This window comes from Misgurnus anguillicaudatus, chromosome 19, assembly GCF_027580225.2.
Source record: "Misgurnus anguillicaudatus chromosome 19, ASM2758022v2, whole genome shotgun sequence".
In the NCBI taxonomy this organism is placed as follows: Eukaryota; Metazoa; Chordata; class Actinopteri; order Cypriniformes; family Cobitidae; genus Misgurnus; species Misgurnus anguillicaudatus.
Window position 1 is genome coordinate 41,203,375 of NC_073355.2, and position 106,259 is coordinate 41,309,633.

Here is a 106,259-nt window from a genome sequence, read left to right on the forward strand (position 1 = left end):
TGCTAAGCGATGCCATAAAGAACCAGTTTTGGCTGTGCGGTTCCATAAAGAACCTTAAACCTCTGTTTTACAAAATAATATTTGTAGTGGAAAAAATGCTATAAAACTTAGCCCCATTCATTCAATGGTACCATTTAGAGATAAAGTTAGAAGTGACCAAACACATCAACGTTTTTCCTATTTAAGACTAGTAGTTATACGAGCAAGTTTGGTGGTACAAAATAAAACGTAGCGCTTTTCTAAGCGGATTTAAAAGAGTAACTATATTTTATGGCGTAATAGCACTTTTGGGAGTACTTCGACTCGGCGCAGTAACACCCTCCCTCTCCCATTATGAGAGTGAGAAGGGGAGCGGACTTTTCAGGCGAGTCCAAGTACTCCCAAAAGTGCTATTACGCCATAAAATATAGTTCCTCTTTTAAATCCGCTTAGAAAAGCGCTACGTTTTATTTTGTACCACCAAACTTGCTCGTATAACTACTCGTCTTAAATAGGAAAAACGTTGATGTGTTTGGTCACTTCTAACTTTATCTCTAAATGGTACCATTGAATGAATGGGGCTAAGCTAAATGCTATCAAAGTGTCGCAGCGCACTCCAGCGCTTACGTGCACGCACACAGATGATAGAGGGATGTATCAACAATTCTTAGTTAAGGTAATAACATATTTTAATATTGAAGATGAGTGGACTATTCCTTTAAAGGGGACATATCATAAAAAGCGTACTTTTGGGAGCTTTTCCACTGGGTTCAGTTTGTAGTACCCGATACTTTTTTAAGTACCACTTTGGTCAGGATTCCAAGTGATCCGAGCTGATACCAAAACGTGACGCGAAAACACTGTAGATCACTGATTGGTCTGAGAGAATCGTCACTACCAGCATCATCGCTATAATGTAAAAAATGTGCTTTACCTTCATGCTAGCTTGCGCTGCAAACATGTTGTCATCTGTGCTCTACTATAAGTTCCCAAACTCCTTTTTCCAGACTTGCAGTTTGTGGTGGCACATTCGTGGCTTAAATATGCTTAAATGCAACTTAAATGAGGCTCAGCGGAGCGCGTCGCCCGACGCCCACTGGTGTTTGTACAGAAACTGTCAGGTGAGACAGAGGTAGTGATAAATGCAATGTGCAAACATCTATTTATGGTGGTAATTTTAAATTTTGTGGCTGAGAAATAAGTAAATGTATGGGAATGTGCAATGACGCTCTCACTTGATGTCACAGCAGTAGGCAGCACAAATATAAAGACACGCCTATAATCCCTCACACTTCGAAGTGTTACTAAACTCGATGGAAAAGCTAACCAAGCCAAAGTGAGCTGAGCTGACCCAACGCAAACCGTGGGGTACTTTGCAATGGAAAAGCGCCATTATAAGAAGTTGTTTGTATATACATACGCCACGGGTCCCCTTATATGGAAGTCGCCATTTTGTGCCGCCATGTTCCTACAGTAAGCCTAAATGGACAAACTGCTCTATAGAGCAGTGTTTCATCACTGCATTGTCTCAGATGACAACATGTTTGTCCTTTGGTTGCTACTCTATGTTTCGAAAGGAAGGGGTGAGCTGTGGACTGAGCCGCTGGTTGCAATTTGCAATTTTACCACTAGATGACGCTAAAATCTACACAGTGGACCTTAAAGTAAATGGTTCTTTGAAGAATCAAAAACGGTTCTTTACTATATTGTTGTGAAAAAAAAGTTATTTTTGGAAGTGTGCAATGAAATCAAAGGGTTACTGGACATGTTTAGATATAAAAAATGAAAACCTTACTACACAAAAGAGCAACTTTATAAGTTAGGCACTAATGTGGAGAACATTGGAGTTTGCCACAATTTATTTAGTTGAATCTGCACTGTTAGCTTATAATGTAACATCCGTTTTTTTTTTGTTTTTTTTTTATAATATTAGTACTCATTTCTGTGGATGTACATTTTGCAATCTTTATAGGTCACATGAGGAAATTCTCTGAACCTGGACGTCACACAGCCCTCATCATGCAGAGAAACTGGAGGAAAGGTCATCTGTGATACCTTTACAGCAGTAAAAGAGTTAGTATCGACAAAACCGTTGCATCTACATTTAACTTATTGCACAAATGTGCACATATGTACACTTTGTGACAAGTTTAAAATTTTAAAGACAACATCATAATATATGTGATTATGTCATAAATAACGTGTTTATCAAGTGGAACCTGACATAGTTTCTTCTCTCTCTCTCTCTCTCTCTTTCTTTCTCTTTCTCTCTCTCTGTACGTGTTTGCGTGTGCTTGAGCTGTAGCAGGTGCCTCGAGTTAATCCAGAGCACCTTAGGCTTTAACACATTGACACACTTAACCTTAACCTTAAGTTTACCCTATTTGTTTAAGTTTATCACTGAACGCTCTGGTTTTGTGTGTATGAAGTTTTACATTCATCTTGCCCGAATGTTTTACACTTGACATTCCGGCCTAGTTATGTATTAACTTATCAGGACACTTCAAAACATGCACAAAGAAACAGGAAGGTTTCCAAGAAGACTTTAAGGAAGATGGTGAATTGTAAAAGAACACAAGGTCGATGTTCAGGGGTGAAGCTTTTGCATGCAGCTTTAAAAATAAAGCCATTGTAGAGATGAATAATTTCATGGGTTTTCTCTTTATTGGCATGTTTATTTATTTTATACTTTAAAAAATATCACTAAACTTTTCATGCAACGCTTGCTCTCGCTCATTTGGCCGTTGACGGTTGATGTGCGTGAACGTCATTGAACTCAGCAGTTAACTGCTTTGAACCCACACTATTAAATCTTCAGTAGCATTCAGCGATTTTAGGTTATTTCAGGACACAGAACTACTGAATGTGTGAGTATAACAGCAAGGCATCCTTATCTGACCTCAGACATGCGTTGTTTACCAGTTCATGTGAGGGAACAGCTTAGCTCTCTTGTTTCCCCCTCGCTCTCTCTGTCAAGTTCAATTGTGCTTTATTGGCATCATAAAAATATATTTGTATAGTATGCGGGTTTTTTTAAATCAACAATATTAGTTCCCCCAAAATGTCCGAAACTTTATCATTTTTTTTGCACTTTTGACTTTATTACTTAGAACCCAAATAAAAAAATGTTAAAAGTGTGGTTTGGGGTTCTCTGGTTACTATGGCACTGGATGGTGACCACCTTGGTCATAATCCACTTCCATAACCAAAAAAACCTTTGTGCTTCAAATAACGTAAGCGTTTAATAAATTACTCCCCTTAACTTCTGTCATATTTTAAGTGTTCTTTTGACTCCTTTACTTTCTTGTTGTGCATTTTTCACTTAAGTTTGCACTTACATTTTTATTTTTAAGTTTAATCTGTTTAAAATTACAATTAAGTTCAACTTTCTTGGTTAGTGAGAAGGTTCTATATAAAAATAAAGTTGAAATTTAAGCTAATTTAACTTAATTGTTTATCATTTTACTCTATAAATTGCTGGGTTATTTCCAACCCACAATGGGTTAAAAATAACCCAATGTTGGGTGGTTGTTTTTATGAAACCATGCACTGTAAAAAAAAAAACTTTGCTGCCTTAAATTTTTTTGTTAAATCAACTCAGATTTACAATTCATGTCAACAGAAATTAGTTGTCACAACTTATAAAATATAGTTGAGAAAAGTCAACTTAAATTTGTAAGTTATAACAACTCACCTGTAGTTATAACAACTCATCTCTAGTCAAGATAAATAGTAGTAAGTTGAAATCACTTGTAAATCCGAGTTGATTCAACAAAAAATTTTAAGGCAGCAAAGTATTTTTTACAGTGTGGGTTTGGGTTATAATAATGCAGCAATTGGGTCAGCAATGGGTCAATTTTAACCCAGCAGTGTGTTCTATCCAATATTTACCCAACATGGATTAAAAATTACCGAGCCATTTTTAGAGTGTTATTGCAACTCCTCACTAGTCAAGAAAGTTGAAATGAATTGTAATTTCAAGTTGATTAAACTTAAACATTTAAGTGTAACAAATATTATTTATTACAGTATACACATTATATAAAAGTAAAAAACTGCCTAAACCAAAGTTTAGACACTAAGTATATACACTGAAATGGAGGAAAGGGTTCAAACGATATAAGGGTGAAAAAATAATAACAAATTCATTGTTGAGTTAATTACTTAGGTTAACCCCTTAAAGTAAAGTTCATTCAACTTACTTAATTGTTTTAAGGTAAGCGGTCGCAATCAATTTATTTAAGCTACATAAAAAAATAGAAAAACTTTTGTTTAAATGTAGCTTGAATAAATTGATTGCAACCACTTGCCTTTAAAAAAAAAATGAGTAAATTGAATTAATAATTTTTTCCAGTGTAGTTTGAAATTAAAGTAGATAAAATAAAATCATTTCAAAATATCAGATATTCAGTGTGCAAAAGTCTTAGGCCACCATGTCAGAATTTTGATTTGTTGTTTTTGTAATGTTATAGTGATCATATATAATTATTTCTCAGTCTCTTTAATAGAATACATCCAGAAAATACAGAAAATATATAGTATTAAAAACTGTATAAAAAAATGTAAACTTATGGGTTAAGTTTTTATGGTAAACTCTTCTTCCACTTGAGCAATAGCAGGAAACTGCAGGATCTCTTAAACCTAAATAAAATAAATCCTAATTTATTTTAAATGTCGTCTTTTTACTTCATTCTGCTCAAGATGTATTTAGTGCCAAAAGAGGTCACACTAAACCCCAACAATGCCTAAAGACGACATTTAGTCCTGAATTTTTTTTTACATATTTCCTGTATTTTTTGTTTGTATCTATATAAAAGAGATTGAAAAATAAATATTGATGAACATTAAAACTTCTAAAACAACAAGTCAGGTGGTGGTGGCCTAAGACTTTTTCACAGTACTACAGTATAGATATTAGATGCTCCAAGGCTGTATACTTGTTTATTATTAAAGTTAAATTATCTACAAACGTCAATATGCAGTTCAGGATGCATGATTTGAGTCTCTTTTTGTACGCCCGGCTGTATAAACACAAGCACACAAAGCCACCAGCATTAAGCTCTACATTATCTCCGTTTATGTAACAGCTTGAAAACAATTCCTTTAATTCATCATGACACTGAGAGGCAGTGTAAACCTCCATTGTGCTCAGATCAGAGTGTGTATCACTCAGCTGTTTTCTTTTCTAACTCACTCTAGACACATTTACAACCATTAAATCAGTATGTGTGCAACCCAGAGATATGACCTTTGAAAGATTGTTCTCCTTTTAAAAATATCAAATGACCCCTAAACACATTTTACAGAATGAAAACGCAAACAAAACATTTCATAAAAATATGTTTGATAGCAGGGCTGGATTATCCGTAGACACAATGGGATACCAGCCAATAGGGGGCACCAGACTGCGACCAAGTTTTTAAGACGGCACAAGCATTTATAAAATTACTCGCTACTTGCATATTTGGAATTTCTTCTAGTTCCTTTTTATGTTAGTAGGATGCCAACAAGTGTGCAGTAGTGGATTTAAGCATGGGTGACTTGGGCAGCTGCCGGGGGGCATGGGGCACCCCTGACCAAAACGGAATGTCCGACTGGGGTTTTACTGCTAATTTGCATGACACGTCAATCATTTTATGTCATTATGCACTCAGTTAATCTACCGATCGGTCTACGCAGCCCTGTGTGAAGTTGCGACAAGGTGCGGGGTCATTAGACATTGCAGAGGCGAGAGATAGAGAACGCGGGAGAACCTAATTAATACCAAAAACATCATAGATGAGATCTTAGACATCAGGTGCCCTGGCCAGGAATGCTGGATAGAAGACAAGAAACATGTAAAGCCATGACACTCATCTTATTACAAACACTAACTGGATAAGACTGGATATTACTATACTTCAAATATGGTCACCCACTACATTGTGTTAAATACATACAAGTTTGCTGTTCAACAATAACAATACCTCAAGGATTTCATAAAGCACCTTTTATTTTTCGAGTGTGTTTATGGCTGCTTCGATCAATAGGAATGACTTAAAAGAAGTTACGTATTAGAAGTGAATCCTTTATCTGGACTAAATATTTCTTAAATGCCTTTCACAAAATGCTTTTTATACGAACTGTCCTCCCGTATTATATTAATACCACTATGGTTTACATATTTCATCAATGCTCCACGCTTGTAGTTCATAGCAACTGGTTCCTGGTTGCCATAGTGATGCGTTGTCGTATTTTGGGATCCAAAAATAGGAGGAAAAAGATGTCTCCCAGGCCCTGTGCACTTCTTCCAAACTATTTTAGAGAGCGGGTTAAATCTTTGCGTGTGAGGGAGAGCTCCCTCACTACCTCCCACACTTTTGTGCGCCTCACGCGCTACCTCCCACACCTCACACGCTACCTCCCACACCTCACGCGCTACCTCACACACCTCACACGCTACCTCCCACATCTCCCTCGCTACCTCCCACACCTCACACGCTACCTCCCACACCTCACGCGCCATCTCCCACATCTCCCTCGCTACCTCTCACAGCTCCCTCGTGTCGGGGGAAGCTACAAAGTAACTACAAAATAACTATTTTATTTTATTTTGGGAGCAATATTTACTCTACCCCCATTGCTAGCGCCGTACTTTACCACTTCATTTACTAGATCACCAGAAAAAAACTGATAAGATAAAAAAGTCAAACGTTTTACAGATTCAGGTGCATTATGAAATAGTTGCGTATATTACAAACGTAAGTTGTGTTCCCATAATCCTCTCTGAACTTTTACATCACCATAGACTGCTCCCAATAGTGCATTATAAATCGTATGAGGAATGTCTGCTTAACATCTTAGACACTTGTTTGTCCTCAAATGGCTTTCTGAAATCCTAATCTTTTTGAATGGGGTCATGAAAGGCATTATTGTTTTGTGCGTGGGGGTTGATGGAGAGAGAGAGAGAGAGAGGCAGAGGAGGACTATGAGTACATGACTGTGGTTATGTAACAGGCACTGTGTAACTTGCATAATACATTCATAATCAGTAGGGTAGGACAGATATAGATGGCCTAATTTTCCTGCATGCGCATGTTTGAGTATCCATCGTCCGGAAGGCTCAGAACATTCGGTTAGTTTCTGATGCAATTAAATGCTTTCAATTCATTACAATGGATCCTTTCATTTATAGATTTGCACTACCAAGACACATACACTGTCAGACAAAAATGGCCCCTAGCTGGTCCCTGTATCTTTTTGTCTGTCCGTTTTTCTGTCTGTCTGTCTGTCTGTCTGTCTAAATATCTAATTATGTAAATGTTTGTCTATGTCTAAATATCCAAGTATCTATCTGTCTGTCTATCTACGTGTCTGTCTGTCTATCTATCTGTGTCTAAATATCTAAGTATCTGTCTGTTTGTCTGTCTTTCTGTCTATCTAAATATAAATCTGTCTGTCTATCTAAATATTTGTCTATCTACCTTTTTTCTGTTCTGTCTATCTAAGTATTTGTCTATCTGCCTGTCTAAGTATCTGTCTGTCTCTCTGTCTAAATATATGTCTGTCTGTCTGTCTGTCTGTCTAAGTTTCTGTCTATCTACCTTTCTGTCTGTCTGTCTGTCTATCTAAATATATATCTTTCTGTCTGTCTAAGTATCTGTCTATCTACCTGTCTGTCTGTCTGTCTGTCTGTCTGTCTATCTATCTAAATATGTGTCTATCTGCCTGTCTAAGTGTCTGTCTGTCTGTCTGTCTGTCTAAGTGTCTGTCTGTCTTTCTTTCTATCTAAATATATATATATCTTTCTGTCTGTCTAAGTATCTGTCTATCTACCTGTCTGTCTGTCTTTCTGTCTATCTAAATATGTGTCTATCTGCCTGTCTAAGTGTCTGTCTGCCTGTCTAAGTGTCTGTCTGCCTGTCTAAGTGTCTGTCTGTCTTTCTTTCTTTCTTTCTATCTAAATATATATCTTTCTGTCTGTCTAAGTATCTGTCTGTCTGTCTGTCTGTCTGTCTGTCTGTCTGTCTGTCTATCTAAATATGTGTCTATCTGCCTGTCTAAGTGTCTGTCTGTCTGTCTGTCTAAGTGTCTGTCTGTCTGTCTGTCTGTCTGTCTGTCTGTCTTTCTTTCTATCTAAATATATATCTTTCTGTCTAAGTATCTGTCTGTCTGTCTGTCTGTCTATCTAAATATGTGTCTATCTGCCTGTCTAAGTGTCTGTCTTTCTTTTTATCTAAATATATATCTTTCTGTCTGTGTAAGTATCTGTCTATCTACCTGTCTGTCTGTCTATCTGTCTGTCTGTCTAAGTGTCTGTCTGTCTTTCTTTCTTTCTATCTAAATATATATCTTTCTGTCTGTCTAAGTATCTGTCTATCTACCTGTCTTTCTTTCTGTCTATCTAAGTATCTGTCTATCTGCCTGTCTGTCTAAGTGCCTGTCTATCTTTCTATCTTTCTATCTAAATACATATCTTTCTGTCTGTCTGTCTAAGTATCTGTCTGTCTACCTGTCTGTCTGTCTGTCTTTCTGTCTATCTAAATATGTGTCTATCTGCCTGTCTAAGTGTCTGTCTGTCTGTCTGTCTAAGTGTCTGTCTGTCTGTCTGTCTGTCTGTCTGTCTAAGTGTCTGTCTGTCTTTCTTTCTTTCTTTCTTTCTTTCTTTCTTTCTTTCTTTCTTTCTTTCTTTCTATCTAAATATATATATTTCTGTCTGTCTAAGTATCTGTCTATCTGTCTGTCTGTCTGTCTATCTAAATATATGTCTATCTGCCTGTCTAAGTGTCTGTCTGTCTGTCTGTCTAAGTGTCTGTCTGTCTGTCTTTCTTTCTATCTAAATATATATCTTTCTGTCTGTCTAAGTATCTGTCTATCTGTCTGTCTGTCTGTCTGTCTGTCTGTCTAAATATGTGTCTATCTGCCTGTCTAAGTGTCTGTCTGTCTGTCTAAGTGTCTGTCTGTCTGTCTGTCTGTCTTTCTATCTAAATATATATCTTTCTGTCTGTCTAAGTATCTGTCTATCTGTCTGTCTGCCTGTCTGTCTGTCTATCTAAATATGTGTCTATCTGCCTGTCTAAGTGTCTGTCTTTCTTTTTATCTAAATATATATATTTCTGTCTGCCTGTCTAAGTATCTGTCTATCTACCTGTCTGTCTGTCTGTTTGTCTGTCTGTCTGTCTTTCTGTCTATCTAAATATGTGTGTATCTGCCTGTCTAAGTGTCTTTCTGTCTTTCTTTCTTTCTATCTAAATATATATCTTTCTGTCTGCCTGTCTAAGTATCTGTCTATCTACCTGTCTTTCTTTCTGTCTATTCAAGTATCTGTCTATCTGCCTTTCTAAGTATCTGTCTGTCTGTCTAAATGCCTGTCTATCTTTCTATCTAAATATGTATATTTCTGTCTATTTATCTATCTGTCTGTACATCTATCTATCTGTCTGTCTGTCTATCTTATTGTCTTTCTGTCTGTCTACCATTTCTTTCGGTATATCTAAGTATCTGTCTGTCGTACCTGTTTTCTGTTGAAGTATCTGTCTATCTACCTGTTTTTCTGTCTATGTAAGTATCTGTCTGTCTATCTTTTTTCTGTCTAAATGTATATCTATATATATTTTTGCCTGCCTGTCCAAGTATCTGTCTGTCTATCTATCTTTCTTTCTTTCTTTCTATCTAAATATATATCTTTTCTGTCTGTCTGTCTGTCTGTCTGACTGACTGTCTGTCTAAGTATCTGTCTGTCTATCTAAATATCTGTCTTTTTTTCTGTCTGTCTATCTATCTGTATTTCTGTCTGTCTAAGTGTCTGTCTAAGTTTCTTTCTATATAAGTATCTGTCTATCTTTCTTTTTGGAAGTATCTGTCTAACTCGTTCAAAATTCGAAGTTTATTTCTCAATATATATATATATATATTTTACAAAAAAGTTTTACTGTACACTGAGAAATAAAAAAAAAACACTATGAAAAACATGCTTATTATGGCACAAAGGTTAACAATTTTGCATGACATGTCTTGTACAATGAACTAATTCCTAAATGTTTTGAGGTGTACGACTATTCAACAGAAATCAGTATAATGTAGAAACACTGTAAAACAGAGATTTCTTGACATTCTTTTATTCTGTGTTCCTAGAGTAAATCTTGTCTTTAGCTTTTTCTCTGTATTCTTGCATACTGAAGGTCTCTGAACAAGAGATTCATGGGGGAGTTTGGGTTTGGCCCTGATCCAGTCAGCCAATCAAATACCAAAGCCTTCAGCTAATTTACATTTCATACGGTGATTGGTCAACCGTGGTTGGTATCCTAAAATGCTCCCTGCTTAAAGCAGATGACCTAACCTCACATTACCCAATATACGCTGCTATGATTTGAGTCTGTTGAGCTGTGCCAGTGTAAACCAAAGACTCTTACTGCAAAAGCATATTGTAATAAACCCCACTCCATTCTTGGCCTTATAGCTAGCTAGTGAAAATTATAACTTTATACATGGTTATTATGGTTAGGACTGCAAGAAAGGGTAGGCTGCCTTAACAAGTCAGTCAACACTGAAACAAACTCACAAACTTTTTTGAGTTATTATGTTTTCTATTGTGCAAAAAAAAATTTTTTTTATTTACTTTACTCTTATTCTGCTGTTGAAAGATACTAATGGAACTATTTTCGGCTGTTGCGTAATATCATTGCGCCTCCTGCAGCCATGTTACGGCAGCAAAGTCTTTGATTATTACGCCAGAATAAGGGTATAGTCCTAGCCATATCTGCCTAGAAAATCGCAGCTTTTAATTTTCTGTCAGTCAAAGTACACAATGTAACTACAGAAGAGTTTAAAAAGGAAAAATATCAAAACTCTTTTTTTATTTTTTAGCGTGATGCTAATGGTCTAATTAGATTCAATGGATTATGCTAAGCTATGCTAAAAGTGCTAGCGCCAGACCCGGAGATCGGCTGAATGGATTCCAAAACGGTAAGAATCAAATATTTAATCTTTAGGGGAGCTGGAAAATGAGTATTTTCCAAAAAAGTGGAGTGTACCTTTAAACATGGAAAAGTCAGATTTTCATGATATGCCGTCTTTAAAATTAAGGACTTTTTGTTTATCCTCGCAAAACAACACAAGCTGGATAACATGACGTCAATGCACATGTGATCTAGTGGTGCTCAGTGAATAGTTATGTATTATTAAAATATTATATTATAAATGTTCTTTAGCAATTAATTTTGATGAAAGTAATATTTATTGTGGTTTTGTCAACATCTGGTGTAGTTTGTATCAAATGTATGTCTGTTTAACATATTAAATGAATATTTCAGCAATTAAATGTATTTTGAATTACTGAGGTGTAAGCATTACACAGACAGAGCATTTTAGATAAGTTTAAAATACTGAGTAATCTAAATGACCTTCTTATCCATCCATCAATTAATCTATCCATTCTTTTTATATTCTTGGAAGCCTTGGTGGGAATTAATAAAAAAAATTGTTTCTCACATCTTCATGCAGAAGTAAGACAAATAAACAGCACTTTTTATAAAAAAGTATTACTTTTTTTACTAAATAGAGACTTTGCTCCTGCAATTAAAAGTCATTATCTCTCTTCCTTCAGGTCACTATACAATATAGCTGTGATATATAGGAGAAGATGACAAGAAACAAGATGATTCAGTTGCTGGAGGCTGCATGGTGCTAAATTTAAACTCTTTAATGTGCATAAAAGAGATCTGATCAAACACAAAATGTTCTCTCTCCAGATGTATCATACATGACTCATACGTCTCTCAATAGAGTTACATAACATAGTCTGTTTTCATTATTTGCTGGCAACACCCTGCATTCCTGCTGTCCTTGCATTGACTTTGAAGAACTATCAAGTGTCCATCATCATATCTTGAACAGCTGGCGCCCCTCATTGGTGAGATGTAAGACTAGAAAGTTTTGAATTTTGATGGGGTATAGGGATCAGTGCATTTTCATATACAGTGATGTGAAAAAGTGTTGGCCCCCTTCCTGATTTTTTTTGCATGTTTGTTACAAACATGAAACAAATATATATTTATATAAAAAATGCACGTTGTGTTTACTTGTGTTATCTTTGATCACTAGAAGGGGGGCCTATCTATCTATCTATCTATCTATCTATCTATCTATCTATCTATCTATCTATCTATCTATCTATCTATCTATCTATCTATCTATCTATCTATCTATCTATCTATCCTAATAACATACTCTGGGTGCATCTAATTGTTTATACAGAAAGTGATTTTTCTTTAGTGTCATTCTTAGCAAATGAGGAGGATGTTTGTTTCCTCTTGTCCTGGTCTCCAAAAATGTTTATTTTACAAGATGCGTATGCTGCACCACATATAATCTATGAAGCAACAGCTCCACCTGCTGTATGTCAAGTCCAACAACATTTGAATGTGATGAAGTCCGACGAAACCGTTTTTCACAGATGAGCTGAGCGAGGGAGGTTAGCGGAAAGTTTTTACCCATCATTTTTCCACTTGAAGCTATGCTGCGGATTATTTATAATACTAAATAAAACAAACATTCAAATAGTTAAAAACATAGTAACGGCAGTTTTATGTAAGAATCGCACTTGGTTGATATCAAAAGATTGCCCTGATCGTGAAAGCGAAATGTGACGAATGATCGTTTGCTCTTCAGTGCTGAGGTAAAGTTACTTTCATATTTGGACCTCGTGTCAATAGTTTTCCAACGCAGATTGCAATTCACTGATTCTTGAAACTTCTGTTGAAAATTAATAACATTTTCGTGAAGAAAAAGAATCAATGTTATAATCAGGGGGTCCTTTGCACATTTGTAAGGTTCTTTTATAGGTTTATTTTTTATTACTTTAATGATTATATGCTGGCCCATTGCCTACAAAATCAGCTGTCCTCGGTTAAAAGATAATCATTTCAACTTGATTAAGAAAATCCAATAGTAATAATTTAATTGAATAATATTTTTACCACATGAAAGAGTACATTTTAATATGTATTAAAAACTACAAACAGTGAGTTTTGAACAATATTTACTATTATTTTGTGATTGCTCAAAATGTGTCCCACATATTCGTCACCATCGTCAGATATTTATAAAAAGCAATAAAATAAGACAACTACAGGGTCAACTGCATTCCTGAGGACCCATTTTCAAACCTTCAGCTCTTCTACAGGCTTCAAGATCACTCAAGCTCCTGTATGTTTGCTATTTTCTCTTAAACGCGTTCATATTTTTGGACACTGCTACTGTGACAACCATACACAGTCATCTTTGTATAAAAAAATATTAGATTAGATTATGAAATAAATGTATAATTTTTAAGAAGCGGTCTGAAGCAGCTAGCAACAGAGGGGAAACAAGATGGCTAATGTGAACAACTCATCTATTTCATGTGGAGAGTAGGTTTTTGTCATCACCGTCAGGTGTCACCACCGTCAGGTTTTCTGTCTTTTCTGTCAGGTTTTATGTATTTTATTTACATATTTATATTATATATACCCAGCTTAAATAACCTAACAGAATTTAGAGTGTTGGTTGGTGTGGTATTTGTCCTGCCCTTTGATTGACAGGACTAAATAAAAAAAACGTATTTTTAACATTACCAGATTTGGCAAGGTGTATGTACACAACCATGATATTATGCTAAAGACTAAAACTATACTAAAACTAAATAAAAACTAAAAGTAATGATTTTTGAAAAATAAAAACGAAATCAAAACTATTTATGCACCACTTAAAAGAACTAAAACTAAACTGAAATAAAATAACATGTTACAAAACTAAATTAAAATAAAAACTAATATTTTTTGAAAACTATCGCTGCGTCTGAAAACTCAAGGCAGTGACTCGTTGCCTCGCTGCCTCATGAGGAAATGACTTCGGAGGCATGAAGGTAGCTCAGAGAAAGACTTTCGGACACACTTCAAAGGCAGCGTGTTTGAAATTTAAACAGAGCGCGCCTCTCTAATAACTAATCACATATCTGAAAACTACAATACTAATTTCTCGCTAGAAATGCAATTAAAATGTGTAAAAAGTCAAAATCTACCCTTATTTACACTAAATTGGTGGTTCTGTCGCGTCCTTGGCCGCCATTTTATTTTTTCGAACCCGACCGGGCTCGACCAATCACATTCTTAATGTACGTCGACGCATGGGTATCTCAGGAGACAGGAAGTAAACCAAACATTGAATTCGGACATGCCTTGATGCCTTCCTGCCTTGGAAAATTGCCTCAGAAGGCAGCAATTTAGAGTTTTCGGACGCAGCCCATATAACCATGAATTCCACACCCCAGACATTTTGCTTCGGACAAGCACATGCAGGTCGCAGTTTCTATTTGCGTCATCACAAAATTTCGTCTGTATTGTTTCGGTGATAAAAGTCTTTTTGGCCATTTTCGGCCAAAAATTTTCGTTGGCCGAATATTCGGTGCATCCCTTATATTAGGAGTAAAAAGTCTGATGACGATATATCAGCTGATATTCTTTGTGTATAGTACAGTACATATATATACTACAGTATATTATAGTACTGTACTGTATTCTATATACAGTACCAGTCAAAAGGCACATAAATAGGAAGTATTATATTATAGTATTGTATTATAGTATTATACACTTATATTTGTCATGTACTGTAATTATATGTATAGGCTGGGTGTTTAGCAATTTAACAATACACTTTATTTTCCAAAATGAGTATGAGATCAGTGCACTAAACAGTAAACTTCACTTATAAAAAGCTTTAAAACACCAATTTTGTTAATATATATAACTTGAACTATTGGCAGTTTTAAGGGTCGAGAATAACGTTATGGACTTGAAAAAGAAAACGTATGGAGTCATTGTTTATTAGCTTTACAGTATGTTATGTACTTTACAAATTAGCTAGCAAATTAACGTTAAGGAGACAATGCTTAACTTACAACATACTGAGTGTAATGTCCTGCACAATGTTTTCATATCAGTCCTGACTTCTAATGCAAACCCACAGTGTCTGCGCAGACTTTAGATTTTTATAAAACTAAAGCGGATGCTCTCTGCCTCTATAATTTTTGTTTAATTTTGCGAGGATGTGAAAGTTGTGTGTGTGAATAACATATTTAATAATGTTATATGTTTATTATTGATGTCTTTTGTACTTCAGGCTGGAAAGACCTGCAGCATGGCCTGTGCACAACAATCTGCTGCTGAGTACCTGCGAACATGCAGGTGTAAACTGGTGACTCGTATGCAAAATTTTCCTCTCATCATTGAGAATCTTTATCAGCAGAAGGTTTTCAATGACCATGATGTTGATGCTCTTAAAGCAGAGAAGACAGAGTTTGATAAAGCCAGATGTATACTGGACAGGGTTATTAAGAAAGGGGAAAAGGCCAGTTATGAATTACTCAGGATTTTGGATTTCACCCGGAGGAGGACTCTACATCCTGATTTACATCACTGGATAAGTTGTTTTTCCTTCAGGGAAGATGCAGACACTGTCTATTTACTTGGTAAGTAGATTAAAGGAACACTTCACCCTCAAATAAAAATTTTCCCAAATTGGACACTATTTAATGCCATTATAAAGCTATAGGCAGAGTCAAGATATTATATAATGTAACTCTTCCTGTAATTTAAATATTTTATAAAAACAGTGATAAAAACACGTTTTAAAAATATTTTACATTTCTTTGTCATATTAGGTACAAAGCCCTGTCAAAACTACCAGATACAGCTGAAGAAGAAAGCAGAAGATATCCTGAAGAAACAGTGGCAACAGAACAGCAAATATCTACAAAACAAGAAAGAAGCAAACTTCAGTTACGTACCTCTTGTTCTAGAGACAGACGCTGTGGTGAAAACTGCACACTGCAAAATAAAAACAAAGTGCAAAAAATTTAGAAAACTGCGTCCCAAAAAACTAAGATCTTACATCCCTGATAAACAAGAAGCACTTACACCTGAAGATCTGCTGAAATGGAAAAACAAAAACATCCTGCTGATTGGAAAACCTGGAATAGGAAAGACGACAGTTGTCCAGCAGATACTGAAAACTTGGACAGATAAAGATGATAAAAAGCCAGAATACATGTTTTACTTTGATGAAAGTGTTTTGTCTCACAGTTCAAACCTTGTGAACTTAGAATCCTTTTTGTTTGACATGTATTTAAAACCAAATGAGAAAGACAGAAGAGAAATATTTCAAGATATTGAAGAAAACTCTGACAATGTTATCATTGTGTTTGATGGCATCAGTTGTGTGCAAGAACATCTTATCCTGAAGAAGATCATGAACCGTGAACTTGTACCCGAGGCAAAGATCATAATAACATGCAGATCAGAGCTGGAAGATGATCCTGATGATTTTGACTGGCCCTTACAGAAAGTGTATGTTCAGGGATTCAGTGAAGAGTCTATCAGAAACTACTATCAGATGATGTTGGGTCATAATCCTGATCTTCTGAATGTTGTGTTGAACAATCAAGAGCTGTTCAGTCTTAGCTATGTGCCAATGTATGCATTCATGACTGCAGTCTTCTTTCTCTTTAAAAATGACACAGAGCTCAAACATTCACACACAGTGACAGAAATGTACATCCACATCTTCCGTGATGCTTTGAAGAAACACGGGAGAAAAAAACTTGGACAAATAGATCAATATATAAGTGAGATCAAAGATCAGCTTTATCTCATGATGAAAAATGCATTCACTGCAACTGAGCAGAAAAGTCTGAACCTTCCAGAGATCAGCGGTGATCAAACAGACATTTGTTCTGTGTTTCTGAAAACGATCACAATAAGAGACAGTCCAACATCTGCAGTGACACACTGTGCATTTCTTCACAACACAATGCAGGAATTCTTCTCCGCTTTGTGGCTTCTTGGGAATCCGAATGAAATTGAGAAAGTCCTGAAACTCTGTCAGACTGAGGAGAATAAACACATGAGATATGTTCTTCATTTCCTCTGTGGACTTCTGGGAGAACATAACATCAAACTCCTCAAGAGTCTTTTCTCAGAGGATCAGATGAAGAAAACATCAGATTGGTTGATTGAGAAACTTTTGGACGCTTTCCTTCAGCCTCAGAATGATGATACAGACATTGATCTTCTCTATGTGTGTCAGTGTTTGTATGAGCTTCAGTCATCTAAAGCTTGTTTAATGTTCCTGGAGAAGATGAACCATCAGCTGGACCCTGATGTTAATCTGGACCCCCATCAGTGTTGTGCTTTGTCTTATGTGATCAGTCAATCCAGAGATAAAGAGGTTTATCTGAATTTGGAGGACTGCATTGCGTCTGACACAGAAATGAAGATGATTCTCTCCTGCTCACCACAGATCAGGTACCGAGGAAAAATAATGTTGATTCACATGGTTTTTCTTGTCAAAATTAGGTGGTACTTTGTGTACTCATCTTTAAAAGTAAAAGCATGTCATGTTCTTATATTTGATTTCTGTGTTACAGAATAAAACTTTGGGATGAACCACTAAAGCAAATTACATTTTTACTACAGTTCTTCCATAAAGTATCACAGTGCAAACAGCAGAATGATGGCACTACAACATCATGCTGTTACACATACTTTGATCCAAAACCCTTTAACGGACCAGATCTGAACACAGCACTGCTGGATCTTTGCTCACATGTGAAGGACTATGAGAGTCAAACAGGCAGGAGTTTACTTCCAGCATTACAGTCAGTTTATATACAGTCAGCACCTGATGTCTGGATCATAAATCTCTCAGAGAGAAAGACCTCCATCCTCCTGGAAGTGCTGAAGCTTCAAACAGAGAAGAAACCAGTAGAGCTGATAGTCTGCACAGATGAAGAGAGTCAAGTGATGAGTTTACTTCACTGTCTGCCATACATCTCACAACTGAGGTACTGTTTGTATTTGATACATTTTAAAAGTGTAACACACATTGTGATATGTTTTAATATTTCTCATTTTCCTTCAAACAGATTTCATGTTGATAATACAAGTGCTGTGAGCAAATTTGTGTTGAAACTCTTCATTAAAGCAGCAGAAACTGAGGCACACACAGGACATCAGATGCTGAAACTGTTGACATCAGTCTGCACATACAGATCTTTTCCTTATGAATGGATTAATGATGATGCTCAGAGTGATTTTCTGCTGGATCTTTGCTCACATGTGAAGGACTATGAGAGTCAAACAGGCAGGAGTTTACTTCCAGCATTACAGTCAGTTTATCAGTCACCTGATGTCTGGATCATAAATCTCTCAGAGAGAAAGACCTCCATCCTCCTGGAAGTGCTGAAGCTTCAAACAGAGAAGAAACCAGTAGAGCTGAGAGACTGCACAGATGAAGAGAGTCAAGTGATGAGTTTACTTCACTGTCTGCCATACATCTCACAACTGAGGTATGAGACGCAACACTGCAAACACTTGATGCTCAAAACCATTATAAGAAATAACTTGTTAATTTTATATATACAGTAGTAATCAACTGTATACAGTTTTGTATGTGTTATGTGTAGTTGTGCTTGGAGTGTAAACTGAATTTAAGTTAAATATTCACATGGGCCGGTCCCAAATGGCCCACTTCATGTGGACTTTCGGTCTCGTGGCCTTAAATTGCGCGTTCTCGCTTAGTCTATGAGTCTGTAGGGTGTCCCATCTGTCATTTTAATGCATTGAAGTGTGATCATTAGCGCCTTCTTTGCCCCATTGATGCGGTCTTCAGCGAAGCCCGCACTGCAGCAGGCTTGGCGCACTTTACCAACCAAGAAGTCCTTGCGAAAGAGCAATCAAACCAATCAGACCAATCAGACGATGGAAGGTTGGAGTTCACACTGACGGGCAACTTCTCTACCTATTTCCGGTGTGATGCTCGAGTCTGTCCCAAAATACGACTCCGGTGCACCCACGTGGACTCGCATCAAGGGTCCCTAAAGTCTGGAATACGTGATGTCATCAAAGTGTGGACCGGAGTGTGCCATTTGGGACAGGGCCATGGTGACGTCCGGGAGCGGCAGGAGGGGCAGTGGAGTGCCGAGCATGGTCTCCATCTGCTGTTGGTCGGTCTCACCAGCAGGTGGTGCGCGCGCGTGTTGACGAGGAGCAGAGTTATGATTTTTGTGTCACTATGTATATGTGGAAACCGGCTGTTTAGACAAAACAGTGTCTAGCGATTTGTCTTTACCCCTTTGTACATCTAAGATGCTTTATGCACTGCAAACCCTGTCATCGTTGGCTGTTGTATTCAGTTTTAGTAGAGAGAGACAGAGTGTATTGTTTGGTTATGTTACTAATGACATGCTATAAATGTCATATAATTAAATAGGACCAGGGCTTGACATTAACACCCGCCAATCCGCCGAATGCGGGTAGATTTCGGCTGTGGCGGGTAAGATAGCCAATCCCACTAGCCACTTTGGCAGGTTAAATAATTTTTTGGTTTTATTGTCGTTTTCTTAAAAGTTAAATTATTATTTAATTAGTGAAATTATAAACAAAAAACAATGTGACACTGGAACCTACAACTCCCATGAGCACTCTGCATCCAGCGCAATGCACAGAGACCGTTTGTTGAGACGTGTGCGTGATCAGCAGAGCGTTGTGCACCAAAGCGCCACAGAGAGCGCGCAAGAGCTGATGGATTTGCAAATGCTTCGAGGGGTTTTGTGTTTATCTTTTCAGTTAATCTTCTACACCCCTGCTCCACTTTTAATATATTCATTCAAAGTTAATCTATTTATGCCTTAGGCTACTAAGCATGTTTTTCATGCACATAAATATATGATATGATCTATACTGATATACCTGCTATATACCAGGCAATAAATGTTCTCTCAATTTGGGTGGTCAGACTGCATTTGAAATTCAATCTGCATCTAATTTACCAAGTAAATTCGTTCAAATTAAAGTCATTTTAGGATGCCAAAATCAAGTTTAATCATATAAAATGTATATTACCAGCAACAAAATTGTGGCCAGTGAAAATGCTGAGTGGATATTAACTTTGGAAAACAACTAGCCACTTTGGCTGATGAGCAAAAAAGTTAATGTCAAGCCCATAATAGGACCTTTCTATCTGCTATTGACAGGGCTTCGTAAGTTGATTGTAGATTCCATTGGTAACAATCTATCATCCACTTAGGCCTAGCAGATAGAAATGTCAAATTTAATTATATGATGGAGATTAACCGATATTGTGGTAGAGATGTAACTTTTAATTTAGAATTGGTTAATTTATTTTAAGATTGCGAATGGGTTGTATTCAATGGTGCTATATAAATAAAATTGCCATTTGGCTACTGTTACCATTTTAAAACCCTTTATCTTGTCATTAGTAGCATAACCAAACAATAAACTATGTCTAAGCATATTACAGTTGTTTTACTAAAACTGAATATAAAAGCCAACAGTGACGGAGTTTTCTGGATTAATCGCCGTTGCAGTGGATAAAGCATTTTACATGTACAAAGGGGTAAAGAGAAATCGCTAGAAATCGACACTTGTGTAAAAGCTGTTTTGTCTTAATCAGCCTTTCCACATATATATAGTGACAAAAAAATCATAACTCTGCTCTTCGTCAACACGCGCTTGCACCACCTGCTGGTGAGATTGATTAACAGCAGATGGAGATTATGCTCGGTACTCTACTGCTTTTCCTGCCGTTCCCGGATGTTACCATGTGAATATTTAACTTGAATTTTTCGATCTGAATTTGAGCAGTCACTGATGTTTTCTTTGAAAAATATTAACTTGAAATTTGAGATCTGAATTTGAGCAATCAAATTTGATCAGCCTGAATCTATTTATCTGAAATTCTGTAAGCTGATTTTTTTGTATCTGAATTTGTAAGAATTGAAAAATACTCATCGAAATTCAGGATTTGGGAGGTAAATTCAGAACAAATAAATTCAGATACATGGTTTCCAAAGTAAAATAATTTCAAAGGGGTGAATTCAGAGCAAATAAGTTCAGATAAATATTCAGGCTGTTAAATTTCAAATAGTTATGTCTCTTATTTGCTTCCATACGACACTGTTAGATGAAATATTTACCCATGGCCAAGAGAAAGGCATTTTATGAATCAAAGAAAAGAGAAGATATAAACCTATAGAAACCTATATTCCCGGATAATCTGCAGTTTGTGTAAATACCTGTCACAGAGAGAGGAGAGAGGAGACGAGGAGAAACATTGAAGGCGTAGTCCACGATGTTTGAAAAACTCTTTGGAAAAGGAGACGGGCCGACTTCCAAAACACACTTATAGCCAATCAGCAGTAAGGAGCGTGTCTACTAACCGACATCCTTGCCAGGTTGCGTATGTGTGGGGCGGGTCTATCAACAGAAGGTCCAAAATCTATTAGGGTAGGGGCGTGTTTGTTTAGCCGATTTCAAATATCAACACTGGCTTTCAAACATCGTGGACTCCGCCTTTAAATGAGATTATATTCACTTATACTAAAACAATAAACAAGAAGACTGGCAGAGAATAACAACAATGACAGACATGAGTTCACACAAAACATAAACGGACATGAATTTACACAAGACAGTGTTGATAACTGACCAAGTACTAAAACTAAGGCAGGGAATAAATACACAAGACTGATGATTACAAAACATAACACAAGTGAGGACGATGAACACACGGGCAGGACTATGACAACAATACCTAACTGAGTTTCTCTTATATTTGGATAGTATAATTAAGGTCATTAAAAGACGCAAGAGAGAGACGCAAGAGAGTGGCAACACTGTTATCGGAGCTCCGTCGTAATTTGCTATACTGTATAATTGCATGCATGCTGTGTGTTATCACAAATTATTACACGGCTCTCTGGAATGCTTGATTCTGATTGGTCAGTTGAGACATTTGCAGGTTCGTTCTTTTCGAATAATAACCGCTCCAAAATAATAACGCATAGCCGGTACTACTTTTACGAGTAAAATCGCTCCGCGCCAATAAAGATTACTGTTTGTTTGGCGCCATCTTGTGACAAACACTGGACAACCACGACAAGACACAGACAGGCAGCTTACTGAGACTGAACTTGACAAAATAGAGCATGACAGCTACGAAGCCAACACACACAAAAATAAAGAATGGGCATTAAAACTTCTCAAAGACTGGCTAAAAGAGAAAAAAATGGAGACAGACAAGTATGAAGCAGAGGATCGTAATAAGGTATTACGATCATTTTATGCATCTGTGCAAAGTTTCGCGGAAGGATAAAAATGTTAATTTAAAACAAATATGCCAATAAAATGTTTCAAATTCATATTCATGTCCGGTTTTTTTCTTATGTGACAAGTAGCCGTGTAATAAGCGGGATAATGTAGAGTCAGCCGGTAGTTATCGGGAAATAAGCCCCTTCAGTGTGATACAAGACCCTCCGCTTCGCGTCGGGTCCTGATCACACTGTCGGGGCTTATTTCCCGATAACTACCGGCTGCCTCTACATTATCCCTTACTTGAAGAGTTGTTTGTTTCTCTGTATTTCATCAGGTTTGAGTACAGTAAGGATGAGACACAACAAATATCTGCAGTGAGGTTTCTGCTGAGGATCTGTGATACAGCTGTAAATAATGACATCAATACAGGAACAAATTTCATTACTCAGCTGTCATCTGTGTGCAGTTACAAAACCTTCCCTTATGATGAGAAATATAAGTTTGAAATGAACCAGAGTGATTTTCTGCTGGATCTTTGCTCACATGTGAAGGACTATGAGAGTCAAACAGGCAGGAGTTTACTTCCAGCATTACAGTCAGTTTATCAGTCACCTGATGTCTGGATCATAAATCTCTCAAAGAGAAAGACCTCCATCCTCCTGGAAGTGCTGAAGCTTCAAACAGAGAAGAAACCAGTAAAGCTGATAGACTGCACAGATGAAGAGAGTCAAGTGATGAGTTTACTTCACTGTCTGCCATACATCTCACAATTGAGGTATGAGACGCTACACTGCATACACTTGATGCTCAAAACCATTATAAGACATTACAAATGTGTTTTAAAATGAATTTTATAAATAGATTAGAAGCTAGCAGTGATATCTGACAGAGGACAATTGATGTCTTTGCCCTTTATTCAAATAGTATTAAAGATGTTTTATTAATGTTGTGTAGTTGTGCTTGGAGTGTAAACTAAAGCTTGGCTTATAGAAGAGTTTATAAGGCTTATCAAAATTAACATATGACAGATGAGCAAAGCTTATTGAGTCAATGCCCATGAGAATGACATTTGACGAATCAAAGAGAAGAGAGAATAAACAAGATATTACATTCTAGTCATGTTGGACTTCTAAGGCGTCCAAAGCATGTTCATAATTTGAGAAAGACACAAATATCTAAATTGAATATTTATTGATCAGAAATGAAAAAGTTTACAGCATGCTGGGTCGTCTCAAGTCCTAACAGCAGGATACGACGAACAGCCAGCTCAAGAAAAAACATGAGTATATATTGTAACAGATGGCTCGGAGTCAGATTGAGGCCATTTGGCGTCTGGATCGTAAACAGCCCTAAAATTGTGACTAGATAACCCTGTGTCCTGATAACACAATCACCCAGATATCTACCACCTATCAAGGCTGTAAAGTGGGCGACAATTAAAACAAATGCAGTCTTCAAAGGAGGTTCAAAGGAATCCCACCAGAGAAACCTGAGAGCCGTTCGTTCGACGATCGCCAGAGACACAGCTGGGGGCACAGACTATATGTCTGTGATGAAACCACATTTAAAAATCACAATGAGCTGTTTAAATGTATATATATTAGGGCCGGGACTCGATTAAAAAAATTAATCTAATTAATTAGAGGCTTTGTAATTAATTAATCTAAATTAATCGCATTTTAATCTCATATAAATATTTGACCTGAGAACATTAAGAAGTATTTTTACATGGATTTTTATGAATAATGACTGAATACATAAGCTTAACAAAATATTGTTTATTTTTGTTCAACCAAGTCGTTGTACCCGGAGTCGGGCTAATGTCCACACTAGCTGCTGTATGTTTTGCATTGAGATTATACGTGAGGCTCGATGTGCTGCGGTGATATGTGAATTCCTTGTTGCATATCTTACACACAACCATGCTCTTATCGACGCTTACCAGTGATGCGCGGGTCAATGTATAAACAACCCGCCCGCAACTCGGACCGCAAAGAAAAAAATATATATATTATACCCGACCCGCTTCCTGGCCCGCATTTCTTAAAGTAGTTTGTTTAATATTGCAGGGTTCGGGACTTCTCAGGTTTTGACTGTCTGTGTTCTGGTACCTATGTGCGCGAATGCCCAGCAGCGCCCCACCTCGCGTATAAAAACAACAAAACATAATATACTATATAGCCTATATTAAAATTAAAATAAATAAAAATGTGCATAATATATTTTTTAAGTTGAACATCGTTTATAGGTTTATTAAGTGGGATTCGGATGTGAAAAGCGCTGCATAATGTACGCGCCTTTAGTGTTACCATTGAAACTTAACTTAATTTAAAAAAAAAAAGAGGTGATATATAGCTTTAGCCTACATAAATGCTTATTGCTTTAATGTTGCGAGTTCCTCTTCAGCTTTTCTTGCTGTTATGTTTATAATAGTTCATTGTTCAGAGTTCATATTGATGATCTTATAGTCAATTTAAAAATGTTCTTACAAACTGACTCTATTCGTTTAACTTTTTTCCTTTACCTGCCGTCGCTGTTCTCTGTGCGTGTCCTCCGTCAAAGTAGCCTATTAAAATTAATATGAAGTTGATTTTTAAAAGTCTTAAGCACACCGCGAATCAAACGTGCTGCTACAGTATGCTCTAAATGCGCGTGTAAATTTAACTTCTGGGCACTGCCAGGCTGATTTTTTGAAAAGTAAGTGATATAGGCTACTCACTGCATGTTTTGGCATTCGGTAGCATATGCATCAATAGATGCACGGTGTTGCTTTTAATGTTCTTTTTAATTTATATTCACAAAACCTAACAACAAAACATTGTTTATAATTACGAGACAAATTATTTGAAACGAAATTCGTTTTAAAGTAGCAAACAAAACTTAAATTAAACTCGTAATAAACGAATTAAATTGAAACAAAACAACATTACAACAATATTTAAACCCAACAATACTCAAACATTAACATATAACAGACATTAGGATACATGTTAAAATAATCTGTAGTTTGTTGGTAGATGTTTATTGGGCCAAACCTCCGTTGCAAACCTCCATTTACCAGAATAAATCATTTTTACTTTGAAATTGATGCCTTGTCACGTTAAAATGAGCTGTTCGTTTAGGTTCCGTCTACTTTTATTTACACTGCATCACAACCCCGGAGTTCTCGAACTAAAACAGGGTCTGCAGCATTTACGAATGACTCTATTAATAAGTGCGATTAAAATGCGTTAAAATGTTTAACGCGTTATTTTTTGTGTAATTAATTCATCTTAATTAACGCGTTAAAGTCCCGGCCCTAATATATATGTTATATCCCTTTACTGCATGATCATGTATGTGTGATGTAACTGTGTGTTAACTCTTTAGTTAGATTTTGTTCACTGTAGCATGGTTCATATCTTAGGTATGAAATTATTATTCAACGTGATCTTTAACCCATGTCTTGTCTAGTACCAAATTAATCTACTCTTTATTTCCCAATCATTTCTATGTATCATATTACCATAAGCCGCATCAATGTCATTTAGTATCGATTTGAAGAGTTATGGAAACAAACTTTTATCATTATGCAATTACGCAAATGTGATGTCTGAAAGAACAAAGGCTTGTTTCCCCGCGCGACCGAACACATCACACATTGGTCATACACCCAAAATGGGCTGGGCGTGTGAAGGGTCAAAACGGCCTATCGCCCAAGCCATCATTGCTCATTTAGCTCAATTGCTCAGTTCGCTCAATCTCTCAATCGCTGATTCGCTCAATCTCTCAATCGCTGATTCGCTCAGTATCTCAGTCAGTGGCTTAGTTCACTCATCAGTGCTCAATCGCCCGGTTACTTAGGTAACCCGCCAGTGCAGTTTGGAAACTCGCTGAGACTCAACCAGAGTCCCTCGGATTCATCATCTTTTCTCTGAGCCCTGTCTTTCTTCGGGACAGTCTTCCTGGCTTGCACTTTGCGCCAGAGTTCGGAAAACCACGCGGACCAATCCGCCCTACGAAACAACTTAACGGACTCCTTCATCTTACACGAACGCACCTGGACTTTCTCTCTCTCTCTCTCCTTGCTCGCACCGCGTGCAGCAGAAACTTCGCAAGGCAACACAAAGAGCCAAATGCAAGTATAAACTTGTTTTACTCGCTGATGTTTAAGCTTTACCCCTTATGAAAATTAAGGCGCTACTTAGAGATTTTCCGATGGTTTGTGCTAGGGATGGGCATTCGATTAAGTTTTCTTTGTCGATCGTCGGGAGAATTAACGATCGACTATCGATTAATCATTAATATTTTTATAATAAAATTTGTTATTTAACTTTTATACTTAAAAAATGCAATGAATACAAATGTACAGCAACTATGTTTCAAACATATATGTGCGTGCATGTGGGTGCTCTAAAGCAGCGGAACCTGCAGCTGCGAGCCAGCGTTCTTAAACAGAGACCTCATTAGTTCCAAAATAAAAAATAAAAAAAACAGATTCATGTTTAACATTAAATTAAACAAAAAACATAATACTTAGATCTGAAAGGTTTTGTCAAAATGTAACTCAAAATTATTCAAGCCAGAAGAAAGTGCAAGATATTAGCCTTCCTAACATTAGGCTATAACAAATTAGGCATTAAAGCCTCGTGAAAAATAACTAACTTTAGTAACTCGCATAAAACTTCTGCACCAGTCTACTGATTTTTTTTTGAGAAATAAAACATGTTTTGGGGTCAGACGCGACCGCAACCCATGGTGACCGTCAGTCCAGCCGCCGCCGAAAACAGCCGCTCTGAGGAGACTGACTAGGATCAGGTACCTCAGCGCTAACTTATTCCGCATACAGAGTATGTGTGAAACAGCGTGCGTTTTGTGAGCCCCATTCACCATTATTTAATTATACTAACATAGTCTTTTAGTTTTTGTTGTAAAACAACAGTAGACACAAATTTACTATGGTCTCCAACTCCACAATATAGCCTACCATAACCATGTTATTTGTAGTAAAATTGCGGAAATACAAATCGTTTTTTATCTGGAAAAAAAACATTTTCACAATGATAAAATCATGGCTAATTTTCCTAAGGTAGTAATTACAAAATTATATGTGTTTGAAAGACGGAGATGCGCACCTGTCAATCTATTACATAACAGAGCGAGGCCAGAGACAAACGTGCTCATAAACGGGAGTAATATGGAATAATGTGTGCCTCTTTGAATAACTGTAAGTATACATTTCTTTTAAATATATTTTGTCAAATAAAGTTTTGAGACATGGCCTAATAATGCTTTTTTCGCTGTTATTGCTCATTTAGACTTATTGTGCGGGTAACAGCGTTTTTGACGCATTTACCTCAGAGATTATTTTAGCAATATTGCTTTTTTCCGGTAATAATAATACAATTTATATTTCAATACTGTTTCATTGTCTGTTTATTCATTTCATTATGCTGTTATGTTAATGTGAGGATATTTATTTGCCACATGAAATGTGCCGTTAAATGAATACTTTTATATAATATTCAAATTATATGCGGAATAATGTCTGCATCTTTGAATAACTGTAGGAATACAGTTGCTTATTTTTGTCATAAAGTTTTGAGAAATAATAATATTGTGAGGATTTTTTCCATATGAGACGCTTTTTGTCGTTGAATACTCTCGTTTATTATTTGGAAATCATATACATACATAGTAGGAAATATATAATGTGGAAGGGTAGCAGTTACTCTGCTTATTTTTATTTATGATATATGTGGAGATAAATAAAGCATTGCAAAACTGCTGATTTGATCCATTCAGATCCTGACCACCAGGCTAGAGATTTTAAACATCCTTATTAAACTTACTAGTCTGTCAAATAATATCTAAAATATATTGTTTTGTGAAAAAAAATTATGATTTGTTCTATTGTTTATGCGGAAAAGTGTTCACAGAAAGTGTCAATCACATGAACGTTTTATATGCAGAATAACCGGTCAGCAGCGCACTGCAACGGGTGCTTGACGGATTCGCCGCACATATACGCAAACGCACTGCATACAGAGTATTTGTGAAACAGGAGTTATAAAAAAAATGCATTCGATTAATTGATAACAAATTAACGTCATCGACGAAATTCTTAACAATCAATTATCGATCGTCGATTAATTATGCCCATCCCTAGTTTGTGCAGATGTTAAGCAATAGTGCTTTGCCAATCTTTTACTCTCTCTCTCTAGCTTTTTCAATCTTTGCTTTCTCATCTGTGTTTTATGTTATTGAATGTGTGTATGTTTAGTTAGTCGATATGTGTACTTCATTTTATAGTTAATAAACCGGTTTGCATTTTCACAATTGAATTGTTTCTGTGTTCAATGCTCATGAAAGTAAAGTCACTATTTCTGTCTTTTGATCCAGCTACACGCTGCGAGTAGCACTGTATATCAGTGAGAAGGTTAATTTTAAAGGCCATGAAATTAACATTTCTTAGACGTTAATATACGATTATGGATATATGTCTTCGGTGGACGAACATATTAATTAATTGTTATTATTAATTCTGCTACGCCAGGTAAAACCTGATAAACTTGTATAATTAATGACAGTTAATTATACATAATATTCCCTTTTGAGCTAAAATCTAAGATTCCCTTGGGAATCCCCGTAGTGTTTCGGTCGGAGGTTCATAGTGTTTCAAATAACGTTATTTCCCTCCTCCCGCAAATTCGCTACATATAATGGTGGAGAACGCGCGGGCAGATTTAAACATTATTTTCTGAGCAAACCAGTTACAAATCAAATGTGTTTTTGCATTGTGTGAATGAAAAAGAACTATCAGCTATAACTGATTTCGTTCTTTCTTTGTATGAATGAAAATGTATTTTCCTGTATCATTTTCAGGACGTAACAGACTCGCGCCCCTGTTATGTATAGTTAACTGCAGTCTTTAAGGTAACCGTATTAAAAACCCTTTGATACGCTGCATTACCGTCTGATTCCGCCTAATAAAGAGTAGAATTCCTTTATTTAGAGCGAAGCGGTGGTCGAGTGAATACTCCCATCTGATAAGGCCTTTTTGTTAAATCTCCAGGAAATGATTTACAATTAGAGAAGCTGTCTATTGTATTTTTCCATTTTATTCACGTACGTGGATTTTTAAAATTGTAAGCACCGAGGGTAAGACTTTTCAATTTTAACTGTTAAAGGAGATGAAAACTTGATCAAGTATTTATAGTCACAACGTATGATAAAGCACGTTGGATTCTTGTTTATTTCGTGTCCCGGTAACGTAAGCCAAAAGAGGCACCGGCTGAACACGAGCGAATTACATCCGTCGTCTTAGCAACGCAGCGGCCGCCGATGTAATTACTGTATAGAAGCGAATCTTTGTCAGTTTAAAGCGTACTACCTAGTTCTAACACTAGATGTCAGTCTTGAGTGTCTAACACTTCTCCATTACTCTACGTCTGACTTCCGCTTTCTTTGTTTGTTGGGCGAAATATCGCCATCTAGTGGGAAAAGCTCGTTTGGTCCTCTCATAAACTCTTTTGGGAGTGTATGACAGGAATCCAACTTGGATTTTTGACCTTACTTCAATAACTAGGGTATTCTACTACTTTGTAGTTTTATTTCCTACATATTGAATGTTATGGTCTTAAATTATAAATAATAGTTAATATTGCTGTGGCTTTATTAATTTATTATTTCTTTATTTAATTTTTATTTTATTTTGATTTATTTTATTTCATTTTTTTTGCTGGTCTCTCTCACTCCTTACTCTCCTGTTCTCTTTTCTATTGTAGAGATTGTATTTTTAATTAAGTTTAAATTTAAATTCAATGCAGTTTGATTTATTTTAAATTTTAATTGAATCAATTCTTTACTGTGAATAGAATTCAGCCCCATAAGTCCCATTCTCAGTGAATTCGTTTATGTTTTAACTGGTGCAATAGGATAAGCCCCTGTGCATCTCTTGAAAGCTAACACTTGATAGATGAATCAGAGGCTTCGCCAGCGGTGAGTTCTACAAGAGACCGGTCCCGCTGAACTGACTCGAGTGTGTACAGTCGGGGTGCTGCGGTAGCTCCCTCCTTAGCACCTTAGTAGGGCTGCTCGATTATGGGAAAAATCATAATCCCGATTGTTTTGATAAAAATCTTAATCTCGATTATTTAACACGATTACTTAAATGACTGTAAAAACATGCATTTATACATGGGCTTGACATTAACTTTTTTGCTCACCAGCCAAAGTGGCTAGTTGTTTTCCAAAGTTACTAGCCACTCAGCATTTTCACAGGCCTGGTTGCTGGTAAAATACATTTTATATGATTAAACTTGACTTTGGCATCCTAAAATGAATTTAATTTGAGCAAATTTACTTGGTTTAGCTAAATTAGATGCAGATTGAATTTCAAATGCAGTCTGACCACCCAAATTAGGACAACATTAGCTGGTATATACCAGGTATATCAGTATAGATCATATCATATATTTAGTCTAGTAAGACATAAATAGATTTACATTGAATGAATATATTAAAAGTGGAGCAGGGGTGTAGAAGATTAACTGAAAAGATATACACAAAACCCCTCGACAACCACTTTAAATATTTATTAACAACAGCAGTCAAGAAATGTACATGAATTTTACTTTCAACTTGTTTATGCAGATTGTATTTTATATGCTTGATCATGTTTTCTGTAAAAAGTGATTTAAGACTTTTAATGACAACTGTCGAGAGGGCATTATTGTTGCCCAAAGTAGCTTACATTAAAATGATGCGCGAACCTTTCAGCTGGCGGGTTTTATTTGATTTCGTGTGCATTTAGGAATGCGCCGAATTTCTCTCCGCTCTTGCCCTGAGAATGTGCAACCAATTTATATCTCTCCAATCACTTCCATGCAATTGTTGTATCTTTCCCGAAGTGTGTATGCGCTCAGACTGCGTCCTCTTGTGCATTCGCAAATCCATCACCTCTCGCGCGCTCTCTGGGAGGTGGCGCTTTGGTCCGCAACGCTCCGCTGAACGCGCGCGCGTCTCCACAAACGGTCGCATCCGAAATCTACCCGCATTTGGCGGGTGTTAATGTCAAGCCCTGCATTCATTCAATGCATTGTTTAGTGTTGCTGCAGGGCTACACGTGTCAAAGCAGTAGTGTTTAAGTGCCAGCAGAACGCGATTCACATTTTAAACACGATCGCTTGAAACGCATATAACTTTATAAACATAAACAGGATTATTACCTAGTGACCTGACTTTAAACAGATGACTGAGCGCGCAGCTCTCTGCACGGAGAGCGGCGCCACGATCCAGCTGATATTTTAAACGTGAGGGATAGTTTGCCTCCGCTCGCTTGAAAAGCATAAAACTGAACAAATACATGAGGATTTCTACTTTGTGTGCGAGGCGCAGCTGCTTATGACGCGTCGGATTAATGACTCAAAACGAAACAGAAATGCGGCACACTAATCGATCTCCCTCGATTATCTTGTTTTTGCAATCGAAATGTGCAAAAATCGAAATTGAAATCGAAAAACGATTAATTGCACAGCCCTACACCTTAGGCAGCAAGACACAGTGCAACCTCTGCCACCGGGCACTCCAATCGCTAACCTTGCCAGCTGACACACAAAAGCCCTAGCGGCAGTGCCAGTTGGTGGGTGACACCTTTGAGTGCGGCCCGGCGGTGTGAAGGGTGTGACTGTTGAGCGGTCGAGGTGGGGAGGGCAGAAGGCCCGGCACTCTTGGCTGCGTGCTCAGGGAAGCGCCTTGTCTCTGTGTTCCACCCTGGGTTTCCTTAAATAGTCAACGAGTGTTGGTGTAAAAGAGATGCACTTTTCTCCCCTCTGTAGCCACTAGAGGCACCAGATCCCTATCAGGTTGGGTCTAGCCCAGCCAATCTAGCTAAGCCACTCCCCTAACTCGCATGACTCCATAGTGCCCTCTCCCTGTAAGGCCCTGTCATCAAATTTAGGGTAGAGAACCTGCTAAGCTGAAACAGGAAACCCCTTTTTCCCACCTCCTTCCTCTTCATTTTCCCAGCCTTAGGACTTCGTCTGTTGGCTGTCTCAATTCCCATTTTCAGTTTATTTTATTATTATTATTTTTTTCTATTATTATTTTTTATTATTTATTTGTTTTTCTCTCTTTTCCCTTTCCTGTTTTATTTCATTTCCAGCAACCTTGCTTTATGTTTTATTTTATTTTTATCATTATAATTAATTAATTTTAATTATTTTGATTCACTTTATTTTGGGTTGAAAGAGCAAAACTGCACAAACCATTAGGAGAATTCATTAGTAATACGCTCGAATAACCAAATGTCCAAGGCGACCTATAGGTTTTAACAAAGCGACAAATTACTAAAATTTTTCCCTTATTTCCCCACACTGATTATCTGTCCCGCCGGAGAAAGGCCCTGATAATAAGCTCATAGCCCCTATATATATATATATTATTGCCGTAGCTCGCTGAACTGTGCGGACTCGCATTGGCTCTTTGTGTTTTCTCTTCTATCAGTGCGTCAACATGTCCAGATCACCAAGCCCTGTCAACCACTGGGACCAGCTAGAGGCCTGGCTCAGCACTGTGACATCTGAACTCCTGCCCAACCTCGCCAATGAACCGCAACACTTGGAAAGAGAGCACCTCGACGGCACCCTGGACAAGTTCATAGCCCACGACCCAACGAGGAGCTACAGTCACAAGGATATAGCCAAGATCACAGGTGCCATCGCTCACAACCTCATCATCCAGCTTAAACTGGGCGAAAGGAACATCGCCCAACTGGAAGAGGATGCAGCAGCTCTACAGCTCCAAGCAGCAGAGGCACGGAGGAATCAGGAGGACGCGCAGAATCGTCTAGATCAGCTGACACAGGGATTAGGGGATCAACACCCATCGATGGAGGAGAAACACTGGAGGCTAAAGGACGAGATTGGACAACTCCAAGAGGCCTTGTCAAAACTCCGCACAGACACAGAGCACAGGGAGCAACAGGAAAAGACAGCCAGAGAAGAGCTGTCTGGAAAGCTCCAGCAGGCTGAACATCTTCTGGTGAGAGCAAAGGCAGAACTGAAGGAACGTGATGCCAAGCTGAAGGCCTGTGAGAATCACCTGCGAGCGTCTCGAGATGAAGGTCGAGCTCTGGCTCAGCAACGAGACCAGGCAAGGGACGACCTTGACTCCGCCCAAAGAGAACTCATTTATGCATATAAACTGCAAGCTGAACAAGTAAGAGAAAAAGCAACCTTTCCCTTTCATTCAACCAGTGAGCTTGCACCCCCCCCACCAAAGCTTTTCTGTTGAAAAGGGGGGCGGGAGCCCACTGTTAAAGACATCAGCCAGCATCCCCGAACCTCTCACTACCACATGGGGGTGGGGACAGACAAATTTCCCGAGGTCACCTGCAGACATGCCCGGCGTGGCACCCAAAGACCTCGACAAGCTGGCTAGAAATATCCCAACATTTACCCCAGAGCCTGCAGGTGGCCATGATATCCACTCTTACCTGCAGGACATTGACTTTTATTTGCAAACACTGCCAAATGTAACCACAAGAGACAAACTGTATCTGCTACGGGTTACTTCCAGTCGTGAGGTGAGGAGTTTCCTTGACCGGCAGCCAGAAAACGTCAAGATGGATTACGAGCAGCTGCAAAAGGCCTTAATAGAAGAGTTTTCGGATCCAGAGTCAGAACAAGGACTTGTTACGGCGATGGACCTCAAACAGAGCCGAAACGAAACTCCACAGGCCTACTACAACAGACTCAGGCGAGCATACTTTGGCTCACGGAATGAGCCAGGAATGGAGGAGGATTTTAACTTCAGGACCCTCTTCCTGCGAAATCTTCACTTCACAGTAAGCCAACACTTAGGGGTTATGGCCTGCCCTCGCACGATGACAACCAGGCAGCTGCGGGACTTGGCCCAGAAAGCTTATGGTAAACAAAGAGCGGCCTCTGAAAAGACTGTTAAAAACCCTGTCATTCTCCCTGTCTCTGAACTGTACCCTGAACTACCACTGGAGGGCGCACGACAGCGCCACAGTGAAAGACCTTTCAACAGAGGGTCAAGAGACTTTACAGCCAGCCAGGAATGGTACAGCCATGAAGGGGCTCGTCCCAAGCACCAAATGGGACGCGCCAAGAGGTCATGGAGCCGGCCAAACTCATCAGACAACCAGAAGGGTGGCGGCTCGTGGGAACCTGGCCGACGACCTAGAGGTAACCGTCCTGCACCTGGCAGATCAAATACTGGTAACAGTCAACAGAGAGATCAGTCTCGATACACACAGAGCAAGGCTAAGTCTGAGCTACTCCCGAAACAGAGTGACACAGACACGTCTGAAACAGCAGAGATTCTGAGAATATTGAAGGAGTTAATCCAAAAGAGGCCCCACAAGGAGGACCACGAAGACAAACCCGACTCCTTATTCAAAGACTTTGTGTCGTGGATTTTTTCAGGAGAATCAGAGACGGTTGAGATGCAAAATTCTCTTCAAAGTATTTTATTAAAGAATTGTGTCAGACAGCTTGAAACACAATACTGGTCATAGGGTGTACACCTGGTAAAATGATAATGACAATGACCCCGTTCTGAGTTTTTCAGTATATTATATAGTGGTCCAATATTGGTCCAGTAGCCCTGCCTTTCTTTCACTCTGTACTGTCCCAATGCCCAGCACTCAAAACCTTCAGGCCCCTTAGCTCCTTCTCATAACTCATGACTGGTGATGCTGTGGCTTTATCTCTATAACATTCCAAGCTGGTACATAAATCCTCCCATGGGTGGTAAAGCTCAGTGTCTTTGTTCTCTAACACATCATACAACTATTTGCTATCCTTACCATGGACCCCCTTATCTCCTCCAGGCCCAGCTGTGGACCTACACATTCATGTTCAAGCAACAGAGAGACTTAAAACTTAATTCATGTAGACCTTAACCATGAAACACATTAAAAGCATACCATATAAAACATAATACTAATCTGTAAGATAAAACACTCAAAATTTCTCCACCATATATCCCCCCTTCGGAAACTAAACGTTTTCGATAACCACCCTGCAAATACGACTGCTGATACCAGAGAAGCCGGGCTAGGTACTTTAAAGAAAGAAAACATACAAAAGAATAAAATACCCCTGACAATTAAGGCCAGACCCTCAGTCACTTTTCTAGTCTCAACAGTCATTTCACACGGGTTACCCTTTAAATGATATTTAAAAACCTGTAAAAAAGAGTAATGATTAACAACATGTAAAAAAATAACATAACATTTAATTTTAGATCAAAAGCAAGCATATCATCTTTCCAAAAAATTCTTTTCACTTTCTGGTAAGCCGTGCTAGGTGAATGTTTTACCTCCACCCCCAGGAGATTCCTGGACCATCAGTCACTTACCAGGCTTGTTACACTGTAATCACACCGTGGACAGTGATGCTTAAAACCATCCCTTTCCCTATTTTACACACACTTCAGGTTTGCAACTTGCATTACTAATAAAAGATTATAACTTGTAATAAAAATAATCAATGCAAAAGATAATACCTTGTTAATAAATAATAACAAATGCAAAAAATAATAAATGTTAATAAAAAAAAATAAATGCATTAGTATAGGTGACACCCTATGTCCAGTTTAACATGACCAGTAACATAATGATTCGCACATGAGAGTGTTTTGCTCTGGTGGGCAGTCCACACAGAGTCTTTCTAAGAAACATGAATTCTATATGTATATGTGTAGGGTGCATCTTCCAGCTTTCGACGTTCTTCAACCCATGCGCTTTGCACGCGTAGAGGGCCGTGTGAGGGAGGAGGGTACTAGAGCCTCGTTGGTTTCCCATCACACATGGATATTGTCCTCAAATTTATCTCCCTCGTCGTCCTCATTCATTTGTACCCGTTGGTACATTATCGATAGTTTTCTCAATCAAACCCCTGATACATGGTATGCAACAACAATCACACAATTCAAGGATAGCAACAGCTACAGCAGCTGACATCAGTAAAGAAGTTATCAGTGTACTGCACTTCCCATACCATTTTCAATCATTTTTGTAAACAGATCATCTATTCCAGCGTTCTCAGCCAATTCATTTAACGGTCAAACCTTCTAATGCCCTGGTAATGCTCCCATCAGGGGCAGTATTATCAAAAATAAATTTTCAGCATCCATCATCTATAATTTTTTAAAACACCCCCCTTTTCAGCCAACCACATATCTAATGCCAGCCTGTTTTGTTGTGCCATCAGTTACGTTAGTCCCAATTGTTTAGTTATCCCCTTAACCTAATACAATACATTTTCAATCCACATTTTTATTGAGGGTTTACCACCAGAAAATGATTTACTCAAAACTTGCAACAATTTGATTTCTCGCTTTCTATTCATCTGGCACCCCCCTTGGAACCCATATGGCATCTATATACACTCTATTACTATAAGATCCACCAGGCAGATTTCTTTTCTCCCTGTTAATACTCTTACCACTTATTTTATCATATACGCTCCCAAAATCAGGTAATGAAAACATTTGAAATGGCATTATTAATTGTACAAGGGTACAGGTTTCCTTTCTAATTTACTCTCAAATTTGGCCTTAATTTCATGTCAACACACATCCACCATACGTCTGCCCTTTCTGTGGTCTGGCCTATAAACCAGTTTGCCTTGTATCCCTCTTTATCATTTGTAACATCAATTTCTCTTTGGCACCACCCATCTGTAAAATGTTTAACATCTTCATTTCCAAAGGTTCTCTTAAAACATGTATAATTACTCTTATAAGCCTGTACTTGGTGGGAAAAACATTTTCATTATTAGAAACAAATAAACAACATTCATGCAATCTTCATCCTCCATATCCTTAAATACTTTAATCATACATTACCAATTCATTGTGATCTCCAAATCCAGTTTCTATGGTTCATCACATCACTATCTTAACAGCTGTTGGGCTAGCTTCTGTGACCTCATATGGGCCTTCTCGTCTGGGTTCATCCCACTTACGCTTGTAAACTTTAATGTACACCCCGGTTTCTACAGGAAAAGGTGTTGCAGTCTCGTCACCAGGTGTCTCTTTGTGCCTGCTTTCAATCTGTAAAATAGCTTTATGTTTTCTCATTAGTTCAACAATATATTCATTAATATTCATTAATATATTCATATATTATATTCATTAATATTCAATTATTTTTTTTAGATCCTCCTCATGCTCCAAATTAATTTATTTTTGGTTAGCTTTGAACATTGGTCTCCCAGTTACCATTTCATGAGGGGATAAACGCGTTTCCCTGTTAGTACTAGATCTTATGGCCATGAGCGCTATTGGTAAGGCCTGAACCCAATTTAGTTTAGTCTGTGCACAGATTTTGGCTATTTTTGATTTAAGTATACCGTTATACCTCTCAACCACCCCTTGAGACTGTGGATGATACACTGATCCAAATTTTTGGGTTATTACTACCCTAGCAAGTGCTTTTCTCAACAGGTTGGCCTGAAATCCTGGTCCATTATCTGACTGTAATACCTTGGGAAGCGCAAATCTTACGACCACTTCCCTCTTAAGTGCTCCAGCCACTGCTTGCGCACTCTGCGTTCACGCTGGATAAGCTTCTGTCCATCTCAAAAATGTAAAACATTTTCTCCTTAATTGGGTGGATCATATCTACAAAATCCATCACTAGATGCACAAATGGTCCTTCCACACTTGGAAACAGACGCATTAGGTGTACTGCTGGTTTCACATTTCTATAAATGTCACATTCTGACAATAATTCGCTAATTTAGTTTTGCATATTGATAAACCAGAAACCCTGTTGTCTCAAAATCTTATCTACCATCTCCCCCCTCGCGCAATGTTCACTACCATGCGCATTCATCATTACCATTTTCTCCATTCTAGATGGTATTACTAATTGTTGTTGCTCTGATCTCCACAAACCTTTTACATTGACAACACCTCTGCTTTGCCACTTCATCTTTTAAATTTGTTACACTTTATTTTGCATGTCTCTGATTTCATCTACAGTTACGTCTGTGGAAATGCTCACCTGTTCACTGTCATTCTTTTTACCTGATCTTGTCACTACCATAGCCATAATTTTCAGCTAACTCTGGTTTTGCAACACCTAATTTTGCTTCCTCATCTGCTTTTTCATTTCCTTTTTCAATAAATGAATCTCCTTTTGTATGCTGCACACTTAATTACATTTACTTTAGCTGGTTTTTGTATTGCCTCAAATAGTTGTGTGATCTCTTCTTAAACCAAGTCTGCTCTCAGTTTCATCTCTTTAATGCCTTCTATTATACAAACGTGTGGTATGCCTTTACTAGGCAATATAGCAACATCTGTCTGATTTTTTTCCCATGTCCTCACATTTAAATTCCCTAAATTACTTTACCCTACTGGCCTATTCTGGTATTAACTCAGGTATGAACTACAAAACCCCGTGGCTCCCAAAAATGCCATCATCCGCTTCACTGTGTTTTGCTATGGATAGTCAAGCATGGTTCTGTGGTGTTTTTCACAAATTTGTTTTTGCTCTTCAGAAACTACTCTTTTTAGGTATTTTACACTTGCTTTAGTCAATATCAACTTTTATTTTGATACTTTTATCTGTATATCTGCTCAAAATTTGTTCTGTTAATTTCTTAAAACCCTCTCTGTTGTTGTGTGCTATCAAAATATCATCTACATATTGCAAGCATACTCCCTTGTGTTGCTATCCTGTAAAATGATTTGCTTCTAATGTATACCTGTCTCAGTCATTTCTAATGGAATTAGATACCTGCCTAGCTACCTATCCAACATACTTCTGGTCTAATTAAAGGGGTTAGTTCCTGTTTAGTTATTTTGGTTAGACACTGCAATGTTAATCCCTGTGGTGTGGTTTTGATTGTAGCATCTAATTTACACAAAATGTCCCTTCCAATTAATGGAACCTGATGTGCCATCAGAAATTGATTTACAACAGTTTTTCCTTCTATTTGAAGCATAATTGGTTCTGACAGACACATTTCCATAGGTTTTCCAGAGAATCCTATTGTGTCAATTAAACATTCAATTTTCACTCAATTAATTATGCATGTTAATTTAGGTTCTTCCCAATCATTTTCGGATAATGCTACCTGTTGGTTAATGGTACCCTCCAAACACCCCTATTGCTTCCATGGGTTTGTTGGACAGTCACGCCTAGCATGAGTATTCTCCCCACATCCCCAGCAAACATTGTTTTGCCCGAAATATGGACCCATATCAGCGGATGTCCTGTTCTGAAAATATTCCCTTCTTCTTCCCCTTTGGCCTCTTCAAAAACTAATTTCTCTACTCTCTCCACTAGGTGCCATTACATTCACAACTACTGGTTGAAACGGGGCTGCGCCCTGGGGGTGCTGCCATGGGTTCAGATTTTGGGTTTGATCCGCAGCTTGTTTTTGCAGATCAGCTACCTGTTCATACTTGTTAGGAGGGTGTGTTGCGACCATTTCGCCCTGAGAGTGGCTCGCTGACTCATATTACCCTGCCCATCCCACTACATAGGTTCCCCTGGGGTCCTTACTGATATCGTTGTTTCTTTTCTTTTCCTCCATACTAACTTGAGCCAGCTTTCGTTCAGTCTCTTTAGCTTGTTGCTCTAAGTCTCTTTCGTGTTTCTGGTGTTTGGAAGCATGGTGTTTCAGGATCTCCACCCACTGGCTGTGTGGCATTGCATCTAGCCCTGGGGTGTCACTCAGTTTGTTTTGCACAGACACTGGCAGTGCGTCCAGCAGTTCCTTTCTGAAAAGTCTGGTTTCAAAGTCTCTTGGGTCAGTAGGATCTTTTCTCAGCCCCTGCCCTCTCCAAATTTGCATGTTTTTAGCAATCCACAGTGCACAGTCCTCCTGACCCAGTGCAGCGGGGGTCAGTTTGGTGCTGTCAAACTTGACAGGAAACTCAGTTCTCAAGGCACCCCAAAGTCTGCCTCTGTAACAGTCAATAGCCTGGCCGTCAAAATCATACGAAACCACACTCTGTCCCATACCTGCTAACCACAACACATCCTCCATTTCTCTTAAACTAGTAATTTTTGCCAGTAATGCTTTTATGTCACCCACCGCCAATCTTGTACCTTGCGTCTCTTTCTCTAACGCAGCAATCCAGGGACCAGCACCATCTCTTAAACTTGGCAACAAATTTATTATAGTCTCTAAATCCCTATGAGCCCATGGAACATACACAGCTGTTTTTCCTTCAATACGCAATGGAAATACACTTACACCTGGCTCATTCATTCCACCTCTAGGGGTACTTTTCAATAATGGGGATCTGTCCTCCATTGGGTCAAAGTCTAAAGCTAATGTATCCCTATACTCCAAATCTCTGTTTCTCTCCTCTACCAACATCTTAGCTCTGTAAGTTCTTAATCCATCAGGTCCTGACATTTTTGTCATATCTATACCACCTTTAGAGGCTGGGTACTCTTGTGTCATTTTCATATTTAGCCATTCGTCAGTTTCTCGCTTTCTCTGTTCCATAGCATGCACTGCCCTAACCTTTTGTTGTTTAAGCACCCTTTCTTTTGCTCTCTCTCTATCCTGCCTTTCTTGCTCCAAAATCATCCTTTCTTCCTCTTGTAATCTTTTACCCAGCTCTCTGTCCTGCGATAGCCCTGCTAAACCCAAATACTTCACATCTTTAGTTAATTCTGTTATTTCCTTTGCTCTCTGTTCAATTAATCGATCCAGATGTTCTAGCTGAGTCCTGGTATACTGACTAGCTCCTCCTGCTGCCTGACTTTGTTCACTGATTGATTCTTCCTTTCCTCTATTCATCTCATCATACAGTTCCAAATTTCCCTCAGCTTCTAATTCCCCTTTAAGCTGCATAGTTCCTTTTATAACTGGATACAGTGTGCTAGCATTTGGTGAAGCAACAGGGGTGGTTGGGGCTGGAGTGAGAACGGTGAAGGGAGGGTGACTTTCAGAGAGAGTGGTGACGGGAGGGGTGTTGGTGTGTGTGTTAGAGGGAGGGCATGGATTGAGGGAGGCCGGGGCAGTGGGCGGTGCATAGGGCGGTGGCTTAACTGTTGTAGTTACCACAGGTAATTGGTTTGCAGTGTCTAATGGCTGTTCTAGCAATCTTTTCATTTCTATTCTTTCGTTTTGCTTTTACCAGCTCTTGAGCTCTGACCTCTTCTCTATCAGCCATCACTCTTTCAGCTTCCTTACTCCAGCAACCTCTAGCTTTTTCCCACAATTCCATTCCATCTAACAAAGCTTTCCTCTTTTCTTTCTTTCCATCCTTCTTTGCTTTCAACTCCTGATTAGCTATGTAATTAGTCATCCAAATTTTCATACTCTTTGTTTTTTCTTTATTCCATGTTCCCTGTTCTGGCCAGTGAAAGGGAGGCTGCTCTCCTTTCTTATATTTGTTACTTCTGGTATACCATTTTAGATCATTACACCACTTAGCCAATGCTTTACCATCAAAGCCTTTGTCTTGTAAGTTACACCATTCCACCGGGGCCACAGTGATAGCACGCTCTAATTCTTTTGTTGCTGCTTCCATGTTACACTGAATGGTTGTTTACTTTATTTATTTAACAATAAATCAATGCACTTTTCTGCACTATAAAATGTTCCAGTCAAGCCACTGGAATAAATCACAAAGGGTCCCACAAGTATGTAAATGATCTCCTTTTCACCAATCACTTTATCTGTCACACAACCACTTTTAAGATTTGATTCAAATTTAAACTTAGCACTTACAATGCTCAGTTCTCTATATCCCACAATTTTCTTTGACACATAAATCTTACAACTGGAAAAACGTCTTATCTCAGGCCAACTAAAACTAACAAAAAAGATCCCTCTGATTAATTGTGCTATTTTAAATGCAGACGTAACTGTATTGATCTCAAATTCTTCTGTTTTAATTGTTAAACTTCCTTCTGTTAACTTTTCTTTTGTTAAATCAAATACACTCAATAATGACTTTTCAATATTAGATAAAGATTTCAGGTTCCACCAAAATTCAATGTTTTCAGTAACAACTGCCATTCCATCACGGACAATATTTATCACACAGGATAACTCTTACCCCTAACTTTCAAAATTAAAATTTTCATATGAGTTGAATAAGATGCAGAAATGCTTTTTAGGGACGTTTTTAAAACTATTCACTTATGGTAAGTCCTTACCATGCAACAATTAATAAACACTTTCTTAACTTTAAGTTGGACAGAAGCTTTTCCCTTGTCTCTCCCGAGTTTATTTGATAGAGCAATTTATAGTATCATAGTTCATCGATAAATTACCCTTAAACACTGTGTTCAACTCAAAGAATACTTTATAGTATCACAGTTCATCGATAAAGCACCCTTAAACACAGTGTCCATATCAGTGAGCTTCTCTATAGTATCACAGTTCATCGATAGAGGCACACATAAACACTCACTCAAGCAACCCACTGGTTTTTCCCGCACTCCAGACTCTCTCGCTCACCCTCGTCTGCACATTCTAAGCACCTTGGTTCCCAAACTATGCAAACTCTTCATATTTGTTTCATAGAGCAATTTATAGTATCAAAGTTCATCGATAAATTACTCTCAAATACTCATTTAAGCAACCCACTGGTTCTCCCTCAACAAAAATCTCTCTCTTATCTCACTTTTGTTTCGTAACTTAACCAGTTACATCAAAAAACAACTAACAATCAAACCCACTGGTTTTCTTTCCTTTAAAAAGATATATCCGTACTCATCTCAGATACTCTTATTTAAATCAGCCCACTGGCTTTACAAAATTTAGTTTCAAAATTTATTTTTTAGTTTGAGTCCATAAAATCAGCAAAATTTAGTATAATTAAATGCCCTCTTGGCTATTAACAGTCAACGCCCTCTTGGCTATGTTAATATTAATTTCCATCAACTGTTTCACAGCTGGGTCCTCTTGACCCTCAGATAAGAGTACACCTACTCAGAAGACCAGGTTTCCCTATTAGAGATAATTTATCTTGTAATATCATCCACAAGTCCCTTCTCATTAATCGCAATACTAGTTAGTTTATGAGTTACAGAGAGAATTCAGGAATTCAAATGAAAACGCCGGGCTGTCTGTGTTCTCCAAACAGAGTCAAAAATCTCATCAATGCAGGTGAAAAAATGCTATAACGCTTTGCTTACCTTAATTTAAGAAGCAAGCGGCTGGCCAGCCTTAGCAGTTTAACACCCACAAAAAAGAGACACTCGACTCAGGATGGAGAACATCTCCCCCCGACCGTGAACGGCCTCTGAACGATCCCACTCGGTTGTCCAATGTTCTCTCTTGTAACCCTGCTCCGCAGCGCCAATAATGTCGTGGATTTTTTCAGGAGAATCAGAGACGGTTGAGATGTACAATTCTCTTCAAAGTATTTTATTAAAGAATTGTGTCAGACAGCTTGAAACACAACACTGGTCATAGGGTGTACACCTGGTAAAATGATAATGACAATGACCCCGTTCTGAGTTTTTCAGTATATTATATAGTGGTCCAATATTGGTCCAGTAGCCCTGCCTTTCTTTCACTCTGTACTGTCCCAATACCCAGCACTCAAAACCTTCAGGCCCCTTAGCTCCTTCTCATAACTCATGACAACTTGGTGATGCTGTGGCTTTATCTCTATAACATTCCAAGCTGGTACATAAATCCTCCCATGGGTGGTAAAACTCAGTGTCTTTGTTCTCTAACACATCATACAGCTATTTGCTATCCTTACCATGGACCCCCTTATCTCCTCCAGGCCCAGCTGTGGAACTACACATTCATGTTCAAGCAACAGAGAGACTTAAAACTTAATTCATGTAGACCTTAACCATGAAACACATTAAAAGCATACCATATAAAACATTTATACTAATCTGTAAGATAAAACACTCAAAATTTCTCCACCATATTTGGCATACAAACAATATCTCAAACACCAACCAACCAAAGCCCGCAAGTACCAGAGAGTGCTGTGTTAAGTGTCTCTTTCCCTACAGAGTCACAGGAAACCAGCCTTGACTGCCTTCCCATTAATACCACAGCCCCAGTACCAAGCCTCCTGGGAAACCTGATCGAAAGAGGAGAAGCTAAAAAGCTATATCTATCCATCACCTTGGAAAATGAGGTTGAACTAGAAGCCCTTGTCGACACCGGAGCTGACCTAACGCTGATGTCATCCCAGCTTTTCACCAGACTCCAGAACAGAGCTAAAGCCCAAAATCTGACACTTAAACCCCAAAGGTGTATGGTGAATGTGCAGTCTTACAGCCAGACTGAAGTTCAACTGCAACAGGTGATTCCCATCCACCTGACAGTCGGTCCTATGAGCATCATACACCCTGTGTACATCTCACCAATGGACTCATACCCTCTTCTTATTGGCAAAGACCTGCTAGACCGCTTTGAACCCTTAATGGACTTCAAACAGTTAAACATTTGGGCTCAAGTGCGAGAACCTTTACCCTTTCAATCAGCCAGATCATCTGAGGTAAACTGCCAGGTCACACAGGTCATGGACGACCCCCCAGCCAGCCGCGGGAACTTCGTCTCAGACCTAAACTCCAAAAGTTCACTGCTCTGCACTCTGCATCCAGCCAAAGACTCAGAGCCATACCCAGGACTTGACGCACAAGTTCAACAAAATTTAAAAGATGCAGATGCCATGCAGGATGATGCAGATCATCAGAAACTACAAGCCTTTAACATCCCTACCCAAGCTATGTTAAACCACCTCTCAGACCCCTCCACCTACCCTATCACAAACTCTGACCTGTCTGCTGCTCCAACCCTCAAACGGCTCAACGATATCAAGCACCTGCTGCGCATACAACACAACATCCTCGGGTATGTCCCTGATGACCGCACTACACCTGCGCTTGTGGTTCCTCAGGCCCATAGGGGGGTCATACTAATGTATGCGCATGACACAGCATGTGCCGCACACCACCGCACAAAAGCCACATATGAAAAACCGAAACAGGTGGCATACTGGCCTGGAATACAGCACGATGTAGCAGAACACATCAAGGAATGTCTGGTTTGCTGCCAGTTCCAACCGGCTAAGCCAAACCATGGAGCACCACTTCAAAAAAGTGGTGTCAACTTTCCAGTGTCAGACCTCCAGATAGACTGGGTTGGACCATTACCCAGGTCAACGAGGGGCAACAAACACCTTCTCACGGTCATCTGCCAATTCACAAAGTTGGCAGAATGCTTTCCAGCACCCAATGACACCACTCACCAGTATCTGGATGAACTTCATCCGGGAACGACCTTCGCTTTTCGAACAACCAAGATCTGGTCCTACAGTTTCGCCCCGCCAATTCAGACAGCTCACCGACTGCTGTCAAAGAAATTTCTGCCACACTGGACAGGACCTCATGAGATTGTGGACAAACTCTCCCCCCATTGCATACCAGATCAAGATGGGCAGGAGTCAGAAGGAACCAATTTCCAGATGGGTCCACCAGAACCAAGTCAAGAGACACTCAACATTATGGCATGATAGTAAAGGGGGGACGAACCAAACTTCTCCACACTGCCTCATCACTAGAACTCTGCCACCTAGGGAACAGCCGCCAATGAAAAGAAAGAGAACTGTCCTGACCAAACAAGGACCTGTAGTGCTCGCCTTTTGTTCTTTCTCTCTCTCCCTCTCTGTCACCAGGATGCTGCTGTTGATCACTGTTCTGTACATCAGCCTACAGGGGGGGTGGCCGCAACCTGAAATCGTGTCGCCGGGTCCCGTCTCAGGCATCGTCCTTAAAAAGCAACCTGGACTGCTGATCACGAACTGCAGAACACATAGCCAAAAAGTCTATGTCCGACTCAACCGCCGCGAGGTCTACAGAGCACACTACACAGCATCAGCACCAAAAACCAGTTGGGCAGGAGAACGATGGGCGCAGAACGCTATGATTCACGCAGAGGCTGACATCAAACACATGCTGTACCAACTTCAGAAGGTGACTGTCACACAGGCAGGTCTTGGCGGACAAACCAAGCGTCCCAAGCGGTTCCTGGGAGCCCTACTCGGAGCTGCCGCAGCAGCCATTCCACACTGCCTGGTACCCCTAAGCCTGGTACAGACCATTTTATCCTCTGCCACTGCAGGCCCAACAAACACCCTGCAGGCACATCTGGCCTACTCCCTAGGTAGCGCAATCTCACTAAGCATAGCCCCTGAACAAGACGAACTTGCTTTTCTGATAAACCTGCCAATCATCGAGTCACACAACATCTACAGACTCAAAGACATTGTCAATGTTGGCTTCTGGCAGGGAAACACTCACATCAGAATACGCACCCCCACTGTGGTGGCTTACCATGACAGCAATGAACAGCTGTACCTTGCACCAAACCTGCACATGTGCAGCCTCACTAAAGACATTAATTATCTCTGCCCCAGCAAACCTTTCCTTCAGGACAACACTGACGGCATCTGTGGGCTGCGGCCCATGAAGATTGACTCTCGTTGTCCTGCCTCAGCTAAACCACGAGCCGAGGTCACTAACACCCAAGCTGAAATCGTAGGTGACCGATGGCTGGTCAAGACCCCAGCCAGCACGGCCACTTTGACCTACGACCAACACGACACAGCCACCCGCATCAGTCTACCAAACCAGACGATGTGGATTCAAGTTCCAAAAGATGCGATTCTTCACATCGATGAACTCGCACTCTATCACCTTCCCAGTGAGGAGTACCACACCGAACTGGAATTTTCAACTTTCTTCAGGGACCACAACTTCACTTTAGACCCTGAACTGGAGATGAGGATTGCAGAAGGGGGGACCCAACTAATTGATGTCATGCCCATCGACACTGCCCTGCAGGCACTTGCTCGCATGCCAGCTCTGCACAGCCTCCCTGTTTTCAGAGCCTGGACCGCCGCTGACACGGTACTGTGCCTCTCCACAGGAGTAGGATACGCCCTTACTCTTGGCCTCACTTTCATCCTGTACCGAAGAGTCAGCGGGATGCAGGAAACAGTAAACAAGTGCACAGCTGCCGTCCCTCAAGCCTTCAAGCGGAACCATGGGAAGCAAGACACACAAGCCAAGCAAGAGCCCAACCTCATTGAAATCACCCCTCTGTCTGCACGCCGAAGCGCTGCAGAAAATTAAGATACACCTGCCATCCAGACCAAATGACCTGTCCAACCATCGCCTATTGAACCATCGCCCACCAAAGTCTCTCAAGACCCTGGTGGCGATGAAGGGGGGATATGTAACAGATGGCTCGGAGTCAGATTGAGGCCATTTGGTGTCTGGATCGTAAACAGCCCTAAAATTGTGACTAGATAACCCTGTGTCCTGATAACACAATCACCAAGATATCTACCACCTATCAAGGCTGTAAAGTGGGTGACAATTAAAACAAATGCAGTCTTCAAAGGAGGTTCAAAGGAATCCCACCAGAGAAACCTGAGAGCCGTTCGTTCGACGATCGCCAGAGACACAGCTGGGGGCACAGACTATATGTCTGTGATGAAACCACATTTAAAAATCACAATGAGCTGTTTAAATGTATATATATGTTATATCCCTTTACTGCATGATCATGTATGTGTGATGTAACTGTGTGTTAACACTTTAGTTAGATTTTGTTCACTGTAGCATGGTTCATATCTTAGGTATGAAATTATTATTCAACATGATCTTAAACCCATGTCTTGTCTAGTATCAAATTAATCTACTCTTTATTTCCCAATCATTTCTATGTATCATATTACCATAAGCCGCATCAATGTCATTTAGTATCGATTTGAAGAGTTATGGAAGCAAAGTTTTATCATTATGCAATTACGCAAATGTGATGTCTGAAAGAACAAAGGCTTGTTTCCCCGCGCGACCGAACACATCACACATTGGTCATACACCCAAAATGGGCTGGGCGTGTGAAGGGTCAAAACGGCCTATCGCCCAAGCCATCATTGCTCATTTAGCTCAATTGCTCAGTTCGCTCAATCTCTCAATCGCTGATTCGCTCAGTATCTCAGTCAGTGGCTTAGTTCACTCATGAGCGCTCAATCGCCCGATTACTTAGGTAACCCGTCAGCGCAGTTTGGAAACTCGCTGAGACTCAACCAGAGTCCCTCGGATTCATCATCTTTTCTCTGAGCCCTGTCTTTCTTCGGGACAGTCTTCCTGGCTTGCACTTTGCGCTAGAGTTCGGAAAACCACGCGGACCAATTCGCCCTACGAAACAACTTAACGGACTCCTTCATCTTACACGAACGCACCTGGACTTTCTCTCTCTCTCTCTCCTTGCTCGCACCGCGTGCAGCAGAAACTTCGCAACGCAACACAAAGAGCCAAATGCAAGTATAAACTTGTTTTACTCGCTGATGTTCAAGCTTTACCCCTTATGAAAATTAAGGCGCTACTTAGAGATTTTCCGATGGTTTGTGCAGATGTTAAGCAATAGTGCTTTGCCAATCTTTTACTCTCTCTCTCTAGCTTTTTCAATCTTTGCTTTCTCATCTGTGTTTTATGTTATTGAATGTGTGTATGTTTAGTTAGTCGATATGTGTACTTCATTTTATAGTTAATAAACCGGTTTGCATTTTCACAATTGAATTGTTTCTGTGTTCAATGCTCATGAAAGTAAAGTCACTATTTCTGTCTTTTGATCCAGCTACACGCTGCGAGTAGCACTGTATATCAGTGAGAAGGTTAATTTTAAAGGCCATGAAATTAACATTTCTTAGACGTTAATATACGATTATGGATATATGTCTTCGGTGGACGAACATATTAATTAATTGTTAATATTAATTCTGCTACGCCAGGTAAAACCTGATAAACTTGTATAATTAATTACAGTTAATTATACATAATTCCCTTTTGAGCTAAAATCTAAGATTCCCTTGGGAATCCCCGTAGTGTTTCGGTCAGAGGTTCATAGTGTTTCAAATAACGTTATTTCCCTCCTCCCGCAAATTCGCTACAATATCGTCGTTCTCTCTTCAGATTCCTCCTCCCCCTGAACAGGCTGGCCTCCTTATCTGACTCCATCACCACATACCGCTGTAGCCTGTGGGGGTTGCATACCACACACACATATGCAGAACATCTGGTGCTCTGGCACACTCTATTCTTATTTGGTCATATCTTGTTGTTAAACACACTTCTATTCTAGTGATAAGTGTAAAGGCATAAACACAATTATTTCCCCTTCAACACATTATTATTCATAAAAACAGTTAAACTCATTAATCTAAACACTTCCAAATGTAATAATCTCAAAGTAAAGGGTTGTTAATAAATGCATACATGTTATCTGTGTGTTTTCCCTCAGGGCCTCTTGCTATCAGCATTTGCTGGTTTTCTCATCTGCCCTCTACGTTAGGCTTCCAATTTCATAAATCGAAGATATATGCAGTAGTGGAATTTCTCATGTAGTTTAGTTCAATTCCCCCATAAGTCTTCAGACACCAATCCTGTTTCGTTTTAGACCTTCTGGTTGTTTTTAAAGGAATAGTCTACTCATTTTCAATATTAAAATATGTTATTACTAGGGATGCACCGATAGGATATTTTTGGGCCGATACCGATACCGATTTAAACAGACAACTTCTTGCCGATACCGATATTAAACACTACTAATACAATACTATACAGTTGGTCTATTAGCTAGTTTATTTCTGCATCAAATTATTTTTACTAAAAATGGATTTGATCTAATTAACATTCAACTGACCAACATAATAAGAGAGGCACAAATTAAGCTAAAACAAATATAATAAGACAGCATAACAACCTTCAAAGGTGGTTTTTGATATTCAGCATTTATTTTATTAACAACATTAGCTCATTTTTTACATATAATGAATTTCTTTATGCAGTTAAGTAATAAACAATCGGTATCGGCCTTTCTCGTGCTATTGCCGATATGCCGATGGTTTCAAATTCATCAAAAATCGCCCGATAAATATCGGCGGCCGATACATCGGTGCATCACTAGTTATTACCTTAACTAAGAACTGTTGAATCATCCCTCTATCATCTGTGTGTGTGCACGTAAGCGCTGGAGCGCGCTGCGACGCTACGATAGCAGTTAGCTTAGCCCCATTCATTCAATGGTACCATATAGAGATAAAGTTAGAAGTGACCAAACACATCAACGTTTTTCCTATTTAAGACGAGTAGTTATACGAGCAAGTTTGGTGGTACAAAATAAAACATAGCGCTTTTCTAAGCGTATTTAAAAGAGTAACTATATTTTATGGCGTAATAGCACTTTTGGGAGTATTTTGACTCGCCTGAAAAGTCCGCTACCCTTCTCACTCTCATCATGGGAGAGGGAGGGTGTTACTGCGCCAGGTCGAAGTACTCCCAAAGGTGCTATTGCGCCATAGGGTGTAGTTCCTCTTTTGAATCCGCTTGGAGAAGCGCTATGTTTTGTTTTGTGCCACCAAACTTGCTCGTATAACTACTCGTCTTAAATAGGAAAAACGTTGATGTGTTTGGTCACTTCTAACTTTATCTCTAAATGGTACCATTGAATGAATGGGGCTAAGCTAAATGCTATCGTAGCGTCGCAGCGCGCTCCAGCGCTTACTTGCACACACACACAGATGATAGAGGGATGATTCAACAGTTCTTAGTTAAGGTAATAACATATTTTAATATTGAAAATGAGTAGACTATTCATTTAAGTTATTTTCATTGGTTAGGTTGAATATTATTATGATTACAATCGCTCTCATGAACCCTAGGGCCCACAGAACCTTCCAATTACCATATAGCTTCATCTCTGTGGAAAAAATACACTTATGTCTATTGGCTAAATTCAAAAAACACTCTTAAATTGAAACTTAAAGGGATACTTCACCAATTTAGCATTCAGCTTTGTATCTGTAGAAACCCGGCAGTATTACTGAATGACCATGTTTCCCTCCCTCATTTCCCCCTGAGAGGAGAGATATCTGCATTTTGGTTCTGCAAAAAAGTCCTCCGATGATGTAATATGACGATTTTTGCATCATCGGAGGACTTTTTTGCAGAACCAAAATGCAGATATCTCTCCTCTCAGGGGGAAATGATGGAGGGAAACATGGTCATTCAGTAATACTGCCGGGTTTCTACAGATACAAAGCTGAATGCTAAATCGGTGAAGTATCCCTTTAATGACAGGTAAGAGTATAGCAAAAGAAGCAAAATGATGGAAAAAATACACTTATATAACGTTTACAATCACTTCTGTCAGGATCTCCACCACCTTATGGAAATCCAATTTATCTAACCCACACCCCAGTCGGGGCGTAGATACACTTGTTATTCCTTTTTTTTTTTACACCAATCTCTCATGCATTTGAGGCTGTTGGTAAAATTCTCATATGTTGGTAAATCAGTGCAGTTTTGTTTGGTTATTAAATGAAAAATCAGTCTGCCGTCGTCCTCATGAGTAACTGCACCTTCACCTGTGTGTTTGTTTTGACTTACAACCTTTTGTATTCCGTACCTTGCCTTAAATTGTACGGCTATACCTGCTCCGTAGGCACAGTCTGCTAAAGGTTCTGTTTTTATGTACAATCTTACAACCTGGTTATTGGTTCTGTTGATGATGCAGTATTGGTGTTGGTGTATCTGGTTCTGTCTGTTCCACACCTGTGTCTGTCAGAGATCTAGAAGGAGAAGCACATGGAACACAAGAGGAGAAATGGAACCAGGTGTCGCCTGTAGCTGGACACAATGTGACGTCCTTGCTGTCACTCTCAATGGTCTGGACCATCTGGGTTCATTCCATCTCCGTCTGTACACCTTCACTCTCACCCAATCAGCATGGGTAGGGGCTGGGTCGTTGTCCCAATCTCGTTGTTTGGTAGCCTGGCAGGAAAAATGTTTGATCAAAGCAGTTAGTTTGTCAAAATAAACAGCATCAGTTAATGGCAGGATTGGGTCCTGGACCAAGCCATTCCTTGGGCCTGGAAACTGGCGACCTGTAAGCAATTCAAAGGGTGTGAAACCAGAAATCCTGTTAACAGAAGAACGGATATACATTAATGCAATTTGTAATGATTATTTTTATCTGTGCCCGTCTTGGGGTCATCAGAGCCTGTAACAGGTCTCTGACCTCGCTAGCATTTGTTATAGGCCGGCCTGTCGTTGTTACAAATCCATATCTCTGCCATACTGGCAGTTCCACATGTACTGGCCCAATCACATATACAGAGTCACTATAAATAATCACCCTCTCTTCACCAGCGTAGTGCAAGGCTTTGATACCAGCTATCATTTCAGCTCTCTGTGCTGACTGCTTACCTTCCAATTTACCACTCACTCTAATCACAAAATCACCCTCAACCTGTTCAACCACAGCAAACCCTGCCTTTAATGTACCATCAGACGCCCTGAAACAACAACCGTCTGTGAACAATGTCATTGCTGGTGGGGGAGTTGGCAGCGGTACTGCAAAGAGGCCATCTCTAATTTTGTTTGCTTTCTCAGTCAATGGTATGCAATCATGAGGCTCCCCCTCAGTGATTAAAGGTGCCCTTCCTCTGGCGTTTTTATTGTTTTAGACTGTTGTCTGAGGTCTACTCATGATGTTTGCATGATTTTTACATCCAAAAACATCAAAAGCAATAAGTAATAGGCTATTTTGTACCCTGGTTTTGAGGCTGGTTAGAGAAGTGATCCGTTTGAATGGGCGGGCTGCATTGACGACTTGGAAGTAAACACCCACTGCTATTATTGGATAACCGTTTTTCGTTCAAACTAACTTTCAATTTAATCTCATGTGTAATCAGTTTAATGTTAAGTGAGTGTCTTAAGACACAGTTTCTTTCTTACACACGCATATTTTATCATAAACCCCTTGGACACACACACGTGTGTCTTTTATCGTAAACCCACGGACAAAAACACACACAACACGTGTCTTTTATCGTAAACCCTTTCGATACGCGTGTAGCAGCGGATGCACACACGCACACGCACACACACACACACACACACACACACACACACACACACAAACCCTTTCGACACACGTGTAACGAATGCACAAACACACACGTCTTTTATCACATTCGATGCGTGTGCATCATGAATTCGCATGAATCGCGTCCCTCTAAAGAGAACTCATAGTGACACAAAGCACTAAAGTGTTTTACTCGCACACACGCGTGCGTGTCTTTTATCATAAACCCTTTCAACGTGTGTGCAGCATGAATTCGCGTCCCTCGGAAGAGAAAACACCGGCCACTACAGTGACACATAGTACTAAAGTGCTTTACTCACATAAGCTGCGCCATTCTGTCCGGATCCGCTTTTTAATCGCAGTCTCTCTTCAAATCCAGCGTTCTTCTGAACATCCAAATATGTAGCAACTGTTATGATTCCCTCGTTTAATAGGAATGATGTCTCTCGACGAAAAACAATGGCCCGAATACGGTACAGTTGACGTTTAGCCATCCTTGCTCTAACTTGTTATGAAAACTAACTCAACTACACGTAATATGTGGGCGCGGGCTCAAGTTGAAGAGCTCATGAATATTAATGACTTCGATCAGTTCCACGTCACACTGATAAGAGTTTTAAACTGACCTGATTTCTCCGCTTATTTCTTTTCAGTGGCTAGAGCTGACAGAGGAGGCGGAAGTTAATTTTCACATTCACGACACAACACAAACACACATGGACCTAACACATATCAAAAAATACAAGTAAAAAAGGTTTTATGTGGAAGGGCCTCTTTAAGTCAGCCATGTTAACACCTTCATGCACATATGTAATGTTGGGGTTAGCCAAAATATTGGCCAGCTTTCTTTGCCTTTGATGAGAAAGTGAAAGCAGTTGAACTTACAAATGACATTACAGAGTGAGTAGTGAGAATGGTGAACAGGTGGCCCATTACAAAATGAGATGTTTTTGTTATCAATTTTGCTAACCCTGCTGCGTAGCGAGCGCATGCTTGCTTTCAGTTCCGCCCACTATATGTCAACAAGCTTTTTTTATTTTCCCCCCACTAACATCCACTGATTTCCTACCTCTGTAGAGTGTAATGAGCAGTTTATACTTTTTCCATTCGGAAATACAACTATGACACATCCTGTGAACATCTTGCACCCAATTTAATTAGTAGAGCCCTACCAAGTAAAGAAATTGGTGCGTTGGAGGAATACAGAAATGTGTGCGAAATAGATTGGTTTGCAATCTTAGTTGGTAAATGTTTGGTTAATGGCCACTTTTCAATTTCACCAGAGAAACCCATCACACCCACCGTTTTATTACTCAGATCTTTGTGCTGTATAGTGCCTTTAGTTACGGTGGAATATGTAGCTCCAGTGTCCACTAGAGCTTTTAGTGGTGTGTCATTCACCACTATTTCCATGAGAGGCTCAGCCATTCCTCTCATGGTGGTTTCCTGTGTGCCTCGTCATTCCTCCGCACCACCCCCTTGGCCCCATGTTGGGTGCATAGGCGCCATTAAATTTGGTTGTGGTAGGTTGTGCTGTATCGGTGACCCCCTGCCATAGCCACCGGCTCCACACCTGGCCCCACCTCCTCGGGGACCCCATCCCCCCGCAGGTGGTCCGTTAAGTGGGCTAGCACCAGAACTTTGAGGCTGTGACCAAATGTTAGGACAATTTCGTCCCCAGTGTCCTTCCTGTCCACACACATAACATGTATTCCTACCAAAAGCACCATAACCACCCCTTTTGGGTCCACCCCTTCCCCTAGGGCCTCCTCTGTTTTGTTGATATCCTCCTCCCCATGGGTTTCCCATATATGGTGGGCCAGTGTATGGGTCTGATGTGAAAGTGACATGTTGGTTTGGGTAAGGGGCATTTTGTGGGTTGCTAGATGTAGTAGAGATCGGGGGTTGGGCTTGTTGGGGCATTTGTTTCTTTTTTGTGTTTGCCTGCTTGGCCTGTTCTAACTGCAGCTTTAGGAGCTCATTTTTAATCTTATCTACCTCTGCAAGCTCTTTTTGTTTGATTTGTTTATGGCCCTGTCTGTGTGATACACAAGATCTCTTTCCCATGTTGTTGTCATTTACATTTCTCTGTAATCTTAATAGGGTTGTGATTATCTCTCCCTGTGTCATAATTGTTTGTTCTAATCTTTCCATTTTTCTTTTCAGTGCCTGTATTTCATCAAATTCAACATCTAGTTCACCGCTGTTCACTGTTAACACCTGCTGCTGCTAATGCCATCATTAGTTTAATTAACTTCTGCCATTGCACATATACTGGTGGACAACCATATTCATCACATTCTTTCTGAAATTCAGCCATTTTAACATTTTTAACATTTTTACACACTGTATATAACACCAAATTTACAGCAATACAACACAACACAGGAAAATTCCCAATACACTTATTCACAGAACCTCAAATCAGTAAGGTAAAGAAATTATTCAACAAAACACAGGCTTATTCACAGAAATTCAAACCAGTAAAGAAATATTAAAATCAGAATTTACGGAACTTTCATCCGAGGGACTTTAACCCACTTGGTACTTTATAATGTCTAATACATTAAGGGACTCCAACCCAATTTTATCTTTAAGGGACTTTAACCCGGGGGACTTTAACCCAAAATAATAAATTTATGGGACTCTAACCCGAGGGCCTCTAACTCAAAATAATAAATTTACGGGACTCTAACCCGAGGCCCTCTAACCCAAAATAATAAATTTACGGGACTCTAACCCGAGGACCTCTAACCCAAAATAATACATTTATGGGACTCTAACCCGAGGACCTCTAACCCAAAAATAAATTTACAGGACTCTAACCCGAGGGACTTTATCCCAAAATAATAAATTTACGGGACTCTAACCCGAGGACCTCTAACCCAAAATAATACATTTACGGGACTCTAACCCGAGGGCCTCTAGCCCAAAATAATACATTTACGGGACTCTAACCCGAGGACCTCTAACCCAAAATAATAAATTTACGGGACTCTAACCTGAGGGACTCTAACCCAAAATAATAAATTTACGGGACTCTAACCCGAGGCCCTCTAACCCAAAATAATAAATTTACTGGACTCTAACCCGAGGGCCTCTAACCCAAAATAATAAATTTACGGGACTCTAACCCGAGGGCCTCTAACCCAAAATAATAAATTTACGGGACTCTAACCCGAGGGCCTCTAACCCAAACTTATTACTTTATAATGTCTAGTACATTAAGGGCCTCTAACCCAATTTTACATTTACGGGACTTTAACCCGAGGGCCTCTAACCCAAACGTATTACTTTATAATGTCTAGTACATTAAGGGCCTCTAACCCAATTTTACATTTACGGGACTTTAACCCGAGGGCCTCTAGCCCAAACTTATATCTCTTATTCTTTTAAGTTTTTCAATCTGATCTTTTTCATTCAATTATTATTTTTAGTTTGGATCTCCTTATCAACACAATTAATTTGGTATATGTCCAATAGCAGAATTTGATAAAACAGGTTTCTGCTTACCTTATTTTAGATGAGCGCTCTTTTGTGTTGAAAAGGAGTCCTCCCTTACTCGATCTTGATAATTCGAAACTCTCTTAACCGTCTTTCTTTCCCTCCAAGAACGTCGGGTCACCAATTGTTGGACTTTAAGGCGTCCAAAGCATGTTCATCAATGGAGAAAGACACAAATATCTAAATTGAATATTTATTGATCAGATATGAAAAAGTTTACAGCATGCTGGGTCGTCTCAAGTCCTAACAGCAGGATACAACGAACAGCCAGCTCAAGAAAAAACATGAGTATATATTGTCGTTCTCTATTCAGATTCCTCCTCCCCCTGAACAGACTGGCCTCCTTATCTGACTCCATCACCACATACCGCTGTAGCCTGTGGGGGTTGCATACCACACACACATATGCAGCACATCTGGTGCTCTGGCACACTCTATTCTTATTTGGTCATATCTTGTTGTTAAACACAATTCTATTCTAGTGATAAGTATAAAGGCATAAACACAATTATTTCCCCTTCAACACATTATTATTCATAAAAACAGTTAAACTCATTAATCTAAACACTTCCAAATGTAATAATCTCAAAGTAAAGGGTTGTTAATAAATGCATACATGTTATCTGTGTGTTTTCCCTCAGGGCCTCTTGCTATCAGCATTTGCTGGTTTCCTACCCCCCACCGAAACCACAGCCTCTCAGCTTTTACACACACATCAGCTACTCCCTCTTTAGTAACTTTCCACTCACACAGACAGTTTCTCACATATCTCAGCACAGAAAGCATAATGGCACATATGAATTATAACATGACATACTGATTAATAAAACAACATAAAAATCCCACAGTCACTGTTTGGTTTATTTTTATCAGCTTCCTAGATAAATAAATATATATATATATATATATATATATATATATATATATATATATATATATATATATATATATATATATATAGCTGTGTAGAAATAACTTTGACTGATACAGTACTCTGTAGTTTGCCTCTTTTAGTAAATATTGTTTATAAATTAAACACCTAAGTCAAGTTGGCTGTTTTTAATAATTTATACCAAATTTTTAAATTTGGAGTTAAATTAAACATGTAAGGTCATTAAAATGTAAATGTTGTGCAAACATCACTTTTGTCCCCTACTGTATGTGTTGCTGTTATTTGCTATACTGTATAATTGCCTGCATGCTGTATGTTATCATAAATAAAGGAGTTGTTTGTTTCTCTGTATTTCATCAGGTTTGAGTACAGTAATGATGAGACACAACAAATGTCTGCAGTGAGGTTTCTGCTGAGGATCTGTGATACAGCTGTAAATAATGACATCAATACAGGAACAAATTTCATTACTCAGCTGTCATCTGTGTGCAGTTACAAAACCTTCCCTTATAATGCGAGGTATTATGACTATGGTAATTATTACATTAAAATGAGGCAGAGTGATTTTCTGCTGGATCTTTGCTCACATGTGAAGGACTATGAGAGTCAAACAGGCAGGAGTTTACTTCCAGCATTACAGTCAGTTTATATACAGTCAGCACCTGATGTCTGGATCATAAATCTCTCAAAGAGAAAGACCTCCATCCTCCTGGAAGTGCTGAAGCTTCAAACAGAGAAGAAACCAGTAAAGCTGAGATACTGCACAGATGAAGAGAGTCAAGTGATGAGTTTACTTCAATGTCTGCCATACATCTCACAACTGAGGTATGAGACGCTACACTGCAAACAATTGATGCTAAAAACCATTATAAAACATTATAGCAGTGATATCTGACAGAGAACAATTGATGTCTTTGAAAAGTTTTGTATTTGTTTTGTGTAGTTGTGCTTGGAGTGTAAACTGAATCTTATCTTTGGCTTTGGGATGAATTTAAAAGGCTTACCAAAATGTACATAGTACACATCAGCAAAACTTCTAGGCAATGCCCATTATTTTAAGCTTAAAACCTGGGGGGAATGCATGGAAAATAAATGATTTTAAAGAAGAATATTAGGCTGTCCTCTGTGTACATTTATCCTTACAAGTACAATTTACCAGCTGCATTATTTGTGTCCGCCTCAAAAATGGCTCTTTAGAAATGTTTTGTCCCCCACTATAAGTTGAAATTTACACCCATGACCAAGAGAATGGTTGTCACAGTGTAGTATGAGGTTGAGGCACTGTGACTAGCCTCATACACAACTATTATTATTACACAGCCACCATTAACACCAAGCACGATTCGAATGCAGGCATTTAACCCACAGGGGTCCAAAAACGCGGGGACGCGTTTTGACGTGTTTTCTCCTTATCATAGCAGAATCAACTTAAAATACTCCATCACTAATAATCAAACACTTACGTGTTTGACATCATTTGAAACTCTGAAGGGTCCTCTTTAATTAGTGTACATTCACAATAACAAGAGATCTTTGTGTTTTTGTCAAATAAAGAAAATAAACAGGGTGCGCATTCAGACATTTCTGTCTCCGCCAGCTGTCTCTCAAATCACGTTACAAAAATCATTTGAAACTCCGCGAATACTCGTCACACAAACATGATACACATATCAAAAGAAAGCCTGAAATGTCTACTTTTAAACAAGCTAATTATAATCAAAAACAAATATTTCCTGTTTATATAATCTGCATTGAAGTAAAGAGAGTACCGTTTTTCCTGGCTGAGCTCATTATCTCTAATGCGGTCACGCCCACAAGCTGTTGACATGGTAATGAAGAGACGAGCAGTTCCAACAATAATAAACAAAGTGTAAAGTTTTATCAGATTTAAAGACTTTAGCGCATGTTTGGATTATAAACTTTATACACACACGTGAGGAATATCTTCATTTATGTCTGGACATTGAGGAAGAGAAGCGTTTATCTTTACCTAAGAAGAAGAACAATGGAAGACGCACTGGAGGAGGATATATTTCTGAAGAAACTGTAAGTCATTTGTCTTCATTTATATTTGCTATCATGTAATATGTTATGGCTTGTGCAGTTCAGCCTACATAAGCAACATCAGCAGACTGCACGCTTCGGATTTAAAAACTTTCGCATTGTTTACAAACGAGGGCGCGTGATTTCACGTAATGGCGGATTTCATTGTTACTGTACAGTGTTAGACACAGTTATTCACTTTCGTATCCTTCATGGCAACTTTGAGTAATGCTGCACTGCTGTATCTTTTAAGTGTGTGCTGTAATATGACTCCATGTTTACATGCTTATTTACAAACGAGTACGCGTGGTCACGTAATGGCGGATTTCATTGTTACATGCTGTACAGTGTTGACACAGTTATTCACTTTCGTATCCTTCATGGCAACTTTGAGTAATGCTGCACTGCGGGATCTGCTGTAATATGATATTGTTTACATGCAACGCATTCCATACATTGCGCTTTACACGCGACACCGTTTTATTATGAGCTCCGCGCTGCTTACACGGAGACGCGAGCTCGCATGGACTCCATATGCGATGTGTTTTTAAAGTTCATACGCGCTTACAGTAACGCGTTTAAAACAGAAGCTAGACGATAAGGGGATGGGCATCTGAAAACAGTCATATGAAAACAGCTTTTTATATAACTAATCATTGCAGATGTTTATGTGAGATACTAATTTAGTTTATATGATAGTTTATCTGAATGTGCTATTATTTACCTATCAGTTATGTATAAGGGTATTTCTGTGGACAGTTTATGCTAACAGCTGTTCATAACTCTCTTACAGGTCTGCATCCCTCTCATCAGTACAAAACTATGAAGTGGAAAAACATATTCACACTTTTTGGACATAAAGTTATATGGTAAAATGAGCCACATGATGTTTACAGCTCTGTTGTTTATCAGTTTCTTATACAAATTAAGTTTAAATAGGGTTCGTTTCCAAATAAACTGAAAATGTCCTACTGACCTTCATTTCTATTTTGATTTTACTGTTAACTTCTTAAACCTCAAACAAACATGTACATTTGTCCTCACATTCTTTACTGTAGTTACCTCCTGCCTCATTATGCAGCTCATTATGCGAGCCTTTGTTTGCTAGCTGTCAATCAATCCTTCTCGCATACGGCCACTCTAAACAAAAAGTGTTTTACAATTTCTAAATCAAAATATTGGTTTATGTGAATTAGTAGGCAAGATGATTTTTACATCATTTTAAAGAAAAAACTCTAGACTACTAGATTATGTTTAGGAAAGTCTTGTTAAAACATGTTTAGTATGGGTTTTGTGAACTTATATCAGTGACTTAAATTTTTTGCTTTTTTAAAAACCACGCATAAACCATTTTCTCTCAAAAATACAAACAGGTACATACATGGAGCTCATATAATATTTTAGCCCAGTTTGTGCTGAACACAGTAGTATGTGACACTTGCCATTATTATGTTTTAAAGCAACTGAAAAAAGACCAAATGTAAGAGCATGTCAGAACCTCTGACAGTGTCCCAAAATGGTCGGACACCAGAGGGTTAATGTATACATGGATCTGTGTAATGGTGTAGTGTATTGTGCATCTGTGTTTAAAGGGAAACTTCACCCATTTGCATTAAGCTTTGTACCGTTAGAACCCCAGTCATGTTTTTGAATGGTCGTGCACCATTCCCTCAGTTTCCCCTGAGAGGGGAGAAATACTGATTCCAGTGAGGCACTTCCTTCTTTCAATGATGTAAAAATCGTCATTTTGCGTCATTGAAAGAAGGAAATCCTGTATCTCTATTGAGTGTGAAAGACTACAGACACTCATTCCTCATTTTTCCAAGGTGGGGGCTATGGGTGGAACCCACTCACGCTTCAGACCAATTACAGATAAGTGGGTGGGACTTACAAAAATATACGAACACAGACCGAAAAAAAACGACCAGCCGCCATCTTTATGCTAAGCTAAGCTAAACAGAAGTTGTGGAGCGAGCCAGAATTCATGTTACAATAACAGTGGAAGTTAATCAATATTACATGGAAGAGGGTGATTTTACAAGCGTGATGCTCTAATCCGCTGTACATTGCACCTTTTTGAGCCACAATACTGCAAAGAGCTGAGGCAGATGTAGGAACAGAAGCCCGAGGAGAAGCCGGAGCCTGGGCGTCGGCTGGGTAGAGGAGCCCGGTGAAGACGCAGCAACCATCGGCCTCTGCTGCGTAGAGAAGCTTGGACAGACTACTGCCTGTATTCTCGCTGTGTGCTTGCTTTATTACATTTCTGCATCAGATAAAGATATGGACGTTTGTTTGGTGAAGGTTTCTATAAGAGAGGAACTTTGCGCGCGTTTGGAACGTTTATTTCACGGACATGTTTCGGTTTACGAGCAGACGCGCTGCGGAGTATATAAGCTTGGACGGACTCGCACCGTTTGCTTTCGGTTTAACATTTCTGGATCAGATAAGGATATGAACGTTTGTTTTGTGAATGTTTGTGGTCGTGTGCTTATTTCAAAGACGTGTTTCGGTTTACGAGCACAAGCTCCAAGCTCCCAGAGCTGAGGCAGCGCGTCTGTGGAGAATATTATGCAGGGGACGCGTTTGTGTGGAGGATGCAGGGATAAACGAACGTCTGACTAAAGTGAGTGTTTATATTTTCTTTGTTATACTAACGTGGCATATATGTCCCCAATAGCATATCTGAGCGGTGTTTTATATGTCTATATTGTGAGAGCAGTGAGGCCAATAATAACACAAATGTAATTACAGTAAACAAGAGACAAAAAGAAAATTGGTAAAACTAAATAAACATTTAAAATGCATACACTTTTTTTAAGTACTTAAAAAAAGACATTTGTACTGCGGATCTGAAACCGCACGTTACTGTTTGAATAAGACTTTGGTACACACCAGGCCAGAGTGTTATTGTGTGTACCACAATGTAACATCACGTTTAAAAGTAAATCATGATTGGTGTCAGTCAGACACAGTGGTGGTGGCTATTTTCTTTGTTTTACTAACGTGGCATTTATGTACATAATAGCATGTCTGAGCCGTGTTCCGAGTAATGGGAGTGGCTTGCAGAGCTGTGCATTGTGGTGCATAGTGGCAGTTGTAGTTTTTCATACAAATGTGCTCTAAAGTCACATTTTGTCTTTTCTCTGTCAAATAGGCACAAAATTCTACATTTATGTTACATTTTGACTACAAATATGACTCACTTTCCATAAAGAATAATGTTCCTATCGGTGAAATGGCCCTTTAATGTTAATGTTTTATGTTGTTTATCACTGTTTGTTACTTCCCAAACAAACCTACATTTCATCTGCCATAAAACATTGAAATAACCACAAGCATATTATTTATCTACTATCATTTATTGGGCAATAAACACGCATACAAAGATTACAAACACTCACCAGTTTCCACTTTCCAGAACCAAACCTGTGCAATATAGTGATGGTCGTTTTTGAAGCACTGCTTCATGAGGCTTCGAAACATTTACGAATCTTTTGTTTCGAAACAGTGGTTCGGAGCTTGTTTCAAACTGGCCCAAGTCACGTGATTTTAGAAAACAAGGCTTCATTACGTCATAACTGTTTCGAAACGTTTCGAAAATCCGATGGTTCACCACTAGGGGAGTTGATCACATGACCAGTGTTTAATATGTTTCTGTGAACTCGGGTCAGTTTTATAATAAAAGTTCATAAAACATTTATGCTTCTGACTAATTACACTGCCATTTTGTCTACTTTTTGTTTATAGACAGATTTAATGACAAAAATGTGCATAATTAAAAGGGTAGTTAGTTTTAATCATTTGTTTGCCCTAAATAAAACTAAAAACACATAATACACGTTTAACTATGTCTTAATTAAGTTAAATAATTTTTTTAACATATTTTGTATGAACAGCAATTTTATTTTATATTTCACCTCTGGATATAGACAGCATATTTATTTTATATTTCACATCTGCATATAGACAGCATATTTATTTTATATTTTCATCTCTGGATAGACAGCATATTTATTTTTGGTTTTCACCTCTGGATAGACAGCATATTTATTTTATATTTTCACCTATGGATAGACAGCATATTTATTTTCGGTTTTCACCAGTGGATAGACATTCTTTGCAGGCTTAATTTTCACACGTCTTTTCCGTATTGTCATTTTACTTTAATGACTTAAAATATATAAAATCTGTGTGCAAATTGAAATATGATCTTTATCATATCTCTTTACATAAAACAATTCCCAATGATATGCTTAATATTATAACATCAATAATTCATGCAAACTGCATTCACAAGAACCACCTTGAAAATATATATTGTTCAGATCATTTCACTATTTTTTGTGACTTAAATTCAGCCTAGATCAATGAACTATAACGTTGTCATTACAACAGACTTCTACATGTTAATTGACCACTGTTTTTTTTTTTTAAATGAAACCACTTCTGTTTTTAAAATATAGATTCACATGATCAGAGAATTTACCAAACAATCCAGATCAAATTAACACTTCGTGGTTTTGCAATATTTATTGGAAATTACACACATCTTAGTAAAACTAGACAAATCTGACCATCAGAATGAACATGCAACAGTCAGGCCCGTAAGGTTGTGGGGAAGTCCCGATTTCAAGAGAAAATAAAACATGAACAGTTTCAAATAAACTATTGCACACAGTGCACAACACACCTCATTCCTGCCCCCTAAAACTGTCTAGTTTGTGCATTTGAATTCTGACATGACCGATAAATCATCGACAGTTTATTAGTTTTTCTTACCGCTGACATGTGCATGGCGCGTCAAATTTGAAAAGTGAATGACGATACGGAAATGACGCCAGCTGTCCATCCACTGGTGTCCAGCCACTGGTGTCTAGCAAGAAGTGAGTCTGCAGGGCTGCAGCTGGATGCCTCTCCAATATACAACCTGGGACTTTTATACACTTACCATGCTGAGCAGCCATTTTGGTTGTGACATCATATGGGTCACCAGTTCATGCCTGTATAAAAGTGTTTTGTTTTCTGTTTAAAGTCTTATTGGTTGTTTGATGTCTGTAGAATTTTGTGTTTGTACTTATTTATTTTCATTAATGTATATTTTGTTGCCCATGCATGTTTTTATAGAAACCCCCACCAATTTCAAAATGGTTTGGTCCAGGGGCGGAGCTAAGAATATAAAATGGCTCCCACACAGTAGTGGTGGGCGATACTGTAAAATTTGGTATCGATCCGATACCAAATACATATAGGGTCAGTATTGCCGATTCCGATACCAATCCGATACTTTTTACTTAAAAAAACTTCTGTGTAGGGGAGAGCAGTATGTCATAATTTCTGAGGTGAATGAATGATCAATTCTTTAGGCTTTTTATTAAAGTATTGAAGTCCACAAAATTATTAGTTATTAGGAAGTGTATAATTAATTTGTTACAACCTTTTTTTTTTTTAAATAAAGAATAACAAAAATCTAAAAATTTTTCTGGTTTAAAAGCAAATGAAATAAAGTGCACACAATCATTACTTTTTACACGTATCAAGTTACAGTATTATTATTTAGTTATTTAGAGCCGTAAAATAGCTCCACACAACGCTTCTCTTCCTCTCGGCCATCCTGATCTCTCACTAAGTTCGCCGCTCCTTGGCGCGTTGTGTCAGTGAGTCACGTGACGACACAACAACGAATCACAGCATATCGATATTTAGATCGATCCGCCCACCCCTACCACACAGTCAGTCAGTGTGGGTTGTTGTAGGAGTTTGTGTTTTGCTTTATACAAAGTTTATTGTGGATTTCTTGTTTATGCAGTTCAGATCAGTTGATTTAGCTGAACTAGCATGTAAATACTTTGTATATAGTTTATATTTTGTACAGTTTATTTTCTTTCTGATTATTTTTCATTTTTACACCGTGTGTCATTAATAAATCACCCTTCCCCTGAATCCAAGCGGCTTCTGTGTCAATTTTGCCTCCTATCCTCCCGGTCAAATCCTAGCAATGGTATTTTATGAATCATAAAAGAGAGGATCGACAAAATTGTAGTCATCGTATGTTTTTTTTCCTATATGAGCTTTTGATTTCTGTATTTTTGTGCTTTATGGAATTAAACCCATATTCCCGGATACTCTGCAGTTTGTGTCTTTTGCCAAATATTGTATCATTAAATACCTGTCACAGATTTGTATGGAGAGAGATGAGGAGAAACATTAAATCAGATTATATTCACTAATAATAAAACAATAAACAAGAAGACTGGCAGAGAATAACAACAATGACAGACATGAGTTCACACAAAACATAAACGGACATGAATTTACACAAGACAGTGTTGATAACTGACCAAGTACTAAAACTAAGGCTGGAAATAAATACACAAGACTGATGTTTGCAAAACATAACACAAGTGAGGACGATGAACACACGGGCAGGACTATGACAACAATACCTAACTGAGTTTCTCTTATATTTGGATAGTATAATTAAGGTCATTAAAGGCGGAGTCCACGATGTTTGAACAACGCTTTGGAAAAGGAGACGGGCCGACTACCAAAACACACTTATAGCCAATCAGCAGAAAGGAGCGTGTCTACTAACCGACATCCTTGCCGGGTTGCATATGTGTGGGGCGAGTCTATCAACAGAAGGTCCAGATTCTATTGGGGTAGGGGCGTGTTTGTTTAGGTGAATTCAAATATCAACATTGGCTTTCAAACATCGTGGACTCCGCCTTTAAATGTAAATATTGTTCAAATATCTCCTCTGGACATCACTTCTGTCCCCTACTATATGTGTTCCGGTAATTTGATATACTGTATAATTGCATGCATGCTGTGTGTTATCACAAATAAAGGAGTTGTTTGGTTTTCTGTATTTCATCAGGTTTAAGTACAGTTATATTGAGACACAACGAATGTCTACAGTGAGGTTTCTGCTGAGGATCTGTGTTACAGCTGTAAATAATGACATCAATACAGGAACAAATTTCATTACTCAGCTGTCATCTGTGTGCAGTTACAAAACCTTCCCTTATAATGAGGAATTATGACTATGATGATTACATTAAAATAAAACAGAGTGATTTCCTGCTGGATCTTTGCTCACATGTGAAGGACTATGAGAGTCAAACAGGCAGGAGTTTACTTCCAGCATTACAGTCAGTTTATCAGTCAGCAGCACCTGATGTCTGGATCATAAATCTCTCAGAGAGAAAGACCTCCATCCTCCTGGAAGTGCTGAAGCTTCAAACAGAGAAGAAACCAGTAAAGCTGATAGACTGCACAGATGAAGAGAGTCAAGTGATGAGTTTACTTCACTGTCTGCCATACATCTCACAACTGCGGTCAGTAGTGCATAAATGTGTTTATTGTCTGAAGTGATCGTGGTTCATTGGTGATGGTTAGCTGTTTGTTTTAATCAAGTCTTGTGTTTTTCAGTGGTGATAAGCGCTGTGTGTTAAGTCTGGTTAAACTGGTTCAGTTCAGAAAGAATCCAGATCTGGTGATGTCACTGTTTCAGGCTCTGGACTTCAATCTCAGTCTGGATGGAAAATTACCCAGCAGCACCTGCAGGTTTGTGGGTGAAGTCTTACATCTGTCAGCTGACAAACTCACTTTCACTGTCAAACCTGAAGCCATCTCTCTCAGAGGAACAAGACTTCTCTTCAGACGCATCACAAACATACACACACTCAGGTAATGAACTGTTATAAATATCTTCTTTTTATTTGTATATATTTAACTATTTATATTGTGTTGTTGTTGTTTTCAGGTTGAGTGGTTATATGGTATTGAGAATAGTGCGAGCATTGAGGTCTTCAGGTGTTGGAGCTCCTGTCAGTGTAAATGAACTCTCACTTGATCTGAATGATAAACAGCGGTCAGAGATGGAGATGTCCAGGGTTTTGAGCAGTTTGTCTTCTCTTCTGAGACTCTGGACTGTTCAGTGTTTAAACTTGACTGAATGCAGGATGAAGTCTCTCTCTCTAACTCTCCTATTGTGTCAGCAGAGCCCAGCGACTCTCAGGTCTGTGATTGTGTTTTTATCTAACAGATTTGAGCAGTGCTAATATTAAAATTATTGAATGCATTGCGATAAAAATTAGTTGTGGGATATGTGATATTATTTAATGTTTTAGTAATAAACATTTGTAAAATTTTATGCATGATGTTCATTGAAAAGTTTCCAGTAAAGATGTACAGTATTGATGCTCGGCCACACTGTATAAACAAAATAACACTCTGTGTGTTTAGACTCTCTGAAGAGATTCTCCAGACGCTGGCTGAATGTGTGTATGAAGCTCAAGAAGAGGAAGTGACTCTGTGCTTCCTACAGAAAGTGGGCGGAGATTTGACTTCCTGTTCCTTCAGCTGGGAAAAACTTCACTATTTCCTGCAGTGTGAAATTCCATCAATCACTCTTAACCTTAAAGAAAGAGACACAACACTCAACATCAGAGAAATACTGCCATTTCTCAACAAGATTCACTTTCAGCGGTAAACAACACACTGAATCTTCAGATTACAGAAAATCCACAAAAACCCTTAATGTGCTCTCAAAATATTTAAATAGTATTTACATATTTAAGGTGATTTAAAATAAATTATCAAATGTTTGTGTCTGTACAGGTTGAGCTCCACCTTCATGTTGTGTTTAATCCGTGAGATCTATGAGTCGAGATCTTCAGTGTTTGTGTTCAGTCTGTTGAGTTCAGTGAAGAACTGCATTAACCTGCAGAGCAGATCGCTGGACTCTGTCCACTGCGCAGCCCTGCGCTTTATACTGCAACACTGCACTGCAGTTACACTCAACATGATGTGGACCTCCATACCAGAGGAGGAGCTAGAGAGCATTCAGACTCTCTTCAGTCACGTCTCCTGCCTTAGGTCCTCTCTCTATGTAGTAACAAATATTGTTGTTCAAATATTAATAAATGAAGTGATTCTGATATTACCAGAAGTTGTTGTGATTGAGTTGTTGTTTGTTTTCAGTGTTGACAGACGGCTGTTATTGAGAATGATTCACTGCTGCAGTTCATCTGATGTCCAGCAGGAGGCGTCAGTGGTTTTGCTCTCTGCCCTGCAGCACAAACTGGACTTCACCTGTGATTCAGCACTGGACCTGACAGAAGACACAGAGACTCTACAACTGACTGCTGAAGACTGCCGTGTGATATCTGCAGTCATTCAGAGAGCTTATAAAGATACACAAACACTCACACAGCTGAGTCTACACGACTGTGAGATTAATACAGCTGGAATCCATCAACTCTTCTCAGTTTTACACTCTGTTAAACTCCAGTGAGGAAACATCAACACATATCATTCATACACAAGCACAGATACACAAATAAAACATGTCTGTCTCTCTTTCAGCTGTGATAAATCGACGCTGCTTCAGTTTCTCTCTCATGTGGGTTCTGGGGAAGCTGAATCTCTTTCTCAGGCTCTGGGTGCAGAAGTGGATCTCAGTCAGACTCAGCTGGACCTGCAGGTCTGTAGAGGACTGGCGCTGGTTCTGGATCATTCTGAAGGTCTGACAGAACTGGATCTCAGTCAGTGTCATCTAACTGATCAGAGTCTGGATCTTCTGCTGCCAAACCTTCACAAAGCAGAAATCATTGAGTGAGTGAAAGACAGAGAGAGATTGTCAACATTATACATTGAGTGTCCTGTAATATTTATTGTGTTTCTGGTGATTTTTGTTTGTCTGTTTTGTAGTTTTAGTGGCAGTAACATCACTGACGCTGGGGCACAGAAAATCTACAATATCGTCTCTCAATACAGTAACATAAAGACAGTAAGGTGTGTGTATCACACTTAGGCTATATAAAGTACGAAAGTATATGTTTGTATAGCACGCAGACTGAAAATAAATGAGGAAAATGAAATTATTAAATTTTCTGTAATCGGTTAGAGTACTACGCAGCTTTCTGTATATTACAAGTCAAAAGTCTGTACTTTTTAGGATGTTTCTAAGGGTTTTTTTATGTTAGTGATTGTGTGTTGTGGTTGTAGCTGATATAATCTTGTGTTTGTATCTCTGTAGGCTCTTCAACAACAGAATTCAATTCAAGGAGCTCTTCTACAGAGACCCACGGTTTGAGATCTGGTGATGCCAAAAAACATCGTTTTTGTCTGGAATATATGAGCCAGTTGCATAACCGTTCAAGATATTAAGAGTTGTGGGTACTGATAAGGTAACATGTGTCAAAACTGGAGTCGTTGAGATTTGAGATCACATTCATATTCACTTTCTTTATTGCTGGTTTAAGGGAACATTATTTTTAATTAATTGCTGTCTTTTAATTAAATTCTATCATTTATATTAATCTTTTAGGTGTTAAGAATAGGTATAGATGTTGATGCAGATTTATTGCATTGTTTGTATGTTGATGACTTCACCGTGATGGTGAAGCAAGGTCAATGTTTATTAACCCAAATCCACTACCCGTTTGGGTTGTTCGGGTACAGAAGCGGTCACTAGGTTAAACAGCTGTAAAAATTCATCAGATTAATATTTTTTTATTTTTCTATACTACCAAATGTTTGCAAAATTTCCATGATTTTAACTTTTTTAATTGCCAAGTTCATAAGTGGTGTCACTGATTTGGGGAAAAACACACAAATTGACCGATTTTCAATATAAAAAGTGTTTGTTGGCTGGATTTTTTTTACCTTTTTCACAGTCTTGGGCATGCCAAAGATTGCTAAAAACATTGGCTTTGATTTGATTTGTGTAGCATCAGTTTATATTTGTGTTTTGTGTGTGTGTTATTTTTATCAAATCAGTGAGACCATATGAATTTGGCAATTAAGGAGTTAAAATCATGAGCATTTGGTATTAATCAGTACTGAGGGTGATTAACAGATTTATGAAAAATTTTTTATAATACTAACAATATTAATCTGATGAATTTTTGAACCTGTTTGATTTAGTGGCTTTTTTGTACATGAACAACCCGAAAGGGTAGTAAATTTGCCTACAGTATATTGTTGAGTTTTTTTCTCAAAATATGTGTCAATATAAGATTTGTCATCAAAAATCATTCTATTTACTGAAACACAAAGAAAGTTGTAGCCAAATTAAGACATTAAAAAAAATGGCCTCAACAACACAAAGGGTTAAGATCCCTTTCGGGCAATTTGGATCATATATATATATTACTTTAAATTTCCTTAAGTATCCTCAAGGTCATTTAACAGCCAAATAGCAAACGAGTAGTTATATCTGTTACTTTTTTACCTTTGCAAGTTTGTAACGTTACCCCAAGGAGAGGTACACAATGAGACGTTAATTTTCTAAACATCAGACGTTAAAAAAGGTTTTGCCATTTTTATCTTATAATTTGCTATAGGCTCACTATGTAGTATTTCTATTAGGATGTGGTGTTTTTTTTTTAATGAATGAAATCAATAAAAGTTTATCTTTAGAGTTAATAAAGATATTGTAATCTTTTTTGGGTGACTTTTCTGCTCAGGAGGTGCTTTTGGAGACTAAGACGACAACACAATACGTTTCACACACAACCAAAACATTTGAATAAAAGTAAGATCAAGAAAACACATACAATTTTCTTTTAAAACCGATTATAAAAAGACATTTAAAGCAACACTATGTAGTTTTTTTTACCTTTAAATAATGTCTTTAAAATTATTTCATTGATAGAACAACTTTTAACTATACAAATTGTACTGTTGCTGCAACCTGAGCAGCCTCCTAGCTGCTACAAGCACACTCTAAAAGTGGCGGTGGAGGGTAGAACACACAGCCCCGCCCCTCCCCCTGCCTGCAGAAGAGTGTCTGATACCAGGCACTGTTGCGCTTTTCAACCACATGGGGGAGTTGTAAGTCATTTTTACATGGAAACTACATAGTGTTGCTTTAAATAAGAAATGAGACAGCCTACCCTACCGAGGATCCAAAGTTGCATCACCTGTTGTTCCCGCACACCGCTTTTGACAACAGTGAGACACAGCAGAGACATTTCATTCAGACTTTTTAAAACATATGGAGTTTTAAAGAATATGTTTTAAATTTAACTACCCCAGCGCAGTATATAAAATTAACCAATCTTTCAAATATACAAAAGTAAAAACAACATACAGCTTATGCAGCAGTAATATTATTATTACAGAAATATTTTTACAGTAAAACTGAAGCATGATTTAAAAACACTTTTGATTAAACAATTTTGATGCTTGCTGAGTCAATAACAAAATCTTTCCTGTAGAGGGAAGCAGAGATTTGTGTATTGTAGGAGTCCAGATACTCTGTTAGTCTGAGATGATATATTGATTGATTAGATGGATGTAGTGGACTAAAATAAAATCCCAAAATAGAGAGGTGTTTGATTTAACAATATTCTAGACAGAAATATTTATAGATGAATTAATAGGAATGGATGCTTGTATTGTCCTCTTCAGGGTTTACAAAGATGTCTGTTGCCATGATGATTTCATTTCTACAGACGTGTTAGAACAATGCCTCCAATCATTGAAACAATCTCAGCTCATTTTCAATTGGACATTGAATGTCTCTGTGTGACAAGTGTGTGACAGTGGGACGACTGAGCGCTTACAGAATAAAAAGCATGAATCTTTTAGAGAGAGAGAGAGAGAGAGAGAGAGAGAGAGAGAGAGAGAGAGAGAGAGAGAGAGAGAGAGAGAGAGAGAGATGAGCATCTGTTCAAGTGCTTTACATATTTAAAGTGTAGAGTATGAATTAGTCTTCTAGCATAAAAAGCATACATTTTTATTCGATTTAGTAAAATAAGTGATTTTAGAGATTTAAAGCATACAAGCAAGATAAATTAAGTAAAATAAATTACTATATTTATTATAATATTAGTGATATTAAAATTGAAACAGAATTTAGTTTAAAAGTGATTTAAGGTCATAGTAATTTATTTCCTGGCATCATTATGGAGAACATGATGGGAGTCATTTACATCAAGAGTAACTGGGAAAAACTAAACTGATGTGAGTTATTCATTTCTCTGAAGCACAATGTCATAACTAGACAAAAGCCTCTGGGTTTTTATGCAAATCGTCTGTTTCTAGACAATGATCAATTGTAGAAAGAGATGAATCATTAAAGGCGGTCAGAAACTGGAAGCTTAACATGTTTTATAGATATTACATGTGATTTATTTGGCTTATGTTAAATAAAGACTTATAGTCTTTAAACATCCCATCAACCAGTGCATGCACTTACACTGTACAACATATTCTGTGTTAAATGAAATTTAAATGAATGATATTTTCTGGATTAATTTTCTATTGACATAAAGTCCCATCTCAAAATATATATATTTTTTACTTGCAACAGGTTATGCTCTTTGCTTGAATTTATACATTTTTATGATCATATCAATTCTTGCTTCCTGTTTCTTTTTCTCGCCTAATTTCTGCTAAACTAAAATGAATGAATGTGATTTTATTGTAAACAATTGTCGTCTTGTGATATTGGCTAACACATCATCACGTGGACTTGATTTTTATATAATGACGTAGAAGTTTGGATGAGGGCCGCTGTCAAATTCTGTTTATAGCCACACTGTAAAAAATATTTTGTCAACATAATTTGTTAAAGGCGGAGTGCACAATTTCTGAAAAACGCTTTTCGGGCTGACTGCCAAAACACACTTGTAGCCAATCAGCAGTAAGGGGCGTGTCTATGACATTGTTGCCTGGGTTGCCTATATGTGGGACGGGTCTATCAAAAGAAGGTCCAGATTCTATTGGGGTAGGGGCTTGATTGTTAGGTGATTTCAAATATCAACATTGGCTTTCAGAGATCATGCACCCGCCTTTAAGTTAAAGTAATATAAAAAATATAAGTTAATGTTGTAAGTTAAAAAAGTAGGTTGAACTGACTTAAGTTGTTTAAACTTCATGCTGCATTTAATTTAGGGTGCACTCATAAAGGTGTGCGTGTGCGTGTGTGTGTGTGTGTGTGTGTGTGTGTGTGTGTGTGTGTGTGTGTGTGTGTGTGTGTGTGTGTGTGTGTGTGTGTGTGTGTGCGTGCGTGCGTGTGTGTGCGTGCGCGCGTGCGCGCGTGCATGTGCGCTTATAAATATAAAATTGTGTACATGCGATTTGCAGGTGTTGTTCTTATCTTCAGCACCCAAAGCAAATGATTCCGGGCTGGATCAGCACTGGATCTGGGCAGGTCCGGATGGATCCAGCACAGATCTGATCCGGAGTCGTTTTTTTCCTTTCTTTGCCTCTAGCTAGTTTCAACATCGTTTATTGTGAATATTTAGTCTTTAGCTCTAAAAGCAAAGAGTCTGGCTCTTTAATAAATTATTCAGTTTCTTTATTGACCTGCTGAAGTCCTGACCAATCTTCTGTCATGATGGGCTTTCAAAAACCAGTAGGTGTCTGAGCTCAAACTGTCTTTTCATGCAATGTATCTCTTAAGAAAGTTAAATTAAAAAACGTGGTCACAGCAACAAACATGAGGTCATTCTCAGGTCATCTTTATTAAATATTAAACAGATCTCGAGAATGCTTGATTTTGATTAGGTTGACTAATGAACGGTGTCATTTTTGTATAATTACTGCTAATCTTTAAATAATAGAATGCATGGAAACATATCAGCACTTATTGGGTCAGTTTCTCAGACAGAGCTTAAGTCCAGTCCAAGACTTAAATGCTTGTTTGAGCTGAAAACAGCTTTAAATGACATGTCTTAAAATATATTACCGCCATTGTTTGTCTCAAGATGCACACCAGTAATTTTTTTGCAAGATAATGCCTTAATCTAAACCATGTCTGAGGAACTGCCCCATTATTTCAGAATAGTTTATTAACACAATCTTGTGTCTCAACACAGATATTATGGATATACTGACTACAGTAAATATGCTGTTTGATTGACAGTAAATGTTTATATGTATTTGTGCACAGTGCTGTCATCATCTGTGCTGTAGGGTCCTGCCATCAGTCATTGTGTCAAATTAATTCCCATCATCTCATAATGTGCATTTGCATGTAAGATTTTAATTATTTTCTGGGAAAATTATCTTTATTTTTTGTTGGCTTAACCTTTAATTTGAAGAACTCAAATAATGGTATCAAACGTCTCCTTTTTGAGTTTTGGAAAAGATCTTTGTTTTAAACTGGTCAGTATTTTCACATAAAGTGTGTTGGGAGAATCATCGAGAAGAATTAAAAGAAATAAAAGATAACGTAAAAGCTCACTTATGGTTTTAGAGCTATGAATTATTAAACTCTAAGCAATATGGTTAGTCTAGATTGATTTATGAAATGTTAAATTGTGATTTACATTAGTGAAATGTATTGTTAATGTCATTTAAATCTTTCAAAGGATCACATCAAGCGATGAGAAGCTTTTGTATACACACACACACACACACACACACACACACACACACACACACACACACACACACACACACACACACACACACACAGCAGGGAAAATAAAATTTACGTCACATGTAGTCATTAAGCATTAAGATTTCATACAAAGAAATCAGAGCATTTAAGTATACAAGTTGAGTCATAATAAATAAAGTGAAACATTAAACTTAGAAATCCCCTTACTGATAAAAATGCTAATGTGTCAAAAAAAATATATATATATATATATATATATATATATATATATATATATATATATATTTAATTTCTGTTTATAGACACAAAAACCTGCATCATAAAAATGCAGTTTCTCCCCCAGTGAAACACTTGGTACTGCTTTGCATTTTTAACACCACTTTACTGTACTGAAACGCAGAAGTACAACCTGTCCACCCAGACTGTTTGCTGGCTATGACCTCTTTTTATGTTATGAATTTTAATGAAGGAAGCCGTTTATTTGCATGTCGCAGCAGTTTGGTCTGCTTCACTTCCCCATCTGGTGTGTCGTGTTGTAAATAACATGCATCATTTCCCTCGTGGTCACAGGGAAGAAAGGATTTTTAAGGGACAAGAGGGTCTATGGGATCTTACGAAAAGGGCTATAATGAAATATGATGAACAAAACATGCATATATATATCGTCAAACTATTAATGTTATCCGAAACATAGCTTCCGTTCATTAGGTATAGTTATACAATAAACTCAATTTTACTTTTTTGCAGTAAATTGAGAAGGGGAGAAATATAAAACTATTTTAATGTCTTGTTGATTGTCTTATTTTCCGAGCCCCCGTCCAATTGCAATGACCTGGGAGCAGTATTGCTTGACTGAATATAAGACCCAAGGGACTGATAAGCAGAGATGTCCTATAAACACATGGAAAAGATTACATCACATTTGCACCCAGTGGACTGATATAATGCACATCACACATGATTTCATTTAGACATGTATGCTACTTTAGTTTCCCATTTCTGTTGGGTTCACTTCAGTGTGCAATGCATTTTTTTTTTCTTATGTCAATTGTCAAAATAAAATAATTTAAGGTTAAACATTGCAACATCTATTTGAATTTGACATTTTCAGAAGATATTGTCAGTGTTTCTTCCAAAGCAAAACCCACTGCATGGAGGTTGCAAGGTGGTTGCTAGGGAGTTGCTATGGTGCTTCAGAGGTCTGCTCTATGGAAAACAGCTCATATTCAAGTCTATGATATATTTTATGTGAAGGCACACTCATCTAGAGATTCCTGCAATAACCGAGCAGCTGCCATTTAGATGAATGAAAATGGCAACATATTGCCAACTCCAGGTATCACACAAAGATTATTTATTATTTTGTTGTATATAAAAATGCCTAGACACACATTACGAAACTAACCTAGTTTAATGTCTAATAATGTTTAATAATCGTATTAACCTGCATTTATTACAGTATTACAGCTCATATGATCAAGAGAGACAGAAACAGAGTGAGAGACAGTGAATAAAACTCTCTCTCTCTCTCTCTCTCTCTCTCTCTCTCTCTCTCTCTCTCTCTCTCTCTCTCTCTCTCTCTCTCTCTCTTTCTCTCTCTCTCACAGATCTGTGGCGAAGGTGATTTAATCTCTCACGCCTCATTACGGAGGGAGTCGCCCGTGCGCGCGCTCGCGTCGCTTTGCGCACACAGACCGCGAGCGCATCTGCACGCGGGAGGAGACGCTCGTGCGCTGGAGAAAAATCCCGTGTGGGTGGATGATAAAAAGACAAACAGCCTGGAAGAGGAGAAGAGAGGGAATCTGGATTTATGCGCACCGCGGACAGCGCACGACATGGCCACTGCATAGGAACCGAACGCCGCTGCTGCAGGTGAGGAGAATCGTGAGCATCCTCGCGTGCATGCAAACAATTATGATCATCGTTATGGGGTTTTTTCATCCGTGGACCTATATAGGACTTTGGTTCAAATGTATGGGGGTGCGTTTGGCGGGTTTGGCATGCAGATGGAGATGATGACTGATGTTTGCTTTTTCATATCTCTGGATGTGAGGAGCAGATGAAGGTGGGGGTGTGGTATTCCCTAAACGCGAGCTCTAATTACCCTGTATGGCAAAATCCCTTTCGGCTCTCCTGATCTCTCTTTGCTGTGCGCGCAACCCCCACATTTAATAGCATGAAACTGTGATGTCAGCAGGTGATGCAGTGATTAGAAACGTGCACTGTATGTGTTTTGGGTGGCAAATTAAAGATGAGACATTAGAGATCCAGACCTCACACACACATAGTCTAACCCAGGTGCTTGCAGTGCACCAGCAAGTGGATTACAATCTTGGATAGATAGGTGTTTTTTAATGGGTTGGACAAAAAGAGGAATGAATTTTCTTAAGATTGTAATTTTCATTTAATATTATGTGTTTCATTTTCGGTGAGCCAGGTCGGTTTGGATGAAGACATCATTTTGTACTTTATAAGAATCTGGTATGAAAAGTAACCTGATGTGAAAGCTGATAGTTAAAGTCACAGACAAGTCAAGCTTTGGCGGTAATGGAGTTGGTGACACTGGGAACCTATACTGTACAATCTCTTGACTGATCTAATAAGCTCATAAATTTCTTGGGATTATATAGTCTTAATTCAGTGTATGCCATTTAAACATCAAAATATATCATTCCAATGCATAGATTTTATTTTGACCCTTGTTTAGGTTTTTGCTCTTTTGTTTATGGGCAATAAGTCACTTGCAGTTGCAGAATTTCTTGGCTATGTAACCTGTTCAAAAGCGCTCATTGTGTCACCTTGTATGCACAACTTTAGTTCCCAGCAAACTTGTGCATCCTGTGAAAAAAGTGTAAACTAATCACATTGGGCCTGAAACAGGCAGCAGACGGTGTGTGAATGATCCAAGGCTGTGTCATCTGAAGCCGATACTACACATGACGGCACCAAATGTTTCCCAGACACTTCATCTGTAGTGCAGAGTCTGTTCCCAAAATGGTTTATATTTTGAGGCTTGAATGATCAACAGGAGAGTAAGCTATGCATGGTCTTTTCTTGCCATGCGTCGGAAATCACATTCTGTGACTGTACGTATGGATGAATTACTCATTGACGTTAAAACAGTAAGTTCTATATAGTATGAATATGGGTAGCGTGAATGTTATTCGGATGTACTACATCCACCATGTTGATACATCACGTGACATACGTCGTCATAACAACAAGTGAGCCGTTAACTTGGATGTTGTTAAACAAGAGCAATATAACCACAAATAACAACTGTTTACCTTATTTATTTACATTTGAATAAAGTTGCATGATTGCATCACTGTTTTGCGACATTTTTGAATATTGACGATGCCTTCTTCTTCTTCTTCTTTGGGTGACTTCTCTCCTGGGGGCTCACGGGATAATAAAGTGTCCATCGAATGCACTAAATGCCAGTGTCGTGATTGGATAGTGCAGATTAAGGAGTGGTATCATCCCCTTCTGACATCACAAGGGGAGCCAAATTTCAATGACCTATTTTTGCACATGCTTGCAGAGAATGGTTTACCAAAACTAAGTAACTGGGTTGATCTTTTTTACATTTTCTAGGTTAAAAGACGCACTGGGGACACAATTATAGCCGATGCCTGACCAGCGACCACCGGCGGAAACAGTTTAATTCGCTTAGCCGTTCACATACCCCGATAGTATTTATATATATATAAATATATATGTATCTCTCTCAAGGGTTTTTTCCCTCCTGGAGTTTTCCTCCTGGACTAGCCAGGAGGGTTTTTCTCCTAGGGGGTTTTTTCATCCCCTGGAGAGTCTGCCACCTTTGGCTTAACTTACTACTTTACTGTATACGTTACATTATTACTATGCTCGTTTTTCTCTGTTTCATACATCTATTAATGTAAATCTGCTTTGAAACAATTAACTGTTGTGAAAAGCGCTATATAAATAAAATTAAATTGAACTGAATTGAATTGAACTTAAACATGGAAAAAGCCAGATTTTCATGTCCCCTTTAAAGGATTAGTCAATTTTCTTAAAAAGAATCCAGATAATTTACGCACCACCATGTCATCCAAAATGTTGATGCCTTTCCTTGTTCATTCAAGAAGAAATTATGTTTTTTGAGGAAAACATTCCAGGATTTTTCTCATTTAAATGGACTTTAATGGACCCCAACACTAAAATTGCATTTTCAAAGGATTCTAAACGATCCCAAACGAGGCATAAGGGTCTTATCTAGCGAAACGATTGTCATTTTTGGCAAGAAAAATAATAAATATGCACTTTTAAACTACAACTTCTCATCTTCTTCTGGACCCTTATGCCTCGTTTTAGATTGCTTAAAGTTTTTTGAAATTGCAATTTTAAACGGCATTAAAACTATAAGTGTTGGGGTCCATTCAAGTCCATTAAAATGAGAAAAAATCCTGGAATGTTTTCCTCAAAAAACATAATTTCTTCTCGACTGAACAACGAAAGACATCAACATTTTGGTTGACATGGTGGTGAGTAAATTATCTGGATTTTTTTTAGCACTGAATACAGTTTGTTTTACAACCTGACCCTTGTATTTCTTGTTAAATTTACGGTCAAATTTACGCCTGGCATCTTTCATTTGCACATCTTTGCCCTGCACTTTAACATTGTATCAACACACACAGCCACCGCATATAAACCTTCCCAGTGTTGCCAGGCAACAAGGAAAATATCTTACTTAGCCAACTTCAAAATTAAGGCCGAATCAAGGCGGCGATGCCTTTCTTGTTTGAGAAATGAATATGAACCATTAAAACTCTCCTCGCCAGCTAAAACTAAGCACTCGCACACTGACAAATGTTGACCACTGTGAGTATAAGTCAGACTAAAAGCAGAGGCTTGTACTGGATGCTTTCTAACCTCATGCTATATTCATTTAACTACCCTGAACTCAGAGGATGTGATGTTCAACAAAGTGCAGAAAGAATGTCCTTCATAAAACTTCAATTATTTGAAGATAATGCATATTTTAGGTTACCATATCAAAGTTAGCTTTCTGACCTGATCTCTGTCTCTCTTTCATGTGAGCAGAGTCAAAGATAAAGAGAAGATACAACAGAAGAAGCTATGATGGCAGTCGAGGAGAAACCTCCTGTGAAGGGCAGCACCTCCATATTACCATGTTTCCTGTTTGTAGAGGTGAGTTGACCGTGAAACATTTAACCTTAACTTAATACACACTGTATCAACCTTTCTTTCTTTCTTTCTTTTGCGTGCATGCACACATTAATGTTGCATGCGCATCATGAACACATCATGACACTTGGCTGCTGTTACTATGGATACCAATCAGCCATCATTTATAGATGCTTCTCTCCCACACGTGCCTTTTTCCTCGATATACGAATTTTTACTGTTGTGCAGTAAACACAGCCTCACCTGTATGATACATATATTAAATGTATGTGTGTGTTGATAGGATGGATACGTTTTTTTAGTTGTCATTATTTGTGAATGTACAATTTACTCTTCTGCGTGTAACTGTATAACATTTAGATTATATATTATTTATGCATTTGGCAGATGCTTTTATCCAAACCAACTTACAGTGCATGGGTGATTCTCACGAAAACTTGGTTTTAAAAATGTCAAGCATGAAAATGTAAAAATTGCTTAAATTTACTTTTTTTCCCACCAGACATTGAAAAACAAAGTCTGGGGTAAATGGGAACATTAATTTAAAAACTTCTACTTATCATTTAAAACTTTTTGTAACATAATTTAAAAAATTTGTCCTAAAAAAAATCTCATTACCGCAACAGTCAGAAAACATCAACACTGACATATTTTCAAAATGACATGACAAACCTGAAAGAACATAATTTGGAGATTCTGCACATGCATTTAAAATCAAAGTATTATGCTTCTATTAATTAAATTAACATTTAATAAGCATCTGTTGCGGTAATGATAATCAAAATGTCGTGTAAGCATTCTGACAAGACAATATTTCAAATTAACTGTCAAAAAATGATCTTACCTGGTAGCCATCTTGAAGTAACTGGTCCATGTGCTTGGTCACTCAAACTCAAACTTTATTAAAATTCTGTATGTGTGCTTAAACTGTTCTCAAAAAGTGTTGCGGAGGATGAAAACATCAGGTATGGACACATCATTTTCCTAATTTTTCTTCATTATTATTATACATGAATATTCAGTAAATATTTTTTCTGTCATCTAAAGTAGTCTAGCAAAACATCCATTCATTTTTTTTTCATAATATTTTTGTGTTCATTTGATTAAATTACAACATAACGCATGTTCAAACACAGCCGGACACATTGCGGTAATGAGAATTTCAGCAGAAAATGAGATAAAATTTCCAATTATAAATTCTTATGTTGAAATCACACATTGTGCAAGGTAGAACACAGTATTGTGTTAATTCTGATGCTTTTTAATGTTACTATATTACACATTTTAAAGCTAAAATCATTAGTGCCGTGGTGTTTCAATGGTTTCGTGAGAATCACCCGCATAGCAAAGGTATGCAATTTATATTTGAACCCATGACCTTTTGCACTGCTAATGCAATGCTCTATCACTGAGCTACATAGAAGCACAACCTAAAAAACTGATTTATAAAACCAAAATGTGTGTTGTTTTGAAAGATTTTTGCTTTGTACCTCCCCTCAGATCCATTAGAGAGCGCATGTGTTCTCTATTTTGTATGGGCTTAATTTATATTTTATGGACTCCTTTCCTTAATAGGATATTTCCATAAATGTATGTTATTATATTATATAAAACGGTTATGGTTAGTGTGTGTGTGTTCACTTGATTCTTCTGCGAACAAACCAGATATAAAGAGTGAAATAGATATGTGCTTTATCTTTTACACGGTCAGCTGAGTTTTGGCATCAGAACGGCTCTGAGTTGTGGGCAGTTTCTCATAACTTGAGAAAAGACCGAGTGGTTGGAAAGATGAAAAGGATTTTGTAAGAGCCATCGCTGAGCATTGTTGGAGCTGAAGGGTTTATTTCAGTAGGAGGATGAAAGGGACCCAGCGGGATGCTGGAGGAGTACTGCCGCTACTCACGGTGGATGAATGGGAGAACAGTGAAATTAGGACCAGCACAACTTGGCAGGGACCTTAATTATCTTAATTCAAATAGAGCAACATCTCAGCGGTTCACAACAGAATAATGCCTAATTAACTACAAACATCCAGAAGAAACATACAGACTAATCACTGACAGATCGTGCGAAGTTGGCACGCAGATTGCATTTCTTGAAGCTATACGGGTGTAATCTGCTAACAAACCATTTATGTGATGCAAGGATGTAGGCTATGCAAAATGACACTAAATATCTACAATCTGGTACCCTTTAACAGTAGGTAACAGTCCTAACATTTAGATACAGAAAAGTTTGGGTAAAAAGTGATTCAGGTCATTTGGGGTCGGGTACATTTCTTTGGACCCGAGAAGACCTCTAATGTGTAGTTCTGCTCATCATGCAGAATAAAAGCCCTCAAGGAGCTATGAATATGACAAGAGCTGTCAGTCAAACCTCCAGACAACCTTCAGTGTCTGTCAGCAGCTTCAGACCATTCAATAGGACGAGCTCTAAAAATACCACGAACAGCAGAAGATCAAGCTGGTTTCATGCCCACTTACTGCTTTGATATTCAAGTGGCAGTAGGGGAATTTAACAGCGAGATTAGACATAAGATAAAAACTCAATTTATAGTCTATAAGGTATGACGAATTTAAATTGAAACCAGTGGTGCCCCCAGAAATGTTAATAGGGGTGGCCCGGGGAGGCCATAGCAAATTATTGGTGGCACCAAAAATTATTTAGGTTAATGTGTGTGTATACCTTTTTACTTTTGTTTCTGGTTAACATTATGGGCCCTATTTTAACGATCTAAGCGCATTGTTCAAAGCACACGGTCTAAACGGGCATGTCCAATTCCACTTTTGCTAATTTAACGACTGGAAAAATGTTTATGCGCCAAACGCACGGCCTAAAATGGTTGTTCCTAAACTCCTAATGAGTAATGGGTGTGTTTTGGGCGTAACGTGCAATAAACCAATAAGAGTCTCAGATCTCATCCCCTTTAAAAGACAGTTCCGCCTTGCCTAATCCCTATTTAGAAAGCGGAATTTTAAACTGAAAAACTAAGCGGACGAAGAAGACCACCAGTAAAATTTTATTGTTTTCATTTTTTATTCAAATTGTTATTTTTTGGATTAAAACCTTTAAGCTGTTTTCTTTCAGTCATAGAAGTTCAAATAGCAGGCTTTTAATTGCTGTAAATGTATTGATATCCCACATAATCATTGTAATCTCATAAAATAATTTTCAAATATGCAAGAAAAGGTTTGTACTCTAAAAATACATTGTATATATTTTTAACAAACAGGAGATAAAGAATTTACAAACGTGCGGAGAGCAGTTTCAGCACTCGGACAGCTTCATGTTTTTTTTTTAAAAAATGACTTAAAAATGTTTCTCATCTCATCATATCCACAGGTACAGTGTCTTCATATACAATAAATCCGTGGGGTGGCATTTAAAAAAACATTTAAAAACAGATGCATTTGTTTAAAGCAAAGCATTTATTTACTTACCAAGCAGCTCTTTACGCCTTCTAACGTCTCATAATCAGTCCTTATTAATGTCCAAGAGACTCAATAATATTCTTTTACATTTTAATCCTTTAATTTTTCATATTTAAAAGCCTTTTTGTGCTGCTGTGCATTCATGTATGTGATAAGCAAACCAACATTGTCGTCCCGTTTATAGGCCCATATTACTAACGCGCTCATTAAATAACAAAAACACTATTGCGCCATTGACTTTAAACTTTAGACCAGTGGCTGGTTGCATAAACATAGCCGCGACGTTAAGACTGCGTCTTAAAAATGATTCTGACTAACTAGCAATTAGTTAGGGCTAATCAGTCTTATTATTTGGATTTAAATTAGACCAATCTGCCTTTCTATATAACATACTTAAAACAGATATGATCAGTCTTGAAGAAAAAAAATCATGACTAACTTTTAACTCATTCACCGCCATTGACGAGTTATCTCGTCATTTATGATTTCATATTTAACTAATAAATATGCCTTTCTGGACGTATTTCAAAGTGAAAGTGTAATACCGCTTTTATCCACCAGATGGCGCCAAACCGAATTTATCAAAAACAGAATTTAAAAAGATTTCATGATTTATTTTAACTGCCTTTATGTTTGATAGTCATTCTGAGTCTGATCTCTAACATAAATTCCTTTACAAAAACGCATTTTTTTAAGCTTTTTGCTCAAAATGTTGTATTTTTGAAGAGAAATATCCATATTTCAGTGGTTAAATTAAGTAGAAAAAGTAAATATATAATGAAACGTTTTTTCCCCATTTTGTTTGTTTGTTTGTTTGTTTATTGTTTGTTTGAAAGCAGAGGGTGTGTTCTTTAATTTGATATAATTTGTATGTTTATATATTTATAGAAAATAATTTTTCCTGCAAGGAATTTTGTGAAAATTTTGTTAAAGTCACAAAAATGCAGGTGGGCAACTTTTCTCAACAAGGCTGGCGGTGAATGAGTTAAGACTAGTCTTAAAGTTTTATGCAACCGGCCACAGGTTTTAGTTGGTCAATGGCGTAGTCTATTTTAGTTGCCTCAAAATAGCAACACGCCAACAATGCGCCTGAACACACCTCGTTTTCAGACCAGAATGCCAAAATTGGGCGCGAATGCATTTGCTATTTAAACGTAGCCTAAATGTGAAAATTTCATATTCATCAAATTATATTACCGGGTGTATGATAGAGCCTCATGCTTTTAATTAGCAAATAATTGTTCTTTAAATAGTGTAGTTCTTTGCAAATTGACATAGGTGTATATGTCGACTGCCTTTTCTCTTTAATTTGATTTTTATAATAAACCTACATTTGATTGTAAATATATTGTCTGTTTTTAATCCACATGCTTTATGGCACACTAATTCGCTAACTGTTCTACGGTTGTGACTTCAAGACCCCATAAAGTCCATTAACCCTTTAACTGCCAGCTCAACCAAACGGTTGAGCACATTTTGAGTCCCTATATTTTATTGAGAGGAGTACCTAACTTAACTCAAGCTGATTGAGCCATCTCTACTATTTGTGTAAGATATGTTTTGCCAAAAAAAAAAATCCACTAGATACCAATGTATCAATCAACAGCACTTGTCACAACACATCTTGTTATGTGGATTTTAGAAATAAAAAAATCACTTCTGTTATATGAACTGTTCTTGTTGAAATAGTGCAAGGAAACCATATTTTTTTGACATATTACACTGTAAGAGCCCTAACTTTACAAAATTATGTTACTTGGTGCCATGAAAAAACTTTCATATGTTTTGAATAATTTTTCAAAAACATGCTCAACCAAACGGTTGATTTGTCACTTAATGGTAAAAGTAGAAAAGCTAGGGTAATGTTTTCAGATCATCCATTTCTGCAGTCAGAGTGTACTATTTGCTATGAAATATACATTTCTGATAATTCACAGCTATGAATATGACACAGCTATTGTTATTTCTTATTTAATATATTGAGATCATTTCTTAATTATGTATTTTTGCCACTTCTGGATATTTTTTTGAAATAACTATAATGAATTCATATAATTAATCTATGGAAATCATTATTACTCATTAATTAATCAATAATTACTTCTTAAATGATGTTTTAAATTGTTTGAAGGATTGTTTGCAATGTTGGCTTACTCTACACAGCATTGCTGGTTTACAAATAAATGTTAAAGGGGCCATGTCACCAGACTTTTTTAAGATGTCAAATAAATCTTTGGTGTCCCCAGAGCACATATGTGATGTTTTAGCTCAAAATATCATATAAATAATTTATTATAGCATGTTAAAATGGCCACTTTGCAGGTGTGAGCAAAAATGTGCAGTTTTGGGTGTGTCCTTTAAAATGCAAATGAGCGGATGAAATGCAAACACCGATCACAATGATGGTGGTTTGTTGAAATTGAAACTTAGTTGTGCTGTGAATTATTTTCTCTGTCTCTCCCTCTCTGGATTAAAACACTGGAAATGGCAGTGCTGTGGTTGGAAAGTGCAAATTAAGGGGTGGTATTATTATAATAAGGGCTCCTTCTGACATCACAAGGGGAGCCACATTTCAATTAGCTGTTTTTTCACATGCTTATAGAGAATGGTTTACCAAAACTAAGTTACTGGATTGATCTTTCTCACATTTGCTAGGTTGATAGAAGCACTGGGGACCCAATCATAGCACTTAAACATGGAAAATCTCAGATTTTCATGCCGTGACCCCTTTAATTTATCTAAAAAAAAGACAAAAAACATTATTTTGCACTTCCAAACTTGACAGTGTGTTTCTTAAATCATAAAATACTAATATGCCATTGTATTACTATCTTTGGCCTTCTTTTATTATAGGTTTTAAATGCAGAATATCCTTATTTTTGTTAATTTTGGTCATTTTTATTGCAAAAAACATGAAAACATGTCATGTCCTGCGTTAAAATGAAAACCTGAAATATTTTAATATGTTATACTTCAATAAATAAAGAAGATTTAATATACAAAACCATTTTATTTGGATTATGTTTGTAAAAAATTAGTATTATAGTTCATATTTTCTAATTTCCATAGTATGTGTTTGAATTCCTTTAAGTGACATATCAACCGTTTGGTAGAGGCCGATTTTTAAAAAATTATGGGATGTGTTGAAAAAAAAATACATTGATTGTGTTAAGTGGTGACATAAGGAGATCAGAAATGCAAACAAAAATTTTTTCAAATGCCTTTTTCTTGGTGTGGCAGTTAAAGGGTTAAATGTTACCAAAAACTGCTAATTTTTAACTGCTTTCTGGTTGGGGACCATTGGGGTGGCCAGTGTCTTTTTAGGGGTGGCCCCCTGGCCCTCCATTGGAGTCGCCACTGTTTGGGACACATTTTAACATTGATTGTGAATGCTAAAAAAGTGACCCAACCTGAATACACCCTATATACACACCCAATAATAAGGTTTGCTCAAGGTGGTTGCAGGTGCCTTTATTTATTTATTTCTTCCATGCATTTGAAATGTACTGAACTGAATAGAAATGTTTGTTTGCTTTTATGAGATGCCCATCTTATCAAACAACTCATACAGAAATTTGTATATAAAATTTACAGTATAGACAATATATGCTTAGTGACCAAATGTATTTTCTAAATCAAAGGACCAAGTCGTAGGCCTACTAATATATGCTGGATTATTTTCAACCCAGCCGTTGGGGTTAAATTAGCCCAGAAAATGGTTATATGGGACCCATATTTTTTGCCCAGCATTTTGGGTTGAAACAACCCAGCATTGGTAAAATTACAAGCCAATGGGGTTGGGTTTCTCCCTTTTTTTATAGATTCATGTGCTTAGATTTTCTTTTTGCATAATATATATATATATATATATGTACCATTTAGGTACAAATGTGTTCCTTTAAAGGTACATTTTGGCAGTTCAAAGTACTAATATGCACTCTTTGGGTACAAAGGTGTACCTTTTTGAAAGGGTACTGTCCCAGTGACAACTTTTGTACCTTTATTTCTGAGAGTGTATATATATATATATATAATTGTAAATTTCTACATACAATAGTAATTTTCTCATGTGGCCATGTATCAGATTTCTGCATAGGAAGCTAACAAATATATCAGCATTTGTCAGGCTTTATTTGAATTTTGTCCTTTTGAAACCTTTTTGTTCTGCTGTCAGCTGTGCTTTCTGTGATGCTGCAGTTTATATGGAAAGGGTCTCTATTTATTTGTGCACCACAATAACACAACAACCCTTCACATGTTGACTCATACTGGGTATAGACACACATTTACCTTGATGATGAACCTCGTGAGCCTCTTAAAAATAAGCTTGAGGACTGAGAGAAAAATCTGGTGTGCAAACATCACATGGTTTGGTATGTTGCAATTTAAAATTGAATTTAATGACATTTGTATTTAAAAAAGTGACTTAAATGAGGAGCTCATATGCAAAAGCTTTTAAATGGCACGTCCGTCAAAAATGAGATTATGATATTAACCGAATGCTCTCGGCACGTACTATACGTTTATCAAATACTTTCACTTCAAATCTGCTTAATCCCAACCTCAGGCCATTCATAAAAACCGCTTGTTGGCCGAATCCATTAAGAGTCTAATAAAAAGTGCTCATTTACAAGAAAACATGTCAGATGCACTTAGAGGGTTTTGCATCTCAGCCCTTCAATTGTTTAGATAGCTTTTGGGTCCATTATAATAATATATATCACAATATTCATATGCACTTGTAAATAGATGCTTTCCTCAGATCCATTAGACCGATCTGACCTTTTAAGAACTCAGAGTCAGTTCTTCAGAACAAAATGATTATAATTTGATGGAGTCATGTTAGATTTTTCTTGTTGTGAAGAAACATGTTGCCATATGGATGTCTTTCCCCCCACTCCCACTCATTAGATCTCATTGAGTGAACACAGAAACACAGAGTGATTCTGGCAATGTGGACTCCATCATCATTTCATATAATCTTGCCAAGTTAAAACAGCGTGTTCAAGGGTGCTGTGTGCTATTTAAAAATTTAAGAGTATTTCTAACCAATGAAAGAGGAGATGGATGATTGGGTAGTGTTACATATTACCCATACTGTACACAGTTTTGTATACATGTGCAAAATAACAGATGTCCTTCATTAAATAGTCACTGAGCATCACACACACACACACACACACACACACATACATATACATATATATATACAACCCCAAATCAAAAAAGTTAGGACACAGTAGAAATTGTGAGTAAAAAAGGAATGGAATAATATACAAATCTCATAAAATTATATTTTGTTTACCATAGAATATAGATAACATATCAAATGTTGAAAGTGAGCTCATTTTTTATTTCAGCTACACATTCCAAAAAAGTTGGGACGGGGAGCAATAAGAGGCCAGAAAATGGATCTCTTGACAGAAATTCAATATAATATACATAACTATAATTTCAGTTATGTATAAAAACCTTACATATGAACTATTATGTTTATTACATTAGAATGATCTGTTTTCATCTACATTGCGGGTCCCCTTAGGTGGAAGTCACCATTTTCTCTCTGCGTTTTGAAAGGGAGGGGTGAGCTGTGAACTGAGCCGTTGGCTGAAATTCACAATCTCACCACGACATGCTGCTTAAATCTACACACAAAACCTTTAAGTGAACTAAGTATCATCTTTTCTGGCTGTGCAGTGCCACAATATTGTGTGTGATGGTCCGGATAAGGAGTTGTGATGGTTTTTTAGTATGTTGCAATAAGGTTGCTAGTGTGTTTTGTCATGGAGAGCATTTGATAGTTGCTTGGATGTTCTAGGTAGTTGTGGTTTTATACGTCTGCACAACAGCTGGTTGGAAATTTTTTCAGTGTGTATTTCTGTAAGAGCTTGTGCTGCAAAGAAGAAGAGTCATATCAGACCATACCCATATAAACGGTATTGTCTCATCTCATTTTCTGCTGGAAAAATATCAAAACTCGATATAGTGCCCAGTCCTAGTTACTATAACAAAAACACATTCTATACAAGAACAAATTCTATACAAGCCATTTATTAGGTGTAGCCTGATAATTTAGAAAGAATTGTGTGTTTTTGTGTGTGTTTGTGTGTGGGTAGATGGGTATATGTGGGTGTGCGTGTGGGTTGATAGATCTGGGTAAATAATCGTAGTGGATCTTTATTTATAAGCCCAGTTCCAAGTCCTCTGAAAAATATTTTTCTGCGGAAGTGAAATTGCATGTGTGTTCATCTTCACAATACACTATGCATGCATATAAAAGGAATGAAACATTTCTTAAAACATTTTTGCAATGACTTTCAAATGATTTTAGTGGATGTTTGAAATATGTTTTTTACAGTAACTACAGCTGTATGGAGATGTTTTACATAAGATGACCAAATAATGTCCAAATACTTTTGTCCTTACGTCCAGTGTTGGGGAAAGTTACTTTTAAAAGTAATGCATTACAATATTAGGTTACTCCCCAAAAAGTAACTAATTGCGTTACTTGGTTACTTTTCATGGAAAGTAATGCTAGTTACTTTTGCATTACGTTTTCTTACTTGGCTGGGGCTTGATCTCTTTCAGGCCTTGCACATGTTTTTTATGATCGCAAAAATGTCAAGCTCTGGCCTGCCATCTTCGTTTCTGACTCATACTGTTCCCGCTCAGGCGCACAGAGTGCGTAATTGAACGTTAATATGTTCAGTTTAAAGCAACACTATGTAGTTTTTTTACCTTTCAATAATGTCTCTAAAATTATTTCAGTGATAGAACAACTTTTAACTGGACAAATTGTACTGTTGCTGCAACCTGAGCAGCCTCCTAGCTGCTACAAGCACACTCTGAAAGTGGCGGTGGAGGGTAGGAAACACAGCCCCGCCCCTCTCCCTGCCTGCAAAAGAGTGTCTGATACAAGGCACTGTTGCGCTTTTCAACCACATGGGGGAGCTGTAAGTCATTTTTACATGGAAACTACATAGTGTTGCTTTAACTCAGTACATTATTTTATTTTTAAATTAATTAAACTGAAAAGTAACATGCATTACTTTTTTTTAAAGTAACTTAAATATAAATGTGTACATTTTACAGTTATGCGTTACACTGAAAAAAATGATTCATTGAATTTAATCAATTTTTTTAAGGTAAATGGTTGCAATCAATTTATTTAAGCTACATTTAAACAAAATTTTATTTTACGTTACTAATCTTTTTTGTTTAAATGTAGCTTAAATAAATTGATTGCAACCAGTTACCTTAAAAAAATTGATTAAATTCAAGAAATCATTTTTTTCAGTGTACTTTACTCAGAAAAGTAATATTACGTAATGCGCATTACTATGAATGCGTTACACCCAACACTGCTTACTTCAAATACTTAAAATGCTAACTCTAAAATCTTACTTTTGTGAAATGTATTGTTGAACATGTGCTTGTGCAATCTTCTACACTGAAAAAAAAGATTCATTGAATTTAATCAATTGTTTTAAGTGGTTGCAATCAATTTATTTAAGCTACATTTAAACAAAATTTTTATATTTTATTTTATTTTACTTTACTAATCTTTTTTGTTTAAATGTAGCTTAAATAAATTGATTGCAACCACTTACCTTAATAAAATTGATTAAATTCAATGAATATTTTTTTTCAGTGTATTAATGTAAATGCCACATGATTTGATATTTTGCCAGCTAGCGCAGTGCCATTTTTAAATGTGGCTATCCGTTTTAAACCTTTGACTAAGTTTAGCTTATAAGTATTTCTGGTTTGGTGTTGCAGTGTTATTAAATGTTATGTGATCTCTAGAGGAAGCGAAATTTGAATCAGGACCACAAAATTAGTCATAAGTGGCACAGGCATATTTGGAGCAATGGCCAACAATACATTTTATGGGTCAAAATAATATTTTTTATGTCAAAAATCATTAGGATATTAAGTAAAGATCATGTTCAATGAAGATATTTTGTAAAATTCCTACCGTAAATATATAAAAAATATATTTATTATTAATAATATGTCTTGCTAAGGACTTCATTTAGACTTTAAAGGTCACGTTCTTTCTGATCCCATTTTTAAAACCCTAGTTAGTGTGTACTGTTGCTATAATAGCATAAATAATACCTGTAAAATGATAAAGCTCAAAGTTCACTGCCAGGCGATATATTTTCTTTAACAGAATTCGCCTTTCAAAGCCTACAGTGAACGGACGGTTTGGACTACAACCCTCTACTTCCTGCTTTAATGATGTCACTAGAACAGTTTTTGACTAAACTCCGAATTCACAGAATTCACACCCTAGCCTGCACCTCCATGTGATTCACACACATCCAAAATGACACCTACGTGTACCCACACACAAACACACACACAGTGCTGAGCTCATTTGTGTTTGACTCGTCTCAAATTCAATACTTCCGTCGCCAGCTAAGCTAATGGCAAGCTAAGCTGCTATTGAATCACAACACACTAAACAAGCTACACAATCAGACCTCGACACGTTTTTCTGAAGGAGGGACTTCATAGAACAAAGAAGACATCAGCCTGTTTTTAGGACAGTGAAAACAGCGCTATACAGATAAGTAAATTGTGTGAAAAATACTGCGTTTTTTTTTTTACACATGAAACATGAACACATGTTATATTGCGCACGGTAAACACAATCAAAGCTTCAAAAACACAGAAAGAACAGGACCTTTAAAGGCGATTTCCTTAATATTTAAATGGTTTGCACCCTTAGATTATTTTATTTATTTATTTATTTATTTATTTATTTATTCTACGCCACGCCAGCGTCTATGGCTATATTTATGGTGAGAAACGGTTAATCCATACACAGGTTGATCCACACAAGATAATCCATTTGCACAGGTTGTGGGGGGCAATTTGGTATCTCTAATTTGCTCTAACTTGCATGTTTTGGCCTTTGTGAGGAAATCGGAGTACCAGGCTTAAACCCACGCTGACACTTTTAACACATGCAATCTCCACACAGAAAGTCCACCTGACCAAGCCGGGGCTCGATCCGGAGACCTTCTTCCAGTGAGGCTTCCCACTGAGGCACTGTGCCATCCCCACACTCAGATTCTAGATTTTCAAATAGTTGTATCTCGGCCAAATATGATCCTAACCAATGGCAAGCTTATTTAATCAGTATAAATCTTGACCCTTGACCTTCGATGGTATCGCTGTGAATAACATTGTAAGCACCTTCATTGTTAGGAGTCCATGGCTGACCTGTAATATGCTGCAAGAGAAGCATGCTTGAGAAAGCCTTGAATGAAGGCGGTCTCATATTAAAACTTGCTAATGAGTGCATTCACACCCTAGCCTGCACCTCCATGTGATTCACACACATCCAAAATGACACCTACGTGTACCCACACACACAAACACACACACACACACAGTGCTGAGCTCATTTGTGTTTGACTCGTCTCAAATTCACACTGTCTCTCCCCACATCTCCATGATGCTGCCTCTTTTCCTTCTCATCCTCTCTCTCTCTCTCTCTCGCTTGCTCGCTCATCTCACACTGTCTGATGCTCTAACAGAACAGCATGTAACTCTTTCAATCTCACGACTCCAGAAGTGTCTCTCTCTTCTCCGTCGTGTGGCGTGATCGCTTCGGCGGCGTGTCTTCTCCTTCTCTTGTAAACCGTGGATCATGTTCTATTTTCAGCTGGTGATAATGGCAGGCACCGTTCTCCTGGCGTACTACTTCGAGTACACCGACACGTTTCCCGTTCATGTCCAGGGATTCTTCTGCTTTGATAAGGCGTTCTCCAAACCGTACCCCGGACCGGATGAGACCAGTAATGTGCCACCGGTGCTGGTGTACTCTCTGGTCACAGCTGTACCTACAGTAACGGTGAGTAGCCGTGAAGCGGAGCCGTCTTCTTGTTTTCGTGTTGTTCTCGGGCTGATGTGTGCTTGTGGGTGGAGAGAATGAACTTTAGTCAATATGAATCATCATTCAGTATACTGATGGTTTTTGAAAATCTGGGCAAAGAACAGCAGGGTGTTTTTATATCAAAATGAATAAGAAATGATATTTTGCCTTAAGGAAATGATGGATGTTTTTAGCACATCACCACGCAGTTCTTATTATCGTTATGCAAAAAAACGCAATTACTATAAAACTTGATTGGACAGTAAAACACATCTAATACGTCAATACAAGTATAACTTCCTGTATTATACAAATACAAATTAAGAGAGAAATATACTTTAATTGCCATTGCAAAAAATGAATAAAAAGATCCCTAAAATTTTATTAATTTTATTAAGCAAATTATTTAATGATTTAATAACTAAAGTCTTGTTTCTTAGATAGCAGATAAATGAGTCAATAGCCTCTTTCACACAGTAATTCTGGTAAATTACCATGAATTTACCAGAATGAATTTACCAGTAAATACAAAAATGTGCTGTTCACACACGCAGTGGCGTTCCGTTATTTTACCAGTAAGACATCATTCACACATCAGTTTCAAAATACCGGTAAATTCGTTGAGAAAGCGGAAGTACCTGTAGCACGCGGCGAGCTCAGTGTTGTATTTGTAAACAATCCACGTCGTTCATATCCTCGGTCCGTATTTTGTTGTTTTCACGTCTGTGGTAAACAGTCGCGAAGTTGCTCATGACCAAACAACATTGAATGAGACGACGTCAAACCGAAAATGCGTTTTTAACAACAGTACTGTTTGCACTTTAGGCTTCACAGAGGGCGTGCTAAGTACGTCGGCAATTTGGCGGTCAGGTGTTTTTAACAACTTTGGTGAAGTAATGTGGATGTAAACTTCAGGTGTGCTCAACTTTTAAGCAGCATGTGTGTGGAAACGTCAGTAAACAGTGCGGGGGTAAACGCGTCATCTGTATTAAAACGCTATGATTGGCCCGAAGCTGTCAGCACGGTCTGACGTCGTCCGTTCTAAATGCCGGTAATCCTATAATTTTCGTTCACACACAGCGCTTACCGGTAAATTACTGGTAATCTTACAACCTGTCTTACTGGTAAATTGGGAGCACTGATTTACCGGAAAGGTTCTGTTCACACATGATCTGTTAACTGCAATTTACCAGTAAATTACCAGTAAAGACTGTATATGTATGTGTGAAAGGGACTAATGAGACTTTGCTAAAGTCTCTTTTTCTGCTTTTCGGATGTTTCTCCTAAGAAAACGGCACTTGCAGTAGTTTTACTGTATATCTTACTGTACCTCAAAAATATACTTGTGTCCTTAAATGCAGTTTTAAGAGAAATTTCTGGGATGTAGTGAACCCGGTCTGTAAAGAAACACAAACTTAGTACTACGTGAGTGGTAAAAGTGCAATCTTTGTGCAATAAGAAAGGTATAGACAAAAGTTAAATACATTTTGGGGGGGTTTTGAGATGATGTGTGTCACATAGGCAACAGATTGTGGGACCACATGAATTTGCCTTCCCCCCTTTCATGAGTCCTGTTATAGCCACATGTAGCAGTGTGTGTTTGGGTGAGTATACTGTGTGCTGTGTGTTTAAAAGAGAGAGAGAGAGAGAGAGAGAGAGAGAGAGAGAGAGAGAGAGAATGGTAACAATCATATATCCAAATGTCAAATATGCACACACAAAAGGCATAAAACTGTATCTTTTAAGGCACAACTGGCTGTGGTACCCTAAGACAGAGTCCTGCATGGGACCATTTTTGGGGACCCGCTCCCGTCCGTATCCCGCAAAGTCCAGCACCAGATCCGACCCGTCACCCATGATAATATCCTAATTAAATCTGCACCTGCCCAGACCAGTTAATATTTGGCCCGTTACCCAACCAGCACACGCATATATCAGACACGCTAAAATCATTGCAATTAAAGTGCTTTATTTTTTATCTCGTACCTCTCTTAACATCTCGTACCTCTCTCAACAGCGTCATGAACAAACTAATGAAACAGGCTAAGTGCGCTTTGTTTTGCGCCATTCAAGTAGCCTACCATCGGCACCTAAATAGGCTATGGAACCTTAAAACTATACACAAATAGACCTATTAAAGGAATAGTCTACTCATTTTCAATATTAAAATATGTTATTACCTTAACTAAGAATTGTTGATACATCCCTCTATCATCTGTGTGCGTGCACGTAAGCGCTGGAGCGCGCTGCGACGCTTCGATAGCATTTAGCTTAGCCCCATTCATTCAATGGTACCATTTAGAGATAAAGTTAGAAGTGACCAAACACATAAATCTTTTTCCTATTTAAGACAAGTTTGGTGGTACAAAATAAAACGTAGCGCTTTTCTAAGCGGATTTAAAAGAGGAACTATATTTTATGGCGTAATAGCACTTTTGGGAGTACTTCGACTCGCCTGAAAAGTCCGCTCCCCTTCTCACTCTCATAATGGGAGAGGGAGGGTGTTACTGCGGCGAGTCGAAGTACTCCCAAAAGTGCTATTACGCCATAAAATATAGTTCCTCTTTTAAACACTTTTTTGCTGGTGATGTATATTTGCAGGACGACACTCGGTGCTACACATCTTCTGGTGCTACACTTAAAATTTCACAGTTACACAAGTTGTCACTTAAGGTAATTTTGGTTGATTAAAGGTGTAAACGGCATCAGATATACTCTTATACAGGCGTTCGGTTCCCAAATAAAGAACTGGAGTTTGATGCCACCTGAGAAAGTGAGGCAGATGGCACTGCCCGCCTGAAGGCGCGGACGCCCTGATATCTCGACATATGTCTGAACTGTGCGGGCTCTCTGCGTATATCTTCACAGAAGAGTTTATTATCAGCTTTACATCAAAATAACAGAAACGAGACGAGAGAAAATCAGATGATCAGACATCTCGTGTTTCACCCTGTTTCATCACACACAGCATCATGTTGACTGTACATTCGACTTGAGTCATATAGATATGTTTATATATTGTGTCTGCATTGATTTCATCCACAAAGGTAATACCACAATGTAATGAATTAATAATTTAAATATAAACTTGTTTATTATAGTGAATAATTGGGATGTTTGTGTTACAAAATGTTTTTTTATTTGTGAGTTTCATGTAAATGTTTTCTTTGACATTTAAAAACTATCATCTTAAAAAAGATTAAGACGTCATACCCTGCTTTGACCCCTTTCTGCCCTCATTTGGACGCTGTTATTGATGTTTTTATTTATAGGTCTGATCCACTAATATCAGATTGAATGAGCCACTAAACTAACTGCACATGACCAGCAGAAAAACTTCATAAAGCAAACCAAGAAACACAATTTTATTACATTCAGTAATGCATTATTCACACTGGAGCTGATAGTTACACGCATACACACACTGTAGATGCACACAATCCAGTGCATCATACACACACAGACACGTTGATCACACAACACTGATGTCACGATCTGTCAGTCTGTGTCAGCGGTCAGGTGCTAATCCTGGAAACGTGTGAGATGTACGCCACGTTCCTGTCCCGCGTGTCTCATCTCTGACGTCTCTGTCTGACTGCGTTGTGCGCTTGTGAATGTGATGTGAGTGCTGGTTGTATCTTCAGATCTTCTAGAGCTGTGGTGGACTCCTGACACCAGTGACCATCAGATGTTTACGTCAGAGCATCTCAACTTCTTAAAACATCAGATTTTACCTTGAACGTCAAATCAGCAGCAAATGTTTTTTTGTATAAAAGTAAAGAAAAATGTTTTAGATGTTAATTTGGATCATCATGAATTTTACATACTAAATACAAATTTGATTTGCACTTTTTCGGCAGACGGTCATTGACTGTGGTTTATCCTCACTGCAACCTGCATTTAAAGGTGCAGTGTGTAGATTTTAGCGGCATCTAGTGGTAAATTGCGAATTGCGACCAACGGCTCAGTCCACAGCTCACCCCTTACTTTCGAAACGTATAGAGAAGCTACGTTGGCGGCAAAGGACAAACATCTAATCGTCTGAGACGACATAGTGTCGAAATGCACTCTATAAAACAGTTTTTACGGCTACAAAATGGCGACTTCCATGTAAGGGGACCCGCGGTGTATGTAGATTAAAACGGCTCATTTTAAAGTAATAAAAACAGTACCGTTCATTATGAAAGGTCTTTATACACCACTGATAATATAGTTATGTATATTATATTGCATTTCCATTATTCTAAAATTTACACACTGTGCCTTTAATCAGGCATAAAAAATTATTTTACCCATTCTTACATTGTAAATTTGAATTAATCATATTAAAGAGTTTATTTACTCGCCCTCAGGCTATCCAAGATGTGGATGACATTGTTTTCTCGAATTCTCAAAGAGACTTGAAACGCTCCGAGAGTGTGATAACAAATGAACTCGATTTGCTGTTGCCAGAATGCTAGCGCAGGATATTTTGTCAAGCTAACACATTAACCCCTCCTCGTCTTGTGTTTTATTCTCTGCAGATTCTGGCTGGAGAACTGATGGTGTTTTTCATGAGGTCAGAGGTCACACAGGAGAAGACCATAGTCACCGCAGACTGCTGTTACTTCAGTCCACTTCTCAGACGCATCATACGCTTCTTAGGTACTTACAGTATCAGATCATTACATATACATCCTGCACTATACTGTATGTCATACCTACTAACAAAATCCAGCATTAGCTGGGGTGCTGGTTTTAGCTGGTCTCCCAGCTTGGTTTTAGCTGGTATTGCTGGCATAGCAAGCTGGTCTAGCTGTGTTTTGGTCACTTTTTAAGCTTTGCCAGGCTGGGAGGACCACCTTAAACCAGCTACTGCCACCTTAAACCAGCAAAAACCAGCTACCAGCTTATGCTGGTCTTAGCTGGATTTTTCAGTAGGGATGGCCTGTATTCACTTAAATTAGTTTTATTACTTTCATTTATATATCATTTTGCTTGACTTTGAACTCTGTTTGTCACATAGGTGTCTATACCTTTGGCCTGTTCACCACCACCATCTTTGCCAATGCCGGTCAGGTGGTGACGGGAAATCAGACGCCTCACTTCCTGTCAGCATGCAGGCCAAATTACACAGCGCTGGGCTGCCATACAAATTTACAGTACATCACCGAGCGTAAAGCATGCACGGGAAATCCTCTGCTCGTGACGTCGGCACGCAAGTCTTTCCCATCTAAAGATGCAGCCATCGGTGTTTATTCTGCGGTCTATACAGTGGTGAGTACACGAGCCAAGAAATGTTTTAGCATTTTAACGATTTCAAAATGAAAACGCGGGCTAAATCTAAAATAACTTGCTATTGTTAAATAATAAAATTAGACATAAAATAAAATAAGTTTTAATCAATCAAGTCAATGTATTGGTTCATGGTGGTGTGATTGATTGGAGGCGGGACTAATTTGCATATTTTGCATATTCCATTTGAGCCATTTTCAGGGATGAAGAAATTATAAAAAAAAACATTTAAATATGTCATTTTGATGATCAAAGGTGTGTTTTGGGGATTAAAGGAACAGTATGTAAGAAATGTATATCAATTAATCATAAAATGGCCCTGATATGTCACTAGACATTAACAAAACATTTTCATTTCAAATACTTATATCACTGACAACAGTGGTCTGGTCAGGATATTGTCATTTAAAAAGTGGAGTTGCAGCCCTCAACTGATGTTTAGGTTGTCATGTTGTGTATTGGCCACCAGTTGGGTAATTGCAGTACCAGTTTTAGCCACAAGTTTTGTTATTGCAATACCAGTTTTGGACACAATCCTACATACTGTTCCTTTAAGTTATCGACTGTAGGGCGACTTTAAAGTCTGATATTAAAGAGCACCTATTTCATTGCTAAAAAATGTTATTTAGTGTATTTGGTATAATACAATGTGTTCGCGTGGTTTATGGTTAAAAGAACATTATTTTCCACAAGTCGTACATTTTTGTAGTTCCAGATTTCACTTTCTTCCTGAAACGCACAGATTTGAAAAGCTCTGTGTCCCTGATTGGCCAGCTATCTGTACGTTGTGATTGGCCTGAATACTCCTGACGTCAGCAGGAAATGTGACGCTCCTTACCATGCTTGAAAGATTTGGTTGCTAATAGGAGTTAATTTACAGGCTGTGAGTCTGAAGCGGGAGGAATTATGATAATGTCGGTCTTATCTACATCACAAATCCCAGGAAGTAAACTGTTGCCTACAATTCGTGTGTTTGTTGTAATCAAAGAAAATAAATTTACGTTGGAGACGATAACTCGCGTCATCGTTTACTTTGGGGTTTGTACCTTTTGCATATTGTTAACATGAACTAATACACACACACCAAAGGAAATGTAAAAACGTGAATTGGACAATAGGTGCTCGTCAAACGTATTCTCAGTTTGGCACACCAAAGAAAAATGTGATATTGATCACCCAGTAAAATTTAAATGAAGGAAAAAAGTTATCAAAATCTTGAAAAAAGGCAGCATTTTCTGCTTTCAAATGCTGGGTACGCTGAAACCACGCCCACACACTGAAAAGCTGCTGTCTATTAACTTACAAATACCGCTACAACCTGAATGGATGCTCGCGATTGGGTTAGAGGCGGGGCCATGCTCAGTGGCTCTGGTGTGTCATCGAGCCACCCGTTTAACCCCGCCCAAATAATCCTGAACTAACATTTTTAATGTATTTAGAAAATTTTTTTGTCAGAAATGACTTTACTCGGCTTTTAAATAATAATAATTGGATATATATTCTCAGTTCATGATCTGTTCTAATCGTAAGCAGTCTTACCATGGGTTCACACCAGCCGCATTTGAGGTGTCAAAATTGGGTCAACCACGTCTAGTTTGCCGCTTGAAAAGTTTGAGTTTACGTTCTTTATTTGCACGTGAAAGCCTTCATCGAGACGTCATTCTAGTCATCGAGACATTCATGCGGAATTTCGCATCATGGGAGGGGCTTCTGTGACTCCGCTCACTTCCTGTAATCACGTCACTACTAGAGCAAGCTCCTGATTGGTTAACGTGGCATGTTTTTCCACCAAAGTTCACATTTTCCAACTCCGCGGCAATGCTCAATTTTCGCCATTGAGACAGAATCGCATCTACCGCGATGCGCTAAACGCCTCATTCTCGTGCCGTGAGACCTCCAGACGCACGACAACATGTCTTCACATTGACTTAACACTGAAATCACTCGCACTTGACGCCTCTACCACGGCTGGTGTGAACGCAGCGTTATTCTTCAGTCTTATTCTTCAAACACTCTCTCGCTGTGTTTGCAGATGTATGTAACATTGGTGTTCAAAACTAAAGGGACGCGTTTGACCAAACCCACAATCAGTTTGACCCTGCTGTGTCTGGCCATGTTAGTGGGTGTGGTCAGAGTGGCCGAATATCGCAACCACTGGGCCGATGTCCTGGCTGGATATTTCACCGGTGGAGCCATCGCTGTCTTCCTGGTGAGATTGTAGATAAAGCATTTTTAACCATCTCACAAATCAATGGAATGAGAGTTCGTAAAGCAATAGATTAGTTTTGAGTCAAAGTCTGACATGGACATCAGCACCATATGAGTGATGTCTGTTTTGTATTATATATATATATAATTTTTGAGCATTATTTTTGCTTAAAGGAATTGTTTATCGTAATTTACTCACCCTCATGCAATCCCAGATCCGATGGAAACAAAAATATGGCAGCACGTTGATAACGTCAGTTCTCATTGGCTCTCTGACTAGTTATGTTTTTAATCACTTTATTATACCGATCTGGTTGGTTACATTGACACACAATCGCTAAGTAAGCTCAAAATATATATATAATTATCAGTGTTGGGTAAAGTTACTTTTAAAAGTAATGCATTACAACATTAAGTTACTCCCAAAAAAGTAACTAATTGCGTTACTTAGTTGCTTGTTATGGAAAGTAATGCTAACGTTACTTTTTAGTTACTTTTGCGTTACTTTTTCTTGGCTGAGGCTTGATCTCTTTCAGGCCTTGCAGGTGTTTTATAATTGAAAAGTTTTGCATTCAGAAATTGCATATTTCATCACAAAAATGTCGAGCTCTGGCCTGCCATTTCAGTTTCTGATTCAAACTGTTTACACACAGGCGTGTACGCATAGAGTGCATAATGTGACTACGTTTAGTTTAATTCAGTACATTTTTTTTTAATGGAATTAATTAAACTAAAAAAGTTACTTGCATTACTTTTTTGAATTAGTAACTCAGATATTAATGTGTACATTTAAAAAGTAATGGGTTACTTTACTCGTTTATGTATTACGTATTGCACGTTACTTGTAATGCGTTACCCCCAACACTGATAATTTTCTCTTAGAAACGTATCGTTTTGGTTCAGAAGACATATATTTATGCACTCATTTTGTGCTTTTTTAAGGGTCACCATATATGAAAGCATTTTAAAATAAAATTATTATTTTTAATAATTTTAAGTCATATACATTTAGGATGGCATGAGGATGAGTTACAAGAATTTTGACTTATTTTAATTTGATTGTACTAAAATGCAACCTGTTAAGTTGCTTTGAAGCAAATATGCACAGTGGGAAATGTTCAGTAGAAATGAAATTTAATTTAGTCTGGTAAGATTTGATTTTCTTGATGTGATTAAGCGTGAATCCGCACAACTGAGCAAATGTGATTCGGCTGGTCATTGAATTATATCCCAACAATAGCTGTGCTTGTTTGTAGCGGATGCTAGACGATTTTCTTTTCCCTTCTCGCTCTTTTCTCTTTCTAGGTGACGTGCGTGATCAACAACTTTCAGCAGATAAAACCTCCAGCCCCGCCGGCTCGACCCCAACGTCCCGAGTCTGTGCTGGGCATGCCCATGGTGGCGCTGCCCTGCGTTGAGAGTCCACTAGAAAAGTTAAGTGGCACTCAGGTAAGGGGTGGGAGCGGGTTAGTTGGAGGGCTTCACACATGAGGGCGATGGATTACGCCCCTGTCCGTCTGTGTTTGACCCAGTGGACCCTAATGTGACTCCCGAGACCCACCCACCCCCTCTTCTCCCCACACAAGCATGTTTTCCCAAACACCAACCCTTCAAACCCAATGACTCTCTATGGAGGATCTTTCTGTGTTTGGTCTGAAGAGACAATTTTCATGTTAATTTGGTTGCTTTTAAGAGAAATTAAATTGAAAATGTTAAGAGCGGAATGCATCTTTACTACGAATGGATTCTTACCATACAGAACTTGAAAGACGGCAGGTCGGTACGGACAGGTCAGGAATATCAGTGTTATTAGATGAATCAGTACTGTGTGCCACGCCAAGCAAATCTGACGGAAAACTGTGAGTTTCCCATTGTAGGCCACGCTCATTATCCTCACATTTTAAAATAAGTTTTCCTCTTGGTCACCCCACCATACAATCATCATTTTCCTCAATATTAAATTGATTTGCCTAGTAGTATCCAGCAGGAACCCCTTTGTTCATATTTTGGATGTCGGATAAGCTCCATCAGGTTTGTTTGATTAAACATCCAAAACATGTACTGTAGAGGTTCCTTAAGGAACTCGGTTGGGAATCACTCTTCTAGCCAAACACCATCCCTCGGTTTTCGCCTCTCTTCTTATCCAAATCAGTCTTGATTTCTCATTCTCTCTCTCTCCCCTTACACACTCTCTCTCTCGCCCCTTACAGACTCCAAGGGGATCTTCATTCACTGAGATCACATGACCATCAGCCTTATCGGTTCCCCGTCCCCCCCGATGTCCTCATACCGTCTCGCTCCATGTCCAGCGAAGTCTAGACCGGCCGTCTCAGCACGCGCGCCACTGCGCCGCTCACTCCGCCGGACGCACCGCCGCTCTGCACCGATCCTACTCGACGCAGGTCTAGATTTCCACCCTTTCCAACCTTCATTCCAACCTTTCCAACCATAATCCTCCATGATGCAGATAGGGCCTCCTCAAACAAACCATTCAGTTTTAGAAAGCCTGGTCAAGGATCTCAAATCGCGCCTGTCAGGCGAGGTGTTTGGACTGTGAGTGGAGGATGTGCACCTTTAAATGCCTCTGGACCTTTCAAAACCAACCCGTCCTATTCCCCGGGGAACCGAATGACGTCTTGCACAGCTTGGCGCTGAAACGCAGAACTCTCAAGAGACTGCAGTTTTCAGTTCAGTGTCAGGTATCTCAGTTCATATGTATATAGATGAACTTTCCTTTTTTATCGCATTGGAATTTTTAAGCTAGTTTATGGCTTTTCAGAGTATTTGTGATTTGGGTTGTCTCGCTTTCCCTGCACCGAAGAAGACAATCTCACGTGGTCCAACGCACTGACGTCAAGATGTTCCTTTCTGTGGACATCAAAAACTTTATGTGAAGACCTCTAAAGTGACAGCCGCTCTTGAATCCAACTTGCTTCGAAAAGAAAGCTGAATGCTTTGAGACAAACGGACACCGACAGACTTGTGACAACAATCACAGCATCTTTTCTAATATTTCATGTGCGCTTTGTGCCGACTTGTGATTTTCCAGCGGTCAAATGTGATGCACGGTGATAAGATTGTGATGTTGTGGCTTTTTCATGAATGTTTAATCCCTCACACAACAGACGTGTGACATTCCCAAGCCTCATTTAAATACACCGGATGTGCACGGGATCCTGGGATGTGCACGGGATCCTGGGATGTGCACGAACAGATAAAATTTCACCTAATACAAACCTAATCAAACCTTTTTAGGCAAACTAAAAGAACCAATACACCACTTTACAGTCTAGAATTAAAGGTGGATTTGTTTTTTCATAAATTAAAAAGATAAGGTCAAAATATGTACTCTTACTGTCACTGGGGCGGTACACTTTTAATAAAAGTACAGATATTAGTACCTCAGAGGTGCATATATTGGTACAAAATGTATACATATCTGTACCTAATGGTACATATTAAAATATTTTTAATGGGTACTGCGCCAGTGACAGCTGCGGTACATCTTTTGACCATTTTTTTGCTCAGTGTGGAGAGCAAAATGAGACTGCCACCATGTGTAACATCTGTATTGGTGTCTATTTGCACTGGTAAGTACATTGAATTCCATTGAATCGAGTCTTGTATATTGATGAACTTTTTCACATTTGTATCACTGTGCTTTATGAATTAAGTGTCGTTTTATATTTATGATGTCATGACAGGACCTTGTTCCAAATAGTGCAGGACACCTTGCAATACAACAAAAACTAATCTGAGTTAACAAAATCAAACATGTATTTATTTTGTTAATATTTGTTCCTGTTCTGTGAAAAACACCACCGGATTTTACCTCAACTTAGATTAATTAGTGCATGACTGTCTTTTTTCAGTGCGTGCACTTTTAATCTTTGTGCAGAGCTTCTTGAATGTGTTAGCATTTAGCCCCATTCATTCCTATGGCTCCAAACAGAAGTTTTATTTTGTGCCACCATACTTACTTGTGTAACTACTCAAGTAACAGTCTTTAAATTGGGATAAACATGGAAGTGTTTGGTGGCTTCTAAATTCATCCCTGTTTGGATCCTAAGGAATGAATGGGGCTAGGCTAGATGCTAACATATTTACAACGCGCTGTGCAGGGATTGGGTGCATGCATTGAGGGGGGATAGGTATGTGTTCATTTATCTAAGTTGAGGTAAGAACATAATAAAATATTGAAAAACAGTGGTGTTTTCCTTTAAGAAATGTGTCTATAGATGGAGTTTGGGGGACGGGGGGGCACTGCCCCCAAACCAGAGCCATCTGTGATTTTGTTTGAGCTATTAATAGAAATAGAAATATAAGAATTCATATTTCATTAGTCTAATCTTGATATTTTAATAGGAAGTAGTAATGTAAGGCTAAAATACAGTAGTTTTAATTTATTTAAACCATATTTTAAAAAAAGCACAAACTCCGCCTATGAATGTGTTTGTGTGGTTAGTCAGATTTAAATCATAAAGCATCCTGTGCTTGCAACTGATTGACCGCAATATTCGATTTTTTATTGTTAGTTTGTCTACAGCAGTGTTCCCCAAATCTTACCCTGGAGGGCCGGAGCACTACAGAGTTTAGGTCCAACCCTAATCAAACTTACCCACCTGTGATTTTCTGGTGATCATGAAGAGCTTGATTAGGGTTGGAGCTAAACTCTGCAGTGCTCTGGCCCTCCAGGGTAAGATTTGGGGAACACTGGTCTACATTATAAACACTCACAAAGGACTTCTACATTCATGCAATTATGTAGACAAAGTATTGTGGTTTGAATTCTTTTACTAAGCACTGTTAAATTGGTTATGTCTCTCTGTTTGTCTTAGCTACAGTGTGATTTTTGTTCTTTAAATGCTTGTTTTAAATCAGCCCCTAACCCCGACATTACAAGGAAACCACAAATTGTACAAAAATGTACAAATGTGGTTGTATGAATTAATCACTTTGTAAAATATGTACGAAATGCCATGAGATAGCATTGGACTTATTGTGCATTGCAATGTGTGTGTTATTTACAGTACATGTGTGTTCCCTTGGTTCAAACCATAACCTTTTGTACTGCAATGTACTAACACTGAGCTATGAGCAACAATGAACTGTTTGAACAATGGGCTGTTTTTGAACATGGTATTTTCCTTGTTAGTTTACTTTAGTTAAGTTATTTGTTAGTTTTTTTTTTAAGACATCTGTGTTAACTAACTGTAATGTATGTATTGTAAACAGATGAGTGTAATCTTTCTATTGCACTTCAAGCTATTGCAACCCATCACCAGCTCGGTCCTCCGCCAAATTTTGTACCATGTGCGGTCACATTCTCTGTTATAAGACCACCATCTCTATAAGCTTAGAAATACTTTCTTAAAATCCCTTAAATATGAAGTTTGTCAATTTTGCATTACTGGGGTAACCAAACATAATACAACAGTTTCACACCCCAAACTCAAGCCTCAGAG

The 106,259-nt window shown here is 38.2% G+C and overlaps 2 protein-coding genes across 7 annotated transcripts; both read left to right on the plus strand.

The window, feature by feature from the left end:
* The first annotated feature begins 12,429 nt into the window (after positions 1–12,429).
* Positions 12,430–69,936, plus strand: LOC129425882 (uncharacterized). 3 transcript variants are annotated; one of them, XM_073857655.1, is made up of 13 exons: positions 12,430–12,634; positions 15,118–15,466; positions 15,659–17,300; positions 17,423–17,839; positions 17,921–18,343; positions 66,885–67,142; positions 67,219–67,473; positions 67,701–67,943; positions 68,076–68,333; positions 68,439–68,747; positions 68,823–69,071; positions 69,168–69,251; positions 69,496–69,919. In XM_073857655.1, exons 2-13 carry the CDS (start codon positions 15,136–15,138, stop codon positions 69,560–69,562), a joined length of 4,536 nt encoding a protein of 1,511 aa, XP_073713756.1. In that variant the 5' UTR covers positions 12,430–12,634; positions 15,118–15,135; the 3' UTR covers positions 69,563–69,919. The 3 variants fall into 3 exon arrangements, with proteins under 3 accessions (XP_073713756.1, XP_073713757.1, XP_073713758.1); XM_073857656.1 differs by lacking the exon at positions 68,076–68,333 and having other exon boundaries at positions 69,496–69,936; XM_073857657.1 differs by lacking the exon at positions 67,219–67,473 and having other exon boundaries at positions 66,885–67,019; positions 69,496–69,936.
* Positions 69,937–76,411: 6,475 nt separating this feature from the next.
* On the plus strand, positions 76,412–104,544 carry LOC129421499 (phospholipid phosphatase-related protein type 5). 4 transcript variants are annotated; one of them, XM_055177103.2, is made up of 8 exons: positions 76,412–76,686; positions 79,888–79,995; positions 93,103–93,291; positions 97,836–97,956; positions 98,318–98,568; positions 100,619–100,795; positions 102,100–102,243; positions 103,005–104,544. In XM_055177103.2, exons 2-8 carry the CDS (start codon positions 79,924–79,926, stop codon positions 103,038–103,040), a joined length of 990 nt encoding a protein of 329 aa, XP_055033078.2. In that variant the 5' UTR covers positions 76,412–76,686; positions 79,888–79,923; the 3' UTR covers positions 103,041–104,544. The 4 variants fall into 4 exon arrangements, with proteins under 4 accessions (XP_055033078.2, XP_055033073.2, XP_073713766.1 ...); XM_055177098.2 differs by having other exon boundaries at positions 76,413–76,686; positions 102,100–102,227; XM_073857665.1 differs by lacking the exon at positions 93,103–93,291 and having other exon boundaries at positions 76,414–76,686; positions 102,100–102,227.
* Positions 104,545–106,259: the final 1,715 nt, after the last annotated feature.

Bases quoted from the DNA above. Each gene is read 5' to 3' on its own strand.
- LOC129421499 (XM_055177098.2), top strand. From the start codon at position 79,924: ATGATGGCAGTCGAGGAGAAACCTCCTGTGAAGGGCAGCACCTCCATA. The intron at 93,292-97,835 runs GTGAGTAGCCGT...TATTCTCTGCAG, and splicing joins CAGCTGTACCTACAGTAACG to ATTCTGGCTGGAGAACTGAT. The intron at 98,569-100,618 runs GTGAGTACACGA...CTGTGTTTGCAG, and splicing joins ATTCTGCGGTCTATACAGTG to ATGTATGTAACATTGGTGTT.
- LOC129425882 (XM_073857655.1), top strand. From the start codon at position 15,136: ATGGCCTGTGCACAACAATCTGCTGCTGAGTACCTGCGAACATGCAGG. The intron at 67,944-68,075 runs GTAAACAACACA...GTGTCTGTACAG, and splicing joins AACAAGATTCACTTTCAGCG to GTTGAGCTCCACCTTCATGT. The intron at 69,252-69,495 runs GTGTGTGTATCA...GTATCTCTGTAG, and splicing joins AGTAACATAAAGACAGTAAG to GCTCTTCAACAACAGAATTC.